The sequence below is a fragment of the Durio zibethinus genome, chromosome 5 (genome assembly GCF_047325235.1).
Source record: "Durio zibethinus cultivar Kanyao isolate XHJ-2024 chromosome 5, ASM4732523v1, whole genome shotgun sequence".
In the NCBI taxonomy this organism is placed as follows: domain Eukaryota; kingdom Viridiplantae; phylum Streptophyta; class Magnoliopsida; order Malvales; family Malvaceae; genus Durio; species Durio zibethinus.
In genome coordinates this window covers 32,061,450-32,202,630 of record NC_143166.1, presented here as the reverse complement: position 1 = coordinate 32,202,630, position 141,181 = coordinate 32,061,450, and the positions used below count along the sequence as shown (strand labels likewise).

The 141,181-nt window shown below is 32.7% G+C and overlaps 14 protein-coding genes, 1 long non-coding RNA gene and 4 pseudogenes across 24 annotated transcripts in view; 17 read left to right on the top strand and 2 right to left on the bottom strand.

The window, feature by feature from the left end:
* Positions 1-8,817: 8,817 nt before the first annotated feature.
* On the top strand, positions 8,818-9,776 carry LOC149518918 (26S proteasome regulatory subunit 10B homolog A-like). Its single transcript, XM_089760412.1, has 4 exons — positions 8,818-8,955; positions 9,056-9,227; positions 9,312-9,397; positions 9,690-9,776. The coding sequence occupies exons 1-4, from the start codon at positions 8,818-8,820 to the stop codon at positions 9,774-9,776; spliced, it is 483 nt and encodes a 160-aa protein (XP_089616538.1).
* Positions 9,777-23,935: 14,159 nt separating this feature from the next.
* Positions 23,936-27,835, bottom strand: LOC111283030 (B3 domain-containing transcription factor VRN1-like). Of its 2 annotated transcripts, none has more exons than XM_022871381.2 (5): positions 27,334-27,835; positions 25,037-25,481; positions 24,910-24,984; positions 24,619-24,818; positions 23,936-24,529 (listed from the first exon to the last, which is right to left on the bottom strand). In XM_022871381.2, exons 1-5 carry the CDS (start codon positions 27,391-27,393, stop codon positions 24,257-24,259), a joined length of 1,053 nt encoding a protein of 350 aa, XP_022727116.2. In that variant the 5' UTR covers positions 27,394-27,835; the 3' UTR covers positions 23,936-24,256. The 2 variants fall into 2 exon arrangements, with proteins under 2 accessions (XP_022727116.2, XP_022727117.2); XM_022871382.2 differs by having other exon boundaries at positions 24,910-24,966; positions 27,334-27,700.
* A 790-nt stretch (positions 27,836-28,625) lies between these two features.
* LOC111281662 (B3 domain-containing protein At5g18000-like) lies at positions 28,626-30,480 on the bottom strand. Its single transcript, XM_089761514.1, has 2 exons — positions 29,344-30,480; positions 28,626-29,140 (listed from the first exon to the last, which is right to left on the bottom strand). The coding sequence occupies exons 1-2, from the start codon at positions 29,938-29,940 to the stop codon at positions 28,907-28,909; spliced, it is 831 nt and encodes a 276-aa protein (XP_089617640.1). The 5' UTR covers positions 29,941-30,480; the 3' UTR covers positions 28,626-28,906.
* Positions 30,481-32,122: 1,642 nt separating this feature from the next.
* LOC111281661 (uncharacterized) lies at positions 32,123-33,954 on the top strand. Its single transcript, XM_022869333.2, has 3 exons — positions 32,123-32,455; positions 33,280-33,387; positions 33,477-33,954. Exons 1-3 carry the CDS (start codon positions 32,150-32,152, stop codon positions 33,804-33,806), a joined length of 744 nt encoding a protein of 247 aa, XP_022725068.2. The 5' UTR covers positions 32,123-32,149; the 3' UTR covers positions 33,807-33,954.
* Positions 33,955-35,398: 1,444 nt separating this feature from the next.
* Positions 35,399-38,369, top strand: LOC111282505 (pollen-specific leucine-rich repeat extensin-like protein 3 pseudogene; annotated as a pseudogene). The gene has a single exon (XR_016342348.1). The product of XR_016342348.1 is annotated as a pollen-specific leucine-rich repeat extensin-like protein 3 pseudogene (transcript).
* A 473-nt stretch (positions 38,370-38,842) lies between these two features.
* LOC111282998 (uncharacterized) lies at positions 38,843-43,252 on the top strand. The gene is made up of 9 exons (XM_022871338.2): positions 38,843-39,316; positions 39,939-40,130; positions 40,363-40,460; positions 41,033-41,117; positions 41,192-41,395; positions 41,476-41,732; positions 42,250-42,340; positions 42,448-42,664; positions 42,803-43,252. Exons 1-9 carry the CDS (start codon positions 39,080-39,082, stop codon positions 43,012-43,014), a joined length of 1,593 nt encoding a protein of 530 aa, XP_022727073.2. The 5' UTR covers positions 38,843-39,079; the 3' UTR covers positions 43,015-43,252.
* Positions 43,253-43,963: 711 nt separating this feature from the next.
* On the top strand, positions 43,964-45,880 carry LOC111283156 (protein LATERAL BRANCHING OXIDOREDUCTASE 1-like). The gene is made up of 3 exons (XM_022871586.2): positions 43,964-44,471; positions 44,977-45,304; positions 45,518-45,880. The coding sequence occupies exons 1-3, from the start codon at positions 44,020-44,022 to the stop codon at positions 45,776-45,778; spliced, it is 1,041 nt and encodes a 346-aa protein (XP_022727321.2). The 5' UTR covers positions 43,964-44,019; the 3' UTR covers positions 45,779-45,880.
* Positions 45,881-53,732: 7,852 nt separating this feature from the next.
* Positions 53,733-55,499, top strand: LOC111283157 (protein DMR6-LIKE OXYGENASE 2-like; annotated as a pseudogene).
* A 9,823-nt stretch (positions 55,500-65,322) lies between these two features.
* Positions 65,323-66,231, top strand: LOC149518917 (uncharacterized; annotated as a pseudogene).
* Positions 66,232-75,367: 9,136 nt separating this feature from the next.
* Positions 75,368-93,715, top strand: POK2 (phragmoplast orienting kinesin 2). Of its 3 annotated transcripts, XM_089761180.1 has the most exons (39): positions 75,368-75,612; positions 75,700-76,336; positions 76,511-76,666; positions 76,769-76,852; positions 77,566-77,685; positions 77,785-77,898; positions 77,974-78,066; positions 78,192-78,352; positions 78,441-78,515; positions 78,629-78,716; positions 78,804-78,862; positions 78,967-79,030; positions 79,127-79,192; positions 79,277-79,459; positions 79,561-79,665; positions 79,766-80,001; positions 80,078-80,147; positions 80,235-80,300; positions 80,496-80,540; positions 80,622-80,701; positions 80,803-80,884; positions 81,092-82,741; positions 82,862-83,302; positions 87,890-89,915; positions 89,985-90,235; positions 90,335-90,442; positions 90,526-90,647; positions 90,717-90,804; positions 90,947-91,021; positions 91,150-91,392; positions 91,491-91,589; positions 91,753-91,827; positions 91,892-91,950; positions 92,071-92,182; positions 92,305-92,415; positions 92,549-92,719; positions 92,799-92,864; positions 92,944-93,063; positions 93,386-93,715. In XM_089761180.1, exons 2-39 carry the CDS (start codon positions 75,701-75,703, stop codon positions 93,518-93,520), a joined length of 8,535 nt encoding a protein of 2,844 aa, XP_089617306.1. In that variant the 5' UTR covers positions 75,368-75,612; position 75,700; the 3' UTR covers positions 93,521-93,715. The 3 variants fall into 3 exon arrangements, with proteins under 3 accessions (XP_089617306.1, XP_022725985.2, XP_089617307.1); XM_022870250.2 differs by having other exon boundaries at positions 87,890-90,235; XM_089761181.1 differs by having other exon boundaries at positions 87,890-90,235; positions 93,391-93,534.
* A 331-nt stretch (positions 93,716-94,046) lies between these two features.
* On the top strand, positions 94,047-98,082 carry LOC111282684 (Putative N-acetyl-gamma-glutamyl-phosphate reductase). Of its 2 annotated transcripts, none has more exons than XM_022870887.2 (15): positions 94,047-94,173; positions 94,425-94,507; positions 94,631-94,792; positions 94,894-95,001; positions 95,190-95,276; positions 95,378-95,428; positions 95,531-95,602; positions 95,988-96,107; positions 96,343-96,403; positions 96,510-96,590; positions 96,892-96,971; positions 97,078-97,167; positions 97,359-97,487; positions 97,584-97,715; positions 97,807-98,082. In XM_022870887.2, exons 2-14 carry the CDS (start codon positions 94,454-94,456, stop codon positions 97,689-97,691), a joined length of 1,203 nt encoding a protein of 400 aa, XP_022726622.1. In that variant the 5' UTR covers positions 94,047-94,173; positions 94,425-94,453; the 3' UTR covers positions 97,692-97,715; positions 97,807-98,082. The 2 variants fall into 2 exon arrangements, with proteins under 2 accessions (XP_022726622.1, XP_022726621.1); XM_022870886.2 differs by having other exon boundaries at positions 94,047-94,327.
* Positions 98,083-99,289: 1,207 nt separating this feature from the next.
* Positions 99,290-99,859, top strand: LOC149518916 (uncharacterized). Its single transcript, XR_016342347.1, has 3 exons — positions 99,290-99,426; positions 99,516-99,634; positions 99,736-99,859. It is a non-coding gene; the product is annotated as an uncharacterized LOC149518916 (long non-coding RNA).
* A 2,099-nt stretch (positions 99,860-101,958) lies between these two features.
* Positions 101,959-105,533, top strand: OTP51 (endonuclease). Its single transcript, XM_022870505.2, has 2 exons — positions 101,959-102,686; positions 103,363-105,533. Exons 1-2 carry the CDS (start codon positions 102,093-102,095, stop codon positions 105,241-105,243), a joined length of 2,475 nt encoding a protein of 824 aa, XP_022726240.2. The 5' UTR covers positions 101,959-102,092; the 3' UTR covers positions 105,244-105,533.
* Positions 105,534-106,203: 670 nt separating this feature from the next.
* LOC111282909 (uncharacterized) lies at positions 106,204-110,882 on the top strand. Of its 3 annotated transcripts, XM_089761178.1 has the most exons (5): positions 106,204-106,521; positions 106,829-106,948; positions 108,021-108,118; positions 108,225-108,379; positions 110,266-110,882. In XM_089761178.1, the coding sequence occupies exons 4-5, from the start codon at positions 108,242-108,244 to the stop codon at positions 110,509-110,511; spliced, it is 384 nt and encodes a 127-aa protein (XP_089617304.1). In that variant the 5' UTR covers positions 106,204-106,521; positions 106,829-106,948; positions 108,021-108,118; positions 108,225-108,241; the 3' UTR covers positions 110,512-110,882. The 3 variants fall into 3 exon arrangements, with proteins under 3 accessions (XP_089617304.1, XP_089617303.1, XP_089617305.1); XM_089761177.1 differs by lacking the exon at positions 108,021-108,118 and having other exon boundaries at positions 106,206-106,521; XM_089761179.1 differs by lacking the exons at positions 108,021-108,118; positions 110,266-110,882 and adding an exon at positions 108,985-109,298 and having other exon boundaries at positions 106,208-106,521.
* A 7,187-nt stretch (positions 110,883-118,069) lies between these two features.
* LOC111283093 (transcription factor HHO6-like) lies at positions 118,070-120,862 on the top strand (annotated as a pseudogene). Its single transcript, XR_016342346.1, has 5 exons — positions 118,070-118,566; positions 118,803-119,077; positions 119,183-119,564; positions 120,021-120,097; positions 120,277-120,862. The product of XR_016342346.1 is annotated as a transcription factor HHO6-like (transcript).
* A 3,347-nt stretch (positions 120,863-124,209) lies between these two features.
* On the top strand, positions 124,210-127,147 carry LOC111282671 (la-related protein 6C-like). The gene is made up of 10 exons (XM_022870867.2): positions 124,210-124,786; positions 125,060-125,141; positions 125,226-125,320; positions 125,534-125,605; positions 125,701-125,780; positions 125,876-125,954; positions 126,051-126,098; positions 126,212-126,280; positions 126,364-126,489; positions 126,619-127,147. Exons 1-10 carry the CDS (start codon positions 124,220-124,222, stop codon positions 126,838-126,840), a joined length of 1,440 nt encoding a protein of 479 aa, XP_022726602.2. The 5' UTR covers positions 124,210-124,219; the 3' UTR covers positions 126,841-127,147.
* Positions 127,148-129,442: 2,295 nt separating this feature from the next.
* Positions 129,443-131,790, top strand: LOC111282471 (peroxidase 10-like). Its single transcript, XM_022870562.2, has 4 exons — positions 129,443-129,696; positions 130,396-130,587; positions 130,709-130,874; positions 131,195-131,790. Exons 1-4 carry the CDS (start codon positions 129,463-129,465, stop codon positions 131,602-131,604), a joined length of 1,002 nt encoding a protein of 333 aa, XP_022726297.2. The 5' UTR covers positions 129,443-129,462; the 3' UTR covers positions 131,605-131,790.
* A 1,026-nt stretch (positions 131,791-132,816) lies between these two features.
* On the top strand, positions 132,817-133,653 carry LOC111281660 (uncharacterized). Its single transcript, XM_089761176.1, has one exon. The coding sequence runs from the start codon at positions 133,115-133,117 to the stop codon at positions 133,487-133,489; it is 375 nt and encodes a 124-aa protein (XP_089617302.1). The 5' UTR covers positions 132,817-133,114; the 3' UTR covers positions 133,490-133,653.
* Positions 133,654-137,471: 3,818 nt separating this feature from the next.
* The window catches only part of LOC111282470 (peptidyl-prolyl cis-trans isomerase CYP40-like), a 4,313-nt gene continuing 603 nt past the window's right edge, over positions 137,472-141,181 (top strand). The window contains exons 1-8 of one of the 2 annotated variants that reach the window (XR_002689240.2): positions 137,472-138,003; positions 138,929-139,429; positions 139,630-139,717; positions 139,828-139,880; positions 140,183-140,287; positions 140,516-140,591; positions 140,946-140,983; positions 141,071-141,134. Coding sequence is in view for 1 of the 2 variants with exons in the window: in XM_022870561.2 (XP_022726296.2) it covers positions 137,824-138,003; positions 138,929-139,429; positions 139,630-139,717; positions 139,828-139,880; positions 140,183-140,287; positions 140,516-140,591; positions 140,946-140,983; positions 141,071-141,134 (1,105 nt within the window). In the remaining variant the exon portion in view is untranslated. The remainder of the gene's footprint in view (positions 138,004-138,928; positions 139,430-139,629; positions 139,718-139,827; positions 139,881-140,182; positions 140,288-140,515; positions 140,592-140,945; positions 140,984-141,070; positions 141,135-141,181) is intronic. The other variant, XM_022870561.2, reaches the window with a different exon arrangement.

The window sequence follows — 141,181 nt, the reverse complement described above, 5'->3', positions numbered from 1 at the left end:
TTAGCAACTCCATTAGGGACAAGCCGAAAGTTAGGCCAACAAATAAATTTGTGTTATCCAAAAGCCTAATAAAATTAAACCCTTTGTATAGATTTTTTTTTATTCATGAATATTTATTTACTTTTTTAATTATGTCATTCATATGCATATGCATAACATAAGCTCTATACCCGAGCTTCGTCCTTCTAGGAGAGAGTAAAGTACCTATTACTTTCGTGAGATTTTAATGCCTCCGCAGTAACTAGCGAAATACTCTCACTCAAATTAAATTTTTTTCGCTTGCAGCCTGTAATGGGTAAGGATTAGAGTATCTTACTAGTCTATAATAAACGATGATGTAAGGAACAATTTAAGAACCTTTAGACTTTAAACCTTGAACTACATGTAGTGGACCTTAAAAGTACCTAACCTATAGATAGGCCATCTCTTTCCCTTTAAAATTGACCAAAAGCATAGGATTTATTTTTATTATGTGTAACGTTTTAATTTATTTAGTTTTTTATTTGTTTATTTCTCTTTATGTGATATACTAACCTCTTCTCTTATTCATGTTTGCATGATTCATACTCATATCATAAAGTTGCATAAAGAACATTTGCTTGAAAGACGATCTTCAATAATAATTTTTTCATGGACTCCACAGAACAATTAGTTTGCTCTTCGTCTGTAGTAGCTCCTTGTGAGTCACCCAACGAAGTAAAAGTCTAGTAAAAAATTATTCAACTAAAGAAAGGGGATTGTCTACCGATTGGCTATGATTCCATTTTGACTCAAGAGACATCTATCCTCCTCAAGCAAAATAATCTAGAAGATTTGGTTGATATATGGAGTTTTGTCAGAAGCATAGACATATAGCACACCTCCTTGTAGTAAAATCGACAATCAACTAATTAAAGCTATAATGTAATTTTAGGATCTTACATACAAATGTTTCATCTTCAATGAAGTTGACATGACACCAACCATCGAAGAATATTCTATTTTGTTGGGCCTGCATCTCAAGGCTTTCGATAAAATATATGTCAAAAAATACAAGTCAAGATTTCGTAAGGATTTAGCCTATCTCATGAGGATAGACAAAGAGATTGTGGATTCTCATATAAAAAAGAAACAAGAACAGGTTTACCTATCTTGAAAGTTCTTTCATGATTTTCTAGTGTAACATGCTGACAATGAACGAGGGTTAGACATATTTGCTTTAGCCATATACGGAATGGTGATATTTCTAAAGGTTTTGGGTTATATTGAAATAGCAGTGATTGGCTTCTTTGAAAGTGTGATCAATGGCTGTAACCCTTCAATGGTAATATTAGTAAAGATTGTCAGATCTTTGAGTTACTATCATCAAAATGAAGGATGTTTTATAGGCTCCATACAGTTATTGTACTTATAGATGAAAAGTCATTTTGAGTGGAAAAAATATACTTTCTCAAAGCTTTATGTTCATAATCGAGCTTCAATCAAGAAATTTTATGAAAATGAGTGGTCAAAATAAGAGTCTAAAAAAGAGTGGATAACTTTTCTACAAAAATTGATAAGTGCCAAAATAAGATGGTTGGTCTCATGGATGAACCATAAACTTATGCTATATCAGTGTGAAGATAACACTGTGATCCCACTTTTAGGTTTATGAGGAGTAACAAGTTATACACCACTTCTAGTGAGAAGGTAGTTTGAGACAGAATAGTTCATCCCTATGATGCATAAGTTTCATTAGTCAGATTTTTCTTACAATGAGCCAAAAGCATTTCAAAGGATGAATGAAATGATTAAGGCATAGCAAAACCCTTGTAGAGTGAATCCTGGACCGTTCACTGATAAAGTCACTCAGAGGTACTTGATTTGAAAAGTAAAATAAAAACAGGAAATGGTATTCACTTATGAAAGCTTTCAACCACCAACAAGAGAAATGCTTGAAAAAACACCATTAAAATTAAAACTTGCAAAGAAAGAATTCGAGGCCAAAAAAGATAGGCTAAAGTAAGAGATTCAAAAGCTTCGAGAGGAGAAAGATCAATGAAAAGATAAAGCTAAAAAGCATGAAGTCAAAGTTTGCAAGATTGCTAGGGAACATAACTCAGCTGTCAAAGACTTATTAGAGTTGCACCATGAATATAAGAGGTTGTGTGTGAGGGTACAAGCCAAAGAAATAACAATTATTAAGCTAACTGAAGAGAATGCGTAATTGAAGCAAGAATATACTGAATTAGAAGAAAAAAGTATCCAAGTACAGACAGAGAATAACATGTTGAACAGTTACCTAAGCAAGTTGAGATACAAGTTGAATGAATAATAAAACTACATTGCTGTATTGGTTAGAGAGCATAGAGAGTTATCATATCAAGTTTGGTGTGATAAAAGAGAGAACCTAGAAAGATAGAAGTATATTGAGCACCTAATGACCCAAATTTGCAAAAAGGTATGTAAGGTAAGAGAGATGGTAGAAGAGGCTGAGGCATTGAAATAAGTGGTGGTCCCAATAGGAGAACATGAGCAGCGTCTGTTGAACTTCATCGAAGAAGTAAGAGACTAGTATGAGCAAATCAAATGATTTTATGTTATAACTCTAGGAGGATAAATTCTATGTAAACGAAAATTCTTTAGAATAAATGAAATCTTTTGGTTGAACATTGTCTCAAAGTAAATGTTCTTCGTATACATGCATTTTCATTCATTGCATTCTCATTCATCATATTTAAAGTAATCATGAGAGAGTCATATAAACTTGTTAATCCTAAAATATGGTATTCAAGGTTCAAAGATAGCTCCATCCAATAAAAATCTCATCCACCGATATAACACAAGAGCCAGAGCCAGACAAATGGACAAGAAAACTCTAACCGATTTGAGAAATTAAAAAAAGCACAGGAAAAGATTGAGAATGAGTTGAGTAGGATTTTGGATGCTTTTAACAAGTTGAACAAAAAAAAAAGATAGAAAATAACACAAGCCAACAGGGTCCTCCATTACAGGAAGTGGTTGACCCTCTATATCCTTCAGGTTTTGATCCACAATAAGCTCAGTCCACATAAGATATACCGTCACAGCAGTTCACATATCCTGTATATGCTGAAATGCCATCAGTTTCAAACCATAGGCATTACCATAGTTATGTGAATCCAGTCTTTACTGAAAAGGTAATAGAACCAATCCAAGTTCTTGATCTTGATGACTTGAAAGAGAAGAAGAAAAAAAAGACAAAAGTGGTGGAATCTCAAGAAGATTTTAAGATTATTATGTTTGAACAAAAGTTACGAGATATAGAAGGAATTAGGTTTTATGGTTCTGTCAATACTACTAGGCTTTGTCTAATCCCAGATGTGGTCATTCCTCCTAAGTTCAAGGTACTAGAGTTTGAAAAGTATGATGGTACAAAATGCCCAAAGACTTATATTACCATGTACTGTCAGAAAATGGTAGCCCATGTTCACAATAAAAATATACTAATGCATGCCTTTCAAGATAGCTTTACTAATTCTGCTACTAGGTGGTATGTCCAGTTAGATAAAATTCACATCCATTCTTAAAGCGATATGGCTCATGATTTTATCAGTCAATACCGACATATTATGAATTTAGCTCCTGATCGTTTGTTTTTACAAAACATGGAAAAAAAGGTAAATTAGTGCTTTAAGAAATATGCTCAGAGGTGAAGGGACATGGTTAATTAGGTGCAACCTCTTTTAACTAAAAAAGAACTATAGTGCTATTCATCAGCACTCTAAAATTTTTCTATTATAAAAAGATGATAAGGAATGCAACTAAAAATTTCATCGATATGATGATTTCGAAAGAAATTATTGAGAGTGCCATCAAGAATGACAAGTTAAAATGAGGAGAAACTAAGAAGATGTTTGACAAAAAAGAGACTGAAACTCAAGCTGTGAGTTTTGACAAACAGTTTAGGGGTTATCAATCCTATCTATCATAGGGTTACTCTCCGTACTATCTAGTTGTGAATAATTCTTCATCCTACCCATACCAGTCCATACCACAACCATCTTATCCATCCACACACCAACCTATTTTTAGCCCCCAAGCTCCCACATACAGCCTTAACATTTAACCTCTAGCAAGATTTCAAACTCGTCCTACTAACCCAGTAAGTGGTTCACGAGAGCAACGGACTATTCGAGAAAAGCCCTATTTGATCCAATCCCCATGACTTATATGGAATTATATCAAAAGCTCTATAATAGTCACTTGATTGCCTCTAGCTACGTGAAACCGCTCAAGCCACCCTATCCTAAGTGGTATAATCCTACAGCCCACTACGACTACCACTATAAAATTACTGGCCATTCCACTGAAAATTGCACTACTTTGAAACATAAAGTGCAAACGATTAATCAAGGATGGGATGATAAGTTTTTATCAAAGAGGAGCAACAACACCTAATGTTAGTGGCAATCCATTGCCTAATCACAATGTCAATGCTCTGAGTGAAAATCAAGAACACATGGATCAGAAAAGGCCTGGAGAGTTGCAATGAATCAAGGGGCAAGATGTCAATAAAGATCCTTCACCTGATTACATAGGGGTATAATTTTGAAAAGATTGTTCAGGCTGTTGGAAGCTGCTTGTCATTTTAAGATTTTTTTCATAGTAATGTTAGGAATTCTTTTTTGCAATATGATTTCACTTGTTATCATTTCAATGAAAGGGAATTTAATGCATTTCATTATATTTTCTTTTTCATTCAACTACTGTTCCATGCTTTGTCACCTTTCATAACTTTTCGTTCCCATTCTTGAATTTCAAACAATAAATGTTTAGACAATGATAGCAATAATTTTGAGATTTAATTTTGAGAACTCATTCATATTGATTTAAGGAGATTATTTGAGCAACAGAAGTCAGCTGCTAACAGATATGAAATTAATATGACTTGAAGAGTGCAATTTCTTATAAAGATTCATGAGCTTTTTTTATTCAATAAATGATGTTTAAAGAATTATTCAACCGAAATCTAGGTTCTTTTAGAGAAAAGGAAGAGAAAAAAAAAAGGGGAAAAAGAAGGAGGAAGGCGCATCTATTGAAAGGCTGAGCTTTTAGCCTTAAATACCATGCTAAAACGATGTCGTATTGGCGTTAGTAAACCCAGAGGATCCGCACGTTTTTGCTTGGGCTGACCCGACTCGTAGCGTAACCCGTGTTTGACCCGAATCACCCATTCCCTATTAAGTTACCGAGCCAAGCCGAGCCATTCCCCAGCCGCTCCGTTTCAACATCCTTTTATGCCTCGAGCCGAGCCTATTCCAGCCGCTCAAGCCTAACTGCATTAAGGTTTTTTTTTCTTTGATTTATTTTATTATTATTATTATTATTCCTTAATTTTTATTTTTATTTTATTTTATTATTGTTTTCTTTTTTTTAATGATTTTTCTAAAATAAAAATTTTAAAAACATATATTTTTAAGGAAAAATTGGAAGTATCAATTTTTCTTAAAATGTAATTTTTAAAATAAAATTTTTAAAAAATACATTTTGGGAAAAAGTTAGAAGTACTAATTCTCCTCAAAAATAAAAATTATCAAGAAAAACATGTTGAAGAAAAGTTGAAAGTATTAATTTTTCTTGTGTAAAAGCAATGAGTCTTTTTTTTAAAAAAATAATAAAAAGAAAATGATTTATATCAAAAGTTGAATCATTATTTCTTTTTTATTTTATTCTTTCATTCTTTCTTTTCTTGAATTTTTTTTAAATGTTAAATAATCGGACGATGAAGTCTCTGCAAGTGAAACAGTAATTTTCTTGCATACTCTTAAAGTGAAGAAATTTTCTTAGTTTTCTATCAAAAGTATTGGAGTTAATTAAGAATAATTTTCAATAATTAATTACTTAGTAAAATTTTTAAAGCTTATCAGATAACACAAAATCAAGCGGTACCCTCTTTTGATGGGTGTTGTGAGGGTACTATAACCTTCTTCACATGTAACCGAACTCTCGAATTTTGTTCTGGTTAATAGACCTAAACCTATTCTTTTAGGGACACTTAGTCAAGCTTAACTGTTCCTTGAAATTATAGATTCTTTAAGTGACCAATCACACCTAAATAAAAAAAATTGGTAATGACTCCTAAAGTCAATGTCTAACGATAGATCCACATTATGACATTAACAATAACATATACAAATATAATTAAATTTGAAGAAATGACCAAGCTTGAATAAATAACAATCCCACTGTCCCTTTGTCTTTGTTTGACATGAAAATTATAAGATGACGTTTTCATCTTAGTGACAAAATTAAAGATGAGTTATTCATGTTGTGTGGAGGGGAATGTTGATTAATATTTATTAACACCGTTGTATCTGATATTTAAGGGAAAAAAAAGTTGAGTTTGACATTTTCCAAGAGATCACTGCTGACATCCATAGCTTACATGCTCCGTTACATATTCATAGCTATCGCATACATATAACAAGGCTTCGGCTTTTGCATGTGGGTTGCTAGTAATAGATCATACGACTTTTCACCATATCTATAACTATTATATAAAAGTTATCCCCTAACTGGTTGGATTTGTAATTTGCTATACATCTAATTAACGTCTTTAAAAAGCAATTAAAGGGTTAATTTGGGTGAAAGATTGAAGCTTCACTAAAACTTTTGGATTTTTCAAGACAGATGGTAGAGAAAAGGAAAAAGAACGATTAAGGGAGGGAAAAGGGGAGAAAGCTTGACCTCACCTCTTAAGTCCAAGAAACCTCTCTAAATCCCAAAAGCTCCAAGCCAACAACGAAATAACCCATGCAAAAGACTGAAATTACTCGTCCGATGGTCACACTCTAGAACTTTCTGAAAATAAAGATTCCTCAGTCTGCGAATCTAGACATGAGAATGAAGAACCTAGAATCGATGCCAAAGAATAAGACGATGAGGATGACTATGAAGACTGCAACGATGAGTATGATGAAGAGGAGGAGAATGGTAATGCAGTAGTTAACGAGAAAGGGAAGGGGATTTTGATTTTGTGATTTAATTTGGAGGCTAGTAAAATTTAGTGATTAGTGTTAGTTAAGTTTATGAGTTTATAGCTAATTTTTGTGTTGTAACTTAAAATTTTAAGCATGCTTAACATTTGCAAAAAAACATAAGGAATTTGAATTGTTTTGACATTGTTGTTTGTATGCATGCATGTTATTTGTTTTGTTGTTTCTATTTTTCATACATTATACAGATTGTTCTTTTTGTAGTTTCTGGGTTTTGATTTTGTATTTGAATTCTTTTTTTCATGCCTTTTTTTTATTTGTTTTATGTTAGTAATTGAGGGTTGTTTTAATTAAAATAGTTGTCATACCAAAAAAAAAAGTAGTTTTTTGCTTTATTCAGGTAGTGAAAGCAGTTATTGCTAAGAGCTTTGAAAAAATCCATTGTAGTAATCTGGTTGGTATGAAAATTATTCCTCTTTGTTTTAAGCCCGGTGAGGATGCAAATAATCTAGGAATAACTGGCCATGGGCACTATTCAATTGACCTTCCAAGTAAAATTAATGAGATAAGGCCTGGCCTAGGTGTTACTATCACAACTGACACTGACAAATCCTTCACATGCATAATCTACTTCAACACAGAGGCATGCCAAGAGTGCTGAAAAAAAATGAAAGAAGGTCTTGCTTATTACATATAGAGTTTTTAACTTCTTTGAACTTTTCTATTCAGGTGGAAGTGGCATACTTTGATCATGGTGGCCTTCTTTCATTTGTCATTCGTAATCTAAACTAGGAGTAGATGATTAAGCTTCAAGTAAGTAGTCTCTTCACTTTGCTATCTGTATTGATTGGTCCTTATGCAGTTGTTAGGGAGCTTTTGCAGACTATAACTAATAGAGATTTCTCAAAGCTCTAAATAAAACTCGAAAAGGCACTGCATGTCTGACATGGCTCTCATTTTAATAGTTGAGTTATCGCTACTGCATCTGATATGTTTTATTTTCTTTGTTATAGAGGGATGGTCTGTTGTCATATTCAATCTCAACATGCATTTGCATTCAAACATGTATATCATGTTATTTTTAATTTTAGCAAAATCAATTTCATCGACTATCTAAATGGATTTTTAATAGTTTTGCTTAATGATTTACTTTTTAGCATTCCACTTTCAGTTGAATTAAAAAAAAAAAAAAAAAAAAAGCTCAACTTTTCCATTTCCACCTTAAAAAAGTTGATTATATGTTTAAAAAATGTCACATGTATCATTTTCTCTTCTTTTCTTCCTTCCTCTTTCACCCGCCAAATCTTTGCTCGAACAGTCTAAGCCTTTCACTGTTCGGCTGAAACTGCCTCTTATTTTTTATTCTCTTTTTTGCTGGGTTCTTCACAATTTGTGAAGATTATGGTTTTGCTTTTTCTATGTGTTTTTTTTTTGTTGTGAGTCTTGTAACAGGTTTTGGATATGGCAAAAGAAGTATAAAAGGATCAGTTCTGGTGGGAATGGTGAGTGTGGCATATTTTTGTTGGTTCATTCTTTTAATTGGAATTCAATGATGTCTTCTGATCATGACAATCCATTGTCTTCAATTTAAAGCCATATCAACTATGATAACTACTTTTTGCTTGATACAAAGGCCATATTATCCTCACACACTTTAAACTGGCTTTTTGCTTTGAGAGAGAACATAGCAGTAGCCTTAGTTGATATAATCATCTTCCATACTTGGATTAAAAACTTATAAACTTCATTTATGTGTTCCTTTTAGTAGAATTGTATAGTATGGCATTTGAGTAGTTGCATTTGAATTTTAGGCTATTTTTTTATTCATTTTTCTTTAGAATTGATAAATAACTATAAAATTAGATGTTTGTATGGTGTTTCAATGATTGTTAAAGCAAGCAATGGCCCTCGCTATGTGGTTTGTTGTCGCAACAAAGTTGATAAGGAGAAACTGACTTCAGGAATTAGAGTGGTTCGTAACATGACAACATTTACAATCATGCGAACTTTTCCACGTGAAGTAAGTTATTAGCATCCTATTTAATTCAGCTATATTTATGCTATAAAAGTAAGTTTTCTTTGCAGATGTTTGATATCATGGTATTTCTTTGGATGACAAGTTGATCCAGTTGTTTATAATATGTTGGACAAAGATCTTGGTAGCTGATCAAATTCAAAAGCTGAGGGATTCCATTGAGCTCCCTCTCATGAATCCTAAGCTTTTTCTTAGAGTTGGGATTAAACCTTTCAAGGTGTTTACTACTTCCTGTCGCCCTTCTCTCAAGTGTTCTTGTGTGTATATTGATGGGTGAAGCACACAGTGGTGGAGTGATGTTTGGTTAAGTATCATTTGAAATTTCTTGTCATCATTGCTAGGTGTCCTCTTTTATGGACCTCCTGGTACGGGCAAGACATTGTTAGCCAGAGTAATAGCAAGTAATATTGATGCTAACTTCTTAAAGGTGGATATTTTTGTACCATGTGTCTTACCTTTATGTTTTTCTCTCGCATGCTTTCCTGTCCATGGATGAATGTATTCGCCTTCTCCTTATTTGAATTCAAGTTTTTTCAAGTGCAATAATTGATAAATACATTGCAGAAAGTGTAAGGCTAATACGAGAAATGTTTGGATATGCACGTGATCACCAAGTGATAACTTGGAGTTTTGATTTTTTTTTTCTTCTTTATATCCATTAATATCATTCTTATATTTTTTTTCTTTTTATTCAACCTTGCATCATCTTTATGGATAAGATTGATGCCATTGGTGGACACCGTTTCAGTGGAGGAACAAATGTTGACCGTGAAATACAGAGAACACTGATGGAGTTACTTAATTAGCTTGATGGATTTGATCAGCTTGGGAAGGTTATTTATTTTGCTCATGAACATAGTTCAAGATTGTGATTTGAAGCAAATATTCTTGCACTTTCAACTGCATCCCTACATGCCATAGTTAAGTAGTTTATACTTTTTCATGGTTTTCCTCACAAATCGTGTGAAGAATGGGGTGTTATCAATTATATTTATATTAAAAAAATAGAACAAAGTATAATTTTTTTTTCTTATAATTTATAGGTTAAACTTATATTTTAAAAAATAGAACAAAGTAAATAAATCCCGTAACAAAACTCAGGTAAGCTACTAGTTATTACAAATTTAGTTTCTCTTTGCTTTGTTATTTTGGACTTTGCTATTGCATGATACAAATATCTTAAACCAAACTCGTGTTCGCAAACATAGTGTTGATGGGTTGGATTGGCTTATTAAATTAAAAAGGAAAAAGTTAAATTCAATTTGATTATCTAATTTAATTGTTGTTTTATTATTAAAATAATAATATTATCTTATATCCATGTCATAAAATGTTCTGAGGTTATGTTTGGTGTATAAGATGATAGACATGATATAATGATAATCATTTTATATTATGTTTGATTTGTGTCCAAAGAAAATGATAAGATTATAAGGAAGATTAATTATTCTCTTGGTATAGGATAATTTTGATCAATAAATAAATTATCATATCATAATCTTTACACATGTCAAATACAAGATAGAATAATAATATTTAATCTAATTTTATTCATAGTATTATTTTATCCAATATTATCATAATCTCATGTACCAAACACATTTTTCCTATACAATATAATGGTGAAAAGTGAAATTATTTTTAAAAATAACTTAGGGTGATAGGGTGACAAACAAGTAGCCTCACACTATGTACAAATGTAATATAACCAATCAATAATTTTTTTTTTAAATCACCAAAAGTAATATTAAACAATTGCAAAATAACTTGCTAATAGTTTTTGAAATTGATTGTTTTTAAACTTTTTTATAAAAGAATTAATGCTAACTTTATCTAGAAATTAACTAATTAATTCAAAATGTTTCAAAAAAGAAATTTATCCAAAAACAAAATTTTAATGACAAGCATCAAAAGAAAATAAAACAAGCTACCATGTTTGATTACCTTCATAATAAATATAAAGTTTATGTATGATGCATTATCAGTATATAGATTATATATACTATCATGAATCTTATGATACCACTTCATCAATGGTCAAATAAAAAATTTTATTAACCCTCAAAGATTAATACAAAAGAACTTTTTTTTTAATTTTTTTTAATAAATTAGTATCATCTGATTCACTAATAATACATAAAATTTATTTATTAATAATACATCAAATATAAACTCTTATTTTAAATAAGCTAAATAAATTTATATTAATTCTTTTGTTTGAATTTTATCTCCTTTTGATCATCAATTTGTCTTGACAGCTTTTTAGGAAGACCTATTTGGCAAGACTCCTCAATCCATTGAATTATCCTTTACCATTGACCCTTGTTTTTGGTTTTATATGAAAACGAATTTGTGACCATGCAATGCACGGATTAATCTTATTTATTAATTAAAATATTTTAAATTTATGAAATGATTAATTAAAATTTATTACTACAAACAAACTGAAAATATTATATTAAAATATCTGTCAACAATTAAACATTAGTTCACAATAAAATATTTATGTAATCAATAGATAAAAATATTACTTTGGATCCAAAAGAAATTTCTATGGAATATAATTAATTCCCACTTTTAAATCTATGTGATTCCAAAACTAATAATTAATGTAAGAAACATACTCAAGTTATAAAAGCTACTTAAGTTACAAAACAGTAAAAAATAATCTAGAAATAAAAAGTTAAAAATAAACAATAATGTTAGAAAATAAAATTAACTTAAAAAAGAATTGACATACCTTAACTTAATTGTAATATTGATAAAACTATTAAAAAAATATTAAGAAATTTGCATTAAAAAAAAGAATTTGAATAAAAATAATATACTTGTAGGATTATTAGATGTAGAAATACATATTTCATATTTAACCTGTAATCAATGCAAGTTTAATCAAGAAAATATTAAAAGATTTTGAAAGTCTAAAGAATATAATAAGTAATTTTACTTTGTTTGAATTTTTTAAAAAAATCAAATAGTAAAAGATTATGAGGAAATCTATGAAGATATTGAAATTTTTAAATTTAAAAGAAATATATGTATATTACTGGAAAATTTTATTTTAAAAGAAATATATCTAAATTATATTTAATTTGTATGCTTTACATATAATTAATCCAAATATTTAAAGTAATATAAATAGGAAAAAGTCAAAAAGTTAGTAAAACTATAATGATTTAATTGAAAAATATTTGATATTTAAAAGTTAGCATTTGAATTTTGGGTTTGACATATAATGATGATAAGAGTTACTAGATTTTTTGTGATTTAAATTACTTGACAATTACTTGATAACTCTAATTAGATAATTACTTGATAACTTTAGATTTAAGAAATCCCATCAAAGTTACTAACATGACTTATTAGAGTTTAAAAGTTATTTAAAATAATTTTTTTTTTATTGTTATTTAATTGTGCACTGTGATTTTATTTGCATAAATAAATGAAACAAATTTATTGAGTTTATTTTCTTATTTCTTTTTAAATCATAATAAAATATATTAGTTTAAGTAGGTTATAATTAAATTTATTATGAATTGAGAAATAAAAAAAATAAATGTTACAGCTGATTTTAAAAAAATATCCTACCTTATAGAGTGAATAGTATGTTTAATGAAATAATACTTATCATTGAAAAAAGCATGTTAGTTCTTATAGCAAGAAACAACTAACAAAAAGATATTAAATTAATAGTAAAGAAAATAGCTCATATGTTTGTAGGATATTGAGAAAGCTATATAACTAAGAACTAGCAATAATAAAAGTTTTCTTGAAGTTGTTCTAGTATTTATATCTTTTTTTTTTTCATATTTTCATAAAATATTAATATTAAAAGTTTATGACAAATATTGATTTAAATTTAAATTTTATTTTAATTAAATATATCTAAATCTATATTTTTTAAAACTAGTGGATTGTTTGTTAAAATTATCTTTATTTATAACTAATACATTTAAAAGATAGAGATAATGCAAGGATTATTTATAAAAAATATTAAAGATATTAAATAATATTTTAAAAAGTTTTGTTAAATTTAAATAATCATGTTAAGTGTAGATAAATTAAAAAATATAAATTACTTTAAAATTAATTTTAAATTGAGATTAAATGATGTATATGAGAAAAAATTTCATTAGAATTTAAATTGGTTTTTGATTAAATTTTAAAATTTTAGATAATTTAATAATTTTTAAAATATATTTTTTATAAATAATTTAAAATTAATAAATATCTTATGTATCATCATAATGAAAAATTTTAAAAATTATCTTTTGTATTGAAAAAATTATTCACATAAATATTTATATCAATAAATATTATCTGATAACTATATATATTGTAATATAATATATATAATAATTATAAGATGTTATTTTTAGACAAATTCAAATGGATTGATAGAATGTTTTTTAATATCTTAAATATTGAAAAGTAAAAGAAAATTTGAAATTTTTTGGGTATTTCAAATTTTCTCATGAACATATTTTTTAAAATAAAATTAGTAAATTTATCGATAATTTTTTATATATTATAAATATTCACTTTATAAAAAATTATAAGTCCGTCACGAATTCAAAATAAAAGATGGGTTATTCTTGTTGGGAGATAACTAATTTGGAGTTTGACATTTTCCAATTGAGAAAATGGTTGTACGTCGTTTTCTCAACCACTCGGCTAGTAATCTGATCAGTAGCGTTAGCGTCTACGTGAATGTGATACTAACATGCCTGGCCTTTTGGACGTGGGACCCTTCCATGCCTCTATGATTGCCACATGTATTATTTATGCATAGTTCACACCACATTGTATGGAGGGGAAGATAAGATTTTTTGCCAAGTCCAACCTACATCAAATTATATGGTTCACACCAAATATCATTTTAATTTATTTTCAATATTATTTGTTATTTTGATTTATGTCTATGCGATCCATAATTAATAATCAATTCGCACACATATGAATAATGATTATATACATATTAAATTTAATAGATAAATAAGTAAGAAAAAAAATTTTAACTTGTTTACAAATAAAAATGATCATAGATAATTCATATTAGATTTGTCTGATAATTTAAAAATAAAAGCTTAAGTATCAATTTAGTTTAAATTGATTGATCCATTTATATTATATTTATTATTATACATGCAATTTTTTATATTTATGTTTTAAAATATATTTTATAATAAAAATTATACAAAAGATTCATTTATCAAATATAATTTAATATCTTTTAAGGGAGAGCGGATTAAAGTTACATTAAATTCAATCTAAGTCATGCTTGCGGACCCAGCATGTAGCCTAGCCCGTGAGCACTCATATTTGCAATAAGTATATAGAAAAATAGAGGCTCGAGCTTCACCAAATGTCCTTGGGCTTGGCCCACTCGGTTTGGGTTGTCACTTACGGACAAGAATATGTTGGCCACCACCTTTAACATCGAGGCATCCTTTTTGAAAAGGATTCATCCCGGCTATTTCTGATATTAATTAGTGATGTTAATTTTATTTAAATTAACAAAGAATTTAATTTTTATTTTAACTAGGATAGAAATAGATATTAAAATTTGAAAATGGGGAAAAGAATGAGTATAATTTTAAAATTTTTTATAGAATATGGGTCTAAGAATAGATAATCTAATGCTTGTCCCATATTCATATCTTATATATTTTTTATTTTTAAATATTCAATAAATTAATTTTTATATAATAATATAAAATTTATTTTAGATGTATTATATATAATATATTTGTATTTAAAAAATAAATATTTTATAAAAAATTACTTAAAATTGCAAGATAAAAAATTAAAAAAAATTATTTTTTATTTTTTTAAAGTCACAGATACAAGAATTATTCATACCCATTAAATATTTACAAGAATAAAAATGTGAATGAATTTAAACTACCCATTAAGTATAAGTACGGAGATAATTATAATATAAAAAATAATAAATGAGAAATATTTTATCATCTCATACCCTATCATTTGACATCTTTGAGATTAATTAAGTTGATTTTATTTATTTAGTAATTGATGCTAAAATATTAGAATGTGTGAATAGAGTTACAATTATGTTTGTATTTATTTCAAAATAATTTTGCTTTTCATTAATATTTTATTACACATATTTATAATTATTTTAATATAAAAATAATAAAAATATTAATTTGCATAAAAAATATTACAAAGATATTAAGATTCAAAAAAGAAAATAAATTTATATTTAATATATTGTGATTAAATTTTTGTTGTTATCTTTTTGCATCGATTGCATATATCATAATTAACTCTTTAATAATCATATATCATATATAATATTATATTACAACATACATAAAAATCTAATAAGATTTGTTTACGTGGACATTTAGGTGGATGGTTTGTTTTTTCAATACATAGAAAAATTCTTAAAATTTTTCTTTATAATGACTTGTAAAATATTTCCTAATTTTAAGCTATTTATCAAAAAATATATTTAAAAATTACTTAATTATCTAAAATTTTCAAATTTAAATGGAAGACCAATTCAATTATTTTTAAGTTCTTAGCAAGAAAATCTAATTTAAATATATTATTTTTTCAAAAATGCATTTCTAAATAATCTAAATATATATTTTTTTCCATTTAAAATTTTCAAATATAGTGATTTATTATCTTTTAAAATAGGTTTTTTAATAATATAAATATATTTCTTTTTAAATCTAAAAATCTCAAAAGTAGTGATATTATAAACTGAATTTCTTAATAATTTAAATACATGTCATTTTAAATTTGAAATTTTAAAATATAATTTTTATTTTTAGAGATTTCACAATAATTTTTTATTATTTGATTTTTTTAATTTAAAGATCAAATATCACATACATTAGAAGATAATTTATTCTTTAACAATGCTTTCAATGTTATTTCTATTTTTTCTTTTTTTTCAAAATTTTATTATATTTTTATATTTTTTTAATGTATGAGATGCAAAATTTTTTATTATATTTTTATAATTTGTGCATCCACATATTAAAAAAATTAAAATCAATGTTTTTTTTTTGAAACTTTTATAAAAACTTTAAATATTTTATTTGTTTCAAAGTATATGCATAGATTTTATAGAAATTCTTTGACAATTCATATATGTAAGAGCGGAGGAAGAAGATTGGTCTGGTACAATAATGATTCTTTTGAAATACTTTGACAATCAAAGATAAAAAATTATTGATTTAATTGTTTAAATATTATTTGTTGGTTTAATTTATTTATTTATTTATTTTAAAAAGATTGCACAGGCTTACTTTTAATTTTTGATTTTGTTATGCTTTTCTTTTATTTGTTTACGTTTAAATTTATAAATAAAAGCATATGACTAAATTATAGTATTAATTATAATATAATTATTTTATATAAAAGTAAAAATTTATTTATTTATTTGAAATTAAGTTTTTATAAATTATTTTTTATAATATTATTGGTTTTTTTGAAATAAAACGTAATTAATAAAAGTAAAAAGCAAATTTTTTTACCTTCGAAATTGATTATAAAATCTTATGAATGAGAATTGACTCCTTTTAATTGAAACCTTCTACAACAAAATTTTAAAATAATTGCTTAAAATTTAAAATTATTTCATTTCAAATTTTACAATTACTTAATTTTGTATCAAATGTAAAATTTAAAACAAGTATAAAAAATAATTTAGCACATAGATGTTGAAAATCAAAATATTACTAGAACTTATGCAAAAAATGTATATTTGAGTAAGTTATCATTCATATAATTTAAATATTTAAAATCATTATTTTTTTAAATAAATAAAATTTATCTTAAAATTATATAAATTTTCAGGTGCATAAAATTGATTACACAAGATGGAAATGACAAAAATTGAAAAAATTTAATTTGAAGTGATGAAACATTTAGTTTTCAATTTAAAATTTTGTTGGTGTACTCAATAATACTATATATATATATATATGTATATATATAAATCTTTTGGATATTTTATTTTTTCTCAAATATTATTATTATTATTATTGTTATTACATATTTTAAATTTTTTAATTAAAAATTTAACTTTATTATGTTTTGATATCTTAATTATATTATATATATTTTACATATATATTGAACATCTAAATTATTAAATAATATTAATTTGTATATCTAAATACATTTAAATAAGTAAAGATAATTTGTATATTGTACAGTAACAAGTTAGTTCTATAATAATTCTATTTTAAAAAATTAATTAAATAACCACTCATTTATTCAAAATAATTATCAATATGAATTTACTAACAATTTTATTTTATGTATAGAAATAAAATATATCAAAATTAAAAAAAAATCTGACATTGGATCAGATTTAAAAACAATGTCTCGACAAATATTATTGCGTTGGATTATAAAACAAAATTAAAAAAAAAAAAAAAAACAACAAAAGATAGTCAAACTCTATTTTTATTACTCTTTTCACTTTCACTTTATTTTTCTTTCTTTCCTTTTTTTAACCTCATCCTTAACCAGCAACGGAAGTACCATAAGCTTCCAATCTCATCCTTAACTAGCAACACTATTTCATGGCACCCTTCGGACCATGGTAAAGCAGGTAAGCAGCCATCTGGAAGTGATAATCTCCTTTCAACGTCGATATTTTTTAGAACTTTTGTTAAAATTGCCATAGCTTTATTTTATTTCTTTGAGCTGCTCGTCTGGTCAATTTTACTTGCAGAATAGCGAGAAAAGATTAGAACTGAGCAGCAATAAATTTTGTGGGAGAATCCCTTGAAGTTTATTCGGTTAGTTCTGTCCAACAGATAATATCCTGTGAGATTGAGACTTTGGATTTTTCTTTCCCTTGTTTTTGTCAAATAAATCTGGTTGTGGAGGGCCCGTAAAAAGAAAATTTAATTAAAGATTCAGATAGCATATTTGTTTTCTTCTGTTTAAATTATTACATGTGCTTTTCATTGGTCGTACTGTCTTTTGTCCTTCAATATTTGTTTTGTTTAATTAAAAGCAAGGTAACATCACTTAGCCAAAAGAGAAAAAATCCCAATGGTAACATCAAATAGGAATGATGTTAACACAATTATCAACTATGTTTAAAGAATTTTCTTTAAATGGTTCATCCATTTTTTTAAGAGATAAATTTTAATAAAATTAAAGTTCAATTTTTAGAATTTACAAATTTTTCTTCTCCAATTCCTTCTAGATCATTGTTGATCTTTTCTAAAACAACATATCATGTGAAAGAGCGACTTGTTTGTCCATATTGCAACGCAAGATTCTTACTCAGGTTGAAACCAAAAGTTGAATATATAAAACACGAGGCTAAATACTGATATAAAGAGCAGCAGCAATCCATCACGTTCTATAAGTGAAAAAAAAAAAATGAAAGAAAAGAAGAAACGAACGGTTTTCAAGTAGTACTACTAGAATATTTCTAAGATCGTTCGATAACAACCGAATTCAACGTACGTGAACTGCGGGCATCGTTAAGGCTAACTTGCTATTGTACTGTTAGCCAGCCGATCGAAAAAAGTCTCTTTGTCGGTTTGTTGGGCTTACGCAACGCACATCATTCATTGAATCTCGCATGTTTAATGGGTGGCCTTTATAGTTTTGTCTACCTGCATTTGGATTTATCGTACGGATGAAACCAAGACTGAACCACTTGTTGATAAATTGCTGCCGGGCACATTTGTTGAACTCGGTGGATGAGACCGAAACTGACCCTTCAGTCTTGAATAATTAAAGGTTTATTTTGGAACCTTCAAACTTGTTCAGCCAAATAAGAAATTTTGTGCAGATTGGTTAATTTTAGAATCATTTGTTTCTGATCTACAAATAATTAATTTCCACGGATTGATCAAATTTGAAACTTTTTTTTTAGATGAACAGTTTTCCTTAGATCGTAACCCTCATTTGCCAAATAAGATAAAGCCGAACTAACTATTTTTATAGCCAATTAGATAAGGCAGTATCTTCCCAATGTTGATTGAAAAGAACAACTCAAGTCCACAGCTCAATTCCTAAAGACAAAAAGCAGTTGGCCTGTCCTGCTCAGCTTTCTTGTTCCTAGCAACAATCTAGAAAACTAATTATCAGGATAAGAATATTAAGGACGGGATTCTAGAAATGATGACACCAAATTTTTAAAGTTTATGGCCAACATCAATGGGAAATGACTGGTTGATGAATTCTGATCTCCGGTACCTGAAAGGTCCGATTCAAAAACTTGCAAAGCAAGGAGTTTGAGGCTTTGATGGGGCCAGAGGGACCCGCATTGGCCTCTATTGTCAAACCATGCGGGGCACAGAGACAATATATAGCCTGGAAACTCTGCCACAGGTCATGTAATCGTCACTCCAATTGGGCCTTTATTAGATTTATAGTTTTAAAAAAATGGGACACAATCACACAAACCTCATTAAATTTTAGTCATTCACTTGTATAAATTTTCACTGCTTAGTCAGAGCCCAGGAACTTGACATTCAGTGCCCACTACCAAGGATGAAGCTCTTCTCCAAATTACTGTCACGGACAGATATCCGTAAAAGATTATCGATTCCAATGAAAAGCTTTGCATCTTTTCCACGTTTTAAAATTGGCCATTCCCTGGATTTGCCAGTAAAGGATGACAGCGGTAGTCTTTGGCAGTTTCGTCTCTCCACTCGCAAGAAGAATTACTTGAAACCAGTCTTTAACAAAGATTGGTGCAAATTTGTTCAGTCCAAGAATCTTAAGGTTGGGGATAAAGTGAAGTTCTACAAGGAGGAAGATGAAGCTTCAGGAGCACAGTTCAAGATCAAAGCAAAGAAGGCAGTCAAGATTTTTGGGGTTGTTTTCGGATATACAAAAGCTTGATTTGAATGTGTTCTCCAGGAATGCAGCGACTTGCAGTTTTGATTTCTACCTATGATCTTTTTGTCTGAGTTTAGAATAAGAATGAACGAGCACTGTATGCTTCCTGCTTCGGCAGTTAATAAAAACAAGCATAGTTTTGTCTGAAATATACTGATTATGAACTAGTAAAAGTCAAATTAAACTTTTATTTTCTTTTTTTTTTTTTAAATTGAGATGGGAGTTAGAATCTTAACAATTAAAATTAAAATTTTAATATTTTATCAACATATTTTGTTATTGTTAGTAAAAAATTTTAAAATTAAAATTAAAATTGTTTTCTAATTTGGCTCCATCCTTGAAAGTTATAAGTAGTTTAATTCTTCCTCAAATTTGGCAATTCTATAAATGCTATATTTCGCAGTCTTTGCTGAATTTCAATTGGCAATTGGGGACACAACCAAACCTTAATTAAATCCTTACCCAAGTTCTTTTTTTAAAGGAATGCTTCAGAACATTTGTTAAATCCACTAAGTTTTTTACTCCATTGTTTAGAGAAAATGTCAGAAACCTTACAACTTCAATTTCATATATAGGAATGTAATTCATTCTGATTATCACAAAAAGAAAACCTTAGTTAAATGAACAGTCAGCAAACAGTTCGTGATCAGCTTTTAGAATTTATTTATTTATTTTATGTATGAGAAATCGTGACTTAAAGACAAAAAAAAAAATTTATGCTGAGACTCGATTCAGATATGTTGCCATGATTATTTATAAGAGTTTTTTTAAATTTTTTTTATTTTGATGATATCAGCTATTGGATGTTAAGTTCGTTAAGAAATTGACTGAATCGTATAACTGCTTGAGTGGATAATGTCGGCTAATGCTTATCTCGTATTACTATTCAATGCCGTCTTGATTCATAGAGAGTCATCTACCTACCAACCTTTAGCTATTTTCACAGTGAACTCTCACTTTACACCTACGGACATGATCATAAAATCAATCACCAGTAATTGATCCCAAATTCGTAATATAATTTATTAAAGAAGTTTATCAATCAAACTAGCAAACATACACTTTGGAATTAGAATATTCATTTTTAAATCATTGGATCAAGTTCACTAGGGTTGCTTTTGCTTGTTAAGAAATTGATTAAAGGTATCCATTGTTTTATATATATATATATATATATATATATAATGTAATTAATAAGATAATTTTTTTTATAAAAAAGATCACAGTTTGAAAAAAAAAATTACAGATATAAGATTTGAATTTCAGATATATTAATGTTCACAATTTAAAAATAATGATTTAATCTTAATTTTGATAAAATTTATAAATATTAAATTTGAATTTTAGACCTATTAAATGAATCAACAAAATTTAATCTTGATTTCAATAAAATTCAGAGTTTTGGCACCTAAAGACCAGCAAATGCCCATGGCGGATTGAGTAATACCCAACAAAATTCATGCCAATCTTCATCAAGCCAAATCACACCATTAGCCTTTGTTAATCCTATTTCCAATTTCTTCCATTGGTAACAATGAAAATAGCAACATTAGAAAATTCGTTGCCAGTAAATTTCTTTGGAACTTTCTGCAGATACCAAATTAAGAATTACAGCTATTGTCACAAACCAGATCATTTCAACAGAATTATGTAAAGCTTATACAAGTTATGGTATCAAGTGTTTGGTTTAACAACAAAAAACAAAACCAAAAACGTTTGACCCAAGTCAATGATGAAAACCCATACGGAAAATTTTATTTTATTTCCCAAACTCTATTCACTTTCAATCTTATTTATGAAATGGGTTTCTAAAAGAGCTAAAACACCCAAATATTGGAACTATATGTTTTATATTTAGCCCCTGAACTCAGACCAAGTAAGGATATTATGATAATGGATGGGTTAAAATTTGAATTTTAAATATATTGGATGTCACCTCTTAAGATGATTAAATGAATTAAAATTCTGAGTTTTGTTAACTAAAGACCCTCATTGGCAACAGAATAAAAAATACAAAAGGTGAGGGAATTTACCAGCTTCTTCTGTCTTTGAAATACTTATCTAAAGCCCTAATACAAATAAGAAGAAGGGAAAGGTTTGATTCGAAATCAGATCCTTGATGTCTCCTTAAGTGCCTTTAACTACTAGGCTAAAGGCTTGAGGACCTTTGAAATGCTTATCATGACCAGGTTCTTGTGAACTATTTAGACTATTAGAGTGATAGTTCATCTCCAAAGCTTTCAGATTATATACATGAACATTGAAATGTGAAATTCCCTTCATGTCTGAGGACCAAGAAATAGCCAATGCAGATGGAATAGTATTCGACAAATACATTCCAACCACTGTCAAGCCACATCCTTTTGTTATCTTTCCTCAATTCTACAAGCCAGAGACGACCACTGGGAACAATAAGTGTAGCAATGGAACAACGGTCATCACCAAATCTCTTCATAAACTTTTATGGGATCCTCTGTGAATACAAAAACCAAGTCAGAGTCTGTTTCAACATAGATTACATTAGAAAAGAAGAGGAAGTTTGCCATGATGCAGAATCGAGGAGAGATCATATTATTGGTTCATCATTCAGTTTTATTGCTGAAGAAACCACACAAAATGTTTTTATTGTTGGAATATTGCAGCTGAAAAAAAAAAAGTGCCAAGACTTGTCCTAGTTTATGAGGAGGTGCCCATATTTGGGAAAGATATAGTTTGAGCCATATAATGCTTGTAACAGTCATTGATGACAATTGAATCAATGGGGAATTACAATAATCACAACTTGCAAGCCACTTGCATTACTTAAATAAGAAACTATTGATGGACAGAACCCAAAGAACAGATTTCTGCAGAAAAAAAAAATAAAGGAAAAATCCCATGCCATGTAGGGGTCCAAGGCCAAAATATAAAATAAAGAGGAAAGATACACCCATTATGGACAAAAGGAAATGAAAATACACAAGATATTCAAGGCCAAAAGAAATTTAAAAGGATTACTAGGAGTCCAATAATTGAAGAGATCAATACCATATAAATAAGACAATAAAGGAAGCAAAAGCGTGTTTGTAGTCTGTACCCAAATTATGCCAACTAAAAAGGCACAAAAGAGACACAAAAAAAGAACATTTATCCCACAGGACCCAAGTCACCCAACCCACACAAACTTGTAGAAGATGGACCCACTGGCTGAGTCATTTTTTACTTTGGAGTGGCTGGAAGTTGTTTGACCACCAGACATTGATCAAGAATTTTTACGCTTCTTTGATACTTTCTATGCTATGCAATAAAATTTTTCCTTTTTCTTGTACCATCTCCCAAACTTATCCTCCTGTAAATGCATAGACTATAGCCCCGAAAGGGGAAAAGAAAGAGAAAGAAAGAAGACATTAACAAGGAAAGAGGAGAGAGTCTAGGCATAAACACGTACAAAATCCAACTGGATGCTCTGCACATTTTAGATTTTAATCTTCCCATGAGTCATGAAACAAGTAGAGTTGAAACATGGCATAAGACTATAAGTATGCCAAGAAAATGAACCACTGAATTTGAAGTCATTTCTGCAAAATCTTGCTATCAACTAAATAGAGATTTGATGATTTTTTTTTACATTTTTCCTTCCTTTGAGTTCTCAGTTTTACAAAGAATTAAAGGTGAAAAAACCATCAGAAGATAGTGTCTCATGACATGCAGTTCCGTACGATTTTCATGACATTTTGTCTAACAATTCAACTTGGACCTTCAAAACCTGTAATTTCTCTTCTGTTGTGATTCCTATAGAAATTAGAAGAGCGAGCAGGGGCTAACTCTTGTTTTTTCAACATGTTCTTCAGATCAGTTGTGATCAAGACTAGAAGGGTCAAATGAGTTGAAAATTGTTCTACAAAAATTGAAAATGATGAGAACTTAAACCCCACAACGTCATTATTGCTATTTTGATTGATTTTTCCGCAATCAACTCTTGCTCGTGTAATAATATAACTTTGGATTTCACTTTGCAACCTGGATACTACAGTACGGCAAATCAGTGACAAAACCTGGAGGAAAAAAAAATAGAAAGGAAAAAGTCGAAGCAATTTATAAGACTGCAGGATGAAAGCAGCAAGAGGAATTCAAGCCAAGCAGTGAATGAAAAATTGAAACCAATCAAACAGACAAGTCTAAGACACATTTTTCCAATCCAGTTCAACGTCAACTTCATTGGAGAATCTATTTACATACCTAGTCATGGCACAAAATTTTGATATCCACTCTCCTAAGCAGCTAACAGTTCCATTAAAGCTTATGGACATCAAAATGGCACAGCAGCTAAATTTCTTAGGGACCCAGATCAGTTACACATCACCTGAAATGTAAGGGTGAGTTAACAGAGTTTTGACATTCCTGAAATTTCCAGCTACTATACTCTAGCTGGTTTAACTCAGCTGGCATTTTATTGAGACCGATGCATTAGTCTCGCGCTTTCCATTACACGAAATAGTGTAACTTTGAGCACAATTTCCCTTGATCTGAGCAGCTCAAAGACGCAGACATCTCCTTCCCCCAAATTATTCTCCAATGTAAATTCGTACCATCCCTGACTGAACTTAGCCCTGCCTGCTCTATAAAGACATCGCACAGGCCACTGTTTCCCATCAGGAAGCTGAAGTTTAATGAATCCTGAAACCCCACTTAGATGATTCTCAGCAAAGCACGATGGTAAGTACTGCAAGAGAAAAAATCAAAATGTAAACTGAGGAGTGCCATAGGGTGAAACCAAAAAGACATGTACAGCACATCATATTCAATGCTCACCATAATACATCCCCTGTATAGATATGATGGTCGCAAGACAACCCTGCAGAAAGGGTTAGTCGGCTCAAATGCTTTGGCTGCATTAATTGCCCTCTCTCTTTCTTCGTCTGTCACAGTTCTCTTTCTGGCAGAGGCACTTTTATAAAATCTAAAGCGTGTTTCTACATCATCTTCATGTCCAGCAGATGAATCCTGTTCATCTACATTTCATTGGACAACTGATGAGAAATTCCAATTCCTTACACACTGCCAAGAAAACAAAAAAAAAAAAACTTAGTTAAGAAGACTTACTGGGATCAAACTTCCGCTTTTTCCTACCAGGCTTTTTCGGTTTTGGTAGCTCTGCTCCTGAAGAATGCAATTTCACTTCATTAGCAGAATTTTTTCAAGTTCAAATGCATTAAATAAAGAGCCATACCTCGAATAGGTTGATTGTTCACACCCTTTGATGTGTGAAGGTTGACTTCACCACTCCAGTTTACGCAGTTGTTAAGTTTAGACCCACCAAACAAATTCTGCAGTGCTGGAGAGATGCATTCATCATCTTCAAGTTCTTCAAATGGATATTGTTTTCCATGATTGTATTGAGTACCAACGAAAGCATTAGTCTGATAGTTTATTTCAGAGTTGTACAAATTAAATATACTAACACTGAAAGCAGAATTTCCTTCATATCTGAAAACCAAAAAGTAGCCAACATGGATATAGTAACGCTCTACAAATTCCTGCCAGCCCTCCTGAAACCAAACCTTGTTGTCAGCTTTCTTTATTCCTACACGCCAAACATGACCATCAGGAACAGTGAGAGCAGCAGCAACAGAAAGTTCATCCCTGAATTTCTCAACAAAGTTATCAGGGATCCTCTGCAGACACCGCAAATCAAGTTAGGCTTATTTATCTGATAAATAATAAAATTGGGATTCAAATGGTTTTATGGAACGATTAGCAGATGAATTTTCATATCATTGTGACATAAAACCTCATGTCAGATGAAGAAAACTACTATTCCATCCTCTTAATTAAAATAATACTAGCATCCAAAATTAGAAGTTTGAATCATTTCAAAGAAAAGAATATACATCTTCACACATAAACATGATAAGTATAATCATAATTAAAAACCAAATCCATGTATACTTTTACCAATGACCAAACAGTAAAAAAAGGGTAAAAGATTAACATCTAAATTCAGTAAATATACTGTAGATGAACTTTCTTGTCTAGTTCATAAAGCACCATTTCGTCTTAGCCACATCATTTGATGCCCATTTGATGCAACTCACTAGCAGAATAACCCAAAGAGAAATGTCAAACAAACAGATGGCAAAGTATGGATGACAGTCAACAGATTCCCAATCTAAGTAATACACTCCAAGAATGAAGAGTGAAATATAGATTAATACAGATTACCCTTTACAATTTCATTTCTTTATCTGAAAGTTATGTAAATAATTCGGCCATGTCCTATGGGATCCTTTCTAGAATGTGTAATATTCTATATAGACCCTGTTGCATTTCTAGTTTTCTGCTTCTCGTAGATTTCAATTGTATTAGAAACATGCATCTTTTTACCCCAAAAGAACAAACAAGAGGGAATCAGCCCCAGGTATTCTATTAAATCCAACATAATCTGGGAAACATTGGGAAACATAGAACTTTATTTTACTGTCATATATACCTGCTGTGTCTTCCCCACCCCCCTTTTACGCTAAACAATGCATACAGGAAGATCAAAGCAAATGCATACCAACTTTAAAACACGGTAGATCAGTGGAAGTGTCAAAATTAATAAGCTTTCACTCACATGCAGAGAGATCATGGGAGGTAAACTAAAATGTTACATAAAACATTTATTAAAATTACACCGTTCGACTTTTATTTTATTTTTTTAAAGAAATCCATTAAAATGAATCATCGCACCACTTTAAAAGAGTGAAAATTTTGAGCAAAAAGAGTAATAACCATTCAGCAACAAGCATTTCACTCCATTTGGTTTCAATTGTTTCAAGACAGAGTATTTCCTGCAAAATTGAACCTCGAAAAATAGACTTCTTTCATCTAGTATAATACTAACACACTCAGGTATCTCAATAGAATTATTAAAATGAAGCAAAATATATCATGCTTCTTTAATTGATTTCAAAAGTATCTCCACAGCTTCAATATACCACCTGCCTCATAAAAAGACTTTACATGAAAATTGAGATCTTGTGTTTCTTCCATTTCCTTCTACTCTACCCAGTTCATCCGGTAGCCAGACAAACTTCTAGGATTACTTGAACAAAAACAAATTACAGGAGCTACCAAAAGTTAAACTAACTTTTCAGTTCTCCCTAGTCTTCCTCTAATTCCATCAACCAAACACACTCTAGCAGGTCTAAACATTCAAGTTCCTTCTCCAAGTCTCAAAAACACACTTCAAAGTTCAAACTACAAAAGAAAGGGAAAAAGAAAAGAAACCCACGAACCCAAAAGGCGAAAAAACACATAACAAACAAAACCCATAACCAATTTCCATCATCCTCTAATTTTCCAAGACTAAAACTTTGTTCCACAAAAAAAAAAAAAAACTTCTTCCTGAAATTTCAATTACCAAAAAAAAAAAAACTTCTTTTGTTCTCAGGCCAACAAAAACATAAGAAACCAGATAAAAGCATAACAAAAGAAAAAGACGAAGAAAGAGAAAGAGAGAGACTTTGGGTTTTTAGTATATACCAGTTTCTTGTCCTGAAGGGTAGTGGAGAGAATAAGCTTGTGGAAAAAGGGGCGTGGCATTTTGGAGAAACAGTCAGATCAAATAATGATGTTGAGTTTGAGCCAGAGTTGATTTTTTTTTTCGGAGTTTTCAAAGTGTGTATATGTATGTATTTATCTGATTCTACTCTTTATGTACTTATATCTCCCTCTCACTGATTACAATGATAAGACATTGTTGAGTGCTTAGTGATAGAAAGATAGATTGAGAAAAAAAAAAAAAAAAAAAAAAAAGGCCTCAACACAGAGAGAAAAAGCTTTCAGATCTGGGCTCCCGTTCCTCTTCTACCTCCCCACTGGTTTTTTTCTTCCAGTCAAATAGTGGCTTAAAGTTTAAACCTTAAAAAAAAAAAAAAAAAAACTCAACTTGACCTAAAAGTTGAACCGAGTTTTGATCACATTGTAGACTCACTCACTCATTTACTGAGTTCTAATCTCCTACCTGCTTAAAACTCAGGCACCCTCCGTATGCCCCACTAATTTCCCCATTTGTAATTTTTTTTTTTTTGGTAGATTCCCCCTTGTTTTTTAGTAGTAATACATTTTTTTTTTCTGAACCTCCAACTCACCAACATGTAAAGTCAAGCACACTTTTATAACATTTTAAAGTATAATTCAATTCTAATTATGAGATCACTCGTGAAAATAAAATAAAAAAAATTATTATCATATATTCTTTAATTTTTATATTATTTTCATATTATTTTTGTAATCTATTATCAAATCATATTTAAAGTTATTAAATCTAACTCACATCATCAAATATAAAAAAATATCAATAATGCTAATAATAATACCACGCCACTTCAATGATATCCCAAGTTTTGACAATGACTGAATAATTTATTACTCTTTTAGCACATTTTTCTCTTAAGGATGAAAAAGGTAGGCTTAAGTTATACTAGTTGTACAAAGTGTTGTTAAAGATTAAGCTTTTAAAAACAAAAAAAAAAATTGTCAAAAAGAAAGATTCATTATAGATTTAAAGAGATTAATAAGAAGCATCAACGGAGAGGTTGGTTGAACTCGTTTTGGTGACTGAGTTGAATTGGGAGCACTGAGTCAAAAGGCAAAGCGAAGAGAGTCGATCTAGTGTGATCTCAACAATGCTCTTAACGAGGATGCTTTTATTTATTCCATTCGTCAAGGACAAGGTTTATGGACACGTGGCAAGACAGGGTGCATGGGACCATGCCCAGAATCACATGCACCGCAAAATGAAGAAATGGTAGAAGCCACCTTTTTTTATTTACTGCTAAAAATAGTGGGCTCCAAGTCTCATCCATCAAATATTTCGTTCATCTTTGTTTACTTCCGCTCTTTCAAATCAACCCAAAATTTCATTTCTTTTTTCTTTTCTTTTTAATCATTTGGGTCAATGTCCTGAACATACATTCCACGCTTTGTAGCAGTTCAAAATTCCAATCATATTAGTTAAAAATCATGGGAATCAAAGAGATAAACTTAAAAGAATTCAGTCACAGTAGAGATTGATCAAACTTGTACAACTAGTTTTGACTTGCGTACTGTTCTCTCAGTGTGGAAAAATATGGACTCTCATTTTTTGAGGTGCCACAAGTTCGAAAACACAACTGTCACCCATCTTCAGCTTGTTATCAATGGCAAATCCACGCCAACCTTTGGAGAAAACCTTGTTAATCTCACTGTATATGTAAGTCACCTTCCAAGATTTCTGTTTTGAAGTGCTGAAGGTGAATTCTCTTCTTGCTTGAGGAAGATTTGCCTTGACAAAGGAACAGGGGATAGCCTGCAGAAATGACAAACTCTAAGCTTAAACTTTTTTTAACACAAATAACTTCACAGCCTGAAAATAAGAGAAAAATTGTAAATGCTGAAATTTGAATTTTAAATTATGATTACATAAATCAATTGAGTTAATCTCCGGATGCAAGACACGTTTAATTAAACTTTACTGCAAAAGGGATCAATTTTTGAGTTGAAGCATTATACCAGTAGGAAAGGTTTCTCCACATTGGCCCTCGTCAAGCAGTGCTTGAAATGAGGGAACTTGGAGGTGAAATCTTCTGCCGCTTTACTAAGATTTCCTTTACTTTTTCTAGCTGCTGGAGGTCGACTCTGCTTCCTAGAAGAGGAGGGTGAATTTTTTTCAGCTGTTGATTTTCTCTTACCTTTCCCACTGGTTTGAACTTGTGGTTCCGTCTCCCCGATCTTACTAAAGTCAATTTCTTCTTCCTTAATTTCTACAATCGAGTCTCGATGTGTCCGAGTGATTGAAACAATTTTCCTCTCGCATCCACTTTTATAAAAAATTTGTACATCAAAACACATGTTGCCATTGTGCCTGAAAAGCAAGAACTCATTGTCTCCCAAGGAGTGATCTTGGTAAAACTGCTGCCAACCATGTTGCATAATCGTGTTTCCCTTCTGCTGGCATACAGTAATGTTCCAACAATCGCCTGAAGGACCCTTCAAAACTGCTTCACTGGGCATTCTTTTTGGTAGATGAGTAGTAACAAAATGTGGTGGGATTATCTGCAATAAATTTGAGTGAGAGAAGATCAAAACAAGCAATGGACTGGAAACCATAGCTTTGTAGAACTGAACCTAAGACTAAGATGTCATGCTATTAATGAAGGAGGAACATCTATATATCTTCAATGTTCTACAAATCATAAAACCATATTTGATCATAAAATAGCAGAGCAGCTCATATTAATAAAAACATGCATGATCAGGAAAAGAAAAAGGGCAGAAAGAATCACCAAGCTATTGCTTGCTTTGTGATTAACTTGGATGATCTTGTAGAAGCAAGGTCGGTTGTCATGTTCAGGAAGATTGCTTTCCATATCCCTTGAACTCTTCTTCATCTTTTTCTTCTTTGACTGCAAGCTGCTTTGCATCTTGACGATAAGGGTACTATAACCAAGAGAGTTGCAGAGAGAAAGTTGATGGAGAAAATTAAAAGAAGAGAGTTTGCACAAAAATGGTTGCTAATTTTGCAGTTCACTTAACTTGTGAGAGTGTTTAGATATCTTTTTTGGGTCAGGTGACAGCTGTTGATAACTTGATATCCCTTAACATCAGATCAATGGGAACGGGTCCCAATGGATTGAGGTCTGAGGTGAGTGTTCAAACATTGCTAAAACAGATTCCTTTCTCTCTGATTTCTAGCTATGTCCTTCTCCATTTCAGTTTCAATTATTTCCTCATGTAAGAAAGTTTTCCCAAGCATCAGACCAACGAAAAGTTGTATCAGAAATTATATGCGCATCAAGTTAGCCTGTAAAAATTTAATGAATAATATGGTGATATAGAAATAATTAATCTTTTGAGTGCTCTGACCATTTCAGAACAGCATGCCATATATAGTTCTTCCCCAGTAACTCTTTTGAGGTTCATGCAAAAAGTTCACTAAAAATGGAAGAACGACAGCTTTGTTGATATGTTAAAATGGGATTGAAAGCGACTGGCAACGTGTCGTATATAATGTTTAATAAGAAAGCATGCAACCTTTGCATTTATTAACAAATACTTAAATCTCTTTAAAAAATTTATTAACAGCGTTCTAACAATTAAGCCACCCAACTACATAGATGCTATGAAAGAAACTTTAATTGTTTTGGTTTTATCAAGGAATAAATACAAAGAAAAAAAATGGATTTGATTGCTTCAGTTGATGGTATTTACCAATTCATGTATTCATGTTTTTTTTTTTTTTGGTTATCAAATAAGTGTAAAATATAAAAATTATCTTGTTATAATTTGTATTAACAAAATAAATATAAATATTTTTTAATTTTTATTAAAATTTTAAATTTTGTTACTTTTATATATTTTTTCGTATCATTTTCTTATTATATGATTGTGTTGGATTTAAATTTGCCGTGACGGAAAAATTTAAGGTAATGACAAAAATGAATAAGAAAAGTGAGGAAGCACTTTTCAAATAATTCATGGACCAACTGATTTTCTTGTCCATTTCTTTCTTTTCAGGATAAACTGATTTCGTGCACTCAAGCATGTGTCTCACCTGGTTAAAAACTTAAACCAAAGGAGTTTTTTTTTTTTTTTTTTTTTTTACTAAATAGATAATTTTCCAAAATATATATACGTTTAATTAATTAAAATTTAATTTTCAATCCCAACTTCCATGTAACCGTTTCAGGGACAAAGATCCACTTGGCCTGCCGATATAACCGTTTGACGCATCCTAGGCTTCTCCCCATGAACATCAACAAAATCCCCCGAATTTTCTCATCCCATTTGCTTCACATTTTACTATTAAAACTTTTTCCTTCACCCATCTCTCTTTTTCCTTCTCATTCACAAAAATTAAAAAAAAAAAAAAGAAATTATTACAATTAGTTTTAAGACCATCTTTAGTTCCCTTGAACAATATTCAGTTTTATACAGACATTCTGGTATGCTTTTGGTCTTTGGTTCTTTGTAAATTTTAATGTTGGTTCCTTCATTACCTGGAACTTGAATTGTATAATTTCTGGATCCTTAATTTTGTTTGCCTTCGTATTTTCTCATGCTACGTTTGGTTTATAATTTATATAGATTTGGTCTGATATTATCTTCTCTCTCTTTGCTTTTTCTTTATTTTATTATTGTTATGATTCCTTTGGAATTTTGTATTAGCATTGAGCTTTTGTAATTTTTCTTTGTAATCATCACCAAACAAAGCAATGAATTCTTCTATTTTGATTAATTGAGTATCAAAACCAAAAACATAAGATTTTAACAATCTTTGCAGAGCTGAGAAGAATTGGAGAAGGAAAGTGTGCCCACCATGAGGATCAGAACGATCATGGTGACAGAAATGGTGGTCGTGATGATGACGATGAGGATGATGATTGGTGCAATTGCAGATGATACGAATAGTGTTTTTAGTCCTTGTGAGGATACCAAGGTACAGAAATCAGATGGATTTACCTTTGGTCTTGCATTTTCAAAGAAGGAATTTTTCTTCTTTGATAATGTTCAGCTTTCTCCCTGTGATAGTCGCCTTGCCTTGGCTAGTAAAATGGCCCAACTAGCTGTTTTTAGGCCAAAGGTCGATGAGATTTCTCTTCTTACCATCAATGGCAGCATTCCTGTAAGTTTTGAATCCTCTGAATTTCTTCATTTTTTACCCTCTGATAATTTGCTAGAAATGAATTTCTTTTATATATTTTGCCATAGACACGGATTGTCATCAATTCAGACAATATTTTTCATCTAATTAATATGGTTTCTATGAAGTCGAGTGACAGAGATTATTTAATGTTTAGCATACAGTTTTTCATGTTGATGTTTTGCCCATAGTTTGATATTTATTGTAATATTTGGTGTTTCTTTCATGGTTCTGCATTTATATTATGTTGGACAATGACGTTTGAGCCATTACTGATTACTTAAATTTTCATTTATTTACCTTTCATAGGCTAATTATTTTTTGAGCGTTAAGAGGAATTTAAACTTTACTGGGTACATAATTTTTTCGGATTAATTTAAGTAAATTTATTTATATCAAACCTAACAAATTTATAAAAAATTATTTTATAATTTGAATTCAAACAATCTAGAGAAGAGCATGATGTCTTTGCCACTCCAGCCAAACATCCATCGGATTTCATAAGCTAATTTTAATTTTGTAGAAATCCTCCAAAAATCATATAATGTTATGAACAATTTTACGTATGCCCTCATTCAATTCAGGCTTTTTTTTCTTAGGGTTTTATCTTCAGAATCCTAAATTCCATCTTTGTTTATCTTTAGTGCTTTCTCCATAGCCTTTAAGATTTAGCCATCCCCTTGGCAAAGCAAATATTACGCAATTTGGGGTTTATTAAATGATTCTGGAGATTCCGGAGAAGCCTCTGTGGTTTGATCAAGGTAATTTTCTGAAACCTAAACATTTGATTTTGAACATTTTTTCAGCTTGCAGCAGGTGGATTCATGGTGGCATTTGCAGGAAGGAAGTACGCAGCCAGGTCATTCCCAGTAATGGTTGCTGATGAAAAAAACACCATAACTAGTTTCACTTTGGTATGCTCATTAAACATTGGCTTATTTCTTCTCCCTTCACTTGCTCTGCTGGGATCACAATGTGGAGCTTGTATTTTGTTGTTCCACAGGTTCTTGAATTCCAAAAAGGTACCCTACAAAATTTATACTGGAAAAGTTTTGGTTGTGATTCATGTTCTGGGGAGTCAGCTGTTTGCCTCAACAAACAAGACTGCGCAATACCAACCTCAAAATGCGGGCCTACAGGCTGCAGCTTAGGCATACAGTTAGCATTTTCTGGGACAGACAAGAACCTTGAAGCACTGAATTCATGGTACGAAGTGAACAACCTCCGCCAATATTCTCTCTATGGCCTGTACTCAGATCTGCGTGATTCTATTACTGGTTCTATTCCTGATTTTTTTCCTGGTTCTTTCCCGGCCAATAACAAGCTTTTCTAATGCCTGTCTACTGGTTTCTTCATCAGCAAAATATGTTTGGCCATGGGCTACATTTATAATTGTATGTAGATTTGTCTTGCCTTCTTTTTTTAAATCAAATTAACTTAACTCAGCTATAGTTTGCTACCTGGAATACTTCACAAGACAATTTCAAGTCTTTTTTTTTTTTTAATAATTATCAAATCATTTTTGTTTTGCCACTTGAAGCTAAGCCGATTAACAACTATCAATGATGATGATACTGCTTCAGCTTGAAAACTAAAGGATTTATAGGAGCTTCACTTTTCCATAGAATTATAGGATTATACCATCTAATATAAACCGGAAATCATGCTGTATGAACCAAGCAAGGCGTAACCCCAAAGAACAAATCCTGAGCGTTATAAGTTTAGACAATAAAAAAAAAAGACAAATTAAAAAAATAATTAAATAATTTTACTTTAAAAAGTTAAAAAAAAAAAAGAAAGAATGTATTTAGAATAACCCAGCTAAACAAGGGACGCAACTTGAAAGGCCAAAAAGCCCAAAAAGCGCAAAACCGGAGGGCACCCCCGCCTTTGGATCATTCTACATTGCCAATCACGAACATCTAATCAACTCTCATTTTAAGATCAAATCCAATCACACCAAATCAACCGCCACGATTCGTCTGTCAGTCAAATTATTCAAACAGTCAACCAAAAATATCCTAGATCCTTATTCAGTTGGGTCCACCATTTAAACGCGTCGCCATTTAATCATCTTCTCAGAGAAACAAGTATTAGCAGGAAGATAGAAAAAGTCCGTAAGTTTACGTCAATTTGGTTACAATGATAAAGTCAATCCTACTACATTCCTATTCTTCTCTTATCCTCGTCGAGGCTAAGGATATCCAACGTGTGAGATTCGCTTCGACGAGCCGTTTAGCCGAAACAATTCGAGCTTGCAGTTAAAGACCCTCTCTCGATTGACAAATCCGAGAACGAGCTCCCTACGTAAATTAATTGTAGATAACTTTTTTATTTTAAACTTACGTGATTAGTAGTACTTATTTTGATTGATTTTGGTGATTTTTGTATTTTTCATATTATTGTTCCATACTCGAAGAATGTTAAGAATTTAATTTAAAATTTATTAATAATAAGTAAAAATGTTTAATTTGAATATAAATTTAATTTAAATATAAAATTATAAAAAATTATATATTTGTTACATATAAGATAATAATATTTTAACAGACTCTCATCATATATATAAAATGATTCTGATTTCATAATAAATATTTAATTTAAAATTAATTAATTAAATAAATAAATTTAATTTAAATATAAAATTATAAAAAATTAAATATTTGTTAAATATAAAATAATATCATTTTAACAAATATAAATAAAGATAAAAAGAAGCAACGAGAGAGGCTTAGAGCTTTGTGATGTAGGAGACTGCTGTGCAGAATTGTACCAAAGTGGCAAAATGATTGTTATTCTGTAAAGTTTGCTTGTGTTGCCACAACAACATTGTTCATTGCTAATATTTCTAAATGAGTTCAGATATATTGACAAATGTATCAATGTAATTGATTGTCCAACATTTTCGAAAGCTTGGAGTCAAATTCCAATCTCCACTAACCAGGTTAAAAAAATTTGGTTCCTTGCATTGTGGTTAACAAATTAAAGAAGACAAGTACAGCAAGCTACAAAAATAGGAGCAGAAGCCGGAACTAAATCAACTCAAGTGCTTATTCATTTAACTAATAGGTTCTAGTTAACTCCGAGTCTCAACAATTATAATATAAGAAATCTAAATCAGAAGCCTTGCAGGAAAATTCTTCACATTCTTGAATCCTAGCAGTTTTTGGTTTGTTTCTGTGTTAGATCAAATTCTAACACAGAAATAAGTTTATTGCCAATTGTCAGGATTTTGCCACATCATAAGCCTATACGTAGCAAAATAGAGAAGCAAAGATTTGAGGTTTTCGATGGAGTATAGAATTACAGTTTAATCTTGTCCACATGTAGAAAATTTTCATGTGCAGGTTCAGGTATGGAATTCTGGCACGTACAAGGTAATTGCGAGAGGACTTGGTCAATTGTTAGTTTTTAGCTTTGCTTTTCTTGTTTCGATCAGGCCTGCATTCCGCAAAGGAAGCAATCCCCCTCCCCCAAATTTGTCTCTAAAATTAGAGGCATGTCCAAATTTGTATGGTGTCCAAACGAAACCTAACAAACTTTCCGATGCTAAAACAGGGGCCAACTTCCCATGACCTCTCAATGGCTGTTAAACACATACCTTCTTCTCCCTCAATATAATCGTCCCCTCTCTCAGTACCCTCTGCGTCCTATAAGCAGCCTTGGGCCTACCAAGTTGGTCAGCAATGGCTAAACCTCAAAGATTGCAGGCCTTTGGCTGCTTTCTTTTCTTCTCTGGTCTTCTTTCTTCATTATCATCATCTACTCTTGCATTGTCTGACGCTGAAGCATCTTATATCGCTCATCGCCAACTCCTAGCCCTCCCTGAAAATGGCGAACTTCCTGAAGGTTTTGAATATGAAATCAAAATAATTCGAACTTTTGCAAATCAAAGGCTCAAGAGGGCTTACATTGGCCTTCAAGCCTGGAAAAAGGCTATGTACTCCGATCCATTGAACACAACTGGCAACTGGGTTGGACCCAATGTGTGTGCCTACAACGGTGTCTTCTGTGCTCCAGCATTGGATGACCCCAAGTTGAGTGTTGTGGCTGGCGTTGATCTTAATCACGCTGACATTGCTGGATACTTTCCAGCGGAGTTGGGGCTGATGACCGATCTTGCATTGTTCCACATAAATTCTAACAGGTTTTGTGGAATTATACCCAAGAGCTTGTCTAAGCTTACGCTAATGCATGAGTTTGATGTCAGCAACAACCGCTTTGTTGGTCCTTTCCCAGAAGTTGCTCTGTCTTGGCCAGGCGTCAAGTACCTTGATATCAGATTCAATAATTTTGAAGGCAAATTACCGCCTGGGATTTTCGAAAAGGACATTGATGCATTGTTCTTGAACAACAACAGGTTCACCTCCACCATTCCTGAAAATATTGGCAAATCCACTGTGTCAGTTGTGACATTTGCCAACAACAAATTCAAAGGATGCATTCCACACAACATTGGCAAGATGTCGAACCTGAATGAGATTGTTTTCATGAACAATGACCTTGGTGGTTGCTTCCCAGCAGAAGTTGGGTTGCTTGGCAACGTCACTGTCTTCGATGCTAGCTTGAACTCATTTACAGGTATCTTGCCACAAAGTTTTTCGGGCTTGAAGAAGGTTGATCTCTTGGATATTTCGCACAACAAGCTGACAGGAATTGTACCCGAGAATGTTTGCAAATTGCCAAGCTTGTCCAATTTCACATTCTCTTACAACTACTTCAACGGAGAGGCTAATGCTTGCATAACACCTTCAAGGAAGGACATTGTGTTTGATGACACCAGAAACTGTTTGGCTGGTAGGCCAAAGCAGAAGTCATTTAAGGAATGCCAACCCGTGGTAAGTCGCCCCGTGGATTGTAGCCAGGACAAGTGTGCTGGAGGCTCTTCACCTTCTAAACCACAGCCAAAACCACCAGTCACAGCTCCTTCAACGCCAACACCAGAACCATCCACGCCAGAGGAGCCGCAGCGAAAATCTCCAATATACCCACACCGTAAACCACTGCCACCATCACCTGATCCACATGATGTATCTCCAGTGACTCCTACTAGGCCACCAGCACCCGAAAACCCAGCACCAGAGCCACCAAAACCAACGCCGGCACCCAAAAACCGTACTCCCAACTCGCCAGAACCAACAGCAGCCCCAAAGAACCCAATTCCCCAACCACCAGAATCATCACCAATGCCTTCACCCGACCCATATAGTAAATCTCCTGTTGGATGGGTTCGCTCACCTCCACCACCAGTTCAATCTCCACCTCCACCAGTCTATTCCCCACCACCACCAGTCTACTCCCCACCCCCACCCGTCCACTCACCCCCGCCACCTCCACCCGTCTACTCACCACCACTTCCCGTCCACTCCCCACCACCACCAGTCTACTCCCCTCCGCCACCCGTCCACTCTCCACCTCCACCAGCTTACTCACCACCACCACCACCTGTACAGTCCCCACCTCCACCAGCTTACTCACCACCACCACCACCTGTACAGTCCCCACCTCCACCAGTTTATTCACCACCACCACCAGTACAATCCCCACCACCAGCTCCAACTCCATTACCACCACCCGTACAATCTCCACTTCCACCGGTTTACTCACCACTACCAGCAGCTCCAACTCCATCTCCTTCTACTGTTGCTTCTGCACCATCACCTACCAAGGAATTTATCCTCCCACCAAACTTAGGATTCCAGTACTCATCGCCACCTCCACCAATATTCCCAGGCTACTAAATGGTATAACCTTGACATCGTTATATTGTATACTCTCCCTTTTGGGTATTAAAAAAAAAAAAGGGCCACGGACAAAGGCATTTTGTCAGCTTAACTTCTCAATGGAGTTGCGATTTCCATTCAAATTGAAATTGATTGGTAGAGCAGTTCTTACATGTATATCAATCTCCATTACATATGATTAGTTTCTTCTGTTCCCTTAGTTTTCCCTGTTATAAAGAGCTATATAAATCAACATTATAAGAATGAAATAATGAACAAGAAAACTTGTTTCATCCTGTGATATTCTCTTTCTGAAAAATTTAATAATATGTAAAACCTTATTAAAATTTTTGTGATAAATTGATACAATTCAATGAAAAAATTTAAAAATTATTGATCGATCAACTAGCAGCTGCTGAATCAAAACTTGTAAGCTTTGACATTTGCGGTTGACTTTTCGGGCTCAAAAAGTAAAAAAATAATAAAACTTTATTAAAACGGACAATGGGTTAATCTGAGAATGTTGAATAGGTTTGGTCCGTTTGGAAGAGACAGAAGCGAAAATTAAAAGTCTGGCCCAATGGCCCTAATCAACACAAAACGCAGGCCTTCAGTTTTTGAGTGCTACGGCATCGTTTCGAAAGTTGATTGCCTTTGAACGCACGTTGAGTAACGGTTTCGTGGTCCATTGTCGACTGAAAACAGCCGCTACCTCCTCAACGACTTGAAGCTCCAGTTTCCTTATTCAGATCTCATTCATTCTTTTCTCTGTTAAAAATGCCAGAAAATCCGAATCAAATATTATCTTTTTTTTAAAGGTTCTTTTTTCCTATATACATACTTTTAATTTGGTCAGCATTTTTTACCTTTTGATAGAAAAGAAATGGAAGATACGAAGAACCCACCTTCACAACAAATGGAAGATAAAGAAAAAAACGAATCTCCTGAGAAGGAAGAACAAGGAAAAGAAGAAGAACCCCAGAAGGAGGAGCAACAACCATCATCAACTACAGCGCCAAAGAATGGAGGAGGATGGGGCGGTTGGGGTTTCTCTGCTTTCTCTGTTCTCCAAGATCTTCAAAAGGCTGCCACTGTTGCCGCTGAGGAGATCTCTCGCAATGTAGCTTCATTTTCTCTCTCTTAATATTTGTGTATGTATATAATCAATTTACAGGATTTTGTTTATTTTCTTGTATTGTTTTTGGTTTTCCAATTAAAGATTGGTTCTTTTATTATTTTTGGATCTGTGAGTTTGAGTCAATTCAGATATTGGAGTGAAATTTGTTGTTTTGGGGGGTTTTGTTGAATACCATTTTGAAGAAAGTCACTCTGTTGTTTAATTTAGTAGGTTTTTGATACTGTGCAAATATTCACTATGGGTTTAGTTAGTAGAAAATTTTGGTTTTGTTGAATTAAACCTTAATTTGTGTTTGATATGTGAAGCATTGGAAGTGTAGGAAGGGAAAAGTGATGCTCACTTTTCAAGGACCTGATCTTGTGTGAAATTCATGTATGTTGTGAAGGTTTTCATTTACATCTCAAAAATGAACTTTATTAAATTCCTTGATTGGCCCACCCTTTTTTCTGAACTCCTGGATAGTGATATGGCATCTTTAAACATTAAACATCCTGATTAATAGTATTAACTGATTTTTTTTATAAGAATTATATGCAGTAGCTTCCTATGCGTTGATCATAACAGGTTGTTTTCAATTTTGTTAAGCAGTCTTTTCTGGATGCAGGCTTCTGTGGTTGCAGAGAAGGCAGCCAAGAGCATTTCAGATATTCAACTTGCTGAAGACTTGGAATCTTGTAAGGAGGAAGAAGCAGAGGTGTCTCCAACTGAAATGGAAAGTGAAGATGAGAATGACAGGCTACAAAAGTCTGCTTTGGATAAGTTGGAGAAAGCAAGTGATGATTCTTTCCTTGGCCAGGCAAGTCTTTTTACCCATTTTGATATTTTGAAATTATGTTTGCTAGTAATTGCTGCACAAATCTGGGATGATGGTAATCCTGCAGGTTTTGCTTTTTCATTTGCGTTTGAAAATATGTGCTTTATTTCTGTAAACACACCAGTGTGCGCTGACAGTCGTATCATATCATTATGATGGATCATAATCAATATTTGGGTTTCGGTAAATTATGTCCTACTTTCAATGTTTGTAGGGTTTGAAGGTTTTTGACAACTCTATGGAGAATTTGGCTTCTGGTGCATGGCAGGCACTTGGGAATGCATGGAAAGGGGGTAACAATCTTGTTCAGAAGTATGTTTCATTGTGTTTCAAAGTATAACTTTCCTTTGTTATTGATTGCACCTGAGCACAAGATTAATTGTTCAAATTGTAAGCTAGAGAGAGTTTTAAATAATTATTTGATTCCCAGGAGCTAATGAGATAAAAATAAAAAAAAAGAATGGTTTGATGCTTGCTGAGATTTTCGAAATTCATTCAATGCGAATATTTTTAATTTCTAAACTAATGGCTTCAGGGTTCTATCATCATGGAATATTTGCTTGTATATTGGATATTTCCCCTTCCCATGCAGAAGCCGTGATCATGTTCAAGACATCGACCATCTAAGTTTTGTATGAGATTTTGAGTAGAATTTTCCTGGCATTTAGATATCGGGATAGATGTTTACTTCTAGAATGGGGTTTTTTATACTGAGATTAAAACAGAGTAAATAGTCTGCTGCTTGATTTGGAGTCAACATTGTATAATTTCCCTCTATTTTCTCCTGATGTGGTACCATTTTACAATTGTTGTCATGAAACTCAAGAAATGAATACTCTTGAAACATTTTTCCACTAGTAAGTTTTCTCTCTTTTATTCTCTAGGCTTGAGCATTCTGCTGCAAACATTGCGGATTCTATTCAGCATGGAGGTTTACCTGCTGGTTCAGTTGCACCATCATTAATTGAGGTTTGTGCAGGCCTTGTTATCCTGCTTAATATTGTTGTGATGATCTCTTATTTCTCATCTTTTTTTTTTTGCAGACTGGAAAAGCTTTTACAACAAAGGGAATGCAAGTGCTTGAATATGTAGGAAAGGAGACTTTGGATTTACTAATCACTGAAACTGGTATAGAAGTTGAAAAGAAACCTAAGGGCACTGAACAGCCATCTGATGAGGATCAGTTATTTGAGGAAGTTAGTTTTGATCGATGCTTCTACATATATGGAGGTCCAGAGCAGTTGGAGGTTAATTCTTATCCTTGAAGCTGAAATTTGATGATTGAAATGATTATATCTTTCAAATTGCTGAACTATAATGCTGTCAGGAACTGGAAGCATTATCCAGCCATTATGCCCTTCTATTTAGTCGAAGAAAAACAAAATTACCATCAGAGCAGAAATCTGTGTATGAGGGAAAGCTTAAACAGATCCAACAAATTTTCATTTTGGATGCTGGAATGGATGGCAATGGTCCAGATTTTGCCAAAGGAAAGAAATTAGAGACTGGAACTGAGGGCAGTCATGATGAGATGAAAAATTTACATGATTCAAGCGTCAGCAAGGCTGCTGATATGGCTGCTGGGTAATTTGCTAAATACAGTTTCTTTTCATTAGCTTAGCTCAGAAAATTTCTGCACCAAGGTATTACTGGCTATATGATATGGTTCTCTGATTGTCTGCAGCACTTATAGGTATCTTCTATTTGGGCTTCATACAGGAGCTCATCGAGTTCTTATTATCAATTTTGGATTTCCTTTAACTAAGTTGATTTTGTTTGTTTCCGAATGCTCAGTAGCCTCCTCCTGATAACTATTCCATTTTCATCCTTTCAATTGAATCTTACATATGCTTCAAAACACACAAAAATGCGTTTTTGCCTAACACTGTTTTACTTGCATGCTTGCAAGTATGTAGGGTTTCTTGATCCAGTAAGAACCCATATGGGTATACAGCAATAGCGATATAATTCGTGTTCTGTACTCTTAACACCTTTTGTAGTGTTGTAAACTGTTATTTGTAGTTTTTTTTTATTCCTGATAAGCATGGTATTATTTGTAATTGATGGTGCTCTGTTGTTAATATTTCCACAATAATTTCAGGTTCAAAAATATATTGGCAGGATTAGCTGTTAATGATATAATTCAAAGAACTACCGGAAGGCTAGAGTTGCTACACTCAGAGGGGGTTCATGTATTGAGATATTTTTGAATTCTTTTTAACATTTTGACAATTGTTTTTGGATATGATCTGTATTGTGTTTGCCTTGGTGAATTTAAAATGACCATGCACGTATGCAGAGGCTTTCAGCAATGTGCTGTTTCGCGGTGTCTCAGCTCCTGATGCTGGGTAAATCTGTCATATCTAGTGCTAACAAAGTTCAAGATGAAGATGCTGATGGCAATATGATGAATATTGACTGGCCTGAGGATTCCGTTGAAAAGGCTAAATTAATCAGAGTAAAGGCACAATCTATGACAGGATATGTGGAAGCTGTATCTAGCAGCTTTATTACAGGTTAGTTTCCTTGTACTCCTTTCTTAACACTCCCTTTTTTTTGCAGCATATACCTTTGTTCTCAGATCAGTTTTATGTTTACATTTTACATATGAGCACAGTTAGCTGAGGGTGATTATCTTTAAATGTGTTCTTCAGGCATATCTGATGTAGCTGAAGCTTATCTAGCGGCCATTAAGAGTGCTACTGCAGATTCACATGAAGCACTTCCACAGGCATCAATCCAGGAGAAAGCTAATTCCTTCTCTGAACATCTCCGTGGTGATCAGACCACTACAGTGAGCAAAATCCAAGATGGACTCCAATATTTGTCTTATGTAGTCCTTTCAACTTCAATGCCAGCTGCTTGAAAACTCGAATTCTCTTCGTGTCTTATTATTTTCCATGTAAATAGTTGCACTTTAGATGACTTTAATCCCCAGTCTTACTTATGCTACAACATTGAACTGGACTATTTTTTAACCAAGGGGTAAAGCAATTCTTTTTTTTTTTTTTTGTAGATTTCTTTGTGCCAAACTTAATGCTGATTTGGAATGTTGAATTTCCACATTAAGGATCAAAAGAAATTCAAATACCTTGTTCTTTTTACGGATTTGAGAGGTTTAGATTCTTAAGGTTTCACAAATACTCTTGGTCTTGATTCTATGTTTAGCATTCTGAAAATCTAACTTAAAATAGCAGGAAGATGTATCTTGATGAGACGTCCAAGCTTGTACATTATGTCACGATCTTGGAGAAGAGCTATAAATTTTACATAGATTATGTATTAGAATTGATAATGAGATATAAAGATTTATATCATTTTTTTATATTTTTTATAAGAGAAAATTGTGAGGGCAAGAAGTTGAAACAGATAATATTTTTTAAAAATATGAATTGTAACACTTAAATTAATTTGAGATATCAAAAAAATTCATGTTTGAAGTTTAGAGGCGTACAGGCTTTTGAGATGAAAGGGAAGTTGAAGCGGATAATATCTTAAAATAATATAAATTATGATAGTTAAATTAATTTAAAATATAAAATTAATTCATGCTCGAATCTGAAGCTACGCGCGAACGTTGAGTTTCGGCCGTAACAATTATATTGAGCAAAAGCGTATAATGCAACCTGGAAGCCATGCAATCACAATTTGACAAATATAGAACAACAACCAGATGAGACCTCACTGCCTTAAGATTTGTCTCCTTCAGAAAACCGTCCATGTTCAATGTACATAAAACTATGTAAGAAAAAACAAAAAACGAAAAAAAGTATCATCATATGATAAGAATAAGAGAGGATACCCACTAGCTTTTTGTCTCGCAGTATTTTACCATCATCTAGCTACCAGGTACCACACCGTCAAAAGAACCATGGGAGAGGTTGATTCAGCTTTCATCCAAGCCACCGAGCACAGGCCTAAACTCGATACTACCGAAGTCGAGGGAATCCCACTTATTGACCTGTCTATATCTGACACCAGAGATATCAAAGAACTTGTTTCAGAGATTGGAAACGCGTGCCAAAGGTGGGGATTTTTTCAAGTGATCAATCATGGGGTGCCTTTGGAATTATGCGCAAGGATTAAGAAAGCAGCAAAAACATTCTTTGATCAGACCATGGAGGAAAAGCGGAAAGTTAAACGAGATGAAGTGAATGCTATGGGCTACCATGATAGCGAGCACACAAAGAATGTCAGAGACTGGAAGGAGGTCTTTGATTTCTTGTTAAAAGATCCAAGTTTTGTCGCTGCTTCGCCTGAGCCAGAGGATAAAGAAATAAGGACGTTGACTAACCAGTGGCCTGAGAACCCTCCCGAGTTCAGGTAATAAACCTTACCTTTAGGTTTTTTTGGTGGTCATGTCTAGAAATGAAAGAATTGGTCCAATCATTTCAGTTTTGATAAACCTATGACTGTTCAATGGGAGAACTAGACAGTTTGCAGATAATAGCTGCCTGTAAGAATGAGTTCAGATTAGAAATTTGAGACACCGTCAGAAAACCTCGAAGTAACAAGGGGGAAGAAAATGGTGCAAATTTGTAGAAAATTACATGCCTTAACACGAATTCTTCACAATATGATATGCCTATAGTTCCCTTAATTCTTTGGTTTTAAGAGTCCATATATTTTCTCAGGTTGTTGAATCCCTGATGTATTGATTGTTGGTTCAAGATGACAATGTTTATTATTAAATTCTTTAGCAATTGATTTGGTAATTTGTCAAGTCAAAGCTGTGGGGGTATCAAAATCACCATACTTTGTCTGAATATGAACCTGCTTTTCTAATCAATAGTGTTAATCTGGCGCTTGGTTTGTTAATGTTGGCTAGGAATGTATGCCAGGAGTATGCTCGAGAGGTGGAAAAACTCGGTTACAAGCTGTTGGAACTCATCTCCTTAAGCTTAGGATTGCCGGCTAACCAGTTGACTGGCTGCTTCAAAGACCATATTACCATGTTAAGGCTTAATTACTATCCTCCTTGCACTTGCCCTGACCTAGCACTGGGGGTTGGTCGACACAAGGATGCTAGTGCCATAACTATCCTTGCCCAGGATGATGTTGGAGGACTACAAGTAAAGAGAAAATCAGATGGAGATTGGATTCCAGTTAAACCAATCCCAAATGCCTTGATCATCAATGTTGGTGATACTGTTCAGGTACTATGACTTAATTTTGGCTAATTTAGTTAAGTTCATGCAACCATTCATCTTACTATATGTTTAATATTCTTTTCGATTTGAATAGTTGAATTTAAGAGGTTAATTGGATTAGAACAATTGAACCTAGACCTATCAAAAGATGGATAGATGGTATGGCCATCAGGGTAAAATTTGTATCATTATAGCTGACAAACACCTGATTTTTTGCAGGTCTGGAGTAATGAATTTTATGAGAGTGTGGAGCACAGGGTGGTGGTGAACTCCGAAAGGGAAAGGTTTTCAGTGCCTGTCTTCTTTTTCCCTTCTCACTATGTTATGGTGAAGCCACTGGAGGAGCTAGTGAATGAGCAAAATCCAGCAAAGTATAAAGAATACAACTTTGGAAAGTTTTTTGTTGCTAGAAACCGCAGTGATTATAAGAAGCTTGAGGTTGAAAACATTCAAATTCATAATTTTAAGATATCTGACTGATGTATGCACATCTGCTAGTCAATCACCTGGATTCTGCTTGTTGTAATTTATACGCTATGAAACCATGATGTCAGATAAAAAGAATCTTTCTTATCTCCCCAAGATTAGGCTTCCATAGATAAATTCCGAGGTTAGTTTCCTTGTACTCCTTTCTTAACTCTCTTTTTTTTTTTGCAGCATATACCTTTGTTCTCTTCTTTGATCAGTTTTATGTTTACATTTTACATGTGAGCACGGTTAGCTGAGGGTGATTATTGTTAAATGTGTTCTTTAGGCATATCTGATGTAGTTGAAGCTTATCTAGTGGCCATTAAGAGTGCTACTGTAGATTCACATGAAGCACTTCCACAGGCATCAATTCAGGAGAAAGATAATTCCTTCTCTGAACATCTCCGTGGTGATCAGACCACTACAGTGAGCAAAATCCAAGATATACTCCAATATTTGTCCTATGCAGTCCTTTCAACCTCAATGCCAGCTGCTTGAAAACTCGAATTCTCTTCGTGTCTTGATATTTTCCATGTAAATAGTTCCACTTTAGATGAGTTTAACCCCCACTCTCACTCATGCTAGACCATTGAACTGAACTCTTTTTTATCCAGGGGGTAAAGTAGTTTTATTTTTTTTTTAGATCTCTTTGTGTGAAGATTTGCATCTAATTTATGAGGTATTTTATGCTTTAATTTAAAAATCTTACGATTTTATTTCATAATTAGGATCTCACATATTTAGGTTTAGATATATATATATATTATATTATATCTATACGTTCTTTTAATGTGGGGTTGAGAGTATTACAATTTTCTCAACTTTAAAACCTGGCGTCCCTGTCAAGTTGACTTCAACCATAGGATCAAGATCATATCCACATTTTTTTAATGTGGGATGAAGGACGTCACAATCTTTCCATCTTTAAAACTTGACCTCTCTATCAAGTCAAGTCTAATCACATGATTAAAATCACATCAGACGTTGAAATTTTAAAAGTGGCTTACCTACCTTTAAAGCTTGACCTCTTTATCAAATCGAGTTTAACTACAGGATCAAAATCACACTAGAGGTTGGAATTATATAGGTGGCTTCCCATCATGTAATAGTTAGTAACTCTCATGATGTAGAACTTAATTTTTCATTTTTAAAGCTTGACATTCTTGTCAAGCCGAATCAACCACGAAACCAAGATCATATCCACACATTCTTCTAATGTGAGATAAAGGGCATTACAATTTCTTCACCTTTAAAGGTTGACATTTTTATTAAGTCGATGTTCCTACTAAGTTGAGTTCAACTATAGAACTAAGATCATACTAAATATTAAAATTTTAAAATTGAGTATAATCATAAGATCAATATTACATTAGATATTGAGATTTTAGAGGTGACTTTTCATCGTATAACACTTAGTTCCCTACCTTTAAAGCTTGATGTCCTTGTTAAGTCAAGTCTAACCACAAGACCAAGATCATATCCATACATTCTTTTAATGTGGGATTGAAGGCGTTACAATTTTTTCACCTTTAAAACTTGACGTCTCTCCTTTAAAGCGTGATCTTTCTGTCAAGTTGAATCCAACTATAGGACCAATATCATATCCACACATTCTCCTTAAAAGCTTGACACATTCTTCTAATGTGGGATTAAAGGGCCAAGATCATACCCATACATTTTTTTTAATATAAAAGTGGCTCTTCACCATGTAGCACTTGGTGAATCTGACGACATAGCACTTAGTTTCTGTTGATTGGTGATCACTCTAATATCATTTGTAGAGATCCGTGCTCAATTTGTAAAGTATTATCCGTTTTAACTTGAAAGTCTCACGATTGTCTCATAAAAGGTGACTCATAGGTTTAGGTTTAGATCTTTACATATATATCATATCATATCTACACATTATTCTAATGTGGGATTAGGAACGAAATTTGGAATGTTAAACACTATATTTCCACATTAAAGATCAAAAGAAATTCAGATACCATATTATTTTTATGGATTTGAGAGGTTAAGATTCTCGAGGTTTTATAAATTTTATTGGTCTTGATTCTTTGTTTAGCATTTCAAAAATCTAACTTGAAATAGCAAGAAGATGTATCTTGCTGAATCGTCCAAGCTTGTATATTATACTGAGTTGTGCCTTTAAAAAAATTTTAAAAAATATATGCGTCTTTACATGAAAAGTTTACTGAAACAGTAGAAAGAAACATTACATTAGGGACTTGTTCCATTCATGCAATTTGTTCTCCATTTACAATAGTAATAAAAGGAAAACAGAAACAGAGTGATGGTATAATGCAACTTGAAAGCCATGTAATCACAATTTGACACACACACAACACAACATCCAAAGAAGACCCCACCGACTTTAGATAAGTCTCTTTTAGAGAATTATCCATGTTCAATGCATATAAAACTATGTAAAAAATGTTAGAAAAGTGGAGTTCAGCCCCGTGTAATTGGTTTTGGACTAATCAAAGGTCATAGGCCTTGATTTTTCTTTTTACATAGAGCCTTAACTATTTAATAAAAAGAGGTAAGGACTGTTTTAAGGTGACAAACAATGTGGCACCACAAACCAAGAAAAGAAAAGAAAAGAATCCAAAAAAAAAAAGAAAAAAAAAGGGAGAGTTGGTTAAATGAAAGTCGATTCGTGAACCGATTAGGCTGAAATTTTATTAGCAAGTTTATGATTCGTAGTTATACATTTTAAACAGTGAAGACCATGTTTGAAGCTCTCTATGAACAAATTCATGGTATATTTATTGAGTTATCTATTTAGTAAGATTTTTTCAATTGTCGCTCTAGTTGCTAATTAGCTCTAATTTTAGCTATAGAAGAATTTTTTTTTTCATTATTTGACAATGAAATTTTTTTCTGGTGATCTATGATTTTTTCTCTTTACACTGAAAGATTTTTCACGTAAATCTTGCTATGTTTTAGTTTTCTTGCGTTGTCGATTGTTGTTTATTACTAGTGGTTTATTTACGATATATTACTTCGACGTTATTGTGTTTATTGCTTTAGGCCTAACAAGTGGTATCAAAGTAAGAGTTATTTTGATACATCAATATGGATAAAGTCTAAGACAAAAATAAATTCTGTGAGATTATGAAAGGTAATACATGTGTCATGATAAAATTGACACCATCAAATTATTCAATTTGAAAGCCTATAATGAAAGATCATTTATACTGTAAAGATTTATATAAGTCGATATTGGACAATTCGACTAAATCAACATATATGAAAGATGAAAGTTAAAAGAAGTTAGGCAGAAAGATGCTAGCTACAATTAGAAAATAGGTTGATATCAACATGTTTTATCATGTAGCGCAATAGACAGATGTTCACATTATTTGAAAAAAATTAATAATATTGTATGAGAAAAAAATAAGTATGAATAAAGTTATACTTATTAAAAAGCTTACAACTTTATAGTACAGGGATGGACGATTGATTACAGAGCATTTGAGTGATTTTTAATATATATTTAATCAGATGACTACTATGGAGCTTAAGACAGATGATGAAATAAAGACGTTTCTTTTTGGTTCATTACCAGACAGCTGGAATATTCTAGTTATGACTATTCTTAATTTAACTTCTGATTACAAAATGACATTAGAGATGGTAAATGACAATATGCTTAATGAAAAAGTAAGGCAAAAAGATTTAGACCCTGAACATCAAGTTCTATTCACAAAGAAAAAGAGTGAAAACATCGACAGAGGTCAGAACTCAAAAGGTTATAGTAAAAGAGTGAAAACATCGACAGAGGTCAGAACTCAAAAGGTTATAGTAAGTTTAAACATAAATTTAAGTTCAGAGATAAAGTGAAGTGTTTTTATTATGGTAAAGTAGGTCATATAAAATGATATTATAAAATCTTGAAGCAAAAGTGAAAATATGAGAAAGATAAGAGTTCAAATGATGGCAATATTGTAACGGTGAATTCAAATAGTGATTCGGTTACTTTAATTTATACACATGGTGATTATAATTATGTTGGTGATCTCAGCATTGAGTGGATAGTTGACACAAGAGTGACATATCATTGTGTTTTGAAGAGAGTTGTTTACAATTTAAAAAGTAGAAAACTTTGGTTGCACTAAGATGAAAAATAAGAGTGTGTCACAGATTATTGGGATTGATGATATTATTGTACAAATTAGTATAAATTGCATATTAACTTTGAGGAATGTCAGTAAACTTGTGCCATAAGTTTACTGAAAATGAACTTGATTGCTATTAATGTCTTTGATAAGAAAAGATATGAGAGTTGACAAAAGAATGAACAATAAAAGCTTCTCAAAGGATCTAGGGTAGTTACAAGAAAAAAATTATGTTGCATAATGTACATGACATGGATGTAATTGAATGGCAACCAGATAAATACCATTGAAGATAATGATTCAATAAACTTATGGCACAAGAAAGTAGCACACATAAGTTAAATGAGGTTATAGGTTTTGACAAAGCAGTCTTTCATTCCCTTAACCAAAGCTATATCTTTCTATTCATGTGATCATTATTTGTTTGGTAGGCATTGTAAAGTTTTTTTTCAGAAAGAGTTTTCAAAGAAAAAAATATATTAAAATTGATTTATTCTGACCTCATGGTCTCATTGCGGTTGAGTCATTAGGTGATAGCAAGTATTTTGTTACTTTTATTAATGATGCTTCAAGTAATACTTGGATGTATATGTTAAAAAATAAAAGTCAGGTATTATAGTATTTTTAAAAATTTTATATAATGGTGAAAAAGATGACAGAATTGCCTTTGAAGTGTATTTAGACTGATAATGATGAGGAATACATATCCAAAGACTTTGAAAAATACTATTCAAGGCATGAGATCAGACATAAGATGATAGAACCTGAAACATCGAAGCATAATAGTGTAGTTAAAAGGATAAACTGTATCATTATAGAAAAAGTCAGATGCATATTGAGGATGACAAAATTACCAAAGCCAATCTGGGGTGAAGCATTCAACACAGCTTATTATTTACTTAATAGATCATCATCAGTTCTTTTAGGCTTTGACATTTCAAAAAGAGTGTGGACAGGAAAAGATGCTTTATATTTTCCCTTAAAGGTTTTTAGGTGTAAAGCATTCATGTATGTGTCAAAAGAACATAGGTCAAAGCTCGACAATAAAGTCATATAATGTGTTTGTAGGATATAGTGATGAGGAATTTAGCTACATAGTATGAGATTTAGTAAATAGAAAGATAATCAGAAGCAAAAATATGGTCTTTCATGAAAAAGAAACCATAGCATACTTAGAGAAAAATAAGAAGACAGGGCAGGTTACTATTGAATATAATGTTTCAACATCGACAGGAGTTTCACAAGAAAGAGTCACAAATGGTAAAATAAGCAAGAAACAAAATTTGAGGATATGAATGAGCCAACCATAGTTAGTGATGAGCCAAATGCAATCAGTTTTAGCAAATGGAACAATCTTCTCTATCTGAGAGTGTTGAGTAAAGAGAGATGCCTTTAGCATTAGATGGTATAGAGTTTCAGCCTAAAAGATCTACTAGAAAGCACAAGTTATCTATCAGGTATCTAAGTTCAGATTTTATTTTAGTTACCAGTGAGGGAGAGTCAGAGAGCTTTCAAGATGTGCAAACTACTTTGGATAGAGAGTACTGGTTAAAAATAATAAAAAAGAGATGAAATCATTATGAAAAAATAGTACATATGATTTTGTTAAACTTATGAAAGAAAAGAGGCTATTAAATAATAAATAGGTGTTCAAGTTGAAAAAGGATAGTGACAAGCTCGTAAGGTACAAAGCTCGATTGGTGAAAGAGTTTTCTAAAAAAATCAAGTATCAATTTTGATGAGATCTTTTTTTTAGCTGTGAAGATGAGTTTTATTCAAGTAGTACTAGGATTAATGGCTAATTTGAATCATGAGCTTGAGTAACTTGATATAAAAATTACACTATTGCATGATGACTTACAGAAAGATTTATATAAATCAGCTAAAGGGTTTTAAAGTGAAAGGGAAATAGTACTTAATTTGCAAATTGAAAAAAAGCTTGTATGGCTTGAAACAAGCTCCGCAACAATGGTATAGAAAGTTTGATTCTTTTATAGTGAGCTATAGTTATAAAAAAAATGATAGTGGATCTTTGTGTGTATGTAAAAAAATTCTTTGATGGTAACTTCATTATTCTCTTATTATATGTTGATGATATGTTAATTATGAGACAAGATGTTGATATAGTTCGCAGGTTGAAAGAACAATTATCTAAGTCCTTTTATATGAAGGATTTAGGTCCAGTAAAGTAAATTTTTGATATGAATATTATTCAGGATAGGAGAGCTGAAAAGTTATGGTTATCATAGGAAAAATATATTGAACGGGTGCTTAGTAGATTTAACATGTAACATGCTAAATCAATTAGTAGTCTACTTACTAATCATTTTTATCTGAGTAAAAAATCTTGTTCGGTGACTAAAGAAGAGCAACTACCTATGTTTAGTATTCTTTATTCTTCTGCAATTGGTTTTTTAATGTATTTTATGGTTTGCACATGGCCTGACATTGCTCATGCAATTGGTGTAATGAGCAGATTTCTTTCTAATCCGGGAAAGGTTCATTGAAAAGTAGTGAAATAGATTTTCAGATATTTGAAGGGTACTTCAAAAATGTGTTTGAGTTATAGAGTTTCACAACCAATTCTTAAAGGGTTTACTGATGCTAATATGGCAAGTGATCTTAATGGTAGAAAATCTATTTTAGGATATTTGTTCACTTTTGCAGGAGGAGCTGTGTCTTGGCCATCTAAGTTACAGAAGTGTGTTGCTCTATCAACTACACAGGCTTAGTATATTGCAACAATTGAAGCAAGTAAATAAATGCTTTGGATGAAACATTTTTTTCTTGAATTAAGGTTGAATAAAAAAAATATGTGGTATTTTGTGACAGTTAGAGTACTTTAGATTTGACTAAGAATACCATGTACTATGCTAAAATGAAACAAATTGATGTTAGATTTCACTACTTATATTCAGTGATTGAGGAACAGTAGATGCTGTTAAAAAAAATTCACACTGATAGAATGTAACAGATATGTTGACTAAGACATTTTTCAGGGAAAAGCTTGAGCTTTGTAGTAACTTGGCTGAAATAGGTTCATTGGCCAATGTAAGTTTCAAATGAAACTGTTATGGTGATGAATCTCCTCTTAATGAGGTTGAAGGGGAAGATTGTTCAAAAAGTAAGGTCTAGCCGTATGTAATTGGTTTTGGACCAATTAAAGGCCATAGGCCTTGGTATTTCCTTTTATATAGAGCACTAGCTACTTAATAAAAAAAGATAGAGGCACTTTTAATGTGAAAAACAAGGTGGCGCCCTAAAGCAAGAAAATAAAGGGAAAAAAAAGAAGCCAGGAAAATGGAGAGAAAAGAGAGAAAAGAGAGTTAGTTGAATGGAAGTCGATCCATGATTCGATTGAACTGAAATTTTGTCACTGGATTTATGATTCAAAGTTTTACATTCTGAATGGTGAAGATCATGTTTAAAGCTCTCTAAGAATAAATTTAAGGTGTATTTGTTGAGTTACTTATTTGGTGAGATTTCTCTAATTGTCTCTTTAGTTGTTGATTAACTTTAGTTTTAGCTAAAAAAAAACTTTATATATCCATTATTTGTTAGTGAAGGTTTTTTCTGATAGTCCGTGATTTTTTTTCTCTATACTGAAGGATTTTTTACGTAAATCTTGATATGCTTTAATTTTTTGCATTATTGATTTTGATTATTGTCTATTATTATAAATTTATTATGATATATTACTTCAAAATTGTGAAGTTTATTGCTTTAGGCCTGACAAAAAAAACCTATACTCATTTGATAAAAATAAAAGAAGATAACCATTGGCTTCTTGTCTCGCATTAATTTACCATCATCTAGCTACTAGGTACCACACTGTCAAAAGAACCATGGGAGAGATCGATCCAGCGTCCATCTAAGCCACCGAACACAGGCCTAAACTCGATACTATCGAAGTCGAGGGAATCTTACTTATCGACCTTTCTGTATCTGACACTAGAGACATCAAAGAACTTGTTTCAGAGATTGGAAACGCGTGCAAAAGGTGGGGATTTTTTCAAGTGATCGATCATGGGGTGCCTTTGGAATTAGGCACACTGATTAAGAAAGCAACGAAAACATTCTTTGATCAGACCATGGAGGAAAAGAGGAAAGTTAAACGGGATAAAGTGCATGTTATGGGGTACATTTATTGCGAGCACACAAAGAATGTTAGAGATTGGAAGGAGGTCTTTGATTTCTTGTTAAAAGATCCAAGTTTTGTCCCTGCTTCACCTGAGCCAGAGGATAAAGAAATAAGGACGTTGACTAACCAGTGGCCCGATAACCCTCTCGAGTTCAGGTAATAAACCTTACCTTCTTGTTTTTTTGGTGATCATGTCTAAAAATTAAAGAATTGGTCCTATCATTTCAGTTTTGATAAACCAATGGCTATTCAATAGGAGAATTAGACAGTTTGCAGATAATAGTTACCTGTAAGAATGAGTTCAGATTAGAAATTTGGGACACCATCAGAAAACCACAAAGTAAAAAGGGGGAAGAAAATGGTGCAAATTTGTAGAAAATTATATGCCTTACACGAATTCTTCACAATATGATATGCCTATCGTTCCCTTAATTCTTTGGTTTTAAAAGTCCATATATTTTCTCAGGTTTTTGAATCCCTGATATATTGATTGTTCGTTTAAGATGACAATGTTTATTATTAATTTCTTTCGTAATAATTGATTTGGTGATTTGTCAAGTCAAAGCTGTGGGGTATCAAAATCACCATAATTTGTCTGAATATGCACCTGCTTTTCTAATCAATTGTGTTAATCTGGTGCTTGGTTTGTTAATGTTGGCTTGGAAGGTATGCCAGAAGTGTGCTCGAAAGGTGGAAAAACTCGATTACAAGCTGTTGGAACTCACCTCTTTGAGCTTAGGATTGTCGGCTAACCAGTTGAATGTCTACTTTAAAGACCATATAACCATGTTAAGGCTTAATTACTATTCGCCTTGCCCTTGCCCTAACCTAACACTGGGGGTTGGTCGACACAAGGATGCTAGTGCCATAACTATCCTTGCCCGAGATGATGTTGGAGGACTACAAGTAAAGAGAAAATCAGATGGAGAGTGGATTCCTGTTAAACCAATCCTAAATGCCTTAATCATCAATGTTGGTGATACTGTTCAGGTACCATGAATTAATTTTGGCTAATTTAGTTAAGTTCATGCAACCATTCATCTTACTATTTGTTTAATATTCTTTTCAATTTGAATAGTTGGATTTAAGAGGTTAATTGGATTAGAACAATTGAACCTAGACCTATCAAAAGATGGATAGATGGTATGGCCATCAAGGTAAATTTTGCATCATTATAGCTCATGTACGCCTGATTTTTTTGCAAGTCTGGAGTAATGAATTTTATAAGAGTGTGGAGCATAGGGCGATGGTGAACTCCGAAATGGAAAGGTTTTCAGTTCCAGTCTTCATTTTCCCTTCTCACTATGTTATGGTGAAGCCACTGGAGGAGCTAATGAATGAGCAAAATCCAGCATGGTATAAAGAATACAACTTTGAAAAGTTTTTTGTTGCTAGAAATCGCAGTGATTGTAAGAAGCTTAGGGTTGAAAACACAAATTCATAATTTTAAGATATCTCACTGATTTATTCACATCTGCTAGTAAATCTCCTGGATTCTGCTTATTGTAATTTATATGCTATGAAACCATGATATCAGATTAAAAGAATCTTTCTTCTCTCCCCAAGATTAGGCTTTCATAGATAAATTTTGTAGTTATCTCAGTTATTTCATGTAACTACTTTTAAGAAATAGCAATTAGTAAATTTGGCATCACTACAGCAAAATGGTGTATTAGCGGCAGTTTTGTAGCGGCCTTTTACTTACAAACGTCGCTAGCTCCCGTAGTTTTACAAAACTTCAGGCGTTTATTATACAAACACCACTAAATATTCAAATAGTGGCATTGTTATTAATAAACGTCACTGAAAACTTGATATTAGAGGCGCTTCTCGACTAAATCACTTTGAATATTTTTTATTAAAAGTTTTGGTGAATAGTTAAGGCATATTTTTTACAGACAATGCCTTCAACAATCACGTCATAAAAAATTGTATGAGATTAAAGAAGGCGTTGTCTACAAGAAACGACGTTAATATTTAGACCAAAAATTTTTTTAGTCTTATAAAATTTATTTTCTTCAAAAACTCAACCAATATTAAGCTTATCAAATTTTTAGGATCGTATGAATGTTTAATTACAATAAGATTGTTGGTTCAATCCGTCCTTCAGGCTTTTTTTATGTTTAGGCACATATTATTTGTTATTGATCATTCTAGGCGTTTTCTTGGCATAAACGCCTTCACCAATTCTTTAAAAAATTTATCATAGAATATTGAAGGCATTTTTCGTTGAGAGACGCCCTTAATAATTGGTAGAAAAAATATGGGGTCGATTATTGAAGGTATTTTTGGTCGAACTCATCTTCTATAATCCAATAAATTTGTTTTGAATTTTTAAAGGTGGTTTTATAATAAACGCCTTTAATATTCCATAGGCAAAACTTGGATGGGATGGTTGAATGCGTTTTTGGCTCAAAACACCTTTAATATTCGTAGAGATAATTTTTAATGGTCGGATTATTGAAGGCATTACCTGTAGGAAAATGCTGTTCATAATCCATTCGATTTATTTTTAGTTGGTATTATTGAAGGCGTTTTTTGCCCAAAATGCCTTTAATATTCCAGACAATAATTTCATAGGGGGATTATTGAAGGTGATTATGGTAAAAAACACCTTCAATGTTTTTCGTAAGGGTGAATGAAGGCGTTTTCTTGCTAAAAATGCCTTCATTAATCGCATCAAATAAATATAATTGATATGTGAAGTTAGTTGCACGTTTATGCCCAAAAAAATGTTTGCTGTCAGTTGTATATTTATGCCCACAAAATATTTGGTTTATATATCTGATACTATGAATTACATTTTGGAATTTGCATAATGAACATTGTTGTATTCCAAAAAACTTACCACACATCCAAAATTAAAACTGATAATGTTACTATATTAATATATTTTTTTAAAATATTCGTACTCAGTAATTTAATAATTACACATAGTATATTCATATTAAGTATATCAATAATATTAAACCAATACCTGGCCCCAATGTACAAACTTAAAGTTTTCATTCAACATTGCATGTTAACAACATTATAACAATTTGTTCCATATATATTTACAATCAACCAACAATGTCTAACCTAAAGGTTTATCAACATTGATAAATGACAATAAATAATCACACCATTCTTTACGGACTTCATCCAGCTCCTCTTCTGTGAAGCTTTCTTTACCCTTCCACTAAAAAAAAATATCATAAGTAAATGTTAAGAAATGAGAACATAATGTACCATTTTATTTTTTGGAATATATAACGAGTTTATAAAATTTATACTAACCTTGAATGGTGTGATCATAAAATCATGTAACACAATCTCTCGCATAAAATGAATGACATAATATTCACATTCAGTATTATCGGATTGACAAGGAACCTAAAAATTAAATTGAGTAGGTTTAGAAAATAGTTATCTACACAAACTCAGCATTAAAAGAACAAATTTGACATTTATCGATAATGACACCCATTTCAGTTTCTTTATCTTCTTATTGAATGCAAATATTACCCTAAATTGAAAAGAAAAAAAATTAGTGGGAACCTAAATAAAATTTACAATATGAAGAAACAGAACATATATAATATAATAAAATACTGTAATACTTCTTTATAAAAGTTTCAATATCGGGGTTAGGCATCCCCGTTGGATTAATTGAATTAAAAAGATATGACGTTAAGGATTTTGTGTCAATCACAATAAGCACCCAATGACAACTGCAAAATAATAACAATGATATACTTAGAATAAGCATCAGATCATAGAATGGAGCAGATTGGAGTAATTAAGGTTTGAATATAGCTTATTGTGCATTATACGGGAGCAAATAATAATTAGTCGGTCTTTTCATGCATTGGATCACATGATTAACACGATACACGACTATGTCACTCTGCTCACTAATAAAGTTAGGGTCAATGAATCGAAATCTGTTCATCAACTGTTTCCCTTTTAGCTCTTTATATAGGAAGCTATACGATAACAATCAACACTGCTGGTTAGTATTACACCCTAATACTAACTTACTATATATTGAATTGCATATTTGTATTTATAAGCTTACCTCATATAAGTAACGATTTCAGCAGCTGATAATTCATCCATTTCATAAAATTCTTTCACCTCATCCACACCAATGAAAGAAAATGATTGTTTATCAAATAAGTCTTCCTCAACCTCAATGGATATGAAGTTTCTGTCGGTACATTTGTCCAGTGAATATTTTGTTAACTGATCCATGAAAGTCTGGGCAAGGGTCAGACGTTGAAGCTGAACATCCTCTTACAATATTAAACTTATCTATAAGTATTAAAACCAAATCACTCAATATTATAATCAAATTAATATTAAAATTATAATAAAAATCTTACTTCTTGGGTGGTACAGATGATGGGATCACTTCATTACTTGCATCGATAGCTTCTCGCACGGAGACGATGCTATCAGGCTAGGGTACTGGCATTACCTGCTACATTGCTGCCAACATGGACTCTAAAACAACGAGTCTTTAACATTGGTCATTGAGGTGTTGCTCTTGGTCATTAATTTGTTGCTGTTGTTGTGAAATTATTGCTTCATATTGTGCATTTCTCATTCGTGGAGTTTTTGCTTGTTTACTAAAATACGTTAATGGCAAGACAAATTTACCAACCCCACGAACCCGACTAGGCATTTCTTTAGGGCTTAATGCTAAAAACAAAGGATATTCGTCATACTGGGTTGCCAGTTCATTAGATTTTACTTTGGCAGCATAATCATCCTGAAAGACAACAATAAGTTGGGTTGTTAGAAAAAATCTACATAAGCTAGCAGACACTCATGTATACAACCTCATTACCAATCATACATTATAGCAAAAAAGTAGTTATACATGCAATCTTTTTTGCCAATTCTTCAATTACTTTATATGCGAATGATCCATCCTTTCGTAGATGTCTTTATTTTCAGACATCCCATCTGAAAACTTTTGTGTTTGAGCTCACTGATTCCTATTAAATTATCGTAATAAAAGAATCAAGATGTATGAAATTAATGTTCATAAATATTCATGAATGAGTATAAAACAAGTGTGCGAAGACATACAAGCTCATACTTCACAGTTGCATATTTTTTTCTTGCTGTCTGATGGTGATATTGTTGTTTGGCCTGAATGTCTCGATGTTGTTCTTTGATTTTTTACAAAATCAAGAAATTATGTCAATCACATATGAAAATCAAAGGCTATATTGCATAAAGACTTATAAAGTTGGTTTAATTTGGTAATGGATTTGCATACTGAGAAATCTTCTGAAAGTTGATATTGAACAAAATTTATCCAATCTTTCACACTTATGACACTGCATATACCGTAAGTGGAACAGCCAAAACATCACTTTCACCAACTATTGGTAAAATATATTGTGTTGTCAATCTACTTTTAAAGTCTTTGAAAGCTTTCCCAATAGATTGTAACATAATCTTTTTACACTTAATTAGGATGTCGAACTGGTCCTAAATAAGTTAACACAAATAATATCAACACATTGAATTTCATTTAAATGACCATATAACAAAGTTTACAAAATAGTTGCATAAACATACCACAATGGACTGCCATATCTCATCTTTTAGATCATCAGGAACTCGTCGTCAATTGGTATACGTAATTGAAATCCTCCTATGGACGATGGTTCCAATATAAGTAGCCATCCTGGCAGCTCCTTCCGATATAAGTTGCCCACTTTGATTGAAGTCAACATGAATTTTACTGTCAGTCAGTTTGATTTATTTATTTGGGCCCATTCCCTTTTTTTTTTATCCTACACTTGTTTCTTTTTCATGTTTATTAAAAGGAAAATGATGTTGTTTGGAATCCATATTACCTACAATATTGATCATAATTATACGAATTACATAATATGACCCTCTAAATTGATCATTGTAATTAATTTAATATAACTAATACCATACTGAAAATAGAAACATCATTTAACACACCATTCAACAATGTGCTCATACACACCCTTCAGCAAACCACTCAGAAACACCATTCAGCCTCCATTCAAACTTTTTCAATAAAACAATATCAGACAACAAGTTCAGCAAACCATTCAGCGTGAAATATTATTCAGACCCTCAATATCATACAATATCATTCGACAATACAATATCAGTCAACAAGGTTCAGCAAACCACAACCTAAAAGAATGCGTACTACATAGAAACAACATACTTATCAATATTAATGAAAATATATACACGCATATGCCAATATTAAGGAATTGAAAAAACAAAAATTCTCTATTAAAGGCGTAAATAATATAGTAAACTAAAAAAAAAAACTTACCAACTTAAAACAGAGGTTTACAACGGTGATTTGTTGAAGGTCGGAGGTGAGGAATTGGAGAAAGAAAGTAATGGTTTGGTAGAAATGTGTTTAAGGGTTTGGTTTGTTTGGTAGAATAACACAGCTTGTAAACGTTCTGTGTACCAGGACTCTGCAACTTCTTATGTTCAAGGCAGAAAAATGAATATAAAATTAATTAATAAAGGCATTTCCATGGAATAAAGCCTTCAATAATCACTTGAAAATTTTGGAGATTATAAAAAGCAGTTCTTACAAAAAAAGATGCCTTTAATTATAAGCCTTTAAAATTGTGCACCCAACTTATTAAAGGCGGTTTTTATAAAAAAATTCCTTTTCTAAATTTTAAAAATTATAAAAGGCATTTTTAGAAAAAAAAATCGCCATTAATAAGTATGGATTTTCAAAGTTTATAACAAATTATTGAAGGCGGCTTATAATAAAAGACCCCTTTAATAATCCAAAATTTTTTTTTGAGAAAATATTAAAGTCGTTATCCGAAACCACCTTAAGTAATTATATACAAACAGTGATAGAAATTATTAAAAGTATTTATCTTAAATGTATGCCTTTAATAACAGTGTTACAATATGTGTAACGGTATATATAATGTATTTTACAGTAGAAAATGCCTTTAATAATTCTCAAAATATTTAGTAGGAAAATTTTGAAGGCGTCTGTTATTAACAAATGCCTTTAGTAATTGAAGGTGCCTTTTCTAATAAACGTCTTCGATTACCATCGTAGTATATCGAAGGTGGCTTTTAATAAAAGACGTCTTTAATAATCTTGAAAACTTTTATTAGAGAAATTATTGAAGATGTTGTTATCTAAAATCGCCTTCAGTAATTATATACAAACTATGATAATAATTATTAAAGGCATCCATCTTAAATATACACCTTCAATAACAATGTTACAATATGTGTAGTGGTATATAGAAGGCATTTTACAATAGAAAACATCTTTAATAATTCTCAAAATATTTAATGAGAAAATTTTGAAGGCGTCTGTTATTAACAAACACCTTCAGTAATTAAAGGTGTCTTTTCTAATAAACACCTTTGATTACCATCGTAGTATATCGAAGGCGGCTTATAATAAAAGATACCTTTAATAATCTTGAAAACTTTTATTGAAAAAATTATTAAAGGCATTGTTATCTAAAATCGCCTTCAGTAATTATATATAAACTATGGTAGAAATTATTAAAGGTGTCTATCTTAAATATACGCCTTTAATAACAATGTTACAATATGTGTAACGGTATATAGAAAGCATTTTACAGTAGATTACGCCTTTAATAATTCTCAAAATATTTAGTGAAAAATTTTTAAAGGCGTCTGTTATTAACAAACGCCTTCAGTAATTGAAGGCGCCTTTTTTAATAAACGCCTTCGATATACCATGATGGTATATCGAAGGCGACTTATAATAAAATATGCCTTTAATAATCTTGAAAACTTTTATTAAAAAAATTATTAAAGGCGTTGTTATCTAAAATCGCCTTCAATAATTATATACAAACTATGATAGGAATTATTAAAGGCGTCTATCTTAAATATACGCTTTCAATAACAATGTTACAATATGTGTAGCGGTATATAGAAGGCATTTTATAGTAGATTACGCCTTTAATAATTCTTAAAATATTTAGTGAAAAATTTTTAAAGGCGTCTGTTATTAACAAACGCCTTCAGTAATTGAAGGCGTCTTTTCTAATAAACACCTTCAATTACCATCATGGTATATCGAAGGCGACTTATAATAAAAGATGCCTTTAATAATCTTAAAAACTTTTATTGGAAAAATTATTAAAGGTGTTGTTATCTAAAATCGCCTTCAATAATTATATACAAACTGTGATAGGAATTATTAAAGGTGTCTATCTTAAATATACGCCTTCAATAACAGTGTTATAATATGTATAACGGTATATAGAAGGCATTTTACAATAGAAGACACCTTTAATAATTTTAAAAATATTTAGTGAGAAAATTTTGAAGTCATCTGTTATTAACAAACGCCTTCAGTAATTAAAGGCACCTTTTCTAATAAACGCCTTCAATTACCATCGTGGTATATCGAAGGCGATTTATAATAAAAGACGCATTTAATAATCCTTAAAACTTTTATTAAAAAAATTATTGAAAACGTTATTATCTGAAATCGCCTTTAGTAATTATATACAAACTGTGATAGAAATTATTAAAGGCGTCTCTCTTAAATATACGCCTTCAATAACAGTGTTGCAATATCTGTAGAGGTATATAGAAGGTATTTTACAATAGAAGATGCATTTAATAATTCTCAAAATATTTAGTGGAAAAATTTTAAAAGTGTCTGTTATTAACAAATGCCTTCAGTAATTGAAGGCACATTTTCTAATAAACGCCTTCGATTACCATCGTGGTATATCAAAGGCGGCTTATAATAAAAGACGCATTTAATAATCCTGAAAACTTTTATTAGAAAAATTATTAAAGGCATTGTTATCTAAAATCGCTTTCAGTAATTATATACAAACTATGATAGGAATTATTAAAGGTGCCTATCTCAAATATACGTCTTTAATAACAGTGTTACAATATGTGTAGCGGTATATAGAAGGTATTTTACAGTAGAAGATGCCTTTAATAATTCTTAAAATATTTAGTGAAAAAATTTTGAAGGCGTCTGTTATTAATGAACGCCTTTAATAATTGAAGATGCCTTTTCTAATAAACGCCTTCGATTACCATCGTGGTATATTGAAGGCGACTTATAATAAAAGACGCATTTAATAATCCAGAGAACTTTTATTAGAAAAATTATTGAAGGCATTGTTATCTAAAATCATCTTCAGTAATTATATACAAACTGTGATAGAAATTATTAAAAGCGTCTATCTTAAATATACGTCTTCAATAATAGTGTTACAATATGTATAGCAGTATATAAAAGGTAATTTACAATAAAAGATGCCTTTAATAATTCTCAAAATATTTAGTGGAAAAATTTTGAAGGTGTCTGTTATTAACAAACACCTTCAGTAATTGAAGACACATTTTCTAATAAACGCCTTCGATTACCAACGTGGTATATCGAAGGCGGCTTATAATAAAAGATGCCTTTAATAATCTTGAAAACTTTTATTAGAAAAATTATTGAAGGTGTTATTATCTGAAATCACCTTCAGTGATTATATACAAACAATGATAGAAATTATTAAAGGTGTCTATCTTAAATATTCACCTTCAATAACAATGTTACAATATGTGTAGCAGTATGTAAAAGGTATTTTACAATAGAAAATACCTTTAATAATTTCCAAAATATTTACTGAGAAAATTTTGAAGGTGTCAGTTATTAACAAATGCCTTCAGTAATTGAAAGTGGCTTTTCTAATACTCGCCTTCAATTACCATCGTGGTATATCGAAGGCAGCTTATAATAAAAGACGTCTTTAATAATCCTGAAAACTTTTATTAGAAAAATTATTGAAGGTGTTGTTATCTGAAATCACCTTCAATAATTATATACAAACTATGATAAGAATTATTAAAGGCGTCTATCTTAAATATACGCATTCAATAATAGTGTTACAATATGTGTTGTGGTAAATAGAAAGCATTTTATAGTAGAAAATGCTTTTAATAATTCCCAAAATATTTAGTGGAAAATTTTTGAAGTCGTCTGTTTCTAGCAAATGCCTTCTGTAATGGATTACTAAGTTTAAAGGTATATTGAAGGCGTCTGTTTAAATAAACGTCTTCTATTACCATCGTGATATATTGAAGGTGTGTCATAATAAAGGATACCTTCAATAATTAGGGGAAATTTTTTTATTGAAATTATTGAAGGCATTGTTTTCTACAACTGCCTTCAGTAATTAACTACAAACTGTGATATGATTTATTAAAAGTGTCTTTCTTGGATATATGAATTCAATAATAGTGTTAAAATTTCGGTGACGATATGTTCAAGGTGCCTATAATATATTCAAAAAATATTTGAGAGGCAATTATAGTTGGCATTTTTTGTTAGTAAATGTCTTTCATAATCCTATCCAATAAAAGTCTTCCCAAACTTAGCTCATCCAATCACCAACTTCAAGCTTCATCTTCATTATTATATCTTTCTAGACCAAGTACAATTTACTTTCCCTTTTTGTCCACTTTTAGTATTTGAGCATTGTCTTTTAGAACATTATTTTGACTATTAATAACTTATTGACTTTAGCTTTTACTTAATTCGACCATTCCTTCAGCTCTTGCAAATCATGATTTTTTTTTCGTGAAAATTTTTTTTACAAAACCCACCTTATTTCACCTTATGTCAAACCCAATACCATATACTTTTGGGTACTGTCTACATTAGTAGCATAGTTTTAGCAATCATAATATCTGGTAGCTGATAAATTACTTTACACTAAAGAGTTATCGTTTTGTGTAAGTACTGTTCTTATTATTATCTTTTGTTTAAAACATATTAAACTATGCAATTGTACATGTTTATTTTCATATTAATCATTTTTATACATTTGGTTTGATTATGTAGCAACTAATAAATGGATAAGAATTGGATGCAAAAATCTAGATTAAGTAAAGAGTACAGAGATGAAGTGAAAAAATTTCTTAATTTTGCATTTGAGAATACAAGTGAAGATAATATGATATTATGCCTATGTGTGAAATGTGTTAATATCGAGTGGCAAATACGTCAAGTTGTTTATGAGCATTTAATTTGTATTAAATTTCTATCGAGTTATGTTAATTGGTATTTTCATGAAGACTCTGTACCATCAAGGTCTTCCACTATAGTTCTTTCAACATCAAAGGCTCTCCATCACCAACATGATCCCTTTATAGCAGATGACATTGAAGGCATGTTACGAGATGCTTTTAACATTCATAACTAAAATTTTCGTAATCTTTCTCACTAAAATGAAGGATTTAATCAGTCCAATGTTGAAATGCATGAATTTGGTGAACCTGGGATAGGTGTACATGACCAACAACCTAAAGGAGAAGCATCAAAGTTCTATGGGTTGCTTGAGGAAATGAATGAAGAACTTTTTAAAGGATCAAAGCATTCAAGGTTATTTTTTTGTGTTCATCTTTTTCACTTGAAATACTTATATGGATGGATGAAAAACTTTTTGACTTTATTATTACAGTTTATGAAAAAAATGTTTCATTTTGTAAAAATCCCTAAATCTTGTAAGAAATCAAAAAAGATGATCAAGGATTTAGGTATCGAATATGAAAAAATTCATAGTTGTCCAAATGATTGCATGTTGTATTGGGGGATAGAAAAAATCAAAAATCTTATCATTTATGTGGTATTTCTCATTGGGTCGACAAAAACCTCAATGAAAGGTTAAATGATGATGGTGATGAGGTATATATTAAAAAAAAGCATGTTAAGGTTTTACGCTATTTTTCATTAATACCAAGACTGTAACGACTCTATATGTCTTTCAAAATTATAGATTCAATGAGGTGGCATCATGAGAAACAAACAGATGATGGATTATTGAGGCATCCTACAAATTTTTTGGCATGAAAGTCATTTTATTCTAGGTTTCCAAACTTTGCATCTGATCTTTGAAATGTTATGCTTGGACTAGCATCTGATGGATTTAATCCGTTTCAAATAATGAGTACTTCTTATAGTACTTGGCCAGTTGTATTGATTTCTTATAATTTGTCACCATGGATTGCTATGAAGTAATAGTCATTTATATTGTCTACGATAATTCTCAAAAAAAAAAGTTCGGGTAATGATATAAACATCTAGTTACAACCTTTTATTAAAGAGTTTAAGTAATTATGAGAATGAGTTGAGACCTATGATGCATCAAATGCAAAAAACTTTAACATACGTGCTATTTTATTATGAACTATCAATGATTATCCTGCTTATACAAATTTATCTAGTTAAAGTACAAAAGATCGTTATGCTTATCCATGTTGTGCTGCACAGACATGTTTGACGTGGTTACGTAATGGTAAGAAGTTTTGCTATATGGGACATCATCGATGGTTAGATGATAATCATCAATTTAGATTTTAAAAACATCTATTTGATGGAATTGAAGAATTGAAGAGATCACTTTTACCTATTAGTGGGTCTACTATCTTTTCAAAGTTAAAATATATCAATTTCATATATGAAAAAATGACTCCATCAAGAAAAAAAAGTGAGGGACATCTTTGAAGGAGTCTGGTCTCGTATTATGCAAGTTGGTGATAGTCATACAGAAGTTGGTAATTTGATGTTCAAAGTTATGAAGAGAATGATGAAATAGATGACCTCAATGAGTATGAGTTATGGAAAAAAAGAAGTATATTTTTTTAGTTACCTTATTGAAAATATAATTTATTACGTCATAATCTTGATTTGATGCACATAGAGAATAATGTTTATGAAAATTTTATCGGGACAATTCTCAATGTGAATAAAAAATCTAATGATGACTTAAAGAGTTGACTTGACCTAGTTGATATAGGGATTTGCCCAGACCTCCATCCGATATTGCTTTCTAATGGTAAATATCGATTGCCTACTGCTTGTTTTGAGATTTCTAAAGTAAAAAAAGATGTGTTTTGTAAGATTTTGAAAAATATCAAAGTTTCAGATGACTATGCGTGAAATATATCAAGATGTGTGAATATGAAGGAGCGAAAACTATCATCATTGAAGTCACATGATTATCACATTTTGATACAAGGTTTACTTCCAATTGCTTTATGCTCATCAATGTCAAAGCAAGTGACTTCTGTGGTAATTAAATTGAGTAACATATTTAAATCTTTATGTCAGAATTGTATGAATATGAAAGAGCTTGACAAAGTTTAAGATCGAACCGCGATTACTTTATGCAATTTATAAAAGATCTTCCCTCTAAATTTTTTTATTATTATGATACATTTGGTTATCCATCTTTCATATGAAGTAAAGATCGGTGGGTCGATTTATTATCGATGGATGTATTCTATTGAAATGTATTATTTGTTAATATATTGATTACATTTTTATTGATTATCAAGCTAATTTACTTAAAATAACATGTGACTAATGTTTTATGCTATAGGTTGTTGGGGAGGTTAAAGTCTTATTGTCGTAACAAAGGCTATACAAAAGGTTCTATTACTGAAGGATATTTAGCAGAAGAGTGTATGATATTTGTTGTCGTTATTTGGAAGATATTGAAATGAGATTTAATAGACCTTCGAGAAATGTTGGAATGCAGCATACAGACTTGGCCTACAATTATCTTTTTTAAAGTTTTGGACAACCCATAGGTAAAGCTGAATTGGTGGAGTTAGATGATAAATCTTGGGCATAAGCACATCGATATGTTCTTTTTCATCATGACTCAATTGAATCATTTCGCACGTAAGTTGTTTAGCAAGCAAGTTATACGTTACAGTAGGCATTATTTATTGTGTTTTTTTGTGTTAATACTTTATCGTGATGCTTTATAGTGAGTATAAAAATAATTTGAGAGATCCTACACATTATCGACGATCAAATCCTCGAGAGGTTGATAAGTTGTTCACTGAAAACTTTTATGAATGGTTAAGAGCAACTGTAAGTAATGTCATACTTTTTCATTATTTTTTATCTACATAGAATGCTTATGGTAAAAATAACATTAATAACATATATATATTTATTCCACTTTTATAGGTTTGGAGTGGAAAGCTTGTTAGTGAAGAGGTGAAGTGTCTTTCACACGATCCAAACCGGATTGTGAAACAATACAAAGGTTTCATCATCAATGGATTTAGATTTCACATAAAATCTCGTGAGAGATTTAAAAGTACACAAAATTCAAGAGTTATTGTGACTTTATCGACTACTAGCTATGCTAGTGCTAAGGACACAAACCCTTTAGAAGGAAATGTTGACTATTATGGCATGATTAATGACATCATTGAGTTGGATTATTATGGCAAATGAAAAGTTATCTTATTTCAGTGTGATTGAGTAGATGTGAATAGTGAAAGGGGTCTTAAGAAAGATCAGTATGAATTTACATTTGTTAATTTTTTTCGATTAATTCACACAGGACAACACCTCATCGATGAACCTTATGTATTTTCATATCAAGTCAAACAAATATTTTACTCTAAAGATCCAAAAGAATTGGGTTAGTTTGTTATTCTTTGAAACACACCTAGAGACTTATTTGATATGGGGTTAGATACCAAAGATGATGTTGAACATGAAACTGAATGTTATCCTTTTGATGAACAAAACTTGGATGAGAATATCTCCGGTACTAACGTTTAGTGGGTCCACGAAGATGTTACTGAAGATATTTACGAATCATGATTTCGTGCACCTATAATTTGTAATTCGAGTGTTTAAGACATAATGTAGTAAATAATAGTATGTAAATAATGTCACATTCGCTATTGTTTAATGATTGTCTTCTGAATCATACATTATATTTTGATTTACTTAAATTGATATCTTTATATATCGTAGGTTTTGATTTCTTAAATTGAAAATATCTTTTTATGTTTTCTGAACTAAAATTTTTTCTATATTCGCTTCTGTGATGTAGGTAAGCTATAATGAGGAAAAGTAGGTTGAAAAGAAAATATATTAGAGATATTAGTTTATAACTATCTTCAGCACCTGTAGATATTGGCTATGGATTGAATCCTTTGAAGGGAAATGAACATACTATTGGATCTAACTCCATCACTTTTAACCCTTCAATTGATATTGGATCAAGTAATACGGAGGTCCAGGTTTAGATAGTACCCCATCAATTGATTATGCTTAAAATTCGAATGCAGGTATGATATACTCCAATTTTAAAATTCAAGTATAATCATAAAAGTATTACGATTTTACAAATATATTATATATTTGTTGTAGTTGATAACAATGGTCAATGGATGACCAGAGGCCGGATAACTTTGAAGAAATTGTTTGCACTACCTCCTAACGAGTGTATTGTAGTGTCTGCAAACTCTGATAGGCAACCAATTGGTGAAGAGGCTCAACTATTGGCTGGATTTCTAGGCATGCTAGCTCGTAATGAAATGAAATTGCCTATTCATTATGAAACATGGCATAATATTCCAGAAGAAGTTAAGGCCGATGCGTTAAATTTTAATGAGGTATTAGTATAATTAATTAGATATATTCAAATTTTTAATTTTACATTTTGTTTACGTATTCAAATTTTTCTTATTGTATTATTACAGTCAAAATTTGTATTTGAAATATCAACTTCATATGTGCTTAAGTCCTTGGGAAAGAAATGAAAAGATTATAAACATAGTTTGAAGAATAAGTACTTCAATCGAAATAGTACTATAGAGGCGATGATGCAAAATCTACCCTGTAATGTGATTAGGTGGCAATTGAACAACTGGTTAGATTTTGGTTCTCAAGAAAAAAAGAGGTAGTAGTTTATAACTTTGTATAATATAATGAAATGATGAAAGTGTTTGATGGTTTAAGTTGGTAATATTTGTATTTCTATCATATAGACAATTATTTTTTATGACAGGAAAGAGAACAAATTGGGATTGGTAGTAGAAAGCAACAGAAATATAGCCACACAAGTGGATCAAAAAGTTTTGCAAGAAAGCAAAAAGAAATCATAAGTATATGATAATTAAGTTATTCCAATTAATGAACTTTTTCTACTTTTGAAAGGTAAATATGAAAATTAACATTTATTGTTCTGTTTTAATAGATTTTATTGTTTCAATACACGATATTAAACTTATCGAAAGTTTTAAACTTAGTTACACAGATGATATGTATGAAAGGTTACTGTTTACGTATATTTATGCCTTTATTATCTGGTTGTTGTTATTGTTGATTTTTAATAGTTTCAATACCTTCAACACTTGATATTAAGCTTGTCCAATTGATTGAAATTAGTTTCTATGGTTGATATGGGAGAAAAAGTTGTTAGTTATCTCTGTTTAGCAATATTTTGGCATATAAAAGGCAAATATACAAATAAATTTTGGATGCCTTTCAACATATTAAATGACTTCAATCCTTCATATTAAACTGGGAGAAAATAATTGAATATTATTTTCATAATTGATATGTGTGAAAGCCCAAAATGCATTTATTCTTTGTGTAATTTAAGACTATTGTGTTGTTACAGGGCCAAAATATAAATAAAGAAGATTAAAGTTATTCAAAATTTTAATACTTGATTGACAGAATTGATATGCATAAATAAGTTACGGTTGATATGTATCCTATCAAATAACATATATTTTTGTATAGGAGAATGAGATGGGCGGTATAATTGGACGTGTGAAACTTTTTCGCCTAACACACACAAAAAAATATGGATCTTACATAAATGTCGAAACATAAGAAATTATGGTAATTTGTATCATCTATTTTAACATAAAGTAAATATTAACTGTTTTTAACATATAATTAATTAGTCATTAAACTTGATTGTTGTATATGACAAATTCACAGGAGAAAGCAAAAGAGAAAATGGCTACTGAGATTGAAGTAGCATCTGAAAGTTCTCTCAACATGCAAGAAATAAAAAATCGGATATTCATAGAAGTTGCTAGAAAAGAAAGGTATGGACGGGTCCGAGGCCTTGGATTGGTCCAACATCATTTGTCTACTATGAACATAACTCTCTGTAATTTACACTCTCAACAATTCAGTCTTCGCGAGACATTTCAATATTGAGAGGGGAGTTACAAACTATGTAATAACGTTTTCAGCAAATGAAAGTAGAAAAAGAACAGGAGCATGCCAAAATTGAAGAAGAACGTACTAGAATGGAGCTAGAGCGTGCAAAATTTCAACAGTTGCATGATCGATTCAATCATTTTATGAATTTTGTGCAACAATAATTTTCAAGAAATGATCTTGGTGCTCCATCAACTCAGGTATAATAGTTAGTAAATATTAAAATTTTTAAATAAAAAATAAGCATACAATGAAGTGTTAAAAATTGTATGGTATTATTCAGTAGGTCGTTGAGCATGCTAGTGACTAAAGTGAAAATTTTTTTTCATAAATTGGGAGCCAACAAAATGTATGTAGTCATCCATTTCATACATTTTAATTTTTTATTTGGTTAATGCATTTACAATATTTGAATGTTATTATACTAACTATTAAACTTTGTATTAATTAGATGTATATTTAAACGTGAATGAAGTTAATATTAATTTTAGTTTCTGAATTTAAGCTCTTTACTAAAAATAAAATTTATTATAAAAATTGTAAAAAAAAATATTTTTACATAATGGAGACGTTTGCGTTGGCCAATGCCGCTAAATGAATAATTTAGTGGCGTTTGTAGCATAAAACGCCACTAGTAGTAGCGGTGCTCTTTCTAACAAACGCTGCTAGTTCGGTGACGTTTTTTATAGAAACACCACTAAAGCAACAGTGTTTTTCTCATAACAACGTCACTAAATTAACGGCACCTAAAAGAGACAAACGCCGTAAATATTGAGACGTTTTCATATTCAAGCGCCATGTAAAGTAGCGGTATTTTCTGTTACAAATGCCATCAATGGAACGAAGTTTTTCTCATAAAAAGGTCATTGAAATAGCGACATCTCTAAGAAATAAACGTCGCTAAAATGACGGTGCTTCACATACAAACGCCGTTAATATTGAGACATTTTTTCGAAAATATCACTATTTACTGTGACATGTGTGTAGGCGACATTTTGTGTGATATTTTTTCGCAAACACTACAACCTTATAGTGGCGTTTATGAACGTCGCTAAACGATTAAAAAAATACTACTAAAAACCAAAACCCCTGTAATGCATTCAACAAATCTTAACATCTATCCTTATATTTAGTCTAAGATTTACTTTGGTAAAAATTTGATGCTTCCATAGGTGCATGTGGATGTTCAACTTAAACGTTGTTTTCATATAATTTCATTAAATCATGTCATTGTCTGAAGGATTTGGAAGGAAACTTAATCCTTTTCAACCAATTCATCTACCTCATTATCCAATATCCATGACAGATGTTTAACTATGGATGATACATCGATGTTTCTCTATCATCACCATGTCTCTCTAACATATACAAAACCATGCGAGTAAAAACAGTCTCCAAGCTGTCACATCTGGATTGAAAATTGAAACCTCTTCTCTATTTTTGCCACTTAATTCAAAAAGGTTGGAAAAGGTTAAACAAAAAAAAGGGTTCTTCAACAACCAGTTTTATTTGCGAATTAAATAGTAATAAAGTATGCATTTTGGAACTATTTAATAATGCAAATTGTCCGCCAGAAAGGCAAAAATATCTGCCCAAAACTGGGGGCAAAATCATATGTCCCTGCCCACAATGAAAATTGTCGTCTGCAGCTTTATCCCTCAAATATCCACCATGAACTCCATTTTTCCTTATCGTAAACGTTTCTTATAAAAAAAAAAATTTAATTAGAAATATTAGAGATATTTATACAAGAAGAACAAAGATTTCCCCACTATATTATGTAATTTTGAATGAAAAAACTTCAAAAACATGATTAAACTCCATTAAAATCAAAGCCAGAGTCTAAATCTTTTGTTTCCAAGTCCTCGCTAATTGAACTACAAGCAAAAATAGATATGCATACAATGCTGCAAGGTAAAATTTACGAAGAAAAAAACTGAGATTTAGATCAAATAGTTCATGCAATCAACTCTGTTATTCAAAACAGGTTTAAACTTCTTGATGAAACAATGAAATATTGACCAGAAAGAAATTAGGTACTGCTTACAAAGCATCATACCAGGCTAGCCTATATTTACACATTCAAATTTCAAAACCTTAGCTACCAAAGAAAGAACAAAATTACAAACGGTCCAGACCTGAAAACCTTTTATGATCATTTGTTGCTGGCATGGAAAATCCTAGAAAAATGAAACTCAATTAAGGAATATACCCAACAAAGGGAGCAGGAGAAGCAAAAGACCGGCCAACCATCGTCATTACTACTGGCCTGTCATTTTGTTGAATGACTACCCCAACTGCTTCAGCCACAACCATGACAAACTCTATGGCTAGATTCACCAACTTCACGCAAATCTCCAATCTCTGCAGCAGTATCATTGTCGCAAGCTCTTTGCTAGTGCCTTCCATTCTATTTCCCACATCTCTATTTACATACCACAATCAGAAACAGCGTAGCTAACAGGGAAAAATGGATTGCTTCAAGTACATAAATGTGACCTTTGGAAACACCCAAAGGTCGCTTTTGCCTTTCTTGATTTGTTGAAATTTCAATTATCCAAAATAAGGTACTTATCTGAAGGAATTGACTGTCTATGGATCACAGGGACCGAATTCAAGGCATGGTTTAGCCTTAAAATCCATTAAAAAATAATTAATGGAGTTAAATTTTGTATTCAAACTTTATAATTAATGAAAGCCTACGAAGACAAAAAACCATGCAGGGATGATGAACCAATGGCCATTAAACAACTATGCAAAGCAAGCACCAATAATTTTGTGAATCTACATATTATCCAAATGAAAAAGAAATGTGGGATAAAATAAAAGAAAAGCAAAATAAACTATTGTTGCTTTTATAAAGCTAGTAGCTACTTAGAAAACGACATAAATAACAACAATAATGTGTATTGTGTTTAAAAAAAGTTCAGCATCCCATCTTTTCTTTTGTGAACAAAAAAATTTCAAATTTGCTTGACAATCATGCATTTATTTCAATATATATAATGGATATGATTGAATATTTTAAACTAAGATGATTTTCATTCAAGCATCAATCACTCCATGAACTTTTTTTTATTGATAAAATTAATAAATATGTGAATAACTTTATATATATATTATAAATAAATATTTTTTTAAAAAAATTAGATCCATCATTGTGATTGAGTAGTTGATTTTTGAGGTCAAACAAACTAATGATCTTTAGATGGGCCTAGCGTGGATTTTGATGAGGCATTTGCCATTCGGTCGAGTTTATCACATCCAAAATTAAAGGAAAACCGGTTAAAATAGTTGTTAAAATGATTGGAGATGGTGTTGGGCTCTTCAAGTGAAGCAAAGCTCGGCTTGGACCTTGATAGGGTTGATGATAATCTGGAATTGGATTTAGCCTTGTGGTCGATCTGGGCTTTTATTGTTTGGTCTTTCTTCTTTAGGCCTTGTTCTTTCTGTTCCTCCTTTAAAAAAAAAATTCAGAATAAATAGATTATTTTATTTTTTGATAAGAATAAAATATATTATACATAATAATTTAAAATAAATAATTAAAAATCATACATTTAAAATAATTTTAACAAATGATCACCAATTAGATTCTAACCTAAAACCTTTACATAAAAAAAAACGATCTTTGTTGCTACTTAAATCATGTTCTTCATTTAATACATTAATGGAAGTACTATAATATAAAATTAATCACTTTAATGCAAAAATGAAAAATGTCTTTATCTTATATTCAAGTTTCAATTCATTATTGTATTTAGTCGATTAGTTTATACAAAAATTTATATTCGATACATTGTTAATATATAAATTTTATATACTATCAGTAAATCAAATGATATCACTTTATTAATAAATAAATATCAATCCGTAAAATAAATATATAAAAATTTAATTTTTTTAAAAAATTTACTTATTAATAAATTATCGTTATCTAATTTATTTCATTAATGAGATGATATTATTCGATTCACTAATAATATATAAAATTTATACTTTGATAATACATCAAATATAAATATTTTACACAATTATTATTATATTTAATAAATTTAAAATTAAAATCTTAATATTTATAATTTTTCATCAAGAAATCATAATTTTACTATATAAACGAAGTATAAGTCAACTTATCCCCTATAAAAAGCAAGACATTGGCCCAGTGCCAACAGCTCGACCCCACATTATAATAAGTTAGCCGTTGAAGAATTTAAATCTATGTTATAATTACGTAGATACCCTCATACTTTTCATTTTTGACCCGAAGCCCCATCTAAATTCAAATCTAAAAACCGCCAACGTTTGCTTTTCCAAAATCTAAAACTCAATCTCCAACGTTCATCTTCTTAATCTCACCACCTCAATTTCAAACCCTTCCTTCCAAAGGAAAAACCCCTTTCACCAAAAGCCCAGAAACAAGCAGAGCAGCAACTTCATTACTCGAACAAAATCTTCCCAGATCTGACATGAAACCCTAATTGTTTTTTTCTCTCAAGAAAACAATTGCAGGAAACCGAATCCAGATTTTGTTTTTCAACTCCACTTTCAGGTAGGCATTTAAGGCTCTGATTTCTTTTTTTTTTTGGAATTTTTTTTTTTTGCTTTTTAACACTTTTTTTTTAACATTTTTTTCCAGAATGTTGAGAGATTTCAAATTCTTGAGGCGAAACTCAAGCAAGAACGAGGAAGTTGAGAATGTTCCAGAAAACCCCAGAGACTCACTAGCTTCTCAACCTAGCAATGATGGATTGAGTAGGGCTCCTCTCAACACGATTCAAGATCCAATGCTAAACCCTAAACCAGAACCAGAAGGAAGCATTCGCAGCCGAATCGACAAAACTCCAACAAAGCCCAAAGCTAAATTGCCCGATTCGACTTTGCCACTTAAAACCCCAGACAAACATGGATATCTGTCTAAGAATAGGTTTGGTTGGGCGAAGAATGAAGCTGCCGAATCCGATTTGCGATTTGGGGGGATGACGAATATGACGCCAAGGGTGAGTAGGGGAATAGGGAGGGCCAATTCGAGTAGTTATTCGGAGAGCAATTCGACACAGAGTACCCCAACAAAAAGCGTAAGCAAGCCTCTGGCTTCGGGTTTTAGGAACAAATACGATGGGAATGGAGGGATGCGTGGAGGGAATTTTGCTGCATTGTATAAAGGAGTGCCTAGTTCTTCATCTTGTGGTCCGCCTACTGTTGTGAATACTGTTGAAGTTCCTCACTTTGACCTTAAGGAAGACCCGTCTTTTTGGATGGATCACAATGTACAGGTAAATCATTCTAAAATCCATTTTTATTAATTTATATCTCAATTTTTTGATATAATTTGTGGAAATGGGAAACAATGTTGTCTCAATTGCACAAGTTTATCTTCCATTGTGATAATTGAGGAAAATTCTGGACTAATTTACTATTGATGGCGATGATTCTTAAAACTTAAGTAGGTTCTTATTCGTGTCCGTCCTCTCAATGGCATGGAGAGGAGCACAAATGGCTATAACAGATGCTTAAAGCAAGAAAGTTCTCAAAGCATCGTTTGGATTGGGCAACCAGAAACGAGATTCACTTTTGATCATGTGGCATGTGAAACAGTAGACCAGGTTGGGTTAAAGACAAATTAACATTTCTATGCGGAAAGATTTTCCTTTCCTGTACTCTTTCTTTTTTTTTTTTTTAAATTTTTGACACATTGGGTTTTGCAGGAAATGCTTTTTAGGATGGCCGGTCTGCCCATGGTGGAAAATTGCTTATCTGGCTATAATAGCTGTATGTTTGCCTATGGCCAGGTACTTTCTTGAAGCCTAGGATGTTTTGATATAATTTTTCTTTTCTTTGGTAGTGCAGAACAGCAACCGCATATTCTTCACACAATTAGGTCATATGAAGTAGCTCGTAGTAATATTATGGCATGTGTGGCTGAGAAAAATATAGGTGCAACACCTGACTTGGTTTCTTGTATCTGTTGCTTTGATGTGAATTCCATAACTTATTCAATGAAACTGCTCCATCAGTGTTGGGTATTCTAATCTCATGGTTTTTATGTGTCACATGTTCCCTACAAATTTGTTTATTTCTTAAATGATGCAATGATAATGTAACACTTGTCCAGGTACCCTAGCCTAAGTGTCCATTTGATGGGTTTTCAAAATTGAAGTGTGTACGTGCTAAAACAACCATGAGAACTAGGATTGTTCCTAGGAGCCCTACCTTCTCAAAAGGGAAAAGGAAAAAATAGTCAAAACTTAGTCTTGTCTAAACCAAAGTCGTTTTGTTTGTTGCTTATGCAACCATCAAAAGATACGCAACCATGCAATAATTACTACCTTTCTATCATTAGAAATATGTAGGAAAGTAAGTGAAATCCTGCAGTAGTATTCAAAATTTGGAATTGATTGTTTAATTCAACTTTAATAACCTAAGGCAATGATGCAACAAGCATTTCATTCCCTTCTTCCAAACTATATCAGTTAGCTTGACATCACTGGGTTGGCATATGCAGACAGGAAGTGGAAAGACATATACAATGCTTGGTGAGATTGAAGATTTGGAACTCAAGCCAAGTCCACAACGGGGAATGACACCACGGATATTTGAGTTTTTGTTTGCAAGAATTCAAGCTGTAATAATCTCTCTTCCAAAGTTCTTGCTAGTCACCTTTGGGCTTAATACATAGGATTGGGAAACCATGGTCATGAATGATTCTCTATCTTCATTACAGGAAGAGGAAATCCGAAGGGATGAGAAGTTAAAATACAATTGCAAGTGCTCTTTCCTAGAGATTTATAATGAACAAATAACAGATCTTCTCGATCCCTCTGCCACCAATTTGCTTGTAAGTTTATTCTTTTGTTATGTTTGCCATTCATTTGTTTCAGCTATTTTTCATTATGCCATTCTTAATTTGTAGCTGAGAGAAGATGTTAAGAAAGGAGTATACGTGGAAAATCTCTCTGAATTTGAAGTTCAGACTGTGAACGATATTTTGAAGCTTTTAACTCAGGTTACAATCCTTATCAATACTTTGTGTAGTAGGAAACTGCTGCTTAATCTTTCTGTCCGTTCTCTTTCCACTATATATATTCTTATTTTAAAGCACTGTGTTTTTTTTTTTTTTTTTTTGCATAGGGTTCTTTAAATAGGAAAGTTGCAGCAACAAATATGAACAGGGAGAGCAGTCGTTCTCATAGTGTTTTTACATGCGTAATTGAGAGCATGTGGGAAAAAGATTCCACAACTAATTTACGGTTTGCAAGATTAAACTTGGTTGATCTTGCTGGTTCAGAAAGGTGAGGTATACACCAGTTTGTTGAACTATATATATTTTAGCTTGTTTTTGTATGATGAGATTCATGTCTTTTTGATATTCTACTATAGGCAAAAAACTTCTGGTGCTGAGGGCGAGCGTTTAAAGGAAGCAGCTAGCATAAACAAATCTCTGTCAACACTAGGGTACTTAAAATATTTCCATTTTCTTCAACAAATAGGGATGATTTTTAATATATTGTTTTTGCTTTACTTATTCCTTGGTCATCAAAATTATGAGTATGTATTATCATTTGCAGTCATGTAATTATGATTCTTGTGGATGTGGCTCATGGAAAGCCACGGCACATTCCATATAGAGACTCAAAGCTCACCTTTCTTCTTCAGGTCAGTTTTTGATTCTGTTTTTTCTTCTTCTATACTGCATTGCATTTATTGGTTATGATTTAACACTTGACAATAAATATAATACAGGATTCACTTGGTGGAAATTCTAAAACAATGATAATTGCTAATGTCAGCCCGTCTATCTGGTTAGTTTCTATTTGTGATACCTTTGAAATGTTTGAACTTGCACACAATTAACTGTGATGATTTTGATTAACTTCATTTATTTTTACATTTTATCTTTTTGCAGCTGTGCAACTGAAACGCTGAACACTCTAAAGTTTGCTCAGCGAGCAAAATTAATTCAAAACAATGTGAGTTTATTCCTATTTTATGTCACAGTTTCCTTACATATTGTATAAACACACTTCAGTTTTTCACTATTAAATTTTCTCCTGTCAATGGTGTAGGCTGTTGTGAATGAAGATTCCACTGGAGATGTCATTGCACTACAAAACCAGATACGACTTCTAAAAGTGTGACACATTCATCATACTTTATTTTCTTCTAAATTCATGTGAATTGAATAATCTGTAATCTAAACTGATTCTCTTGAACAGGAAGAACTTTCTTCTCTTAAACGTCAGAATGTCTCTCGGTCTTTGTCTTTTGGTCCAACAATCAGTGGTACAATGCAATTGGAAGAAAATCCTTCTGATGATAGTACAAATGAAATGGGTCAAGAACAAGTTGATGTACTTGGATATGAATCCAAAGGCATCGTGAGAATGTCCAGTAAGCAGGTAGCTGTCTTATGCTGCAATGGTGATGTTTAGTGTTTCCCTTTAATGGAGTGTCAAACTATGGGTCTAATGATCTCTTTTGAACTCTGAAAATTTTGCAGTTAAAATCTTTGGAGACAACACTTGCTGGTGCCTTGAGAAGGGAACAAATGGCAGAAACTTCTATCAAGAAGCTTGAAGCAGAGATTGAACAATTGAACCGTTTGGTATTTTTTTTATTTTTTGCCTTTTGCCTCCTGACTTCTGAGTTTGTTCTGTTCCATTTTAAATTGTTGTCTTAAATTTTCAACACCAAATACTTTACAGGTTCATCAAAGAGAGGAAGACACCAGAAGCACTAAAATGATGCTTAGGTTTCGGGAAGACAAGATTCAAAGGATGGAGTCACTTGTTCGCAGCTTACTACCTGCAGATTCTTTTTTATTCGAAGAGAATAAAGCGCTCTCTGAAGAGATTCAGTTACTCCAAGCTAGAGTTGATAAAAATCCTGAAGTTACTCGTTTTGCTTTGGAGAATATAAGGCTTTTAGACCAACTTAGAAGGTAAGTTTTGAAACAGATGATGTGCCAAGATTTTTAACAAATTATTTGCTATTTATTCACATTGTGGCCCTTGTAGATTTCAAGAATTCTACGAAGAAGGAGAAAAAGAGATGCTACTGGAGGAAATATCGGAACTTCGTCATCAGGTATTTCAAATTCTGGCCCAAGATATTGTTATTCTTCCATTTGATTTCTTTTTTGGAGAATGTATAATTCCAGTCTTCCGTATGCAGCTGCTTCAATTTCTTGATGGAAAGTCTAAGCAGCATAGCTACCCAAGCTCAAATGATCAATTGCAGGTTCACTCTATAGTCTATAGACTACCTATTATAATAATTTATAGTTTTTCTCATCCAAACTTATTTGGTTTAGAAACGATGAGAAAAAGGATAAGTTGATTTTTCTTTACATTACTCTTTATAGAATGGAAGTGAGGCCTAATAGTTTATGAATATTGGATACCTTGGATTTATTTTATTTTTCTTCTAATGCAGGAAGCTGTTCGTATGAGTAAAGAAAATAAATCCCTACAGTTAGAGGTTGGTTTGTTCTTTGATCGGCAGAATATACATTTAAGATTAGTCTTTGGACTTATATGTCATTCTTTTTCGTTGTTTCAGTTGAAAAGCACTCTCAATGAGTTAGAAGAATGCAGGCACAACCTTAATTCTTGTTTAGAGGACAATGCAAAACTTAGTAGGTGAGAAGATCTGGTTTTATTTTCAGCTAAAATAAAATATAACTTTTTTTATGAAGATCGAAACCATTGATTGTTGCTGGCATTTTCTTGCATTTCTGCAGAGAAATTAACTATTTACATAGTATGTTGAATAGCTTCAAGTCTTCAGCTTGTCATCAAGATGGCAATGTCCAAACCATAAAGGTATGTTATCAGTTTTGCTATTATTATTGTTTTAGCTTACGGGATCTCAATTAGTATGGAAGAAAACACATATTGGTTTAAGGACTCTTGAATGGAATCAATCAATACCTATTTTCTAACAATAAGGTTATATTTGACCAGCCATTTGTTGCCTTTTTTATTTTGGTAATTTACCTGCTAACGAGAGGAAGTAAACATCAATTTCAGGATCCAAAGGAGATGAATTCAATTCAGGCGATGACAAATGCTGAGCAAATTATGGATTTGCAGTTGGAATTGGATATACTGAAGATTATTCTTCAAGAAGAGAAAATATCTCATGGTGAAGTAGAAGAAAGGACAAAATGCTTAACTAGTGATCTTGAGATGGCAAAAGAAAAACTTTTGTTGCTGAGCAAACAAGTTGAAGATACAAATGGTGAACTAGAAGAAGCAAAGTCTGTAATTGAAGCACTTGAGTCCCAACAATTTTTGTCAATCAATGAGATGGACGACTTACGGAAAAGCAACAGTCATCTTCTGAAGCTTTTGAGTGAACAAGAAGTTGAAATTATTGCCTTGAAAAAGCAACTTTCCACTAGAGCTTTTAGAGATCACCCACCACCTGTAAAGTTTGAGAGTGAAGACTCCACACTACAACTAAAACTAAAGAGGATGCATGACTCTCTTGATAAGGCCAAGAAAATGAATATCTGGTACCACAGTGATCGTGCTATTCAGGCATCTAACGAAAAAGAAATGGATGAAATTCGTCGGCAGGCTGAAGCTGAAACTGCTGAGGTTATTGTCTGTTTACAGGAAGAACTTGCTATTCTTCAGCAGCAAGTCCATGATTGTCATTTGAAAGAGACGGAGGCTCAAAAGGGTGCCACCGTGTTAGAAACTGAGTTGAAGAAGTTGCAAGAAAAGGTATGTATGTTGACAGAAGATAATAAAAGGTTACTTGGAAAGCTTGAATTGAAAGATGGGGAGCTAAGGACGTTATCAGAAGAGTGGGAACTGCTAGGTTCTGAGATTGAAAATATACTTGTTGATGGTCATGAGGAACTTGTTGATGCCTCTAATCAACTGGACCTCATTTCCTGTTCCTTTCCACAGAGAAGGATTTGGATTTCTGAGCAAGTTGGCAGGGTGGTCAGAATACTCTCGGAAAAGGAATTATTGATTGAAGAGCTTGGAAGATGCCTAGAGGATGCAACAGATAAAAGAAGTGAGCTGGAATGTATGCTGAAGTCTTTGAGGGGCGCTGCACTGGTTATCAATGAAGCACAGCAGCAAGAATGCAATGAAAAGGAGAAAGAAATTGTTCTACTGAAGACAGAACTGAATGCAAAAACATCTATCATGAAAAAGCTGGAGGACAAAATGAAGATAACTGAAGATGACCTAAGAAATGCATCTGTTTGTGCAACTGTTGCTTTTGTACTTGTGAATAGATTATCAGAGGCAAACCTTAATCATCTCAATGCATTGAAGGATAAGGACATGCGACTTGCAGAATTAGCGGAGATGATCTTGAGTAAGGATGCTATTCTCATACACCAAGCTACCATGATTGAAGAAGCAGAAAAACATATTCATTCCCTTAAAAATGAAGTTGCAAAGTCAGAGGAAGCTTGCGCTGAACTTGGGCAGAGGCGTTTGGAGGAGGAGCAGCGTGCTGCTTCTATGAAACAAAAGCTTGAAGATATGGAAGAGAATGACATTTTGAAGACACAGGAGAAGCTGTCTGAGCTAAGAACTGGCGTATCCACACTCAGGGCTCACATGGGCTTGTATAGAGATTGTGACAGAATTCCTGAAAGAAGCGTTAGGGAAAGGCTTTATACCTCTGATGAAGGCATTGATGAAAGACGGGTAAGCTAATGCTCTTGGTTTCTGATAGACAGATTGGTCGCTGTCGCCTTTTTTTTTTTTCTTGTAGTTATTCTTTGAAAAGGGTGATCAATTTTTTGCTACACCTGGATGTTGTTGCAGTCAAACATAGTAACAGATGACAAGGACTTGCACTCTGTTCAGGACCTGGAGACTGATTGTTCCTTCAAAGTTGGAGAGATTCTGCATGGATCTCCATGTGATGAGAAATGTATGGAGTCTGGGAAATCTTGCAAGAATCTGTGTGATAGAGAAGTGGCCATTATTCTGTTAAAAAAGGAAATAGAATTAGCAATGGAAAGCTTAAAAGAGGTTCAAGCTGAGATGGGAAAAATATGCAATGAAAAAGAGGAGATCCAGTTGTCTGAGAAGCAGAGCAAGGAAAGCCTAAGGTGCCTCGCAAAACATGCACTGGCTCTCGAAGAAACAATGAGTGACTTCGAAAAGGTATTGGAACTCAAGATTGGAGCTGTCAATCATAAGATAGATACAGTTGAGCAAACTATGCAACAAATCAGAACCCACTGGCACCAGACAAAAGAGGTAAATTGTCTAACTTTTTAAACGTATATTCTTATAACCATGTAAAAACATTTTTGTTGTGTTTTTATGTGTCTCTCTGGGTGTTGTTGAAAGGTAACCATGTCCACCGATTGGTTTTTTCTTACCGTAAGTTTTGAATCAAATTTTTAGTTTGTAGGCTAGCCGATCCCTCTATTTTGGCTGGTTTGGCCATGTCATTATCCTTAAGGGTTTTTATACCCAAATCAGCTAAGAAACAAGCACTTCGGCAGGGAATAATAAAAGTAGGTGTTGACATGTCTCAATTTAGCTAGAATAACTGTTGAATGGTTGAACTGAACAAAAAGGAAAAGGCCTAATCAAGTGCTTTGTGGAAATTGAATGTATATTGAAAAACTGTTTCTTTTCAATTATACAAGAATCTTAGGTTTATATACAACTAACTAGGGGTTAAACTAGGAAACTAAATCTTCCTTAATTCTAGGGATACAAATACTTAATTCTAGAGATACAAATATAAATATACAGATTACAAGATTACAACCAGCTGTAAATAAGTGTTTTCCCACAATCCCCCTCAAGCTGATGAATAGGTGTTTTCCATTCTCAACTTTGAAATAATTTCTTGAAATGTTGCACTGCTGAGACCTTTAGTCAACACATCTGCAAGTTGACCCTTGGTTGATACATAAGGTGTACAAATCAAGCCACTATCTAGTTTCTCTTTTATGAAATGCCGGTCTACTTCAATGTGTTTTGTTCTGTCATGTTGCACAGGATTGTGTGCAATGCTTATTGCAGACTTGTTATCACAGTAGAGTCTCATTGGTCCATCCCACTTGATCTTCAAGTCTTCTAGGATAATTTTTAACCATAGTAGTTCACAAATTCCTTGAACCATTGCTCTGAACTCTGCTTCAGCACTTGATCTTGCCACCACATTCTGTTTTTTACTCCTCCAAGTCACAAGATTACCACCTAAGAAAGTGCAGTAGCCTGAGGTAGATCTTCTATCAGTTACTGAACTTGCATAATCAGCATCTGTATATGCTTCTAGAACTAACCCCTAATCTTTTTTGAATAAGATACCTCTCTCAGGATTGGCCTTCAAATAGTGCAATATACGGTAGACAACCTGTAAGTGCACTTCTTTAGGATTATGCATAAATTGACTTGTCACACTCACAGCATATGCTATATCAGGTCTAGTATGTGAGAGATAAATGAGTCTTCCAACTAATCTTTGGTACATCTCTCTATTTACAGCAGCATCTTCATTAGCTTCTCCAATTTTATGATTAGGATCTATAGGGGTATTTGCAGGTTTACATGCAAGCTTCCCAGTTTCCTTCAGAAGATCCATCACATATTTCTGTTGTGAGATAAAAATACCATGCCGTGAGTGAGCTACTTCAATTCCTAAGAAGTACTTCAATCTCCCAAGCTCTTTTATCTCAAATTCTCTAGCCAAACACTATTTTAGAGATTCTCTCTCTTTTTCATCATCTCCAGTTACAATTATATCATCAACATACACTAATAGAACTGTGACTCTCCCTGAATCAGAGTGCTTGATAAACAATGTGTGATCTCCTTGACTCTGTTTATATCCCATTGCTAGCATCACTTTGGCAAATCTCCCCGAACCAAGCTCTAGGAGACTATTTAAGGCCATATAAAGCCTTTTTTAGCCTGCATACTTTGTTTGCTTCTAGATGACCTCCAAATCCCGATGGAACCTTCATATATATTTCTTCTTCCAAATCACCATGTAAAAAAGCATTCTTTACATCAAATTGTTGAAGCTGCCAATTGTAATTTGCAGCCAATGATAACAAAATCCTAACTGTATTCATCTTGGCAACTGGAGCAAAGGTTTCTTGATAATCCACTCCATAGGTCTGAGTGTAACCTTTAGCCACTAACCTGGCTTTATACCTTTCAACAATACCATCTGCCTTGTATTTTACAGTGAAAACCCATTTACACCCCCTGGATTTTTTCCTTTAGGCAACTCTACCAGTTCCTATGTCTGATTTTTCTCTAGGCCTCCATTTCTATTTTCATGGCTTGCCTCCATTTCTCATTGGATAATGCCTCGGATAATGTAGTTGGAATAGAAATAGTGTTTAAGCTCGCAAGAAAATTTTTGTGGGATGGTGAGAATTTTTCAAATGACACAAAATTAGATATTGGGTATAGTGGATGCTTGGTACATTCTCTGGTTCCTTTCCTAATGGCAATAGGCAAATCATAATCACTAGTTATAGTTTTAGGAGATTCATGCTCATTTTGAGAAACAGAGTCAAAAACTGTAGTTACCTCATTTCCAGAGTTAGGATCAGGTTCTTGGACTGGCACTGGTTTAGGATCTGAAACTTTCCTTCTTGAGTACACCTGTAATTCCTTCATAGAATCAAGAACAATATTATCCTTTATCACATCTTCCGTATTGGAATGGGTTCAGACTCAAATTCAATGTTTGACTTGGGCTCAGCAGAAGCAGGTTTCGACTCATAAGAATTAATGGGTGTAAATGTTGAAGAAGGGGGCAAATCAAGCAAAAAGAAGTCTTTATCCTTATCTTCCATGAATGAAGCCTCCCCCTGAAGATAAGGTTGAGTAAAAAATGGTTTATTTTCTTCAAAAGTGACATCTGCAGACACATAAAATTTTTTGGTAGGAGGATGATAGCACTTATATCCTTTTTGAGTTGAAGAATATCCCACAAAAATACACTTAATCGCTGTTGGATCCAACTTTCCCCTGTTATGACTGTGAACATGAACAAATGATGTACAACCAAATATCCTAGGTGTGAAATTGTTTGTGGTATTAAGATTGGGATAAAATTGTGAGAGTAGTTCCATAGGAGTTTTAAATCCCAAAACTCTTGAAGATAACCTATTTATAATATGTGTGGCAGTGAGAACAGCTTCCCCTTAATAAGATTTAGGTACATTTGCTTGAAAAAGAAAGGCTCGGGTTGTGGCTAATAAATGGTTGTTTTTTCTCTCTGCCACTCCATTCTGCTGTGGAGTATTAACACAAGATGACTCATAGATAATCTCCTCTTTTTGGAAATAGGTGGATAGACTCTGGTTGAAGTAGTCTCTTGCATTATCAGACCTAAATCTCTTGATTCTTACTCCAAATTGATTTTGGATCATGTTTTGGAAGCTTAAAAACATACTATTCACATCTGATTTGGATTTAAGTAAAAAAACCCAAGAGACCCTAGTACAATCATCTATGAATGAAACAAACCATCTCGCACCAGAAATATTAAGAATTGTAGAGGGACCCCAAATGTCATTATGAATCAAGTAAAAGGGAGTATAACTTCTTTTGTTACTGATTGGAAAAGACACACGTCTATGTTTTGCAAATTCGCAAATATCAAATGAAAATCTTCAACATTTAATTCTTTGAACAAAGAAGGAAACATGTTTCTCAAGGTTCCAAAAGAAGGATGTCCAAGACGAAAATGATAAAGTCAGATTTTATCTTTATTGGAAGATTTTTCAGAAAAAAATGAGAAAGGTAAACTATTTTTGATACTACTTGTGTTATTTGATGTCTCAAGATAGTATAGTCTATCCTTCTCCTTAGCAAATCCAATCATCTTCCCTGAACTCTGGTCTTGAAATTCACAATAAGATAAAAAGTTACTTTGCAATTCATATCTCTGGTAAGTTTTTGTATAGATATCAGATTAGTAGACAATCCAGGAACATGAAGAACATTTTTTAGAACAAACGAGAGATTAACTTGAACATCTCCTAATCCTGCCACTGTAGAAAGTGAACCATCAGCAACAACAATTTTTTTATTACTAGGACACAGGTTATATGTACTAAACTTTTGTGAGGAATGTGTCATGTGGTCTGTGGCTCCTGAGTCAATGACCCAAGAACTCGTAATAGGCTTAGCCGAGACATTTAATCCATGAGAACCAGAAGCATTACCTGAACTAGAAACTTTACCCAAAGAACATACCGTAGTAGGCTTTTCAAGGATTTTCAATAAGTTTCTCAGCTTTTCAATCTCTTCCCTGTTGAACTCTCCTTGTTTCTGAGACATCTGTAGTACTCCAGTGATTTTCTCAGTTAACATTTCCTCAAATTGGGTGATAGTGATATCTTTCTTTGAAAGGGTTTGGCAATGAAGGCTTAAACAGGATTCGACAATGAAGGCCTAAAAAAGTCGGCAATGAAGGCCTAAAAAAGTCAGCAATGAAGGCTGAAAATTTTTCTTCCCAAGAAGAGCCTAAGGCTCTGATACCATGTGGAAATTGAATGTATATTGAAAAACTGCTTCTTTTCAATTATACAAGAATTTTAGGTTTATATACAACTAACTAGGGGTTAAACTAGGAAACTAAATCTTCCTTAATTCTAGGGATACAAATATAAATATACAGATTACAAGATTACAACCAGCTGTAAATAAGTGTTTTCCCACATGTTTAAATACAACTTGATTGCTAGCTCGGGCAAAGAAATGTAAATTCCTGTATTGCTTTTACCCTTATAAACTAGAAGTAAATCATATTTAGTTTTATCAATACTTTACCTTATGTTTTCCTTTTCCAATCTTGTTGGGCAGTTTCTTGAACTTGAAGTCAGTGATGCAAAGATAATTGCAACTCAGAAAGCTGCAGAGGCTTTTTGTATTCTTGCTAAATTTGAGGAGGCAAAAGATACCATAACAGAAGCAGATATTATGATCAATGGACTCATGATTGCTAATGAAACCATGAAGCTTGATATTAATAGGCAGAAGCAAGTGGAAACCATGCTAGTTGATGAGAGGGATGCACTAATTACCCAGGTACAAAGCTTGCAATCCATTAATGTTCTGAAGGATCAGCAACTTGAAGACCTTGAAGGGCAGTTTGGATCAAGTTTGACAGAGACAAGGAATCTGGTTGCTGAACTGGAGGGTCTCATCAGTGAGGTGCAAACTACTTTCTCTCAGAATGTCATGGCTGTGGTTTCTGATTGCCTTTGCCTTAAGTCTCTGCTGTATAATTCGATGAAGTTAGCACGGTCATCACTTGAAGATGTCTGGTCGGAGATAATCGTGAAGGACTGTGCAGTATCAGTGCTTCACCTATGTCATATGGGAATTTTGTTGGAAACCCTGACAGGGCTGAATGCGGAGAATGGTTTGCTTCAACATGGCTTGTCCGAGTCAAATGCTGTTATGGCTGATTTGAGGGAGCACAATTCCAAGTCAAGAAGAGAGCTTGAAATATGTAGAGTTATTCAGGGAAAACTTCTAGCTGATATTAGGCATAGTTTTGATCGAATATCAAAGAAGGAAGAGGAAACTGATGAGCTTAGTGTCAAATTAGTCACTTTTGAGAAAAAGATATGTGATTTACAGTTTCAAGAGGAAGTTATGTTGCAAAGATCTAACTATATGGGATCTCAACTTACAGTTCTAATGAAGGAATTGGATTCGAGTAACACAAATTTTGAAGCTTGCCTTCTTGATCAAGGGCAACTGCTAAAAGATAAAGAAGAGCTTTTTAAATCTCAGGGTGAGATTTGTATGGTAGAATTGTGGAACAAAGTCTTTGAGTCTCTTATATTGGCATCAGAGATGGAACAAATGGTTGTCTGCTTAGCTGATTCCAGAAAAGAGCTTACCGATGCTTATGCTGTCCTTGATGGTTTAAAGAAAGAAATTATTTTTTCAAAAGTAGATGCATGTTTGAAGGAACAGCTCTTGGTGGAGTGGGAAATTGAGTCGTCTTTTCTACAAAAAAATGTTGAAGAAGCACAAAGTGAGTTAAGAAACTTGAGGAAAGAGAACTGTCTACTTCTCCAGGATCTGGAGGAGAAGAAATCTGATCTTGAATCCTCTGTGAGTTGGCTTGGTTCTTCTAATATGGAACTTCACCAGTTGAAAGAAAAAACTTTTTCCTTGGAGACTTGCATTACTGGTCTACAAACTGATCTACAGCTGAAATCCATGGAATTGAAGGAACTCGAACATTCTCAATCTATGATCATGGAGGATTTAGGTTTGAAGAGTCATGATTTGCAAATTTCTGTTGAGAGAGTAAACACATTAAGGGAAGAGAATGCTCTCTTGAGCAAGAAACTAAGATCTCTTGAGAAAAATAAGCTTCAAGCCTACAACAAGTCAAGCTTGAATGCTGCAAAATGTGTTGATTCAGTGGAATGTATAGATATGGCAGGTAGCAGGTTATTTGGCATACTGAATAAAGAAGGTGTTACAATTGCTGATAAAATGTTTCATGAGTTGCTTGATAATGCAGAGTGGATATCTAAGTTCATAGAAGAGTTTGAGTACTTAGAGCATCGTGCCAAAGAGCTGGAATCTGAAAATGTGACTCTCCAGGCAGAGTTATCAAGGAAGGATAAGGTTTTGAAAGGTCTATTATTTGATCTCAGTCTATTACAAGAGTCTGCTTCTAATAACAAGGATCAAAAAGATGAAATTGAGGAAATGGTTTCTTCTTTGGAGGCTTTAGAAGATGAGCTTGCTGTAAAATCAAGTGAACTTAATGAGGCTGTTAGTCATGGTCAAATGCTTGAAGTGCAGCTGCAAGAGAAGCTAGACATGATCTCCAGTCTTCAGTTGGATATTTCAGATGAAGGTGAGTCTTTGAAACTTCTCTGGTCTGAAAATCAGGAGTTGAAAGCTCATATTGAACATGCCTTAGCAGAAAAAAGTTCTCTTGAGGAAAAACTGAGAGAAAGAACAAAGATCACTGAGAGCTTGGAGGTGGAACTCTCAGAAATGAGTAATGCCCTTTCCCAAATGAATGATACCATAGAGTCCTTGACTAGCAATTTTAATGAACTTGCTGGTGAAAGAGATCAGCTTCACATGAAGGTGCTTAGCTTGGAAGAAAAGCTTGGAAAGGCACAGGCTGAGGCTAAACAAAGTGAAGCTATTGCAATGGAAGCTCAACAGGTATGGTCTAGTTTAACATTGTATAAAATAGTATTCCCTTTCTTACTTTTAATTTAATAATTCATGTCATATAATTGTATCCATTAAATTTGATGATAGATGGCTGAATCAAGGAAGGCATATGCTGAAGACAAAGAAGCTGAGGTGAAGCTATTAGAGAGATCTGTTGAAGAGCTAGAATGTACTATAAATGTTCTGGAAAACAAGGTCAGATTTTGCAATGTGATAAAGATGCATGAAATTACTACTCCTATCATAATCATATTTAACAAATCCCAAACTTGTGTTAGGTTGACATTATCAAAGGAGAAGCTGAACGTCAACGATTACAAAGAGAGGAGCTAGAATCGGAGCTTCATGCTGTATTAGTTCAGATGCAGAATGTTAAAAATGCTGATGCTGACATGAAAAGGTTTGGAAATATTGCTCTAATCTGATTTGTGGTGTGGATTGGTAACATATGATTTCTTTGTTTCTGCAGGTGTTTAGATGAGAAGAAGAAAGATCTTCAACAAGCCCTGGATCATATTCAAATTCTTGAAACAGATATATCTAACAAGGATAAAGAGGTGAAAGCTTTCCGTTGAACTGTGGCTTAGTTATATGTAACTTTCTTTTAAGCTTATAATGCTGAAAAATGCAATTTTTTTTAAAGCAAAGCCTAGGTGGGTGCAGTGTTTTGATTGATATGTTTCCATTATTGTTCAACAGATTGCCCAATGCAAAACACATATTTCTGAACTAAATTTGCATGCTGAAGCCCAAGCGAATGAGTATAAGCAAAAGGTATGCCAATGTACATTGATTGGATTAGGCTGTTCTGCTGCATTTTTTTCTGGCCTACTTGGATTAGAGTACATGTTCTTTTTCCCTGATTTTCTAACCATTTTGAAAACTACAAAAACTGGAAACAGTTCAAGGCATTGGAAGCCATGGCTGAACAAGTCAAACCTGAAGGTTACTTCACCCAGGCCCAAAGTCATTCTGCGAACAAGTTAGAGAAAAATGTGGCAAAGCCGAGAGGCTCTGGTTCCCCATTCAAATGCATTGGATTGGGCTTGGCACAACAAATAAAATCGGAGAAGGATGAGGATCTTACAGCTGCAAGGCTGCGCATTGAAGAATTAGAAACCTTAGCAGCAAATCGACAGAAAGAGGTAGGCTTTACTACATGCATGTTCATTATACAGCTTTCTTATAAGCTCTGGAGTTTGAACTTGCTAGTTACTTTGTTTAAACATGCTCCTTTTCACAGATATTTGGTCTCAATGCAAGACTAGCAGCTGCAGAGAGCATGACCCATGATGTGATTCGAGATTTATTGGGAGTCAAATTGGACATGACAAATTATGTGGTAACCAAATTTACTTATATACTCCATTATTAAACCATTTTAATAATGGCTTTGTCACTTTATAATATATTTTGATTTAAGATCAAAGAAAAGGAAAAGAATAATCATACATACAATTATGGTTGAATTTGTCTATCTTATGATTCTCTTCTTTTTAATGTAGTCATTGTTGGATGATCAGCAAGTGGAGAAACTAGCAGAGAAGGCTAGACTTGATTGTTTAGAATCTCAAGTGAAGGTATGGTTTGCGTGGCTACTTTGAATTTATGTTCCGATTTACTCCAATTATGTCATCCTTACAGGAGCATGAGGTTGTCAAGCTTAAGCAGCAACTCAATGAATTTGTTGAGGAGAGGCGAGGGTGAGCAAACATAACTTTAAAAGGAAAATCTATAAGCTAAAGTTCTGATTGGTTATTGTCAGCTATCTATTTCATATTTTTAAGTATGTTCAGGTTTTGCTGCACATCTTATTTTGACAGGTGGCTTGAGGAAATTGATAGAAAACAGGCTGAGCTGGTAGCTGCGCAAATAGCATTGGAGAAGCTTCGTCAGCGAGATCAGTTGCTTAAAACTGAAAATGAAATGCTGAAGGTTAAAGTCTTCAAACTTTTCTATATAATAAAGTGTCAGATTTAGTTATTCCTTGTATAGAGTACCTAGCTGATTTTCCATCTTTGTTGAATCTCGGTTTTGGACTCCTATGGTATCTTTAGATGGAGAATGTAAATTACAAGAGGAAGGTGATGGAACTTGAAGGAGAAGTAAAGAAGCTGTCTGGCCAGCAAAACCTCCAACAGCGAATTCATCACCATGCCAAAATTAAGGCAAGATTTTACTCTTTTTTTGCTGCTAAATTTGGTGATATTGAACTTCCGAAGTTTAAGGACTTTCTCCTCCAAATCAATGCCAACTCTGATCTGCCTTTTTTTTTCAACAATTTTTTGAATGCTGTAATAGGAGGAAAATAACATGCTAAAAATTCAAAATGAAGACCTTGGTGCCAAACTGCGGAGGACAGAGCTTGTCCTTTCACGTGTCAGGGAAGAGCTTGCTCATTATCGCGCTTCTATTGGGAAAAATCCTCATATTAACTTTGACGAGGAGCAACGTTTGAATAATAAACTGAGGGTTAGTCCATTGAATTATCTCTTGTAGTAGACTTAAGACAATGTTACAGTGTGTTTAATCTTCTATAACTCTGTTACAGGAATCTGATGATGACAGGATGCAACTAGCACAGAAGTTACTGGGATTGTGTACAAGTATTCTAAAGGTACGTCAATAGTGATTGACCTCTTGGGTTTCTCAATCACAACTATGAATTATGTTTCTCATTTGAATCAAACTTTCAGGCTGCTGGTATAAGAAAACCAGTTTCTGATATATGCCCTGCTGCTGCTGAAGAGGCACTCGAGCAGCTCCAAAATAAAGTCATCTCACTTGAAAGAGAATTGCAAAGTTTGACACTCAAGGTAAATAACAGATGGCTCTTTATTTGATTGATTATTTTGTTAAAATCATAAACGCCAAATTTCGAGTTAAATCAATCTATATAAATTTCTAATCGTTCCAAGAAAAAAAATTTTCTAATTTATGCAGTTCTCAATAGTCAAACACATGATTTCTACTGAAGTGGGATAACCAAAAAACTATATGCATTATCTGTTTGATTGTTACATATTTGATGGCTTGTTTCATGATAATGTGTGTAACATTCATATACATACATACATACATACATACATACATGTATATTTTTCTTGGCTGTTGGGTTGAAAGAACAATCTTTTGCAGAATAGGATTACTAGTGAAAGAAACAGATTGTCAGACCTAATGCCCCCGACTTCACCAGTAAGTACAAGAACAGAAAACAGTCATACTCCAAAAAGGGTATCCCAAGCTCCATTTCTTTCTACATTAGATCGATAGCCACGTGTCAAATTCAAAGGAGAATGCAATAGTAGCTTTTGTTTTGCTAAAAGTATTGATAATCAATTTCTTTTATACTTGTATAACATTCCTTATATTATAATTTTTTATACTCAATACTTGTATAATATTTATTGTTTAATATTCTGATTTTATTCATTATCAATTGCATTAATTAAAATTTATTTATTTTTACTATTTGTTAAAATTTTTCATACTGTTTAATTAATAAATTACATTGTTTGCATTTAATGTAGAAAAAAATACATTAATTACAAAAGATACCAGTACCTATAAAGTAGAGGTTAAAAATATTATTTAAGAAAATTTGTTTGCATTAAAATGTGTATTGTTTTCACTAAATTCAAGAGCAAACAATATATTAATAGCAAGTTTAAGAAAATACATTATTTTTTATTGAATTTAATAAAAACAATGGATTAAAAATAAAAAATTTTTTTAAAGTAACATTTTAATTAACCTTGAACGGTATCTATAAACACCTGAATTCTTTATATGAATGGTTAACATTTTCCTCTACCATTTCTCCTACTCTTTTTCCTATCGTTGGCTGCGCAAGTCAAGAAATTCGTTGAATTTCGGACTTGCTCTTTATAGTTTCTCCACGTCACGAAGTTGCACGGAATTTCCATGTACCCTTTCTTAGATTCTAGGGTTTTAGGAATTGATTTTCATTCTCTAATAATTCAAGCATCACCCGTTTTCATCCTTTATTCGCTTGGAATAATTTCACAGCTTCCTTTTTTATTTATTCTTTCCGAACAAACACTGATTTTGGAATTGAATGTAACTGTTTGATCTCCTATATACTTCACACATAATCACATTTTTTATCTATGAAATCTCTCTGTTTTTTTAATTTAAAGCTTTTTTTCTGTTTTAGAATTCGGGTCTGCAGAATTTTATTAGAAAATGAGCACTGCTACTTTCAGTTCAATTTGCTTCGATCAAGGATTTTTGTCAAAGGTTAGTTTGTTTTGAACCAAAATCTCTCTGTTTGTTTCCGAGAAAATGCTAGAAAAGAAACAAAAGCAAAGTTCTTGGTTTCATCTCTTTCCAAAATCTAACTTTGGGTGTTTAAAATTTTAGGATAAAGTGAAGATTTCAAAACTGAAGCACAGAAATGAAAGAGCAAAGCTTTATGTAGGAGGAGCCTCAGTCTTATCAACAAAATGTATGCAATCTTCAGGAAAGAACAAAAAGGAAGTTCGCATTGGTCTTCTTGGTGCTAGCGGTTATACTGGAGCTGAGGTTTGACACATTTTATATTGATACTAAGTATATGTATGTTAATTGTTGACTGGTAAAATGAAAATTGATTCTATTTTATTTATTTGTTTATTTTCTTACAGATTGTTCGGCTCCTAGCAAACCATCCATACTTTGGTATTACATTGATGACTGCTGATAGAAAAGCTGGCCAAACTATGGGCTCAGTGTTTCCTCATTTGATAACACAAGTAAGCAAGTACTCTTTCTATGTTCTGAAAATAAACTTTGATTTTGGGGCATCAAGGAATTTTACTGTAGTAATAATAATTTATTGTAAATGCTAAAGTAGTGCTTGTGCCTATTATCTGGGGCTGGTCAAGTATGTAATTGTTGTGTTTCTTTCAGATAATGATTGATTCCGTTGGTTTTTTTGTAGGATCTGCCAACTATGGTTTCAGTTAAGGATGCAGACTTTTCTAATGTGGATGCTGTGTTTTGTTGTTTGCCTCATGGAACTACACAGGTGCTCTGTAATTTCATTACCTAACAGTTTATCTTCTTTACTTTAAATAGTCATTGTTATCAATTATCATGATAAAATTTGTTTATTTTAATGCCTTTCAGGAAATTATCAAAGGCCTCCCCCGCCAATTGAAGATTGTTGATCTTTCTGCAGTATGCCTATAATTCACTAATGTTTCAATTCTTTTAAAGATCTGTTTACATGCCTGGTATAAAGTTCTCTGCTCATGTAATGTAACATGAAATAATTTTCAGGACTTTCGGCTGAGAGATATTGCTGAATATGAGGAATGGTATGGTCAACCACATAGCGCTCCAGACTTGCAGGTCTTTTTTATTATTTAATAATACAAGATAAATTCTTTACTTTTTTACCATAGAAGTTACTGCACCAACTCTTTATACATGATTGCAAGTCCCAGTTGAAAGATTTCCATCTAGCACCTAAGGTTTCCTATTGTTCAATGGAGCTTGTTGATGAGAATGTGCTCTGGTTAAATTTTGTTGTACCAACCTGTTTTGTAATTGTCACTTAACTTTTCTATTGTTTACTCAGTTTGTGAGTTTTCTTTTTTTGATAGTTTTATTATTTCTTCTTTGAGAAGAGGTGCCTTATGATTTGGTTTTTGGCATTTCCATCCTTGAAAGTTTCTGTTTCTCTTTCCGCAATTTTATTCTTTATGTTAACTGGTTAGTTTTCACCTTAATCCAGAAAGAAGCTGTATATGGCTTGACAGAGATTTTAAGGGAGGAAGTAAAAGGTGCACGCCTAGTTGCTAATCCTGGTTGTTATCCAACATCAATTCAGCTTCCGCTTGTTCCCTTGATAAAGGTTTATGTTCTTATCTTGTGTTTTAAGTTGTTTCATGTCGTTCTTTATTGACTTGAGGAGCCATTTTTTTCTTTGTTGATATAGATGCATTATGAATGATGCTTGTAATATGTCTACCCATATTGAATATCTCTTTTGCATGATTGCTGTACTGCTGATGCTATTCCTTTTGAATCTATCATTAGTTAATGATATTGGATATCCATTATTTTACTGATTTGCCTTTGATTTGCAGGCTAAACTCATTGAACATAGAAATATCATTATTGACGCAAAATCTGGAGTGAGTGGAGCAGGTTGGCTTTCTTCATTGTCTTTTACGTTACATCCACATTTTAACAACATTTTCTGTATCTTGCTGCATTTCTTTATTTTCTTTTCTGATCTAGGTTACTTTTTCAGGACGTGGAGCCAAAGAAGCAAATTTGTACTCTGAAATAGCTGAAGGCATATATTCTTATGGTGTAACAAGACATCGCCATGGTGAGTATTTGGAATCCAATGCATCTTGATTTTGGGGTCTACATAGTTGTCTTCATTATGTAATAATGTAGATGGATCCTGGCCTTTTTAAAATTGTTATACTCTTTTTTTTTTGTATTCTTTATGCTGAATTTGGAACTGTTAATGGTACTTCTTTTTTTTCTTTTTAATGTATCTATTACAGTTATGGTGGTGGAATGTTTGGTTGTAATGCAACTTTGGAGGCCTGAGTTATTATACTGTTAATTTTCTTCTTAGGTGAAACCTGAGGCAGTGATTTTTGTTCTATTTTGCATTGCAGCTCCAGAAATTGAACAGGGACTATCTGATGCTGCACATTCAAAAATAACTGTTAGTTTCACACCACATCTAATGCCAATGGTGAGATCTGTAATCAATCGCACTTCAGTGTTAATATCTGTCTATTCTCTTTCCTTTCAAAAGAATTAAGAACATGTGACTCTCTTTTCATTAATTGTCATACCAGACCCGTGGAATGCAGTCAACAATCTATGTAGAAATGTCTCAGGGAGTGACAATTGAGGATTTATACCAGCAATTAAGAAAATATTATGAGGTATATCTTATCTAACATGATTGGTTTTCTACTTTGTTTCATTTGTCAGGTGCATCTTTTCTTATTTGAGGGTTCTAAAAGGCTATAGTTTGCATGTGGACTTGTGCTTGCAATACCTGCATCACTCTGGTTTGTTCTACTATATGGCGTTTGGGTTCTAAGTGCTTGTTTTATTTTTTTTTCTTTTTCAGGATGAAGAATTTGTAAAGTTGTTAGACAAGGGAGTTGTGCCCCATACTCATAATGTTCGAGGTTCTAACTATTGCTTTATGAATATCTTTCCTGATCGAATACCTGGAAGGGCAATAATCATATCAGTTGTATGTATTAACCTTCAGCAAATGCACGATTTTTCTATGCAAATTATTGTATCTGTCCTCTCATTGTTTCCTGAGCTCTTAAAATCTGTGGTGCAGATTGATAATCTTGTGAAGGGAGCTTCAGGTCAAGCACTACAAAATCTTAATATAATGCTGGATTATCCAGAAAATACAGGGCTTCTCTACCGGCCCTTGTTTCCATGACCTTCTCTTTTTCACCCTTCTAAAGTAAGTTTGTTGCTTTGATTTTCATATTTATCATGCGTAGTACCGGAGTTATAAACACAAAATTTGGGCACCAATGTCTTCTTTCTTGCAGGTGGTTGAGAAGTGGAAGTGGAATTGTTAAACACAAAAAGGTTACACACTGTTTTGAAGGTCTCATGAGCAAGTAGAATAAAAAAGTGTTTGGGTAGAAGATGATGGCCAAGTTTTATTGAGAAATCGGTTGTTAGTTGGTAGATGGGTTAAATTCCCTTGTTTTGCCATAGAAAATAAGATGATTTGTATCTATGGAAGGCCTGATTTACCATCTTTTACCTCAAAAGAATCAATAATTGTGTTTCTTTCAGTTAAAAAACTTGATTTGCCAAAAGTCTTGGGATGAATTAGCATTACTTGGTTTTTGATAATTTGATAGCAGGATTCCCTTGTTAAAACAACTAAATGATCTTAAAAAAAAAATTGCTCCAAGTGTCGAAAGATTCAATCTTATTCCTCCCAAGCCCAGTCTCCCACTACCATTTCAACAATGGCGTTTTGGTGCAGCTCATAAAAAAAAACCCATTTTCAAGGCGTTAAACGTAAATATCTGAAAAGGGTCTCTGACATAATCGAAATTGGCAACAACTACTACATGTTCCTATCACTTGTTATCTGCTTCTACCCATTTCCATGGCTTCCCTAAAACATCTCTTAAAATTCATTATCCTTTTCTTTATAAGCTCACGGTAAAGCTTTTCTCTTTCTCCTTTTATTCTTGTATGTGCTGGTTAGACAGTTCGTTTTATTCTGAATCTTGGGTTCTGCCTTTTGTTTTTAATTGGATTGGTATTTTTGTGGGTTTATGGTCTTTAATGTTCCTACATCAAAAATATTTGGCTAATAAATTGTTAGATTTTGGAAATGGGTCTTGAATTTGCCCTACTGTAAAGCCATAATCGTGGTTTTGAAATTCTATGCACCTTAATTTCCTTCTGGGGATGAGGCGTCTTCTTGTATTCGATTTTCTTCATAACCTCTTGATTGGTGGTTATGGGATTCTTATAGTAAGTCAAAACAAGCATGAAAGGTGAAATGTGTATTGCATGTGTTTTCTTCTGTTCATCTAGGAAAAGTATTTTGGTCCTTAATTTAGTTTCGCCAATCACTTTAAAGACTTGCTTGTGATAGTGTTAAATTTTTGTTTTTCCTTGAGGATCTCTTCTTGTTTGACCTGATATGAATTTCTTGTCACTTGATTTTTTTGGTGAATTTGCTTATAAAGTCTGCTTCTGCAGTTCAGTGTGTGCTTTAATACATACATCCTTTTTGTTTAAGTGAGTGCTGATTTTGTTGTAGCAGGATTCGTCTCAGTATCTTGAAGCACACAGATATAGTTTGAACATGAAACAAAATCGAATCATTCGGAATACTAAGCCAATTATCTGTTCTGCAATAAATATGGCCACAGGCCAGTCAGATGATCAAGAAAAAATAAATTTTGACCATCTAATAGAAAAGGCAGAAAGATTGTGGGAAGGTTCTCCCCCGCCTGTGAAGAGATTCCCTTGGAACAGAGCTTTGGAGAACTTTGTTCAACTCATACTTGATCTTATAGTGGCAGTTGTCAAATACTTAAGTTTACCTCTACTGGCATTACCCCTGTTCCCCTACTCATTGGCTTTGTACACGCCGGGGTTTTGAAAGAACTGCCTTGGAACTTTCTCCTCTTTTCAAGGTATGTATTTTTGTCACTCAGCATAAAGGATGTTGGAATCTTAAAGAAAACAGTTGACCAGACTATGAGGATCCTTGTTGACATTGTAGGAATTTATTTACAATCACTCTGAGGATGCCTTATCTACATAATTTGATGCTTGGAGTTTCTGATAAATTTTGAGTTGTGGAAGAGGTTCCTTCCCACAAAATCCGGCGGAAAGAGAAATGTGTGGACAAGTTTGTTGTTGTCATCTTTGACAGAACTTCAACTATAGATATTATCAGCTTGGGAAACAAATTTTGTTTAATCATTTGGCTTGATTTTCAGGATGCAGAAGGCACCTGATTGGAATTGCAATATTCTTCGTATTGTTCAAATTGCCTGGCCCATGTTACCCATATTGGGGACTAATTTTCATTCCACACGTTGCAAATGGGGCACTATCGAGGACTCTATGGTTTATGTTTTTATGGTATAGAAGACCCAAAATATCAGGAGCAGTGTTGCCAAATAGTTTGGTAAATGGCAGTGATTCTGAAATTGAATAAGCTGTAATTTCAGCAGGTAAACGTGCTTGGACTTGATCCATAGTGTCCGTCACTTTAGAAAGTGAATGGTAGTTTGTTTGGTTGTCTTTTGGTGTTCATTATTATAACATGATGGACAGGTGTTGGGATAATCGAATTTGTCCCTCTGAAAACATGCTAAATGTAAGATATGCCTTTTAATTAATCCATTTACTGAACTCTAATTGTCAAGTTAGTTATTTGCATTTGTACTATTCTTTAAAAAAAAAAATTCTATAACAGGTGGCATTTTGAGTCTGAGAAACTGGCCAGAGTAGGCTGTTTAGGGAATTTTATCAGAATTAGAGAAGGCTTTGGCTGGGAGATCAAACCGGCTGGTGTTTGGGATGTTAACTTGAAGCTTCCTTTTTAGAGTTTTCCTTCATTCAACCTTGAGTTTTTGGGAGAGAGACTTAGGAACTAGCACGCCGCCTGATGGTCTTCTTGCCTGGACAGAATATCATAAGGATTTGGTCCTAATTGTGGTTAAAAGCCTGTTGGATTGGCAGCATTGAGCATTGTTAAATACATCCTACAAGAAAGGAAACTCATGCACAAACGTGAACACCAGATTAAGGTTAGTTGTTGAAGCTTATTCTTCTGACGGAAAAACTTATAGCTTACCTAACCTTCGTTTCATTCAAGATGTGTTTATCCAGTGTGTAACTTAGCCTTTTTGAGAAAAATAATAAATCAATTCATTTACGTTGATTCTAAAGGACCATTTCATGAACACTATAGCAAACTTTCTAGAAATGAGGACAGCGAATCCGTAGTACAGTTAAAGACAACGTCAACACTTCATTCCATGTGTTACAAGACTACAGAACAGTAAATAATGGCACTTCAAAGTGACAGAGTCACTTTGAAAGGCGACATCAATACAATGCTGGATTCTCGCTGACACAGAGAAATCCCTACCTATTCCTATCGTAGTTTCAGAGAAAACCCAGTTCGAGATCGAGGTAGGCGGTTTGTTGGTGGGGTGACGTGGCAGTAAAATAATCGTCTGATGGGTGTTTTTTTTTTCCCTTTTCTGTTATATTTTTGGTTGGCGAAGAAATGGGTTTTTGTCCGTGAAATCTTTACCCACTTGAACTCCTTTTTCTCTTGTCTCTTACGAAGTATTTTCTGGGGACAATTTTTAAAAGGAAACACAAGAGAGATTGTGAACTACGTGGCCTTTTTTTCCTCTCTTTTGTAACCGCAAATTTTACTTTCCTTCCCTCTTCGCTTTGAGTAAAGGACAAGTGATTTTCTCTGTGTCTGTCGGTCTGTCTTGTCTGCTTTCCGGTTGATTACGAAAATGACTGATTTGGGGCTTTTACCAGGATAAGGGTCGCAACTCACTAGGCCAACTCTTTTGGAGTTACGTCAATGGTTGTAGACCTGCTTTGGTGCGGAACATCCCACGCTAAGAAGTACAAAGCCTCCGTTTCGTAGAGTATAAATCTTGGTTACAAGAATTTTGGTGGTTCCGGTATTGTGCAGTAGATAGATTTTATTATTGCAGTGTAAAATATTGATAATTTGTTTATTTATTTATATCTTATATAAAAGTTATGTTTTATAATTTATATTAATATAAAAATATAAAAATATCTATAAATTTATCAAATTGAAATATAATTTTTATTAAAATTTTATATTTTATTATTTTTATATCATAATATTATTATATTATATTTTAGATTAATAGATGGATGTATAGAGATCAACGGCATGAAATAAACATGTTTTTTTAATAATAATTTATAATGCGCAACAATTCATGAGTCACTTACTCAGCCAGCCAGCGTTTTTATCCATCCAACTTGCTCATGGATCATCCATATTCCATAGATTTCAAACCATCAAAAATGGCTTGGAGCATGAAACTCTTTTGGAGAGAAAAAAAAAAACAAAACAAGAAAGGTTTGTAGCCCAACATTTTGTTTAGCATATGGTCATGGCCCAAATCTTGTCAAGTGTTGACAATATAATGTAACAGAGGCCAATAACAAATGGGGTTATGTTGCAACTAGTTTCACAGTAAGTGCAGATATACTAGAGCCCAAAGGCTTTCCCTTGGTCGTCTATCGAAAATCAAATCTGAGAAAAAGTTCGACATATGCAGATATGCTGGTAAACAGAGCTCAGGAGCTCTCCCTAACTCTTGCAACGATCACAACCAATTTCCCTTCCTTGAGCCCTAATCCCTCCAAAACCACCATGCGTGGTTACCGGTTGTATTCTCTCTCTTTCCTTCGCCTTTTCCCCCCCCTTTCCCACCCCCAAGTCGGGTTTTTCCGCCCCATTATCCCACACCCTACCCCACGACTGCCCCCTTCTTTTTCCCGCCACAATTTCCTCGCTTCTTCCTCTTTCTCGACCTCTCCTGTTGGTTTGATTGATGAAGAGGAAGGGGAAGAGAACTGGGATCTTTCTAACAATGAAAACGAAGCATTTTCTTTTGAAGATGGTGATGGGGTTTTTGCGGGGAACGATATGAAGCATTTGGTTGCGCCGAAGATGGAAGTTAAGGAGTTGGAAGAGTTGCCTGAACAGTGGAGAAGGTCGAAGCTTGCTTGGCTTTGCAAGGAGTTGCCTGCTCACAAGGCGGGTACTTTGGTTAGGATTTTAAATGCGCAGAGAAAGTGGATAAGGCAAGAGGATGCTACTTACTTGGCAGTTCATTGTATGAGAATTCGAGAAAATGAGACCGGCTTCAGGGTAATAATTCTTTTGAATTTTGATATTGTTTTGTTTACAGTGTAAAGAATTTTTGTGGGTTATTGTCAGTTTGATACTATGATTGCAAAAAAATTGAGAAAGACAATTACTATTGGTTTTGCAAATGAATTCATGTTATAGTTTAGAGTGAGATGCTGTAAAAGGTGATCTATGGAATTTTTAGTACATGCCAATCTTTCACATGTTCATACTTTAGTTACTTGGGCAAGTTGTATGGTAATTGAATGGTCTTAGAAAAAGGAAGAAAGAAGAAAAGACAGTTTACCTAACCAATGGTGGAAATATTCGAGGATTTCTTATTTCTGCTCAAGTGAAGACCCCTATTTGTTGTAAGTAATTTCTCAAGTCAAGAGGTGTTGCTACATGCCAGAAACTATGAAATTTTGGTTCCTTTCTGATTCTGCCCAATTGCATTTTTGATTGCCGATATGTGTTGTTTGTTTCTACAATACTTTAGAAAAAGTACAAGGGATGTCATTTAAGAATGGGAATTCAATGTCACTTAACTGCTGTCCAGATGAAATAGGTTGCAGTTTTTCTTGTCTACTTTCTTTTTAAGGTTGAGTAAATTATCTTCTCTGGTTGTAAGATCAGATATTGTGGGTTTGGCTTGGCACCTTAAGGTAAAACTGTCTTGTCTTTTTCCATGTTGCAGGTCTATAAGTGGATGATGCAGCAACATTGGTATCGATTCGATTTTGCTCTTGCTACCAAGTTAGCAGACTACATGGGCAAAGAGAGGAAGTTTGCAAAATGTCGGGAGATATTTGATGACATCATCAACCAAGGACGTGTGCCTAGTGAATCTACATTTCATATTTTGATCGTTGCATATCTAAGTGCACCAGTTCAGGGTTGCTTGGATGAAGCTTGTAGCATTTACAATCGGATGATTCAGTTAGGAGGTTACCAGCCACGTCTTAGCTTGCATAACTCACTTTTCCGAGCTCTTTTAAGCAGACCAGGAGGCTCTTCAAAATATTATCTAAAACAGGCTGAGTTTATCTTTCACAATTTAGAAACATGTGGCCTTGAGATACAAAAAGATATCTATGGTGGCCTAATTTGGTTGCATAGCTATCAGGATACAGTAGATAAAGAAAGGATAAAGTCACTAAGGAAAATGATGCGAGAAGCAGCTATGGAGGAGGGAAAAGAAGTGCTTGTGTCTGTCTTGAGAGCTTGTTCGAAGGAAGGGAATGTTGAGGAAGCTGAAAGAAGTTGGCTCAAACTACTTGATTCCAGTGGCAATATCCCTTCTCAAGCTTTTGTATACAAAATGGAAGTTTACGCAAAGATTGGAGAAATTATGAAATCTTTGGAGGTATTCAGGGAGATGCAGAAGTATTTGGGTTCTGCCAGTGTTGCAGCATACCATAAAATCATAGAGGTGTTTTGTAAATCCCAGCAAATGGACCTTGCAGAATCCCTCATGAAAGAATTCATAGAGGGTGGTAAGAAGCCACTTATGCCATCTTACATTGAGCTAGCAGAAATGTACCTCAATTTAAGCTTACATGATAAGTTGGAGTTAACCTTCTTAGAGTGCCTAGAGAAGTGCCGACCCAATCGAACTATCTACAATATATACTTGAACTCTTTGGTCAAAGTTGGAAATCTTGGCAAAGCTGAGGAAATCTTCAACCAAATGCATGGTAATGTAACAATTGGTGTCAATGGCAAATCATGCAATACCATTCTAGATGGATACCTCTCTTCTGGAGATTTTTTGAAGGCAGAAAAAATATATGATCTGATGTGCCAGAAGAAATATGAAATTGAATCTTCATTGATGGAAAAGCTTGACTATGTCCTTAGCTTGAGCAGGAAAGAGGTTAAGAAACCTGTGAGCCTAAAATTAAGCAAAGAGCATCGGGAAATATTAGTGGGGTTGCTATTAGGTGGTTTACAGATTTTCTCAGATGCAGAGAGAAAGAATCACACGATACGGTTTGAGTTCAATCAGAATTCTGTTACACATTCTATTTTGAAGAGACATATTCATGATCAATATCATGAGTGGTTACATCCTTCCGGAAAGCCAACTGCTGGTAGTGATGATATCCCACACAAATTCAGTACCATCTCGCACTCATACTTCGGTTTCTATGCAGACCAGTTTTGGCCAAGGGGTCAACCAGTGATCCCGAAGCTAATTCACCGATGGCTGTCTCCGCTTGTACTTGCATACTGGTATATGTATGGGGGCTACAGAACATCATCTGGGGATATTCTTTTGAAGCTGAAAGGAAGCCAGGAAGGTGTTGAGAAGGTTGTAAAAACATTGAAAGCAAAATCTCTGAACTGCAGAGTGAAGAGAAAGGGGAGAGTGTTTTGGATCGGATTTCTAGGAAGCAATTCTACGTGGTTTTGGAAACTGGTAGAACCTCACATATTAGATGACTTGAAAGATTTTCTGAAAGCAGGCAGTGATACCATGGACAATTATGCAGTCGAATATCAGGACATCAACTTCGACAGTGCATCTGATTCTGATGAAAAGGATTCTGATTACAGCGAGGACGATAATTCATGAGGCTTGGACAAATAAATGATCCCATTTTTTTTATCAGAACAAGGATCAACACATTCATCAGAATGATTTTCCCGTTAACAATTACTGAGGCTGATAAAGCCGAATGTCATGCCCTCTGGTTTGTGAAGCTACTAGGGCACTTCACTTCTCAGCCCTGATGGATCAATGGTATCGTGCTGCGGCTGCATCTGCAATTTGTGGATAATTATTAACTAATTACTTAGTATATACTATGTTACTTTTGTTTTGCTTTCTAACAATCTGAATATTTGTTCATCTTATGGTTTTGATTCACGTTCCCACTAGCTTTCATAGAAGGGTGATACATATATTTGAGAGTATATTTAAAAAATAAAAAATTAATTAAAAATAGCGAGCCATGTTAATATTTTAATTTTATTTATGAAATTTAAAAAATTACATTGATAATATATCAAATACAACCTTTGACTAATCTATTCACTGGTATTTTTTCGGGTAACAGCCTTTCCTACAATAAGCTATCCCAACCTAACATCATATTAATAAAATTTTGGTGCAAATAGTTGAGGGAAAAGCGAGCCCTTAAGATCTTTGATTGTCTCGCCAAAAAAAAATTTTTTTTCTTGATTATGAAAATTTTAATTAGTCAATTAACTAATTAAATAATAAAATAAATCAAAATTATCTAATTAAAATATTAAAATAAAATTAATTTATTGACAAAAATAAAATTTATCTAATCAAATATTTAAATAAAAAACGATTAATTTATAATGAGTTAGTGAAATCAAGATTATGTGATAACTTTTATGGATCAAATCATTTTTCATTGCTTCAAGCAGCCCAATCAAATGAGTGGACTAGTGTGGGCCTAATAGTGAAATTGACAGGCCTGGGCCCAAACCAATTGTTGATAGGGATCCAATCCAAATCCAAACTCTTACACACTTGAAACTAAACCCAATAAATTGTCTTGTTTCTAAAACGGTTGTCTAAGCACGTGTCATTCTCCGACAACGGATGTTTAAAAAAAAAAAGTCGGATTCGGAACTCGTGCCCGACTCTGAGAAATCCTACGGGATTCCGACCTAGATACCGCCACCGCTTGGCAGCGCATGGAGACAACTTGAAGAGGATTTCTGCGTCGTCTTATCTGACAGAAAAGGTTTTTTGAGGGGCAAATCCACATTTTCCTCGAAACCCTAAATCAACAAAATTAAAAAGACGAACAAGGACATATCTGAAAAGCTTCAAGAAGAAGAAAACAGGGGAGAAAGAAGCCAAAAAACAAGACAGGTTTTTTGTTTTATCATTGAACAAATACGTTTATATAGAAATCAAGTGCTTTAACTTTTTTTGTTTTCATTTTTGAAGGGAAAGATTTCTCGAGTTTCATTTTTTTAATTAAGTAATTTTTTCTTTGAAGAATAAATTAAGAAAAGATTGTTGATTTGGGTTTTCTTGTTGGTTATAATTGCTTTCAATTGCCAATTCAGTTACATAAGAATAGATTTGTCATCTAAAAGGCAAGTATATTTAGTTGTTTTTGGCTGTAAGTTGCTGGTATTTGTACTGTGGATAGGTTTTTTTTTTTTTTATGTAGGAGAGCAATTAAAGCTGATAAACAAGTCAAGAAAAGAGGTGGTGGCTTTGAGAAAGTGTGTGCAGTCTTTCTCCTCTGCTTCAAAAAGTAGTGGAAGAGTCTGAATTGCCTAGAATTGAGGTATGGCTAATACTTTTTTTTTTGCCCCCTTATTTGTAGTACTTCTTCATAATGGTATTGTTGGAATATTTGGATCCTAAATTTGACTTTTATTTTCTCCTTTAGAATGCTCCTAGGTTGTGAAGAAACTTTGGTTGTATGTCAGGGAGAACGATTTGCATGACCCAAAGAACAAGCGAAATATTATATGCAAAGATCCATTCCATGCCATTTTTCACATAAATTCTATTAATATATTTGTGATGATCCACTCCATGCTACTTTTCACGTAAATTCTATTATTATGTTTCAAATGAATAAAGCCCTGACCAGGCACATCTGGCCAATAACTGCAGAAGACGTTATTTTCTTTAGACAAACTTCATATTTATCTGTTATGAGTGCTCATTTTCTCTAATTTTTGCCTACGCGACTTACATATTGAACTCTATGAGGGTGATTTCAATTTTTATTTGCATTAAAGGGACCGGTCCTTTATGTCTACATTGATTATTGCAATCAACCAATTATACTATGCAAACACACTTGAGCACATGCACATCAAGGATCTCAAGTACTAAATTTGCCAAAAGGTTTTCTCTGCATTTATTACTAACAAGTAACATGAGGAATATTATCATTCTTTATCTTGGTTCCTTCGTTTTAGCTTATTTGAATGATAAGCTTTAGTGAGAGAAGTTTCTAGTGGGATTTGTAAGGCACTATCTTTTTAAGTTTAGATTATATATGGTGGTTCCTATTATAATTTTCTAGTTTTACTAGAAGATGGTTTTAATGGTGAAGTAATACTGTCCATGCACTTTGGAGGCCCAAAACACCTCAGCCATTAACTTATCTCCAATAGTTTTTTAACAGATGATAAAATAGAAACAGATTTAAAGATCAATTTCCCATGAATCATGTAATAATAATAAGAACAACAACAATAACAACACCTGTTGGTGAAAGATAAAGAAAATTTCAGTATTAGGGATTATGTCTTGCCAGCAATTTGCTTTCTTAGGTCATTTTTTCTTTCTAATGTATGTGATATGTAATATTTCCAATGTGCAAACTGATCTATTTCTTCCAGTCTTGGATTACCTTGGGATGTTTACATTTTTCTGCAATTTCAAGTTCAACTAACACAAACAGGCTTCCACATTGAACTTCAGTTTTGTTTCACTAATGGTATATTATAATTTTCTTATGTCTTTCCTCTGATGGCAGTATCATGAACTTTCATGATTTGTGTGGTTATTTAAATATTAACACTGTGCCATTACTGTAAATTCAGAAAATGTAAAGCACAAGATGAAATGTGAAGACAGTGATGATTCTGTATCAGTAGATACTGAAATTACGGAGGACGAAGAGAAAGAGGAGGAAAAGGAGGAGGATTGGGAGGTGGATGAGCAAAAGGGTAATACACGTGGAAGCAAGAACGAAAAGGTTTTTTTTTATTTTTTTCATTTTTCTGACTATCATTTTGTGGATGCTTTATTATACTTTGCAAACCATTCACCAAGTTATCCATGTTCATTGCCAAATTTATATGTATGCTGAATGTCAGCCTACTATATATACATGTTACTTGCCAAACTAGTATTTCAATTGTCAGATAGAGAGATAAGTTCTTAATGCAACTATAATTTTAGTTTCTGTTATATATATTTGATTAAGGTTTGTAAAATTCCATCAAGTTGTGAAGTTGCAAGGATCCCTGATTTCGTGGTTTTAGGTCGTCATTCATTGGTATTATCCTGGCTCTCTTAGGTAAATTAAAATAGATGAATGCTGAAATATGTTGCTATTGAGAATCTACTAATGTTTTTTAACATAATAATATAATAATCTTATCTGTGTTTAACTAAAAGCGTGTAACTGCTGCAATTAATCAATTGTGATAAGATACATCCTGTAAGTTTGGTGCTTCATATTATCTACATAATTCTTTTTTTTCTTTTGAGATTTTATCACATTATTCTCATCTATTGTCAAATCTTTAACATGAATTTTTTTTTATCTTATTAATGGTTTTCTGTATGTTTCAAAAGGATCCATCTGATAAGAGGAGAATTTTATGTGATGATAAGCTCAAAGAACTTTTCGAGGTTGACTCCTTCACTGGCTTTTATATCCCAAAGCTTCTGACCATTCATTTCATCAAGATGGAACAGTCAGTTGTATTTCTGTGTATAACATAAGTCCTTAAAAAAAGGCAATTTTGCTTGGAGATGAAATTAATGTTCTTGCTGTTGTCTGGTAATTGTTACTTTCTAACATGTCCTAGAAATAGAAACAGCGTCTTTAAGGAAGTTGATTAAAACTTTCTGCTGTTTCCCTTAATGATATCATATACCTTCTGTCTGCCTTTGCCCCTTTGTTTTTTCCCCCACATCTTTTTCCTCGGTTTGGTTTTTCAGAAGTTTTCTTTTTGTTTACTTTTTTATACCCTTTGGGTTGGGTGGGACTTGGGAGGGTAGGGTTAGGAAGAGAAAAGGTGTTAGGCCGGGGTTTACCTTTTTTACATGATCTGCATAGGAGGGCACCGCTTGAAGTTTTTACTTGGACAAGTAGGAAAGTGGAAAGATGAGATATGGGCATGTAGAAAGCTGGTTTGCTGTTCATTCTGGTCTTTCAGGAACCAACAAGTTCAAAAGAACTTTCATAGCCTGCTTGATTGTTTTGCAACAAAATTTTTTTCCGAGATGTGCATTGTGTGTTTTGTGCTATCCAACTGGTGGGCATTAAGCAATTGTCGGAACATGGAACTAGTGTGTAGTTGATATCATCAAATGGGTTTGGTAATATTCTTTCCTAGGGTATGCGCTCTTGTGTTCATATGTATTGTTTTCACATTTTTTGTATAGCTGGAGTCAGTTACAAGTTGCAATGTTATGTTTGCCAGAAACATTTCTGTGTTAGTTTGGAATATCACGTGGACATCATTGTATTATTCACTTTTGTTTTTGTCATGAAGGATGAAAGTTGAGAACCATGAAAATGCATGTCCTCATCTGTGGATAATGTTGGAATCTGGCGCAAGCTCTTTATTTATTCATTTATATTTTTTGATCACAAAAAAATTTAGGAGCAGGAAGGTTATTTCATCTCTAATGTCAAAATAAACCATCAACTAACAAGGAGATCTACGAATCTTTTGCGACTTTTCGGGCTTACATAAGCTCTTTATTTTTTGTCTGTAGTTTGAAATAATTGCTAAATTGACTCCATTGAAGATCAATAAGTAACTTTGTAGATATTTCTCTTTCTTTTTTTTTTTTTTTTGTCCTGTTGGGTCTGTTATTTTGATGAACACTGATGGGTGTGTGAAGGAAATGGAACGGAGGACCAAAGATGGCAAGTGTCAGAAAGAGGAAATTAGTGCCTGCCAAATACCAATGCACTTCCAAACTTTCTTTTGGGGGTGGAAGGAAAATGTTCAATGGAAAATGAAATGTGATCGGAAAATGGAAATAGTTGGTGGAAAAAAATGGAGCCCAACATGGAAGCAAGGAAGACGTTTTTTATGGGGAAAAAAAATAACAGTAACACTTAAAAAGAGTGAACTCACCCATTGACGATTCGGAGTCAAATTAAATGAAAAATAAAACAAAAAAAAATTTTGAGGAGAAATTTTTAAGCATGCCATGGGTCCCATCAATATTCGACATGATCACTGATTCACAGCACCGACGTTGGTATGCGGCGAACCGGTTCTATCATACTATTGGTCCATGATTTGCCACGTGCACCATCAGACAGTACCCACGACTTATACAGACGAGCTTTCTTTTGGGCCTGTATGGACTTTTCTTGTACCCACCTATTTGGGAAACAACAGCTCCATGAATATCTACCATAGCCTTAGGCCTTAGGGATTAATTTCAACTTCATGAAATTCTCATTTGTAATTACGTAATTGTTATACAATATTAAAAAAAATTATTAATTGCTTTAATGTGTGTTAAACTTACGTTATTTTTCTTTTTTTAATAAAAAAATTGTAAGTTTCAAAATTTGATTAACATTAAATGTATTCATTTCTCAAAGGACGTGAACAAGTTATCTTGAAAAGCTATAATCTCTTAATCCCACCACTAGTTTTATAATCTATAAGATAGGGTTTCCCGTCCAATCAAAGCCATTCTCATATGCCAGTATAGTGTAAGATAAAATAATAATTCTTTTAAGAAGGTTAATGCCATTGATATCTCTGAAGATATAATAAAATATTTAATATAATATCTAAATTTTAAAATTTTTTAATGTAATATTTAATTTATAAATTTATTAATTGATATAGTATTTAAAATATTATTTATTTATCATGTTAATAATATTAAAAATAAGTCTCATATTTATTAACAGATTTATAAATTAAATATTAAATTAAAAATTTTTAGAATTTAATACCTCATTAAATATTTCTATATAATTTAAGAACTTTATGATATTAACCCTTCGTAGAATTCAATTCTTGCTATAAACAATTACAAGGAGATATAATGTTAGTGGAATTTAACACGTAAAAATGGGAATCAATACTATCATTCTTTTGATTTTCTTGCAATGAATATAAGATTGCTTGAAATCGAATCATGGAAAAAAACACAAATAACCCAATATTCCTTGTCTTTGAAAGAGTTGAAATTGATAAGTGAGATGTGAAAAAAGAAATTGAAGAAAAGAATGATAATGTGAGGGAAGGGGGCCTAGGGTAAGTGGAATTTTATCAAGGACAAAGCATGCACGAACAATAATGCCACTCAACAACTCCTTTAAAAGTTGACAAAGGCACCAAAACCCTAAAGGACAAAACCAGCCATGGAAACAAAACTGGTAAATCTTTACAACATCTTTTCATTATTTAAAAAGATTCCATCTTGACAAAGGGCAAACAATAATAATAATGGGGACAAAAGATACCCTCATGAACAAGGGTCACAAAAAATGCCATGAAACAACGAGAATTGTCATCACGTGAAAGATGCTTTTGGGGACAAGGGTTTGGGTTTTTGATAAGGAATTTGTGTGTCTTGTTCAAAAAACCCTCTTCAATAAGGTATCTTAAATTGTTCTTTGGATTCAATTTTCTAGTTGGGGTTTGTAACTTTCTTGATTGTGATAGGAAAATGGACTCATTCAGTGAATCTTGTGGAAAATTTTTGGAACACGTCCACATTTGCATTACTGAAAAGTTTCTTTTTTTTTTTTTTTTTGTTTTCTTGTTACTGGTGGTGGATGAAGCACTATTGCCTGGCTAGATTTTATGAAAAAGATGAAATTTTTTTCTCATGTTTGCATCATGTAAGCTGTACAAGCAACCAAATAGATTCTTTCATCCAGCTAGTCCTTCCATTATCAATCACCTTAGTACATATAACATCAATGGCAGAAGATAAGTGGTGAGAGATTTTTCTGCAAAAAGTACAAGTATCAAAAGAATTATACCCTCATAAGTTAATACAGTTGGTAACAAGAGAAACTTTTTTTCCTTATAAATTAAAATTTAATTTTTATAAGAAATATTTCCAAAATAAAATCTTTAATATAGCTTATGTAAATCTAAACAAATTACAAAAAAAATTAAAACAAAAAATTACTTTATTTTTTAAGATTCGAGGGCATTGTTTTATATTACCTCACAATCCTAGATCTTAGTTGAAGAGAAGTTCAGAGACAAAACAGATGGAATCTATGATTAGTTCATCCAGCCACCTTCAGCACTTCAAGAGGGAAAAAAAAAACAAGAGAGAAGAAAACAGGCAAGTAAATCCAAATTGTGAATCTTGGTTACAAATATTTCCTGAAAAAGTAACCCAATAAAATTATTCAATTGTCCAATAGTTTTTTGTTGTTGAAAAATCCAATAATAGAATTTTTTTTTTTTTACCAAATATCAAAGCTAGCTTCAAGCATTTATAACACATAATAAGTTGTGATAAAAAAATGATTGACCATTACTACTGGCATGCAGCTCTGTGCTTAATTGCCTACCTCTATTAATTTCCATATTGAGCAAAGACCATTCTCCAAATCATTGCTATCAATCCATTATATTGGATCAATGCGAAAAAAAAAAACCAAAAAAAAAAAAAAACAAAACCCAAATGATTCTCAATCATCAGTTAAATTCCAAAGTATTTTCTTGATTTTATACTAAAAAATTATATATATATATATATATTAAAAATACGATTAAAAAATATTTTTCTTCAATTTATTTAATAAAATTTAGTTTTAGTAGTAATTCAAACTAATATATTTGTTTTCATGAGTATAATATGAGAACGTGAAACATATTTGAAGTGTCTGTCAGGCAAATTGGACAAGGGTTTTTGGATGGTTACAGATACCAAATTTTTTTTTCTTGGATTCTTTAATTCTTGAGAGTATCCTCGAAAATTTTTAGAATATGACTCTCTCTTTGTCTTCTTTGTTAGAGATGCTTTGCTTCGGCCATCAAAAACAAATTTTGGTTGGCTTTCAAGCGGTCAAGGCCAACTCACCATGCACTATTCCTATTCCTATTGCTTTTTTCTCTTCTCTCTCTTAATCAAAAAGACTAAATTCCACATTCCCCTTTTAAATTAATCTTTTTTTTCTTGAATTGACCAACTTGTCATGACCCCTTTTCTTAATTCCATTATTTTTTACCGACAAGAGGTTTGTAGGCTTTGTGTCTAAGTGGTTTTTTTTTATTCCATTTGCTATCATTACTTTCCCTAAATGTAGGGATTAAGAGAATCTTATTCTCTTTGACCACTCAATATTCAGTTATATAGTGGAATATATAGTGTTCTAATCACGATAAAATTTATATAAAATTTTATAAGTGAAATTTATTAAATTAAAAAATAAGTAAATAAAAATTTTTAAAAAAAATTTAAATGATATGTTAATAAAATTTAATGTAAAAATTAATAATATGTAAAAAAAATTATGTATAATTTAAATTTAATTAATATTTATTGAATGATAAAATTTTATCAATATTTTTATTAAAAATATTTATTTAATAAATATATCAAAATTTATTAATTTTTTTTAAAATTTTACGTAATTTTTATCTATATAATAAAATCATTCAATCTATCGATTTAAATTTTTATTTACTCATTACTAATAAAAAATTTTATAAACTTTATTTATAAAATTTCATTTAAATCTTTTCCTTTTAACCATACAATAAGGGAAAAGTTATTTTTCAAGCTGACTAAAACACCCTCTCTATCTCCTTTGAATGTATATTAAATAAATTTCAAATCCTAAAAATCCTTTTTGTAATGATAAAATGATGATAATACGATGAGAATTCATTTTCATTAATCATCCAAATGAAGCATAAATCATTTAAAATAAATAATTATGGCTAATTTTTTTTTGTCTCTTAAAATTATTGCAAGTAAAATATCCTCAATTTTTTAATATAGTTTTTAATCAATTCTTAAAAATACATAAAGATTTTAATTTTGACCCAATATATCTTCTCCTTTTTCCCATGAGCCATGTCCATTTTATATACAAAAATATCCAAATAAAATTTAGGTGAAATTACTTGATTTGAGTTGGATTTTTTTTTTTTGGTCACTAAATGGCTTGATAGTGAGTTTTTACTAATACAAAATGATTTATCTTTAATAAAAAATAATTTTGGTGAAAAAAATATGATGGTGATAAAATGGAAGGGCAAAATTGGTAACATAAAAAATCAGACACAAATAGATTCTTTGGTTACAAGCATCCGACAGAACCAATGGAGATGCTAGGAAACGGAGTGGATCCAATCCAAAGTGCACGTTTCAGTTAGAATTGAAAATTACAAAAAGGAGAAAAAGATGCATCGACTTAATTTTAATTAAAAAAAAAAAAGAGAGTGGATCCAATAATATTATAACGGGGGGGAGAATAATTAAAAATTATTAATTGGGTGAAAGAATTTGGTGAATGGAGAGAGAGATTCTTAATTCTATGGAAGAGAAATGGAATCTAACGGCTGTAAAAGCCTGTCCTTTTTTCCTTTGGGGCAAAAAAAGGGGAGGAGCATCTTTCTTCTTACAACAACTGAAATCTCAGGCAATATCGAAGTTGGGTCCCACATATCTCTAAGATTGGATCTCTATGTTTCAAACACACCCGTTTTGGGGGTTTGAATTTTTCTGACGTTGCTCGTTTGTTCTTTTTCTTTGGTTTTGGTTTTGGTCTTGGTCTTGACGTAACATTAATTTGGATGGACGGTAAATTATGTTCAGTGAAATTAAAAAATAACGGTAATAAAAATATTAGATTTTATAATAATGAAATTAAAATAATAATAATATATTTAAACCAAAAAAATAAATATATTTGAATAAAAAATATTTTATTATTTATGATAATTTTTGAACAAATATGAATAATATCTTTTGATATCTAATATTTTAATTCGTTTATATTTTAATAAATAGTAATAGATATTTAAATTTATATATAAATTCGTTATTCATTTATATATGTAAAACACATAAAATTTTATATTTGTAAAAAATTTCGAACCTTAAAAAATAACTTTGATTTATTAATTAAGAATGAATTTAAATTTTAAATTAAATTTTTATTTTTTATTTTGATAAAAATTTTAAATATAATCATATATTAACAAATTCAAATATTTAAATTAACGGTGTTCATTTAAGTGGATTCAAATTTAGATATTAATATTAAACTTAAACAAATATTTAAATGAATTCAGATGTTATAAATATTAAATAAATTCGAATACAATTATCTAAAAAATAACGAATATTCGCTTCATTATCATTTTTAATTTTTATCATTTTATCAAATGAATTTTAAATAAAATTAACAATATTATTATCTTAATTTTACAAAACCAATTCAAGTTTTTTTTTGGAGGAAACTTGACATGAGAATTGAACTATTTGAGTATTATAATAAGATTATCATTACAAATGTTTTTATGATATTTTTTAATGTTAGTTAAGTATTTATTAAAAATAATATTTTGTATTAAATGCAGTAGTTACTTAATGTCATGAATTCCAATGCATAGGAGAATTATCTTACTTAATGTAACTTTAAAAGATGCTTTTAAAGCATTTATTAATAAAACCCTTATAAATAGTTGCTAGTAAAATGTTAATGGGTACTTAATGACATTGGTTAAGATGATATTTAAAAATATATAATTAATGTATTTTTTTTAATTTAGTAAAAATAATGTGTATAAACATCGATACAAAATATTTTATTTATAAAAATATTACAGCATATATTTATTTGGAAAAGTTTAGGAGTTCAAATTTTGGTGATTCTATGTTGAAATTGTTGTATTGAAAAAAAAAAAAAGATTTGGGTTTGATTGATACATTAGTTTATAACGTTAGGCAATACAATCTTTGGCCATATAAACGAAGTTTTCCCATGTCATTTTTCCAACAGCCTGTAAAATGTTTTACGAGCCAAACAACTAATAATTACGATCATGACTATTGAAATTCCATTTTCCTTTTTATGACAATTTTATATATTTATATAATATAAAATATTAAAATTTATGTATTTATATTATATTTTATATAAAAATTATGTATTATAATTCGTATTGATATTAAAATATTAAATATATATATTTTATTTTGTTACATCCATTTATAAAATTATTACTAAAATTTTAAATTATATTATTTTTATTTTTTATTTTCGAATCATACTCGTATCATGCATGTGTTATCAAGTCTAATTTGGATTGTTGTTTAAGTTTAAGGTGCAATATGTTTTCCAACTCAAAGTATAACTAACTAGATTGGATGGAGTTAAGGAAAGATAGAATAGAATAGAAACTTTAAAAAAATGTCAAATATATTAAAAATTATAGCATATAGTTTTTAATTATAATAAAATATTATGGAAGTTGATTCTTTATTTTTGCAAATAAAATAAAAATATTAATCCTACCATGAAAGAAATTATAATGTACATAATTTTCATTAAAAAAATAAAAGATTCAATTTATCTACAATTTTGAGTATTAATATATCATATTTAATTTATGGTCTCAAATTTTCATGTGATTTATAAAGTTAAAAATTTCCAAATACAAAGGATGGTGAGTTCAAGTCATCATGGCTAAAGGTTAGACCTTAAACTATTGCTTAATCATAATTATTTTTGTCAATTTGATATATAAAATTAAATTAAATTAAAATTTAATTTAATTAATTTACTCTATCAATTTAAATTATAACATTTAGCAAATTTAAATTTAAAATTTAACATATTTTTTTTTATTCTCAATTTCAAATTTTTAATAAAAAAATTTATTTGTACCAAAAAAAGTTAATTTGATGTGCAAAATTTGCTTATATTTTTTTGATAATTTTTAATAGGGGTGGGCAAAAATCGATTTGAACCAATTAGATCAATCAAAATCGAGTAAATTCGGTTGAATCGGTTCGATTTATTCGGTTTTGATCATAATCGATTTTTTAAATTGATTAAATTGATTAGCTTGGTCGATTTTTTATTTTTAAAATTGATAATCGAATTGATCAAATTAATATATTTTTTAATAAGTAAAAGTAAAAAAATTGAGATAAATATTTTTATTTTTTTCTTATAAAATATTATTAAATTATTAAATTTTTTAATAATTTAATTTGAATAATATGTAAATTTGAGTTTTATTGAATTAAATTTATAATTAAATAATTAGTCATAATAAATAATAATAATAAAATTTTAATTATTTAATCGAATCAATTTTAATCTATTCAATTATAATCGATTATTTAAAAAATTTTGATCAATTTAATTATTTATTAAATAAAAATTAATTAAATCAATTAATAAATTTTTTAAATCGAACTGATGCAATTGAACAATTGGTCATTCCTAATTTTTAATCCTTCTCTACTTTTATTGAGTTATAAAGAAAATTACCCAATTATTATAAATTTTATTTCAAAAAATAAAAAAAAAATTAAAACTTTCCGTTCTAGAAAATTAACTAGGCCAAAAGGATGAGTGAACTCGGACAGACGGGAGAGTGATGGATAGAATACGCGACGACGCGAAAGTGACTTCACAACCCAAAAACCGCAAAAAGAATCTTCGCCTTCCAAATTTCCATTTTTTTCCCCCTCCTCTCTAAGAAACCAAAATTTGCTTTTCTTTCGTTTTCTCTCTCTCCAAACAACAATTACGTCTCTCTCACTCAACACTTACATTATTTATAAATAAATAAACAAATAAATCTCATTACCTTCTCTCTATATATTCATTCATAGATCTCACCGCTTGCCTTCCACCTCGTTTCACCTCCTTTTTTCTCAGCTTGAACAGACAAAAAAGAAAAAGGAAAGGGAAAAAAAAAACCCAAAGGAAGGAGAAGAATTGTGAGAAAAAGAAGAGATCAAAAATGGGTTCGGTTCCACCAGAACTGAGCTTGGATTTTGGACCAACTTTTGTACCCAAAACGATGAGTAATTTTCTCGAGGAGGTTTCATTGATCGGAAACGTTTCCCACAAGGTTTCGAGACTCGATGCTTTTGTTATACGATTGGAACAAGAAATGAGAAAGATCGATGCTTTTAAACGTGAACTTCCTCTTTGCATGCTCCTTTTGAATGATGGTTCGTTTCTTCAATCAATTTAAATCAAACATTTTTATTCCTATTAATGGTTCCCTTTCGATTTTTTTTTTTTTTTTTGAGGAAAAGCCCCATTTCTTGATTAAGATTTTGATTAAAAATGTTTGTTTTTAGCTTGGGTTTTGGTTAGAAGAGTTAGTTCTGTAACTTGGGTTTTGGTTGTTTTGAGATTCTATTCAATTTATTTGATGCAATTTTCGTTTTCTGCTTGATTGCAGCGATTGTAGCTTTGAAAGAGGAGTCAATGCAATGTACAGCAAGAAATGTTGAACCAGTTTTAGAAGAATTTATTCCATTGAAGAACAACAAGAAGGAAAATAATCACAGTGAAGAAGATGGTGCCTTAATCACCACCAAAAAGGACAAAGATTCTAACAACAACAACTGCAATAATAATAAGGACAAGAAAAATTGGATGAGTTCCGTTCAGCTTTGGAACACTGATGAGGATGATGATTATCACTCCACTGATCATCACAAACTAGATACTAAGGTACCTCAAAAAAAAAAAAAAAAAGACACCACATTTAAGCTAAAGAAGTAGTTTATAATGAAATAAATTTGCTAAAATTGAACACTTTTTCTTGGTTTTCGACAGAGAAATGATGAATATCTATTTCAAGGATGTAAAAGCAGGGGAGGAGCGAAGGCGCTTATTCCATTCAAGGCAAATTTGGGTTTTGCAGTGAGGAAAGAAGAGAAAGAGGAGATACCAGTCCATGGACTAACGCTTTTGACTCCTGGAATCAAGAATCTGAAAGAGGAATCAGGGTCTACGGGATCAAGGACAAGTTGTAGCAGAGCAATTTCGTCTTCTGCCCCCAATGCTCAGTCAAATTTTCGATCTGGACCACAGCCGCTGTCCAATCACCACCAGCAGCAGCAACAACAGCAGACTGCTAGGAAGCAAAGGAGGTGCTGGTCACCCGAGTTGCATCGCCGGTTTGTCAATGCCTTACAGCAGTTAGGAGGCTCTCAAGGTGAGGAAATGAAGAACAATTAGACATGTACTTAGCCGGTGACAATTTTGATTTTGTTGTTCTTGGATCTTCGTTTTCTTGTCCTGAGTTGGATTGTTTATTGTTCTAGTCATCGTAGTTAAGAATTAAGAACTTTGGTCAAAAGGAGGATTGGATTGCAAGAAACAGGACATCTTTGTAGCAATTTTCTGTTCCTTTATCACTCAATCTGATTTTGCTTTAGAGATGGAAAGTCGACATTTTTTTTAATATGGCTAACAGATATGTGTATGAATTATGTATTAGTTTGGTTTGAGACCGTGGATGATAAGAGATACTTATAGGAAACTGGAGAGTCTATAGTATTAATCATTCCATTGGGATCATTGAGTTGCAGTGTTCTTTTTTATTGCAATTCACCCTTTGATTCTTTTACTTTCAAGTTTCTAAGTCAAAATTTTTTTATTCTTTTTGCAGTGGCCACTCCAAAGCAGATTAGGGAACTTATGCAAGTAGATGGCTTGACCAATGATGAAGTTAAGAGTCATTTGCAGGTGAGTTCTTAGTTCCTCTTCTTTCTTGGTAATTTGATCTTTGGAAACGAGTGAAAAGAGAGAAATCATCTGTTTCTTACTATTTCCAGATATTAATGGTTTTCTGAAGCCCTTTAATCCTTGGCCTTTTCTCTGAGTTTTGATGTCAATATTGATGGAAGATTTTCCTGACTTTACAGAAATACCGACTTCATACAAGAAGACTTCCACCTTCCACAACCACCCCCGCAAATCAATCAGTCGTTGTTTTGGGGAGTGGTCTGTGGATATCCCAAGATCAGTATGGAGATTCCTCAAAGGGGAGCAGTTCCCTTTCTGGTTCTCCTCAAGGTCCTCTCCAGTTAGCCACAAACACTGGAGGGACCTCTACTACAGGAGGTGACAGCATGGAAGATGATGAAGATGCAAAATCCGAGGGCTATAGCTGGAAAAGCCATATTCACAAACCCGGAAAAGATGATGTATAGAGTTTATCCACCATGAATTTTGCAGATAAAGTATACATGGAAGGAGTTCGTGACCATAAAAAATAAAAATTATAATATACTATTACTATATTATACATAAAGGAGAAAGATCTTGAGAAATGAGATAGAGGCTGTGAAATTTTGCAGGATTTGCTTTCCTTCGATCTTGAATTGTGTTTTTGTTTTCTTCCGGAATGAGTACAAGAATTCCAATTATGATCCATGTTTTCATGGAAGAAACATGAGAACTATTCCCATATCATAAAGCTATAGCTTCTCCATTATTTGCTCTATTACATTGAATCTCTGTTTGCTAGTGCTTTCTACTATTTTGAGGTTTTATAAATGCCTTCATCTCCTAGAAATTGTTGTTAAAATCACTGTTTTGATAGCTATTTCTTCTGTTCTAAGTGCAAGTAGTCTGGCTTACTAGCTTAATCCACTAGCAATTCCTTTTTCTTCCAGATTTTTGTTTTTGGTACACAGTTTAGGACGAAAAATGGTTTACTTGTTCCAGGGTAATGGCAAATCGCAAGCTTCAATAAGAATTTATATTGGAATTATAGATTGTCCATCAGAAAAATTTTCTGGCAATAGAAGTCGATATTCCAATCTTTGTGAAGCATTACTTCTAGCGTCTCTCCTTTTTTCATTGAGACACTGTTGAGTAATTGCTCATAGAAAGTTTCTTGAGGACAATGATGAAGCTTGGTAAAAGCTCAATCTTGTTGCCAAGAGACACCAAGAAGAAACCAAAAATGACAAAAAACTTACGCAGGTTGCATCTCATATTTGACAAATCCGGGGCAATTAAGCTGTAAATTAGAGATATTTCATGACCAATTTTTAATAGCCGCTTTGGTTATTCAATGGGTTTTCAGCTTTCACAGAGAACTTTCAATAGCTAGTTGTACTGTTCACACATGCATGGTGTCCACCTTCATTTTCCCCTGGGAAAAATCTCAAATCTTTTCTACGTACAGAGTACCACTCCTAGAAATGACCTTGAAGATTAAGCAAAGCAAATATCAGCCTTTTGAAGACTAAGGGTACAACAAGGAAAAAACTTGACCTCACATTTTTCCACTGCCCCGTCGGGTAGGCCAGTGTGTTTATCCCTTGGGGTAGATGAGATTTGACAAGGCCTGTTCTTTACTTTTACTTTGTTACTATTCTTATTTTTACGGAAAACTACCACTATTAGAATTTTGTACGTAATTTAGGTATTTTTATTTAAAATATATTAAATATAAAAATTATCTATAAACTTTTTTTCTTTTCACGTACAATAAGAGAAAAACATTTTTTAACTAATAAGTTGTAGTGGTATTTTGGCAATTATTCAGCCTTTTAAGGTCATTATGATACTAACCAGGATGGGAATAAACATTTGTTGACATTTACTAGATTCCAAAATTTCAATATTTAGATTGATGGGTGACAGTGTTTTGGTTGTACAAGAAGATAGCCGAAGATCCAGACTTATCTTGGAAAGAAGATTTTAGGGTTCTTATTCCCTTATTACTCTTGTACAATCTCCATTATTCTAAGTTGCAGTTTTCTTATATTTAATGGAAACTGACAAGCAAACAGTTGGCATATTCTCTCCCAAATTAGCTCACCAAAATTCTCAGTCTACCTTCCCCAATTGAAGGACAGTTTGGCAAACAAGAAACCTGACCAAAAACAATTGTAACCTGGGGCCTTTTTTCCAGATCATCCAAAAAAAAAAAAAAAAGGTTGAATACATGGGTAGATATCAACTCCCTTTACTCATGAAGAAGTTGTTGCTCTAGAATTCAATACCAAAAACTCCAAACTATCAAAATATATATATGTTCCAATTTTTTTTTATATTGAATTTAAAATTTAATAACTGAAATTAAAAATAATAAATCAAGCGATAATTGACATTATATGTTCAAACTTCTTGTGATAACTACTTAATTAATTTTAGCTATTTACTAATAATTGGATTTTGACTGCTACAAAATAAAATCATTTTCTGGCGCTTCGTTTCCATGTATGGCCATTTCTTCCATTAAGTTTCCAGCACACAGTAAGTAAATTCTTTCTGTTTTCAGAAATATGCATGCATCATTAGATAAAACATGTATGATTCTGAAGGCATGATCAGCCTATCAATTCATAAATAGTATGAACCAGCTGATGAGTCTCCAAACAGGCTCTTGATTAGTCAAATTGTTCAAAACACCCAGATTTTATCATTTCACCTAACCCTGTCATATCCCACTAAAAAAACACAATAAGTTGTAATGTTTATCAGGCAGCATGACAAAACAGTCACTCTCATAAGGCAAAATAATAGAGAGAATCTAGACAAGATATAATGAAGGAGCCCACAATGAGAGGTCCAGTTCAGATATGTATTGTATACATTGGTTTGGTGAAAGAATTGAGCGAAAATGATAGAACCTCTCATTGAATTGCTTTCTAAATAGGGTTGCTTACCATATTTTTGGTACGGTTTAACTGATTACACTTTAAAACCCAAAATATGTATTCTGTTTCTTTTAAGAGGAGTTCTTGAATTGAATGCATACAGCAGCTGAGCATATTAGCTCCTCACATGGCAAAGCTTAACAAAAATATATGCTCTTGGTCCCAACAAGGAAACCATTCCTATCAAAGATTCCTTCAAAGACCAGCCATGGATGACGATCCCTGAAATGGGTATAGCATAATCATGAAAGTTTTAAATGAAAAGAAGAGCATTTGGTGGAAAAGACCAACCCAGGAACACACTTAACAGAATAAGCTTTCTTCAAATTCTATCCAGCTTGAAGTTGATGTGCACAAATCAAAAGTATTTTGTTTTCTAATCATCAATGTTAAGACCATTCACCTTGTCTATGTCAGAGCAAACAACATTGAGTTCTATCATCAAATGTAATCCAAAGTATTTCTTGTGGTGACTAAAAGCATTTTATTAATCAAAGTTTGTCCTCTTGTGAGATTTTTGTTTCCTTTTTTGGCACAAGACTAGTAAACCTTTTAAAAAAAAGAAACTTTGATTGTTCCCAGATCAGTCCAAACATCAAGTACGGAGGGTGGAGCTTTTGGTTGCATGCCTATGGTTGGTAGGCTGTAAGCTATCAATCACTGAAAACCCAAAATGACTTTTCAAAATAGTACTGTAACGGATTTTTTTAAAGAAAAACAATTGAGCATGCAACACAGCACAAAACATAAAACAAAACTACACAAGTTAAAAGGATTAGACCTCTTACTTACACAAGGGACATCCCATTGCATGTTGAAATCACCTGGAGTGAATCTTGGCAAGTTAGGGCCATGCTAGAAATCCAACCCCAAATTTGGGTAGAGGTATTGGCTGTTTAAGGTTGAAACCAACAACCATCTCTGTAGGCTCAGTGGGGCTTCCCTGGGTTAAGCGAGTCTGGAGCCCATTTAGCCTACTCTCTTCCTGAAATTTTCTCCACCATTAATAGAATTTCTTAAAGTTTCTTAGAATACTTTGATTAATTGGGTCCAATCTTTCATTTTAATCAACTAAAGTTAAAATAAAAAAAAAAGCTAAATCAATGTCACAAGACACGGGGCTAAAGGGAATGGCGTTGGTGGTGGCAAGTTCCAAACCTTAAAAAACCGGTCAAACCCAAAAGCAAGGGTCATGTGTAAGAAATCCACTCTCTCTCCGTATTTGGGTGCCAAACGTGGATTCAATATCAAACTGACAGTTACTAAACTTAAGGAGAGAAATAGAGAGAGATCAAATCAAGTTTCAAAGACATTAACTAAACCAAACAAAAACGGAGAGAGAGAGAGGAAAAAAACAAAGAACAAAGAGATCAAAAGAAGCAAAAATATGGCCCAAGCACAACCTGAGGAAAAGCCTAAAGAAATACCCCAAGAAAAGTTTCAAATGAAAGATGCCATGGAAGCAAAAGTAACGACCAGTTGTAGTAGTGGTAGTAGCAGTGGCAGCAGCAATAGTGTAACGTTCAAATTCAATGCACATGCACCAGAATTCGTGCCAAGATCGCAAACCCAAATGCCCATTTCGGGTTATTATTACCCTTGTTTCCACTATATAGGTGGTGCTGCTGGGTCTGATTGGTTCTTTGTTGGTGACCAAGAACCTGCTGCTTATTTGATCTCTAATCCTAATCTCTCAATCCCCAATTGTTCTTCCAAGAATGTGCTCACTGATGATCTCCGCCAAAAGATCATCAAACAGGTCATCCAATTTTTTTGGGTTATGTCAATTGGTTTCTTGATTTGCTTACTTTTTATCGATGTGACTGATTATGTTCAAGACTGATAGGATTTGCCATCTCCTGTTTGTCATATTTCTTTTAACAATAAATAGATCGGGCCATGCCATTAATTTAGATTCTTTTCCGTAAAGAGCCAGATTTTCCACATTGCTATGTGCAAGGTTATGGCCCCCATTTGCTTTCTCCACACTTACTGTGAGAATAGTATGATCCTAATTCTGTGTATAAAACAGGTGGAATACCAGTTCAGTGACATGAGTCTTGTAGCGAATGAATCCTTGTCCAAGCAAATAAGTAAAGATCCTGAAGGTTATGGTAAGGAAACGTATGGTTCTAGCAGTTGTTCTTTGTATTTTCAATTAACACAGTTTGAACTAATATGTATTGGCTGTGTTTTAGTGCCCTTATCTTTTATTGCATCTACAAAGAAAATCAAGTCCCTCATCACTAACAACCAGTTGCTGGCCCAAGCACTTCGTTCCTCCTCAAAGCTTGTAAGTTCTTTAGTTTCATTATTCTTTTTTTAAGCGTCAAGGGTTATTAGGCTTTGTCCAATAAATTCTTTAGCTGATTTAAGTAGGATTATTTATATCGGACTTAGTGAATTCATGACAAATTACAGCAAAACTAAAATGAATCTACAGCATTCTCCTCAGTTTGGTCATACATTAAAGTAATATCTTTGTAACTTTTTTTGTGCCTGAAAGATTGTGAGTGACGATGGTAAGAAGGTTAGACGTAAACACCCTTTCACTGAAAAAGACAGAGAGGAAGTGCAGGTAAGATATTGGAAATTTCTTGAATGACAAGCTGGTTTCCTTAAATTTTTTGGTCACTTGTGTATGATGCAATCTTCCTTCTCATTCCCTTGCAGTCCCGTACTGTTGTTGTAGAGAATTTGCCTGAAGATCATTCTCATCAGAACCTTGACAAACTTTTTAATGTTGTTGGGAGGTTATTTTTTACACTTCTATTTCAATTTCTAGTATGTTATATATATAATCCAGAAATGTTCTTTTGCAGCACATGCTAACAGTGTTCTAATATAGTGTGAAGAACATCCGAATATGTCATCCCCAGGAATCCAATTCTCCCCGTTCTAAAAGCGATTTTTTTATGTGTAACAAGGTATGAAGATTGGAACCAAACCTGTTTTCTTATTTGAGCATAGACATTGTTAGACAGTTTCCCTCATAATTCCTTTTTCTTTCCATTTTCTTTAAGCTACATGCACTTGTGGAGTACGATTCGACAGAGATTGCTGAGAAAGCGGTATGTTAATGCAGCAATGCTGCTATTGCTAGAACTTCTAGTTGTGATTAATTGTTTCTGTGCTTCAAATTCCGCTTTTGCAATGCCATTCAGAGCTTACTTATTTGCACCAGGTCGAGAAGTTAAATGATGAAAGGAATTGGAGAAAGGGGCTCCGAGTAAGGTTGCTGCTTAGACTCTCGGTATGTCTAACTAGATATTCATAATATTACATGCCGTTGCTTGATCGAAACCTGACAACTTTTATTCTGAAATGAACATGCAGCCAAAATCTGTTCTAAAAATCAGAAAAACAGAATTCAATGGCTTATTGGACGAGGATGATTCACCAATCGCTGTCTACTCTGAAGATTCCTCTCAGCCAAACAATGCTGAATCAATTGAGAATACTGTAAGCATCAATGATGTTTAACCATTTCCATTTTGGTTTCTAGCTATGGATCAAGAGAACTGGTAGGGGTCATGTTTGAAGCATATTTTTATCAGACTTTCGTTACAAGGAAAATTTCTATTCTGGTAGGCTGAGGACAATGCGGTGGGATCAAAAAAGGGATGGGCTAAAGGGCGTGGGAAGGGCCGCGGGCGCGTTCAAAACCACAGTGGACGTGCCCTGCTTGCTGCATCCCCTCAACCTAACAATGCAGTCCAATGTGAAGCATCTGTGAAACTGATGTCTAAGGGCCCAAGAATGCCAGATGGAACCAGGGGTTTCACCAGGGGGCGAGGCAAGCCGTTATGTTAACCATTGGATTGACGGATGGCGCATTCCTTTTTTTCCCTTCTTGTCTCCAGCCTATATTAACTAACTATTACTGGAATGGCTCTGCATTTCCTGAAAACAGCAGGAAATGATTTAGAAGCCATATGCATAGTCTGGCTTATAATATGTTATCAATAATTCAAAGCGTCTAGTTTAGTACTGTTTTCTGTAGCTATTTTGATAACAATTGTCTCCTGGCACACCATTTTTCTGGGTTATGTTGAGTATGGGTTGGGATTCAGTTTTATGTTTCAATTTTCTAATGTATCCGAATAATGCCATTGAAAGGTTACATCTGTTTCTCTCTTTCTCTAATTGTGAAACATGTGAATTACCACCATATCATGCAGCACTATACCACTTTATTCTAAACAGTAAAAATAATGCAATTTCAAACAGTAAAAAACACTTAAAAGAGGGTCAATGAAATTTTTTTCTTTCTATTTTTTCTGAAGGTTTGGATTTGTAATATAGACTTTGTTTATTCTTTTTCGGGCCAGAACTCCAGAATCCACGTCAAATTCAAGTTTCTTTAGTCATTATTTTCTTTGGTAATGGCCTTCTGATCCTGCAATTTTGCAGTAATAAGGTAGTAGATCATGAAGCCAGGCACGTACATTGAATGAATGACAACATGCTCGCAAGATTGCTCTCAAATTGGACCCATTTCCAAAGGTAACAATAAAAACCTTTTCTTGCCTTGTAAAGACGAGTTTTTTGTTCTCCTGTTGCTAGATAGCAACTGTTTCTGCTCACTGTTTTCCATGCACATGCAGTATTTAACACATACTATCACAGACAACTTTACTTCCAAAGCAAATTTATTGGACTTAAAAAGTTAAATGAAAAGAAAAAAAATACCCAGATTTATTAATGATCCAAAGTTTTCTCTGGGTTGTTTGATTGACCTGATCTAAGTATCTCAAGTCACCCATTTTGTCTATTTACCATTTACAAACATGTCTATGAAACAGTATGGCTTTTATTCGGTCAACTCCTTAATTGCACTAAACTATGATTCTTGCATCACAAGAAGCCCTCCTGATCAACTAGTATGGCTTGGTTCTCTGGTTACTTCACCTTGGGTGGATTAAGACCATCCACTCACCAGCCATATGAATTCATGGCCAATAAGTGGAAAGAAACAGTTTTCCTTGGTTTATACTTTTTATCTCTTTCCTTTTGGATGAAAGAGGCAATCTCTTACCTCAGTGGAATTGAGAAGGGCATTAAAGCAAACAAAAAATACATGTTATGAGATAGCAGGATTCTTATTGAAGTGGTTCTCCTGCTCCTACAATTAATTATCTGGGATAATCAATTGAAGGGCAATCATATTATATTTACGGAATGTGCTTGTGGAAATATCTTTTTATTATCCTGATTCACAGTTCAAAGTGGCACACTTCCATTGTTACTAAGTTGATAAAAAAGGATTAATCAAGCATCAATCAATGGTGCCTTATCTTTTTGTAGTTGACTTTGCAGAATTCTTTGGCATGCTTCCTAAATATGAGATTCTAGTGATATGATCATACTTTGGAATTTCCTGAGCACTTGTATGAATTCTTCCCGGACTACTTGATTATTTTCTTTATATCTTGCCAAACAAAAAATTTTTATGCGTGAGTGCACAAATTAGATAGATCATTAATTTGAATGAAAAAAAATGTATTTAATTTACTAAGTTTTGTATTATTTTCTAAGTTTTGTATTATTTTCTCTTTATCTGGTTTCTGGAATTAGCCCTTCTTATTTTTTGTCCAACCACTTCTGAATATTGCAGATGACCAGGTTATGTTACTGTATTTAATTTGCCTTCCTGTGAACAAGTGGAGATAAAATTTTGTGAATGGAGTCTAGATGAATCAAGGGGGGGGGGGGGGGAATGAACACAGATTGAATTGCTTCAGGTTAGGTGAACTCTGAAATGGATGAACCTGGATTTAGACATTTATATCTCTGGTTTATAGTTAACATTAAGGTGGTCATGATCAGTTAATATATATCAAATAACATATCTGGCTCCAGGTTTGGACTCCCTCTGTGAACCATTAATTTCTAAGTGGAAGTAAACTGCTTGTAATTTTAGATGTTCAGACTATGAAGTAATAGTCCAACATGTTGCAGTAATTTCATTTGAGAATCTTCTTCTAACTTGACAAGAAAAAGTGCTTGAGTGCTCTTCAGACAAAATTTTCCAACAGTATTAGCACTGACCTTAAAAATATAATACTCTTTTTTACAGGATCATGGGCCATTTTATGAGCCATTGTTCCTTGGTGCTTTTAATCATTTATATGTTTCACGTAAGAAATTTCCTATGAAAGGCACTCCTATGTCATCTCAATATAACGTATGCTTAGTTTGTACAGAAACTTGAACAAGGAGTTAAAATAGATGATGCCATTTTATAGTCATAACCTTTAAAGAACTAGAAGATGATGCTTTAACCCTGGTGTGGCCATTAGGAATAAGCCACCATAGTGTCATGGCCACTTTCGAACCTTAACCAATGAAATTACTGCTAGCTTCCATCGTTTCTGCATATAAATCTCCACTACCCTATCATAGATCATCAGGATAAGCATTGCAACTTCAGTCATGGGTAGCAAACTCTTCTCCTACTTTTCTTTTCCCTTCCTTTTAGGCTTGTATCTTTTCTCCTTTATCTCTCCATTTCCCTCTGCATACAGCCAGCTTGATTACCGATTTTATGATAGATCGTGCCCGAGCTTGTCAAACATTGTTAGGTATGGTGTCTGGGCTGCTTACAAGAATGATACGAGGATAGCTGCGTCCCTCCTGCGTTTGCACTTTCATGATTGTTTTGTAAATGTAACCACCTATGAATCTGTTACCTCTGGCTTGTCTATGTCTTTAACTTTTATAACTCAATCTCTTATCAAAATCATATTGAAACCAAAGATAAAAGGTGCCATTTTCATTGGTAGGGAAAAGAAATTAAAACTGTTGTGATTTACTTTCTGCATGTTTCAGTATCAGGAAAATGAATGATTTTCTTAGAAACCAAAGGCTTGCAGGATTATCATTATTGTTTCTTTTTTCTTCCTATTTCTTCACTTTTTTTTTTTTTTTTTTGTGAATTCTTTTTCTCCATTACAACTTCCTCAACAATCAAAGCAGAGCCTGAGGTTATCTTTCGAGTTAAAATGATAAATAAAACAGCTTCTCTCAGTTGCTAGTATGTTTAATCATTTATTCTTGTTTTTTAATTGCCAAGAAAACATGAAAAACTTTAAAAAATTAGCTACTAAATCATTGGTCGAATATATCATTCACGTTACGTGAACTTTTTGCATTTTGTAACATACTTTCATGGCATAACAAATATAGGTAGACAACTCTTTGGGAGTGATATGTTACATAAATGCTTCACTTAGCTTTATATTGTATCATATAAAGAAGAAGGGAATCTTTATTAGACTGTTTGGATAGCTTTAGGTGTCCATAATTTTAGATTCTTCAATGTAGACTTTAACTTAAATTTGCTGAAGAGTTTTCTTTCTGGCATAGGGCTGTGATGCATCGGTGCTTCTTGATGACACAGATGATTTCAAGGGCGAGAAGAATGCTTTTCCAAACCGTAACTCTGCTCGAGGGTATGAAGTCATTGACAACATAAAAGCAGATGTTGAAAGATTTTGCCCATCAACTGTTTCATGTGTTGATATATTGACTCTTGCAGCAAGGGAAGCTGTTGTCTTGGTGATTGACATGTTTATGTTTATGTTTATGGCTTCTAAAAACCCTGTTAATCAAATCTCATAATAATTAATAATAATAATTTTCCTTTTCCTTTCTCTTTTCTACTGTTTTTGTTGGTCAGGCAGGAGGGCCTTTCTGGCAGGTAATGCTAGGGCGACGAGATGGAATAACTGCTAGTCAGCAGGCAGCTAATGAACAATTGCCATCACCTTTCGAGCCTCTGGAAAACATCACTGCCAAATTCACATCAAAGGGTCTTGACCTTAAGGATGTTGTGGTCCTCTCAGGTTCTTTTTCTTAACAAATTACTCAGAATGACTGTGGGTTATACTCTCATGCTTGCCTTTTTTTTTCCATTTTTCAATTGAAAGTGAGAAGGTTGCTGCAAAGTGCAAAGTGGTGGTCCTGTGGACTATTACAGATGATGAAGCATCACCAAAAATGACAGTCAAACATTTAAGATTCTTAATCGTGTCACTTACATGCAGCATTAAATGACCCATTTCTGCTATAAATTCGAAAATTTGACTCATTTTAAATGCTTGAATGAGGTCTCCAAAGATATGAAATTGATACGGATGCCTTACCTGTTTAATGATTATTGCAGGAGCTCATACCATAGGTTATGCTCAATGTTTTACCTTCAAGAGTAGACTCTACAACTTCCAGGGCTCTGGTAAGCCTGACCCCACGCTCGATTCTTCAGCCTTCAAAAGCTTGCAAAGCATGTGTCCAAACACAGACTCCTCAAACAGCAATCTCGCTCCCCTTGACTCAACTGCCTATAGATTTGACACTACGTACTACACAAACCTTGTGAGCAAAACAGGGCTTCTTGAATCTGATCAAGCATTAACGCGAGATCCCAAAACTGCTGCAATGGTTAATTCCTATAGCACGAATTCTTATCTTTTCTGGAATGATTTTACCACATCAATGGCAAAGCTTGGTAATCTTGGTGTGCTCACAGGGGACAAGGGACAGATTAGAAAAAAGTGTGGGTCTGTGAACTTGTAAATTGCTAGGGTATGAAATGTCGGTCCATGTATGGAGCTTATGTAGTTTAATCACTGCACCAAGTCAGGTTGTCAATATGCTTCAATAATTTGGTGTTCCTGTGTTAGGTTTATGATTAATCATTCTCCAAGAAATATGTAACAAAAACTATACTTTAGATGAATCAGAAGCTATGCGAATCATTATCCATCAAAAGTTCTTTGATGCTTTTCCATATTCATAAAACAAAACAAATATAAAAGCAACTTTTGATTAATTTTTCACTGTTTCTTGTAGAACACCGTAAGAATTATAGAGAAAGCTTTTGAGAAGTTTTTTTTTTTTAGGACAAAATTTAGATGAATTTTTTAATATAATTTAATAAAAATTTAAATTAATAAATTTCAATAAAAATAAATAATATGTAAAAAATTATTAAAATTTTAATAAATATTTATTCAATAATTAAAAGTTTTACTAAAAAGAAAATTTATTAATTTTTTTTTTCAAAATTTACACTATTATTTATATAATAACACATTTTAATTTTTAATTTAATTATTTTTAATAAAAAACTTCATCTAAAAAAATTTATTTCTTTCCCTCAACTAGTTATTTCTCAGATCAAAGTTACTTGTTCTCTTGAAGCTTGGGACTGTTTTTAAAAAATAAATAATAAGTAATTAAACCCCAAAGAAAAAAAGATTGCCCGAAAGATTTAACACATCCAAAACTCTATGAACAGTAACATCGAACGGCACGAAACTCATTGTTTTGCCTTTTTCCCTTCCTTTTTTGTCCTTTACTTTACAGAAGGCATCGGATAAGAGCTGGACAGATTGTTGTCCCCCTGATTCCGATCCAACTCTTAAAATATTTTACTCGATTTTAACCTAATTTCACAATGAGTTATTATGTTTGATATTTTGGTTCGACTCGATATAGATAATTTGCGTCGATCGATTAATTTAATAATATTTATAAAACTTTTTTTTAAGAGTATAAAAATATATTATTTTATTAAATTTATATTTTAAATTAAAATATTAAATAATTATTTTATTAATATATAAATAATAAAAATTATATTTTTATATATACAGGAGTGAGTTGAGTTGAGTCGGAATAACATAAAATCAATCTTCAAACCGACTTTGATTTTTTTAAAAGCACTGGATTCGTCTTCAATTTGCTCTTTGATTTAAAAAAAAAAAAATTCGACACATCGGAATGGATTGAAACTAATCAAATGCTTTTGTTTTGCCGTCCGTAAATATATTTTTCTCTCTCCTAAATCCTTTTAAAAGCCCATTAATTTTTTATTATTTTATTTTAATTTCTTTTAATTTTCATGATCCAAAATACAAAATCGAAACCCCACTTCTGACTTCCCATTTTCTTCCATTCTTATTGCTAACTAGGAAGCTTAAACCTGCAAACCCCCCTCCCCCAATCCACAAGAAAAAAGAAACCTTCAGATATACATTTATCTGAAAACAAGTTCTTTTGTTTTTCCCTTCTTACTTTGGTGATGTCTACGCCATTAGGGCAGCAGCCACCATCCGTAGGAGTGAGCCAGCAAGCCTACAAGGCCCATACGGGACACGGGTCGGTTGGACCAGTCATAGCCGTTCTAGTACTGATCACAATCCTCGGAGTCATAGCTGGCATGATCGGGCGGCTATGTTCAGGGCGTCCTATCATGGGCCATGGTCAGTACGATTTTGAAGGTTGGTTTGAGAGGAAATGCTCTTCTTGCCTTGACGGTCGGGTGGACCCGCCTCCGCCGCGGCCCACGGAGGAGGTGGTAGTGGTGGTGCCTGCAGAGGAGACCCAACAAGAAATCAAAGAAGAAGCAGCTCAAGTTCAAGGACAAAAGCATCATGGAAGTAGCAGTGGATCTTGATTATTAATTCTTGAGATTTTTTTTTCTTTTGCCTTCATGGTTATACTCTTATTGTACGTGAAAAAAAATGGATTCTCTTTTTTATTAGACTTTTGTTATAATTTTTAATGTTAATGTCATTGTCCTCTTGAGTTCTTATATGAGTCATTCATGAGAAGAACTAGATTCAAAAGAAACAATTTTTTTAACAAATACTATATGTGATCTGAGGGCAAACATAATTATTTCTTTAAAAATTTGTTCATAGTTACTATTCTTTTGTAATAATTATGATAATTATGTCACAAACAAGATATCCAACTCTCATATTTAAGATTTTCCCTCAAAAGTTTTAAAAAAAATTCTTTCATTGAATAATCCAATATCATATAAATTCAGATGAGATATATGAAAAAAAAAAATCCTATTTATGATTGAATAAAATAATATTTTGCATAAAAAATAATTATAATATTATTTTGGATTTAAAAATGTGAAGTTGGGTATGATGTGAATGACTTGCATTGATGGCTAATTTGAGTGTGGTTTTGTAGTTTGTTGGGTCTTTCAGCTTTTGGTTGCTGCAGTTGCATGACTCATTATTGTCTTCATTTATTTTTCTTTTGATTCCATTGGATTCTCTTTTTCTTCTTGGTTTTTTTGTATTAACTATTCTCAAGTTTAGTTTGCAGTCTCACATAGATTGCTTTTTTAATGTTCACATTCCTTTGTTAGCAACATGAGATGAGACGGTAGAATTTTGACCGCCATGCATGCCGGTTTTGGAATTCTGGGTTCCCCAAACAAGACAGATACAGCCATTAACAAACAGCAGTGAAAATGGTGTTGCCGGTGGCGGTGCTGTTTAGAAAATAGAAATCTGGTTATTCCAATGCAAATTGACTGTCGGTTTTATTCTTTCTAAAGTGTGTCAAACATATGCAAATAATTGGCCAATCAGGATTGACATAAGTTGTTAAGATTTAGAATTTAGATATAAAGTATTCAGATTCAAATTTTTTAAATTTTTTATTAATAAATGATATGTAAATTTAAAAATTTTAAAAATAATTATAAATTTTTTTATGAATTGATGACTTATCATCTTAAAGATGAGATAACTTTCATCTTAAAAACAAAGTAATCTCCCTTATTTTTAAATTTATAAATTCAAAAAATCTTAAAAAATCAATAAATGCTTGTAGATTGATAAATTCTCTTAATCTTAGAGACAAAATAATCTTCCTTACTCCTAAACTTTTCTAGATAAAAAAAAAAAACTCATGGAAAGAATTTAGGTCAAACTACTAAATAATGAAAAATTGAAAATCACATTTTAATTGTATGCCAAACATATTCTCATCAAACATGAGGATCAAAAATAGTGTAAGACAGATGGAAAAGTGGGTTCAAGGTTGGGCCACAATAAAATTTGTCTTGCCCTTTTCTAGTAAAATTTTACTCGCACAAACCCATTTTTGTAGGATGATAATACCAGCAGAGCGTCACGTGGTAATGGGGTTGTACACCAAAAAGAAGTTTGATTTTGAAAAAGCATGTGATTTGAGCAGCTTTTGTCTCAGCCTCAGGCCTCAGCCACCTGCATCCATTATTAACTATCAAACTAAATGGTGAAAAAGGTCACTCTCTCTCCCTCTATAGGAAAGTTACTGGGTACAAGTCTGTACTGTCCTACTTTCCATTTAGATCCTGTCCAGCTCGTGGATTCTTTTGTCAGTAAAATCTCGGGAGTGGCAACTTCTGCAATAAACAAACCAGTCCCAGGGTGGCAACGAAAAAAGTTGAAAATGATAACAAACCAGTTGCCGGGTTGATGGCCTCTGAGAAAGAAACATTGGGCTTTCTTGGCTGTTGCCTGCGCTCTGCTTCTCAGCCCATGTCAAAATCCGAAAGACAGTTTCATTGCCCAAATATTGTAAAATATAAACCATTAAGCCCGAGAAAGAGTTGTGATAACAATTGGGATTTCATGCACTGTGGCTAATGTAAGTAAAAACACCATGTATATTAGTATTGATAGCCTTTCATTTCTCTGTATTTTACTGCTTTAGGACAAAAAACCTAACAATCAATCCCTTTCCAAGGTGCATCCATAGTTGTTGTTTTATAATGAAAACTTCCAAAACATTTCACTAGAACTTCCATCATGCTTCCATTCTCAAAACCCCACAACTTTTCTCTAGTCAAGCAAGTGATCTAATAAAAACATCAACATACAAATTATACTTCTTGATTTGCCAATGAAAGTGGAAAGTTTGTTGTTCACCCACTCTCTTCTAAAAAAAATAACGATGCCTGAGTCAAGCTTGCGTGGACTCAATTTTCAGATCCAAAAAAACAGGCCATGATCATTGACAAGTGGCTGCAAGTTGTAACTTGTAACCACCATCCACCGCTAATTGAAAATTGGATTAGCCATTGTTTGTGCCTTTCAAAGGGTCCACATCGAGGTCGGCTGGCTTCTTCTTGTATTGCATGCCACTGAATTTTGGCAAAGCAATTTGGTTAGACCCATAACAGCACTGTTTTTAGTGCCATTGACGTATTACCATTGTTGACTCTGTTGCTTGGTTTATTATTGCTGCTATAATAAGCAAAGAAAATAGGCAATCTCATCAAGAGATGTTTTTGTCAAAACAACTGTGTTCTTGTGAAGTGACGATTATAACAAGGACAGACAAAAACCCAAAATGGGGCAGCTTTAACCAACTTACATTGACAGATTAACATACATGTGCGCAGTGCGCAAAATACAAAACAGAAGACATGATCCATTAACAGTGATTAAAGATACTAGTTTTACCTGATCAATTAGTCTACAAACAAAGAAACAAAATCCCAGGATTTTTATGTACAATACGAAGCACAATATCATGGTTGACATCTCCAATATGCTGTGTAAAAACGAACAAATGATGTCAATCACTTCTCTTTGTACTCTCTTACCAAACCACCTTACATTTGATGGATTTTCTTAAAGATCTTGATTTACTCCCACTACCCTTTGCTTCCCCTTTTTTTTCATCCTCATCCATTATGTTCTTTTTACAATGAATTATTTCATTATTTGCATATATCATTTAACCTCATTTCTTCTGCACAAAAGAACAATCCTAGAAACTGAATCATTCTCTTTGTAATAAAAATATTTTATTTTAATACAACAATATTGTAGATTCATATACGCTTGTTGACAACTTAAAATGAATTTCCAAGTGAAAAAAGAATAATAAAGAAAAGGGGTTGTTTTTACCTCTCAAAGTGAAGACTTGAGTAGTGCAGTTAATGACCTAACCCATGTTTTCTATTAAAAAAAAAAAAAGAACTTAGTCGTAGTTAAAGAGACTCATGAACCAACCCATTATCAGTTTTTTTTTTTACTTGACATTATGCAAATTTGAATTTTGATCATAAATTTAAAATCTACCATTCAACCAATCATCAATTGTTGGTTTAATATATAAATTTAATAATTCATATATTTATATCGTATAAAATATTAAAATTTATATATATTTTTTTTATTTTATTAAATTTAAATATAATTATTATTAAAATTTTAAATTATATTATTTTTATATTTTATATTAATATTATATTTTAAATTATTAAATCTACTAATATCCTTTGTTATTACATGAATTTAAGTAAAAAATCTAATTTCAAGAAAAATTAAAGATTAACACTTATCATTGATCTAACATTCATTAATGGTTTTTTTTTTGGTAAGACATTCATTAATGTTATTATTAGGTATTGAGCGACCCGAACATAAACAAATGATTGTCAAAATTATTATGAGATTAAATTTGGTAAAAGAATCTGATTTAATTGGACCATAAATAACAAATGGAAAACACAAATACCCATGTCCTCACAAAGAATTTATTAAGTTTGGCCGATGAATATTCTAGACTTAAAGGATGAAGTACTATAGAGGTTAAAACTATAAAACCCACAAAACCAATCGCCTGAAAGGGCCAATTATTATTTATACATCAAAAGAAAAGAAAAATCAACAAACAGAGAGAGAGAGGGGGGGAGGGAGAGCAGAGCAGTGCTTACCCAAACTCCAAAGAGTCAGTGACCCCATTTTGATATTTGGAATAATAAATAAATTAAATTAAAAAAATGGGGACTAGGGTTTTACAGAGAAGAAAAAGAAGTCTCTAGAGAGAAAGAAAGAGTAGGTCATTTTTCTCTCTCTCTCTCTCTCTCTATATATATATATATAAGCACAAAACTGTATAGCAACAAAGAGAAAGAGAAAAAGAAAAAGAAAGGAAAGGAAAGGAAAGAAAAGAAAAGAAAGGAAAGGAAAAGAGAGGTATATTATGAATATGACGAGGAGGCAGCGGTGTTATTTGGATATAAGCATAGGAGAAGAGCTCGAAGGAAGGATAATAGTGGAACTGTTCAATGATGTAGTACCCAAAACTGCAGAGAATTTCAGGGCTCTTTGCACTGGTGAAAAGGGCATTGGTCCTAACACTGGTGTGCCGCTTCACTACAAGGTCCCTTCCCCCTTGTCTTCCTTTTATTATTTTTTTAATGTAGGGGTTTTGCTTACTGGGTTTTTGTTGGGTTTGCTTGTGGTTAATGGAATGACTCTTATGCCATTGAACTTGTCCAAAGTCATGGGATTTTTTTGCTTCTCTTTGTACTCTTGGAATGAAAGATTGATTTTTTTTCTTTTTGAATTAATTGTTTTTGGGGTGGGAACAGTCTGAGTAGAGAGAAACCGTGGAGTATTATTGTTAACCTTGAATCGCTATTGCTACTTGATTTTGCTAATGGATCTTTTGAATAAGAATATTTGGTAATTTTGATTTTTTTCCTCTTTTTTTTTACTTGTGGTAGTCTCCAAGAAAGGTTGTTTATGATTCTTTATGCATTCTATAGTCTAAGCTTCAATCATTGATCTTTCTCGACAACAAAGAAATATAATAATTCATTTAGCATTCCTTGACTGATAGTTTTGGCAATCAGCACGTCATTTGGGATTCAATTGTTCTTTTTTTTTTTTTTTTGCTTTAGTAATGCCATGTAAACCGTATCTGTTAACAGATGGCAGAAATTAGAAATGCCATCTAACTATTTGTGATGCTACAAATGGCCTGTCTATGAAACGCTGGCACACTGGAGTGGCGGCTTTTGACACCTAGAAATAGAAAAACTTAGGGGGTGCTTGGCTTTGACTTAAATCATTAACACGATCTTGGCCATAGTTTCTCCTTTTTTCTTTTTTCAAGAAATGATCTTCCATTCTCATTCTTTGACTTAAAAATATGTTATAAACAGGTCCTTGTGGTTTTCAAAATTGGTTATGTTGCAAGTCGCATATTGCAATGTTAATTTCATTGATTAATGATTATACATGCCTTTAGATGGGAATTTCGTTTTTGTTGGGTTTGAATGATATATGTCTTTTTATTTCAGGGAGTTCGTTTTCATCGGGTTATCAAAGGATTTATGGTACAAGGTGGAGATATATCTGCTGGAGATGGTAGTGGAGGAGAGTCAATTTACAGTTTGAAATTTGAAGATGAAAACTTTGAATTGAAACATGAAAGGAAAGGAATGTTATCTATGGCAAATGCTGGTCCAAACACAAATGGCTCTCAGTTCTTCATCACTACAACTCGCACTTCTCATTTAGATGGGAAACATGTTGTATTTGGTAAGGTTGTCAAGGGAATGGGAGTCGTTCGTTCAATTGAACATGTAACAACTGGTGAAGCCGATTGTCCAACTATTGATGTTATAATTGCTGATTGTGGAGAAATCCCTGAGGGGGAAGATGATGGGATTTCTAATTTTTTCAATGATGGTGACATTTATGCTGATTGGCCCGCTGACCTTAATGAGAGTCCTGATGAGCTCTCTTGGTGGATGACTGCTGTGGATTCTATTAAGGCTTTTGGAAATGAACATTATAAGGTAATGGGCTTATGTGTGTTTATTAATGCAGTAATGGTTTCATTGCCACATGGGATTGCACTTAAATAACCCTCTTGATACACTTGACATTTCAAGATGGTGCTTCCTGGATTTATTGCTCACCCTTTCTCTCCCTTGTTTCCATTCCCTTTTAGTTTCTCCTTTGAATTCTCATTTCTGCTAATGAATGTCCTTAATAGAAACAAGACTATAAGATGGCTCTCAGAAAGTACAGGAAGGCTTTACGCTATTTAGATATCTGCTGGGAGAAAGAAGGGATTGATGAAGGTGACAACATTTCTTTGCTGTACATGGTATCATCTTTCACTTATAAATAAAGTAGTATGATTCTTTATTCACCATGGTTGGTCTGCATATACTATGTTGTGGTTTTGCAGAGAAGAGTTCAAGTTTGAGAAAGACGAAATCCCAGATATTCACAAATAGCTCTGTAAGCTTCATTCTTCACTCTTCAACTGACTCTATCAATTGTTGAGCACTATAGGTTTGAATAATTTTCAACCTAGGCAGCACTAATTTACTGCCTAGATGCCATATCAGAAAGTAACTTTTATCTTTTATACCATAGAGGTGATAAATATCGACTATTATTGTTTTATGTTAACATGCTCTTTGTTTTATGTTCTGTTTATCTTTTAATATCTTTTATTGTTGCCTTGTCTGTCAACTTGTAATTTGGACTAATCTTAGTTGTCTTACATTTTTTTTCTAATACTTGATGAGTGGCTTTAGGCCTGTAAGCTGAAACTAGGGGATCTGAAGGGAGCACTTTTGGACACAGAATTTGCAATGCGTGATGGAGAAAACAATGTGAAAGCCTTGTTTCGCCAAGGTCAGGTTAGTGTCTCTCATTGGTAATAATTTTAATCTCTTGGATGCTGGCAGCTTTTTCTTATATTTGGTCTGGGCTAGTTATCTTTAATGGAAAATTTTGTTGAGATGCATACCATAGACCTTCCTTAGAAGCTGCCTTTACAGCTTGCCTTTTGGTTATATTTTTTATGCTGCATTTTCTGTCTATTCAAGAACATTCTGTTCCTAATGATTGTGATACTTATCTGCCAGGCACACATGGCACTTAATGATGTTGATGCTGCTGCTGAAAGCTTCAAGAAAGCTTTGCAATTGGAGCCAAATGATGGTTAGCGATGAACTTTGACTTGGCTACAATGAACTTAATATCAGATCATTACCCTTTGCAGAAGTTTTTGAGCTGTATGTTTATTTAAGGGGTTGGCAGGTGTGAAATGGGAAAATTACCCTCTCAAATTGGGATCTTGGAAAGTGTAGTGAACTTTATCTGGCTTTGACTCATTTTAATATTCTACATAAAATTAGGCCAAGGATATATCTTCTTATCTTTGGTGAAACCTGCCTGCTTCATATGCAGGATGACTAGATCAAGGCAGTGTATATCACTGTATTTTCAACATGTTACTTTCTGCAACTTGTTGAGACTTTTTTTTATAACTTTTTGTAATATATTGTGTTTCAGGTGGAATAAAGAAAGAGCTTGCTGCTGCTATGAAAAAGGTTAGTATATAAAATTGAATTTCTAGCATCTTGTGGCATTACATATTTACAAACAAATGTGTTTATGCACTAAAACTTGGTGAGCAGATCAATGATCGGCGCAATGAGGAGAGAAGGAGATATCGTAAGATGTTCCAACCACACTCGGCCGGTATGTCATGTGTGTTGGTTTTGGGCACACTTTTATTCTTTTTGTTG

Coding starts and splice junctions, on each gene's coding strand:
- LOC149518918 (XM_089760412.1), top strand. CDS start 8,818: ATGATTGTTAAAGCAAGCAATGGCCCTCGCTATGTGGTTTGTTGTCGC. Junction 8,956..9,055: donor TGCGAACTTTTCCACGTGAA/GTAAGTTATTAG, acceptor TTGGATGACAAG/TTGATCCAGTTGTTTATAAT. Junction 9,228..9,311: donor CCCTTCTCTCAAGTGTTCTT/GTGTGTATATTG, acceptor CATCATTGCTAG/GTGTCCTCTTTTATGGACCT.
- LOC111283030 (XM_022871381.2), bottom strand. CDS start 27,393: ATGCCACGCCCCTTTTTCCACAAGCTTATTCTCTCCACTACCCTTCAG. Junction 24,819..24,909: donor AAAGCGGAAGTTTGATCCCA/GTAAGTCTTCTT, acceptor AATGAAATGTAG/ATGAACAGGATTCATCTGCT. Junction 24,530..24,618: donor TATACAGGGGATGTATTATG/GTGAGCATTGAA, acceptor TTTCTCTTGCAG/TACTTACCATCGTGCTTTGC.
- LOC111281662 (XM_089761514.1), bottom strand. CDS start 29,940: ATGGTTTCCAGTCCATTGCTTGTTTTGATCTTCTCTCACTCAAATTTA. Junction 29,141..29,343: donor TGGAGAAACCTTTCCTACTG/GTATAATGCTTC, acceptor TCATTTCTGCAG/GCTATCCCCTGTTCCTTTGT.
- LOC111281661 (XM_022869333.2), top strand. CDS start 32,150: ATGAGGATCAGAACGATCATGGTGACAGAAATGGTGGTCGTGATGATG. Junction 32,456..33,279: donor CCATCAATGGCAGCATTCCT/GTAAGTTTTGAA, acceptor ACATTTTTTCAG/CTTGCAGCAGGTGGATTCAT. Junction 33,388..33,476: donor CCATAACTAGTTTCACTTTG/GTATGCTCATTA, acceptor GTTGTTCCACAG/GTTCTTGAATTCCAAAAAGG.
- LOC111282998 (XM_022871338.2), top strand. CDS start 39,080: ATGGAAGATACGAAGAACCCACCTTCACAACAAATGGAAGATAAAGAA. Junction 40,131..40,362: donor ATGATTCTTTCCTTGGCCAG/GCAAGTCTTTTT, acceptor CAATGTTTGTAG/GGTTTGAAGGTTTTTGACAA. Junction 42,665..42,802: donor ATCTAGCAGCTTTATTACAG/GTTAGTTTCCTT, acceptor TGTGTTCTTCAG/GCATATCTGATGTAGCTGAA.
- LOC111283156 (XM_022871586.2), top strand. CDS start 44,020: ATGGGAGAGGTTGATTCAGCTTTCATCCAAGCCACCGAGCACAGGCCT. Junction 44,472..44,976: donor GAGAACCCTCCCGAGTTCAG/GTAATAAACCTT, acceptor AATGTTGGCTAG/GAATGTATGCCAGGAGTATG. Junction 45,305..45,517: donor ATGTTGGTGATACTGTTCAG/GTACTATGACTT, acceptor GATTTTTTGCAG/GTCTGGAGTAATGAATTTTA.
- POK2 (XM_022870250.2), top strand. CDS start 75,701: ATGTTGAGAGATTTCAAATTCTTGAGGCGAAACTCAAGCAAGAACGAG. Junction 80,002..80,077: donor CTTTTAGACCAACTTAGAAG/GTAAGTTTTGAA, acceptor TGGCCCTTGTAG/ATTTCAAGAATTCTACGAAG. Junction 93,064..93,385: donor TGCAAAGTTTGACACTCAAG/GTAAATAACAGA, acceptor AATCTTTTGCAG/AATAGGATTACTAGTGAAAG.
- LOC111282684 (XM_022870887.2), top strand. CDS start 94,454: ATGAGCACTGCTACTTTCAGTTCAATTTGCTTCGATCAAGGATTTTTG. Junction 96,108..96,342: donor CGCTTGTTCCCTTGATAAAG/GTTTATGTTCTT, acceptor TTTGATTTGCAG/GCTAAACTCATTGAACATAG. Junction 96,404..96,509: donor ATCTGGAGTGAGTGGAGCAG/GTTGGCTTTCTT, acceptor TTACTTTTTCAG/GACGTGGAGCCAAAGAAGCA.
- OTP51 (XM_022870505.2), top strand. CDS start 102,093: ATGCTGGTAAACAGAGCTCAGGAGCTCTCCCTAACTCTTGCAACGATC. Junction 102,687..103,362: donor AAAATGAGACCGGCTTCAGG/GTAATAATTCTT, acceptor TCCATGTTGCAG/GTCTATAAGTGGATGATGCA.
- LOC111282909 (XM_089761178.1), top strand. CDS start 108,242: ATGAAATGTGAAGACAGTGATGATTCTGTATCAGTAGATACTGAAATT. Junction 108,380..110,265: donor GTGGAAGCAAGAACGAAAAG/GTTTTTTTTTAT, acceptor GGGTGTGTGAAG/GAAATGGAACGGAGGACCAA.
- LOC111282671 (XM_022870867.2), top strand. CDS start 124,220: ATGTGTAAGAAATCCACTCTCTCTCCGTATTTGGGTGCCAAACGTGGA. Junction 125,606..125,700: donor AAGACAGAGAGGAAGTGCAG/GTAAGATATTGG, acceptor ATTCCCTTGCAG/TCCCGTACTGTTGTTGTAGA. Junction 125,781..125,875: donor CTTTTTAATGTTGTTGGGAG/GTTATTTTTTAC, acceptor GTTCTAATATAG/TGTGAAGAACATCCGAATAT.
- LOC111282471 (XM_022870562.2), top strand. CDS start 129,463: ATGGGTAGCAAACTCTTCTCCTACTTTTCTTTTCCCTTCCTTTTAGGC. Junction 129,697..130,395: donor TTCATGATTGTTTTGTAAAT/GTAACCACCTAT, acceptor TTTCTGGCATAG/GGCTGTGATGCATCGGTGCT. Junction 130,875..131,194: donor GGATGTTGTGGTCCTCTCAG/GTTCTTTTTCTT, acceptor TGATTATTGCAG/GAGCTCATACCATAGGTTAT.
- LOC111281660 (XM_089761176.1), top strand. CDS start 133,115: ATGTCTACGCCATTAGGGCAGCAGCCACCATCCGTAGGAGTGAGCCAG.